Source organism: Scardinius erythrophthalmus (genome assembly GCF_964197995.2).
Source record: "Scardinius erythrophthalmus genome assembly, chromosome: 1".
Classification (NCBI taxonomy): Eukaryota; Metazoa; Chordata; class Actinopteri; order Cypriniformes; family Leuciscidae; genus Scardinius; species Scardinius erythrophthalmus.
Genome location: NC_138221.1, coordinates 44,556,452 through 44,700,630, shown reverse-complemented (window position 1 = coordinate 44,700,630; position 144,179 = coordinate 44,556,452). Strand labels below are relative to the sequence as shown.

Genomic DNA, 144,179 nt, shown 5'->3' with positions numbered 1-144,179 from the left:
TGAAATGGACTAAAACATACAGGGTTTGATCTTTGCATATTTTTTAGGTCATATATTGTGTTTATGAAAAATAATAGGTTTTATTATTCTTTCTTATATTGTGCCCTTATATATTCCTTCTTATAAATTTCTTGTAATTTTTACAATATACATTTGTTTAGGAAATGACATCATGAACGCAGTAAGCAGCTTCTGATGAAAGGAGAGAACACACACACACAGAGAGAGTGTAAAATTAGCATGTGACTTCACTCTCTGTGCATGACTAAGGAATCATTGGGCAATCCCAACTTGGGCAGCAGAACCAATGAAGCCTGTGGGGCAGTAAAAGTGACACCAACACATAAATCAAATTACAACTGTAAACTTATTATAGCCTTCCGAGCATCTTGAATGTTCTGTTTACTTGTAGCTTTGAATTCTTATTCATGACCTCAGTGGTGTAAAAAGACCAACGGTGGGAGGTTCTAGACGCCTGTTGGAGAACTATATAAACTGGAGGGACCTGAAGCAAGCAGATCATTCTACTGAGAGCACTCAAGACAACACCTTCCAGACAAACAGGCGAGAGAAATGTCTTCTGCCGAGAGCCTCTTCATGGATGACCCTTTCTTTGCAAACTCCTACTTTTTGTGGCCCAGGCGCAGCATGGCTCTTTCCAGCTTCAGAGAGGATTTCCTCCAGCGTAGAGCCCAAATAAAGCAGAACCTGAGGAATGAAATCAGAGACAGCTTGCTGAATGAACTCGGTGAAGAGCTCTTCCAGAGTCTAAAGGGTCAGAGGTCCTCTGCCTTCTCCAGGCTCTTCAGCACCAACACAGAGCAGAACAAACGGCGAGACGTGTCTCTCACTCTGGACACTCAAGGCTTCTCTCCAGAAGATGTCACCGTGACAGTATCTGGAAGGAGGCTGGAGGTGATGGCCAGCAAGCGGGCCGAGAAAGACGCTTCCTCATCATCTCTCAGCACCTCTCATGTCGCAGAACCCCAGCCACAAGAATTTGTTCAAGCTGTGCAGCTTCCTGATCACCTGGATCCAACCTCCTTGACCTGCTCAGTTGGAGAAGATGGACTTCTGCATATTGAGTCACCAGAATCCAAAGATGAGTCCTCGGAGGAGCGTGTCATTCCCATTCGCTTCAGAACATCCCTGAATTTCCCCATCAACAAGGACTGCACAAACAAAATGGAGGATGGGGCTGAGAAATCAAACTAGAGCACAGACTGATGGCATATTATGCTTTGTACAATTGTTTTCATGAATCCAGAGGGGTGCTTCCTGTAACTGTAAATTCTCTGTTCTAAAAATGTTTTTAATAAAGATATTAACTGGTATATGACTTCATGCACAAACTGCTTCATGTCTTCTTCAGATATGAATGATTAAGGCTTTGAAATGCCCTTTACGTGAATATTATTGTCAACCTGGAGTGCTAATTTACAAATTTTCAGTTTTATAATTATGTTTTCATTGATGTTCTTTACGATCACTTCAAAACCAGAAGTGCAGATTTTCTTTTAGAAATGTTTTGGCCATGCAGTGATGGTTTATGGTATTATTACGGTGGCCCAGTAGTGCACAACACAACGAAATGTAAAAAGGAAACATAAGTTCACAACACAACGAAATAAAGCCACAACACAACGGAAACAAGCCACAACACAACGGAAAATCCACAACACACCGAAATAAAGCCACAACACAACGGAAACAAGCCACAACACAACGAAAAATCCACAACACAACGAAATAAAGCCACAACACAACGGAAATAAGCCACAACACAACGGAAAATCTACAACACAACGAAATAAAGCCACAACACAACGGAAATGCTCCCGACCACTTGAGGGCTCTCGGAGCCCAGTAAAGTTAGTTTTCCAAGTCATTGTTCTATAGAGTCAGCAGTCTTAATATATAAATACCACGATAAGTTTTAACAGTGTATATCAACATTACTTCAAAATAACCTACATGAATTATAGCTGCGTATTTGATTTATACTCGAGAATGCTTGGACGCGCTACCACAGCGCATGATCGTCAGGGAACGTCTGGCAATTCCACCAAGTGGTTAAAACGTATAATTTATTATAATATAATTTGATAAATAAAAATAAAAACCATTTGGTGAAATTGGAAGGAATTGGCACAATTCCACATATAATAAGTCAGTCTGGTCACTAGGAACATGATAAAAGAAAAAAAAACTTTTACAGAAATTTTCTAAAAAAAAAAATGTTAATTACTGTAAATACATGAAGGGTATTGGAAAAAAGTCATTATTAAGTCATTATAAAAGTCTTATTAAGTCAGTCTACTATCAAATACAATCAAGCTTTGGATTTTGAACATGTCTGTTTTTGAATGTTAAAAGTAATTTTAATTAAAACAAATTATACGTTTTAACAACTTGGAGGAATTGGCAGACGCTCCCTCAGGGATAATGCGCCGTGGTAGCGCGTCAAAGCATTCTAGAGTATAAATATGCAGCTATAATGCACGTAGGTGATTTTGAATTAATAAATGTCGATAAACAATGGTTAGCTACATACTGTTAAAACTAATCGTGGTGTTGATATATTTTTATAGACTGCTGACTCTCTAATGAACAATGGCTTGGAAAACTAACTTTACTGGGCTCCGAGAGCCCTCTAGTGGTCGGGAGCATTTCCGTTGTGTTGTGGCTTTATTTCGTTGTGTTGTAGATTTTCCGTTGTGTTGTGGCTTTATTTCGTTGTGTTGTGGATTTTCCGTTGTGTTGTGGCTTGTTTCCGTTGTGTTGTGGCTTAATTTCGTTGTGTTGTGAACTTATGTTTGCTTTTTACATTTCGTTGTGTTGTGCACTACTGGGCCACCGTATATTATGTAGATTAGTAAATCTATACTAAACTTAGGATATGCATAAAGTGAGAAAATAAAGCAACTTCCATTAAGGTGTGTGATCAAGATCCATCACACAATTTCTAATTCAAATCAAATTTAGAAATAAATATGTTTGTGAAGCAGAATGTAATGCAAGCAGAAAATAAGTTTCAAAACAATAATGAAGTTTAAGTTTTACAATTGCTTCCAATACAAATGATAGCGCTATAGACACACGACTGAGATTTTTCCATCCCAAACATGGGCAAATTCCAAACGGAACCGAGCATCCCTATGCCCTACTCCCTTCGAAGGGCAGACCCCTTGAAGTGGGCACTTTGGAGTGAGCATGTAGCCGTTTGGAATACACTTGGCGAAGGGAGCAACGACGAAAGACAACAAATGTCCACATTATTTTCACCTGAGATGTTCCCATGACAACGCAGCACGGTGTCCATCAGCTGAATTGCTGTTCTTACGACAGAAATGTCTTATTATTGCTGTTAACATAACTGTTGCAAATAAATATACATTTTATAAAAATCAAAAGTTTTTAAAATATGCGCTATATAGCCTATCTGTGTGTGAGTGTATTTCGCTGCTCTCAATATATCACGAACAAAAAAAACAACTTGAATTGCTCTGTTTGTAAGTCAACTCGAACTCTCCCGCCATCTACCTTTAAAATGAATGTATTTACTGGGTCACATGACCATAAATGATTAAATTACTTCCTCGAAGTGACCACGCATGCACCCTTCGCTAACAGCCTTGTGGAAGGCCCCTTCGCAAAGGGATCCAGTGTTTTTTCTTTGTGATATGATATTTCTTGCCTAACTGAAGTAAGTGATAACCTGCTGAATATTTACTGGGTCAGTTCCTTTCATATATTGCGGTTTTAACAAGGACAAACCAAAACAAAACACGTTGAATATGTGATGAAAAAAAATAAAGGAAAGGAAAGCACAGTCTTTAAACAGAAGCAGCCAACAGTAGTCTAGAATTGAAAGCTACAGATTTGAAATGGAAAAAATATCAATAAATCGTCATGTCTATAAGCTCTTGAGTACATGTTGCAACAAATGATACACACCCACACGATTTATGTCCTGCCCCGACTTCTGTTTGGTTCACTTTTTTGATGATTGGCGCCTTTGAACAATATTTAAAGGGTAAGTTAACCCAAAAATGAAAATTCTGTCATTAATTACTCACCCTCATCATGTCGTTCCAAACACGTTAAGACTTTTGAAGATCTTTCTGATGTAATCAGAGGGCTTTCTCAAGCATTTCCGCTTAATGTGCAAGAACCACTGAGTTTCATTCTCGTGTTACGCAGCACGTTTGAGCTTCAGCAAGATTGTTTGTTCTTGTATGTCAAGCCTTTTTGGGTTGAGCTTCTGTTTATGCTCGCTGATTAATGTTTATATGTGAATAAAAGCTTAAATCTGTTCAAATCTGCTGGCGGTAGATCCTGTGGTAGAGTTTTCCCTAAACCTAACTACGTACCTGGGTATGGTCTACAATCTACGTCCCCTAACGTCTGCAGTCGACGTTTAGTCTATCTGGGCCTCGTCTACAATCGACGTCCCCATTCAATAATATTTATACTCTAGCGCGTCTACCGTCGACGTCGGCCGAGTCACCTAACTAACTTGCTTCCCTAAACTAGCTTACTTCCTGCGCAGGAATAATTGACAAACAGACTTAGCAAATGTCCTTTAAATGCTTTAATCACATCCGGAAGAGTTCCCGAGCAGTTCTCAGGGAATCTCTCCCAAGAAGAAGCACGGCTGGAGGATCTCGGACAAATTCCATTGAGAATCCCACCAGTAAACACGGATATAACAGTTTTTTATAGAATAAGGGGTATGACAAAATGACATGAAACTTCACATAATTTCCCACAATTTGATTGGTTCTTTTTAGACAAGCCCCTCTTTTGCTATGGAATGATTCCTTCATAATCACAGGGTTTCAAACCTAGTCATCTGTCTAGTTTAATTTCCCCTATTTGTTATTTATACACACACACTCAAAGTCACAAGTTTTCAAAGTGTTAGTATGTTAGATGTTAGAGTTGTGATTAGTTTGATGTATAGTTTACTATTTTATCTATTAAAAATCTATCACAATCCTTTTCCTATTTAGCACCAAAGCTTTGGAACAATCTTCCTAACATTGTCCGGGAAGCAGACACACTCTGTCAGTTCAAATCTAGACTAAAAACACATCTCTTTGGCCTAGCATTTACATAACACATTACAGACTTTTATAATTCAATGTTAGGCTGCATAGTTTAGGTCAGCTGGAACCGGGAACATTCCCCATAAATCCTGATGTACTTGTTACATCATAAGAAGGATGGCGTCTACGCTAATATTAGTCTCTCTGTTTATCCGAGGTTTACTGCAGTCAGCCGGATCCGGGCCATATCCAGATCAGATGGTGGACCTGCACCTGGACCCATCCATGACGCATCCTGAAGTGCCAGCCTCATCAGCCCTGTGAAGGCCTCATCGACACGACAGCCATCGGCACTGATCCTCAACAAACTCGTCTCCATACCGGCGTGATGACGCCGACTTCCAACCAGATGGAACTGGATAAATATTCTGAATGTTCTGATCCAATCTGACTTCTGACCTGTAATGCTGCCTGAATCGTAATCATACACCGTTCGCTCGTTGGCCAGAGGAAAACTGGCCCCCGACTGAGCCTGGTTTCTCCCAAGGTTTTTTTCTCCATTCTGTCACCTGATGGAGTTTTGGTTAAACTGTTGCCTTGGCTTTTGGCTTGCTTAGTTGGGGACATTTAATATTCAACAATATTATTGATCTGCCTTACTTAAGGTGGACGATGATTCAATTTTCTTCTAGAAACAAACTTTGTTGTATTATTTTCATGTTATCACTGTGAAGCTGCTTTGATACAATCTGTATTGTAAAAAGCGCTATATAAATAAAGGTGACTTGACTTGACGTGACATGTATGGTGATATATTAGAAGGTTATTATGGTGGCTGGTGGTTAACTTAATCATCATTTGACCACCATAATGACCACCAGCCATTATGGTGGTCAGAAGTAACCTAATCACAGCATAGCATGACATTACAATTATAGTTTGTAATTTATTCCTTCTCATTATACCTGACACAGGACTGTTTCTTTGAAATGAAGAATGGGGGGCATCCAAGATCTACTGACCATTCCTTGATCCTGTCGAGACGCCGGAGAACAGAAAGTTCAAGAGATGAAAAGCTTCCGGATGAAACAGTCAGCTGGCTATAAAAGGTATTCTTGAAATGGACAGCAGGGGAATTTGACACCAGAAAATCATGAGATGAAGAGGCCAAATGCTGCCATTACATTCAGTTCCCAGGAGGAGCTAAATAAGAGCCTGTAAAGGTTTCTCTGACATTTTCAGCCTGAGGGACACCATTTGTTGTGGCTTCAGTGCAAGTACAAAACACAGCAGTTAATATTTGATGTGTGCAACCTCAGGCAACAAGATGGAGGAAGCGCACAAGGGAAAGCACAAATGTCTCCTGACTAATTTAAATGTCAGCAACATAGAGATTTTTGATCTGGCTCCCATTAATGAGAAATAATGTCTCGACTGAGAGAGAAAGAGAGTTACAAAACAAAGGCAATTGCTCTAGTCCTTTCTCAACACCTGCCATTACCTGAAACTGATCACTGCTTTTACCAGTTTTTTGGCAAGAGGATAAAATAGCCCAAAATTGCCTTCGACCGGGCAAAGTGGAAATGGATTTTCACAAACAAGTTTAGTGTGTGGTGTGCAAAAAAAGTGAATGGAATCTAATTGAGTCATGGAAGTTTGTCACTTTATATGTTTGATATATAATCTTTTATATTTAAATATTTCGATTCATTTATATTGAAATATACAATATAAATGATTCTTTAGATTTATTAAGAATATATTTGTCTACATGGCCATAAACATTTGTTATCAAATAACTTATTTATGATGTTACATCTTTTTATTAAGTTAACAATATCACTGATATCATTGATAGGGGGTGCCAACATTCGCTGCACACTTAAATAAAACTTTTTAATGGGTGCTTTCAGCTGGCGCACATCTCTGTCCAGTCCTCTTCACAAACTTTAATGGTCTTGTTTTGCCTCCAGCACAATAGATGACTCAAACAGTGACAAGCAAACCTTGTGGGCAATCACTTAGATAAGGAGACAACCTGTGTAGACCCACACCAGCGGGTAAATATTGATCCCATTTCCACCTAGCACTAATGATTGTCCACTGTCTTGCTGGGCAATTCAGTGCCACTGGGAGAGAAGACCTGTTCCCTAGGCAGCTGCCGTCATTTGCACCACTGCACCGATAGAGCTGCTCCCCTGTGCCTTGTCATCAATCTTTTTCAAAACATGCTTTCTTTCCCTCTCTCAGTCATTTCTTCTTGATGGTGTGAAGATGTGACATTTTAGCCCAGACTGTTTAGCCTCTGTGAGCATTGGTACACCAGCTGTTGAATCCAGGTTCCTGTGATCCATGGCTAACGCTTTGAAGGGAAAAATTAGTTGCTCAGTTGCTCAGTGAAAAAAGAGTGAGGTGATTTGAGTTTTTTGTTCCTAGACCACCTGTGAGCAAACAGCCAGTTATATTGGAATATGTGACTACAAGATTCCCATTACACATTCTACAACCATATCCAAATTAGCATGTATGCAGCCTATTAAAATTAGTGATTTTTGATCATTTTGTTTTAGCACTATACAAAACATAAATCCTTTTTCAGCTTGAAATGAAAAGAATGCCCAAAAATAAAAATTTCAAAAGATGTGATTTTGGATCCTTTATAATGTATTGGAAGATACTTGAAATTATCTCTTTTTTTGGTCTGCAGATGAAAGAAAGTCGTACAGGTTTGGAATGACATGAGGGTAAGTAAATGATCTTTTTTGGTGAACTATCCTTTTAAATTGGAGCACTATTTGAGGGTGTTATTTGCTATCTGTCCTAAGTGGCAGTTAACAATTTTTGTAATGCACTCTCTGCTCAGTTAGGTTGTACTGCAGGCCAGACCGGAGGCTCTTCAGCTAGAGAATTTGTTCTGGCACATCAGAACAACCGAACCGCTTCAGGCAGGGTAATTTGCCCCCATCGTACTGTCATCTTTAGAAAGCATCTTTATTATTTTAGGATCACTGTCTTTTCTGATTTCCTCAGGTAGACTGAACCCTCCTTTATATTGAATGCAGCATGCTTTTACCAAGCAGAAGTAATGTAGGCAGAAGTAATGTAGAAAGCTTTCAGTGTGCTAATTCTCCCACTCAGACTATATACTGTTTAAAAAAACACATGACTCATGATGGAATCAATTTCCTGGATTTAATTGGTTTTATAATAAAATAAAAACAGGTTACTATAGTTCAAGATCAATGCTGAATAGTCCTTAATCAGGGTAGACACCACGTTTTTGAAAGTGAAAATGAGGCTGTGAGAGATGGATAATGGGTTGTATTGTAATGTCTAATGTACTATATGGAAGTCAAATAATGACAAATGTTTTTTAAACAAAAAAGCTTGTTGAATTGCATTACTTGAAAAAATATGCATTGCATTAACAATTTTTTTAATATTTTTAGGGCTTGCATTTTTATGGGCTGAAATTCAACATGGTTGTATATTTAAGCTGTGAATATTTCAATTCAAAACATTTCACACACGTTTTCATTAATAAAAATTCAATAATCCATATTCACCTTCCAGATTTCACTTCCAAACTATTCATTCTGTTTAAAAATAGAATATCCAGTGTCAAGCCAACTTTATGCCAGTATTTCACTGTGAATCGCTCAGTGTGAAACTTTGCGCGTTACGTTCATATTCTGAGTCTGCTCGCCTGTTCCTATATCTGGTATAGCCTACATCCCCAATAAGGTGCGAGTTTGGTCTTTTTTATTACTGTATTAGTCCATTAAACATTAAGTGTCCTGACCGCAGAGAAATATATGTCTACTACCTCAGATTTAGTTTTATCTATACATCAGCATCGATTATCTATATCATTATAATCTCGTTCACGGTAGAGAAAGCTGCTTACAAGTGCAAAAAAAAGTTCATAATCAGTCAGCATGAAATCAAAATGGACAATTCTTATGTTTTTATGTAATGTCGCAGCTTTTATTGTAAACGATTTATCTGTGCACATCAATACTTGTGCCTGCATAAACTTTAATTGAAAACATTAACTTCCCCTCCCTCTCGGAGCGTCATCTCTTCTCTGATGACGAGTGGACTGGACAATAATTCATCCCCTCCAGCAACCTCTCAATCACATGAAATCAAAGTAATTGGCAAATGACAACGATCCAATCAATTACTCTTGGACAATCAATTCCTGATGGACCCTACTTTTTCTAATTTGAGAAGCTGTTTCACTTGGATATACATCACAATAGAGAAGAAAATACTAACACAATTTTCGTAGTTTCGAGTAAAATAATGTGATATGTAATATAAAAAGACTACAAAATCATACTGAAATTAACATGTCTTCATGATTGAGACTAAATACATGGTAAAGCAGCACATTTTTAAGCTGGTTGGTTTAAGATTTGACCAGCTAAAAAGTGCCCAAGCAGGGTAATGTTCAGTACAATGTACAGGTGGCATATTGTATTCGGACAGCAAAGGCACAGGATCTTAAAATGGTTTAAGTTGTTGAAGAATCAAAGGTCATTTGCCCATTACAGTATTTATTGGTTACACTTTCTTTTGAGGTGTCTTTGTTACACCGTAATTACATATTTAATTACTGAGTAATATTAAGTAACTATGTTACATTAGAGTTAGGATTAGGGTTTAATTTAGGGTTAGTCGATTGTAATTATGAATAATTTACTGTTATTACTATAGTACCTACTTGTAATGTAATAATTACACTGTAAAATAAAGTGTTACCTATTTATGACTCTAAACATATTGGATGTTACAACAGCCACTAGCTTGGACAACTAAAAGGGTGAAGCTAAGAAAATTGTTTTTTTGATTTATCATTGACCTAAACGTCAAAAAATAATGGCGACATCAGTTGAAGGCTAGTAAATTGTTCTGATCCCCCCCTGGAGTGTTTCACATTTTGGAAGTGGAAAAACATAATTAGGGCAATCAGCTGTGGTGAAGAGTCATGTAGGTTTGAATTAGATCATTTTGCAGTTTAGTCTTTATGAGGGTCCGTGACAGTCTGAAGCAGTAGGTGTCACGGGGCGACAGTATAAAATGTGGTCCATCGCATCCAAACCCGAAAGGTCTCCACGGCGACAGATATGAACTAGTAATAAAGAGGTATTCTTCTGGCAGTGGGTGCGCTGATTTGATTTGTCTAGCGGATCAGTGAAGCGACTGCCCTGCAGGTCTTGACTCTACCTGCCCCTCACAGCACATCTGTGATGATTGTGATATCTTAACGCAATGCTCGTATTACCCTGCTTGAGTGTACTTCTGATGAATGGCAAACATTTGCTTCAGTCGGATGATATTGTGCTCTGGTATTACCTTATAGACCCTCTAAATACGCCACCTACTTGGATTTGTCAGATGTCAGACTGAAATGACAAACAGAATGATTCAATATCTTTTTTTGTTGTTGTTGATATTTGCTTCACATCTCCCACGTCTGCAGAAAGAGGTTTTTGGTTTGTTTTCTCAAATTATGACTAACTTCCATTATGACTCAAATTCCATGCATTACTAATTTAAAAGTATGATCTTTATGCGTTTTACTTTGAGAGTATTGTCTCCCATAAGGAGACAATATATACAGTATATTACAGTTTTTCTACTTGAAAATTTCAGATTTAATTAAATGTGTTACTTGCTGTTTCTTTGTAATTAGTAATTATGTGTGAAATTCTAGTAATATCGGAGTGCAAATTGTTCCATTAACCCTACACCAACTTTTTTCAGCAGTAAGATTTTTTTTATGTTATTGAAAGATGTCTCTTTATGTTCACCAAGGTTGCATTTATAGTCAAAACACAGTAAACATTAAAATTGTGAAATGTTATTACAACTGTTTTAAATTATTTTAAAATGTAATGTATTCCCTGTGATGCAAAGCTGAATTTCAGCTTCATTACTCCAGTCTTCAGTGGCACATTATCCTTCAGAAATCATTCTTATTATTATCAATATTGAAAACAATTGTGCTGCTCGATATTTTTGTGGTAACCAACAAATTTTATTTTTTACATTTGCAGTTTTTTTCTGGACTATTTGATGAATAGAAAGATCAAAAGATAATTTATTTGAAATGATTTTTTTTAAACAAAAACAAAAAAAGTCTTACTGACCCCAAACTTCTGAATGGTAGTGTATATATAATCTATCCTAAAAATAAGGAAACATTGTCATTTTTATTTTGATAAATGAATGTTCAAATCTGAACATGGCATTTGGAACCAACTAGAGATATCTAGCATTTGTATAATTGAACTTTTGACTCAAAACATAGTTATTGGCATAAAGCTCTTATGACAACTAGCCCTGGTCTTTTGTATATAACTACTGCAAGCTTTCATAATCAAACCTCTATGTTTTCATGAGCTTTTGATTGCACCTGCCTTTTCAACACTATCAATATAAAAAAAAGAGATAGTGAAGAAAATCCTCACAGCAGATCAACACATCAAAGCTTAATAAGTAAATGTTAACATGATTTCATCCACTATTTGTAGACAGATGTACAGTACTACTTATCGGTTAAAAAAAACACCCACAAAACCTCTCACAATACAACTTTAACATAGTAGGATGTCCTGTTACTTTATCCTCTACAGTAAAAGACCTGGGTGTTATATTAGATTGCAACCTGTCATTTGAAAATCATATTTCATATGTTACAAGAACAGCCTTTTTCCACCTTAGAAACATTGCTAAGCTACGTAATATGCTATCAGTTTCTGATGCAGAAAAGTTAGTTCATGCGTTCATGACCTCGAGACTAGATTACTGTAATGCTTTATTAGCTGGTTGTCCTGCATCCTCAATAAACAAGCTACAGTTAGTCCAAAATGCAGCCGCTAGAGTTCTTACTAGATCAAGAAAATATGATCATATAACACCGATTTTATCATCACTACATTGGTTACCTATAAAGTTCCCTATTAATTACAAGGTATTGCTACTGACTTATAAAGCCCTAAACGGCTTAGCTCCAGTCTATTTAACGGATCTTCTATCGCCCTATAATCCATCGCGCTCTTTAAGATCACTAAATTCGAGGCTTTTGGTCATACCTAGGATATCCAGATCCACCAAAGGAGGGAGAGCATTTTCACATTAAGCTCCTAAACTCTGGAATTGCCTTCCTGATACTGTTTGTTGCTCAGACTCGCTCTCCTAGTTTAAAACTAGATTAAAGACGCATCTCTTCAGCCAGGCATTCATATAATATTTTTAATCTTACAGTTCAAACCACAATCCGGCCTCTAGTTCATAAACGCCAGAGGAGAACTGGCCCCCGACTGAGCCTGGGTTCTCCCAAGGTTTTTTTTTTTCTCCATTAGGTCACCTGATGGAGTTTCAGCTCACCATTAGGTCACCTGATGGAGTTTTTTTCGGTTCCTTGCCAGTGTTGCCTTTGGCTTGCTCAGTTGGGGATATTTTGGGGATATTTTGGGAATATTTAATTTAATTTTATCAATTAATAAATTCCACTAGAAACAAACCTTGTTGTATTATTTTAATTTAATACTGTGAAGCTGCTTTGATACAATCTGTATTTTGAAAAGCGCTATACAAATATACTTGACTTGACTTGACTTGACTATTTATTTTATTTACAATAAACTTGATTGACGTTCTTCTGCAGTGTTGAGAGCAATCAAGGGCACTGGAAAAACACAGTGCACACCAAAGCCTTCAAATAGGCAAACAAACAACCCAATCTGAAAATATATAATAGGATGTTTGCCCCTTTAGAGGGGCAGAGGGAGAGAGACCATTACAATCCCAGTTCGTCAGGCCTAAAAAAGGGTAATCTTGTGCTTAAAGCTCCTTTTTTAAAATAAGATACTTGCCCTGGTAAGATACTTGCAAAACATCAAACTTTAATCTGGATGAGGGCTCAAGGGAACTTGAACAACAGCTCCAAACAGCAGTCCAGATTTATGATTGCATCACATTTGTTAGAATCTGAATGAAAATATTATGAGGATAATAGAATAACTCAACAATAATGGGAGATCACATGGAATTTGATGCAGCTGGTATGATTTGTAACTAACCATGGTTGACGTGCAGCAAGCTATTACGTATGTTCTTTTTTTGCGACTGAATAAAATATTTTCCTCTAAGAATGTCTATGTCTCTTATAAAGAATGGTGTAGTTGATCAATTTAATTTTCCTGGACTGAATAATGCTTTTTAGCCAGCTTACACAAAGTAATTTGTTTTTTTTTACTTAAGGCCCAGCCTTGTCATTTTGCCAAGATAAATAGCTGTAATTAAAATGTTGCCGTAGGCATGTTTATGCTGGAGGCAGGATAGTTTTGGCTCAATAGAAGTTAAATGTAAGTTGTTGTTGCAGGTGTCATCATTTACTCCCCCCTTCAGGGAATAGTGCACAATTGTATCAATATATCAAAAAAAGAGCAAAAAGTCCTATTTATATTAGACTAGAGCAGTACTACTTTACTATTAAGCACCCTCACTGCCTTGTGAGAATATATTGAAAAGAACTGTAGTTTAATAAACAATGTCATGTTCTGTGTAAATTATGAGTCAAAACCTTTGTCTTTACATCAGTATTTTAACACCGTTTAACAGCTTAATTAAACTATTTGCAATCAGTCTCTATCTGCAATTATGTTTTTATGTTCAATCATGGATTATTGAATGGATGAATTCGCGGGGGGTGGGGGTGGGGGGTTCAGTTGGCCAGAATTTCACTAAATTTGGCTTGTGAGGGATTGCCACCTTAAGGACTTTTTAGACAAATCAGAATTTCAGTTAATTTAGTATTTATGTGTACAATTGTTTGTATAATATTATGTATAGGCCTATAACAAAGAACCATATATGCCCAAAAACTGCTGTTTTCTATCATGCCAGCCATTTTAAAGAAATTTGAATTTGAGAATTTAAAACATTTTGTAATTTTTTTAAAACATTTGACTGTGTTAGTAAAGACTTGCTAACACAGGAAGTTAGCAAACAGCCACTTGTGTTAGCAAGCTTTATACAACTAATTCACAACATCACACATTAAACTCCACTTGAAGCTTGATAATGGTTATCCACTTGGTAATTATGAGATCAGATCTGTCATTTTAACATAAATGTAACATAGAACCTTCGTTTATCAAGATGTCAAGGCATCAAAATAGCCCTTAATTTAAGAATCACCCATTAACCTTATTTGCATTACCAATCCTTGAATAACATCTTACCTCCATCTGCAGCCGCTATTTTTAGTAGTCATAATCTGCTTGTCTAAAATGTTGGCCGCGGTCAATAGCTAGCGATTTATTGGCAGACCAGACAGGAATCCTTTCAAAATGGCCTCTATTACGGAAACCATCTAATTCCATCTCACCCGAACAACAAACAAGGCAATAAAAATTGACAGTCTAGTAGTATCAAGAGAGTTTAATGTTTGGTCTGACTGGCGAACTCCTCAATTCTTTATCTCTGTAATCCTGACGAAGCCCTGTAAACCCCTTACAAACATGTCTCGTGGGACTTACACGAGCTTCTTGGCCTTGGAAAAACACCAGTTGACTATCAAACCAAATGCTGCAGTTTGATCTAAATCTAAATTCAGTCACACTAGGAAGACATTTCAAAGACACAAAGGTCTTCATGTTGCTTATTATTATATTTTAAATAGCACTTGAGCTTGTATACATTTGTATACATGTTTGTGTAAAGATGAGTGTCTGAATGTTCGTTTTTTTTTTTAACTAGATTTTCTAAACCGCAACACTAGAATAGAAATGCTGCCTGTCTAGAACATGCAGCAACTAGCGGAGTGATACAGTGAACAGTCCCAGTACTGATAATGCTGATATTTCACTGTGACTTATTTAAAGACCAGTTATTTACCCTTGCATTGCAGACAAGCAGAGACGGTCCAAACTGCATGTGGCACTTCATTCACGATAGAGGTGGGAGGAGTTATGAGGTTTTACCAACAGTTTGAGGATCCACTGGAGTTACGAGGTTTAGTCACAAGCTCTTTTCATTGGTTAAATATTTGCCACAGACAGACGTAAAGGATGACCAATAGTAATGATTTATGAACAAAAATAGTGTGGCTCTGATGAAGATACAAGGTTTCTGCCCGACAGCAAATATGTGTGTGTGTGTGTGTGTGTGTGTGTGTGTGTGTGTGTGTACATGTTTATATTACATTTGGCACCAAATGTCACCACAAGGGGGACACATTTAAATGTTTAAATGTTTTAAAGCTAATCTTACACCATTTTTTTCTACCTGGACTGAGTTTGGATATTATTACAATTTTAAATAACAATTTTTATTTTAATATTATTATAAAATGTCATTGTGTCACGTACTGCTCTGAGACACAAAGGTTGAAGATCCAAATGCAGTTTATTTAATAGGGACAATCCAAACACGTAATCCAAAGTATAGGCAAGGTCAAACACAGGCAGTCCAACCAAACAATCAAACAGGCAGGGAACACAGGCAAAAGGGTAATCCAGAGACAGGCAAGAAATCCAAAACCATAAGACCAGGAAAATGCAGTGTAAACAACTAAAAAGACTTCGCAGGGAATGAATGTGAAAACCAGGCTGTTATATAGGCTGAGACTGACAAGGTAATGAGACACAGGTGGATGCAAGCAGGGATGATGAGTCCGGGCAGTGAGTTATGGGAAATGTAGTTTATAAGTTTCTCTGGTGGCTCTCAAGGGCACTCCAGCTGGTGACCGTTACACATTGTATGTGATGGCAATGCTGAATTTCCAGCAGCCATTACTTCAGACTTCATTGTCACATGATTCTTCAGAAATTATTTCACCTACATTTGTATACACGTTTGTGTAAAGATGAGGGTCTGAATTCTTACAAAAAAAAAATTCTGTTGGGTATAAGGCCAAGCTTTCATATTTTGGCAGTAGACTCAAGCCATATGTTTTCTTCCATCGACAGATACAGCAGCTGTGTAGTCGGCCTGGAAGCTCATCATCCATCAAATCTAGAGTTGGTTTGAGTCTTCTATTGTGTTTTGCCAAGTTATTGTGTCAAGAACCTGATTTCATTGCAGTCTCTAGATTAAGATTCAAAGATTGTTGATTTAAAATAGTAATATTACTTTTGTGGTTTCATCTATCACAATTATAACCAAATATTTTACAATATGACACAGACATTTTTTTTTTCAAATGCCCTTTAACCAATTAATGTGGTACAAAGATCTTTCTATTCCGACCAGGCATTCTTTAAAGTACAAAGTAAAGAGTTAAAAAATGTAATGTCTCATTCTGTCATTTCTTAATGTACTTTTGTGAATACTTGTGCTCAACAGATGTTTTTTAATTATGCGTGAAATTAAGGCTCCTGAATTTCATTTGTGTTCTCACTCAGCTTTATATTCAGTTGATCTTGATTTATGTTTTTTTTTTTCTCGCATTTGTATCTTCAGAACACATGGCTCGACAAACATTTCCATATGCTTATCTTCTCCTCCTCATCAGATATAGCAGATTGTAAAATTAAGACGTGACAGATATTTATTTAATCCCCATATGCAGGAAAGATCACTGTCAATCTTCTGTGTTAGCCTTTTCCCCTTGCATATATCAAATGCACTCTACAACAAGGAACAGTGAGTGAGATTTTCTCTGTCATGATTTGCTGTTGATGTAAGATTTGCTACTGCTGTGATGGCAAGCAGAGATGCAGAAAAGATGATTGCGTTATAAAAGCATTTGGCTTAAGGTTATTTAATCAAAACCAGCCATATAAAAAGGGTTCAGCATTTCTGCCCTTTATTCTCATCATCCTCTCATTATATTCCCAATAATTTCTGCTTCTACAGTGGCCTTAACCATAATCCCTCTTTAGCAACAACAAACTAACAAATCAGGTCTGCTTCACTGCTCAAGTTTTTGCTTTTAAGCGGTTGTTTCTTGTATACATTGTGCTTACTAGAGCGTCCACAGGGAGCTCCTTAAGCGTCACTAGTTTCACATGGCGTCAGAAAATGGCATATGGCCTCTCTTTACAGCTCCACATGCCCTCATTTGATCCGCTGCTGTGGTCAGAAAGACAGAGTTTAAATTAAACAGGGTTAAAGTGAGGAATTTGGAAAAGTTATTATTTTTTACAACAATTATAAACAAAGTTATTTTTTGAAAAAAGGAAAACCTGAATTATTGTATCCGTGTTTCATAGTTTGTGTTTTTGGACATTTAAGCCACACTTAATGTGTAAATGTGCAAGCATCTGCAAAACAGTGATGCTAGAGATCTGACAACTATCTTACTTTTCTGAGCCTGAAAAACATTTGGTTCTTGCATGTGTTTTCTTCTGCCTATGTGAACTAAATATCGATTTAATACTCTGACTACTGCCAGCAGTCATCACTCTGCAGCTCTCACCTGAACACCCACTAAGGATAAACAGGGTTGAACCTGGTCAGTACCTGGATGGAAAAACTCATGGGAAAACAAGGTTGCTGCTGGAAGAGGTGTCCAGCTGTGGGTTTCACAATGTGGTCTGTGTGGCCCCAGTATAATGATGGGGACACTATACTGTCAAAAAGCACCATCCTTTGGATGAGATGTTAAACCAAGGTCCTGGCTCTCTGTGGTTATAAAAAAAATCCCAGGATGTCCTTCATAAAGAGCAGGGGTGTAACCCCAGCATCCTGACCAAACTTGCCCATTGGCCTCTGTCCATCATCATGGCCTCCTAATCATCCCCATATATAATACTTTGGCTTCATCACTCTGTCTCCTCTCTGTCACAGACTGGTTGGATAGACTACACTACGACAAAGATGAAATTCAATGTCTTTAATTAGAAATCCACAATGAGTAAAGAAGTTAAAGACAGGCAAAGTAACAACCATCAAACATAGACAAGAGTGGACAACTAGGAACAGAAACACAGGAACTTAAACACAAGAGAAAAACAAGGTAATTAATCCCATGGCTGAACAGAATGATGAATCAAATGAGTAACCAAGGTGACACTAATGGTGGGAAATTGGCAAACAACATAGAATCACGACTCCGGTCTGCCTCGCTGTCTTTCTGCCATGTGGTTTGCGTCTGTAAGCTCCATATAGCTTTCCATTTTGAATCTCTATTTACTATCATTCCTTGTTGTTTATATCGCTAAATATATCGTACTCATCAACCAGATATCTGATATTATCTAATTTTGTCTGTCACATTGATCTGACTTCGCTAGCTTTAATATAAACCACTATCGCTCGCAAAACGCACTTTGCCATCTTTTTTTCTCTCGCTTGCTCGTGCCTTTTCGAGTCCATCAAACAACTCTGGTGAGTAGGATCAGAACTAGAGACGCATTCCAAACTTTAATCGAGGATAGTTAGAATGCAAGGGCTTTAGATACTGCTTTGGATGCGACTAGCTTAGTGAACTCTGTACATTGTTCGGTTCCGGCTGTAGAGCCCGTGCAGCAGGGCAACTGGGTGACCGTGAGACGCTGTAGTCGCGGGACAAAACACGGCTCTTCCGTTCCGATAACAACATTAAACAGGTTCTCTCCACTCAGTGAAGCACCCACTGAGAATTCTGTTGAAAGTGCCCTAGTTATTTGCGATTCTATTACAAGGAATGTGAAAATAGAAACACCAGCCACCATAGTCACATGTTTGTCGGGAGCCAGAGCACTTGACATCAAAGCAAATTTAAAAGTGCTGGCTACTGTTAATCGTAAATTCTCTAAGATAATTATTCACGTTGGCACTAATGATGTTCGACTTCGCCAGTCAGAGATCACTAAAATTAACGTTAAAGAGGTTTGTGAACTTGCAAGTACAATGTCAGGCACTGTAATTTGTACTGGCCCCCTTCCTGTTCGAAGGAGTGACGAGATACTTTGTAGACTGTCCTCACTCAATGGCTGGCTGTCTAAGTGGTGTCCGCAAAATAATATAGGGTTCATAGACAATTGGAAATGTTTTTGGGGCAGACCTGACCTGTTGAAAAGAGATGGTATTCATCCCTCCTGGGATGGTGCTGCTCTTCTCACTAGTAATATGGCACAGAGGGCCCTATCTTGTACCCAGCGCAATTGACTTTGTACACCGACGCATGTATCATTCCTATTTTGCACCCGACGTACAGCGGACTTTTCCACAGACACATGCCAGTAAATTAGGGAATGAACTTGCGCTCCCGGGGGTGGTTTAGCGAAAAGAGGAGGCGTGTTCCGGCACAAATGTTCCCTGGTGCTATTTTGCAGTTTCAGAAAACAATTCCGCCACAGACCAGGAAAAACCTAGTCTTAAGTCAGTGGCGCGCTATTCAGATGCTATTTTAAGGGCGCATGCTTGGCCATAATGTAGCGTGTGCACAAGGCGCATACACTTTGCTTCTCTCATCTACACAGACGCAGCAGTTCCCATTTTTGCAAACCATACATAATTACAAGGAAAAATATTACCACACGAGGGAAATCATTGTGGTGTACATGAAGATGTGAAAAAATAGGCATAAATCTAGCTTACACATTTACCCAAATTATTCAGGCTAATTGTAGTAATGACGGATCAAACCTTTTTGACCAATAGTGGCAATACATTCAACAATATAATTGATCTGCCTTACTTAAGGTGGACGATGACACAATGTTCTTCTAGAAACAAACTTTGTTGCATTATTTTCATGTTATCATTGTGAAGCTGCTTTGATACAATCTGTGTTGTAAAAAGCGCTATATAAATAAAGGTGACTTGACTTGACTCTCCACCAATAAGCTTGTGTGTGGTGGGGGTTCTGGCACAATATGGCCGCCGTGTATGGTGGTGGTTGAGGAGATTCCTCCCTTCCATATGTAAAGCGTTTTGAGAGCTGAAAAAAAAGGGCCAGTGCGACCAGAGTCTGATTCCCAAGCTCTTATTTTTAATTAATCAAAAACAGGCTGTGCAACCAAAGCAGTCCGATTCCTTAACGAATGGCTCTGAGCCGTTCTATTCGGTGAATTAAAAACATGCTGTGCACCTGGAGTCTGATTAGTTGAGTTATTTGAGTGAATTGGACAAATATAACTGTGAGACTTAAATCACTGTAGTTACTGTTGTTCATATGACAGCATGGTTCTACAGATACACATGATAAGTTTTGTTAGTAGGTCTAGGAATGTAACATATTTTATTTAAAAATATCCACCTTTTTTTAGTAGGCCTATTGTTGTTTAATAGTTATGGCTATTTAATTGATTTCATTTATACCTCTAAAAACAATATTTTTTTTATTGAAATTATCAGATAATTTAATAAATCCTTAAATTGGTAAGGAATAGGAATCATTATGAGGAATCAGAACTGGAACTCTTCCTGATTACTATCTTCACTCATTAGCTATTGACAGGTTCAACTAATGTTGGCTACAAAGTGTGACAGAATGTATTGTTTTATAATTGAAATCACTTATTTTAGTAAAATGTCCTTAAAGTGTGCCTTTTTTATTTAATTTTTTATAAATGGTTTGATATTTTGTTGCATAATACTTTTTTTTGTCCAAATGGGGGTCACAATACATTTTCAGTATGTCACAGCGTTTGCTTTATTTGTGCACTTGATATGTTTTTCAGGTTTGCAAAAAGTTTTTTTCTATATTTAGATATTCTGGAACTCATTGACATACATAAAATCTCATAGTGTAGTAGTGGCCAGTGAGTTGAGTGTTGAACTTGCGTTCATGGTTCAGTGCACCGTTTGCAGGGACGGATCTTCGAGGCTGGGGGATGGTTATGAACTCATGAGTGTGCTATTGAACAGGCCACAGGTGTTAAGGTTGCATGAGGCCTTCAGGGCTTCGGCTGGAGCTGTCAGCTTCGATCACATTCTCTAATCGAGATATAATGTCACAACCTCTGCACCAGAGGGCTGAAATTAAAACTAGAGTTACCTCAGTTGTGGTCACCTCAACAGAGAGTTCAGAAGCCACCGGTGTCCTTATACGGCATTCAGTTTACCGAGCTGCTTTTTCTTCATAAACCCAATATAGCATAGTTAAGACCTCAAAATACTTCAAACGAAATAGAAGAATGAACTGGTGTGACATTTCGAACAAAATCAGTCCAAAGCGAAGTTTGTTTTGATTTTGTTTCTGGAGTTTGTAACAGCTTGCCAGAGCAAACTCTCTTTAAAAGTTGGCTGGTAAACACCTTAGAAATACTGTACCATTTGTCCATGGCGATTTTTAATGGGTAGGTGTGGCTCTGGCTTTTCTGTTCAGTTCATCCCCAAGGTCAGACGTGAGTAAAAAGATGAACACACTGGAGAGCTGCTTTAGAGTAGAGATTGACGTTGTAATTCTAAATGAAAACGAAACTGGCAATGTTATTCATGTTTAATACTGTAAAGCCGCTTGCTTTAAATCAATATATTGTATAATGTGCCATATGAATAAACATGATGTGACTTAACTGGAGTGCCAAATTGCAGAGCTGGTGCAAACATTTCCATGTCATTATTATCAGATGTTTTCTTAACTGCTGTTTTCTCACATCTGTCATTTTTGTTGTTTATTTTGTTATTGAAAGAAAGAGTGCATCACTTTTTTACATATCCATGTAAACATCGATATCAGCAGTGTCATGAAGTTTGCTTATAGTATACCGCAGCAATATGTATTTCAAACCTGAGTGAAGAACAACAGCGTGAGTATATCGGGGCCTTTAATGCACTGTAAAAAAATAAAATAAAAATAAATAAATAACATGTTTCAACTTAAAAAAGTAAGTGTACATACTGCCTTAACATTTTAAGTTTTGTCACCTTGAAATGTTAAGTTGTACACATGTACAATTTTAAGGCAGCATGACCATTTACTTTTTTAAGTTTACACATCCTTTTTTTTTACATTGTGTTGATTTGTATGAATCATTGGTCAGTGTTGGTACTGTTTGTCAAGTGGTTGCAAGAGCAACAAATACCAGTAAAACAATACCTCCTGCTTCTTATTACCTTTGCGATACAATATACAACCTAACGTAATAAAGCAACCCCAAGGAAAACTGCCACGAATCAAAACACATGATATGGACATTGTATCTACTGAGCCAGTTCCATATTATCATATTGTTTGAGTCAATTGGGCTGCAGGTGAGCATGTGAATGATGATGAATCGCTGGTAATATGGGGTCAGTCAGTGTTATTGAGGTCTTACTTCCTCTTCATAACATGTTCTGCCATCGGCGCTTGGAGTGACTGTTCACTCATCCTGCCATTGCTCAGATTTCACCGGTGGTCTGCTGCCAGATAATTGTTCTCATAGAAACACACTTGGGCCAGTTGCTCTTGCAGTAAAGCGCAAAAATCCAACAACACAGATTCCTCGTAATTGCCACGTTTGGTCATACAAGTTGCATAATGACGCGACTTCTCTCTCCACTTCCTGCCACATGACAAATTTTATCAGAAGGTTTTTTTTTTTTTTTTTTGCAAAGAATGAAAATAAGTGACTTCACAGATTCAAACTGGCTTCTAATATGACTAATATGAGCTGAATGAGGACTAGAACAGCAAGTAATGCAGAAGACACAAACACTTCCATTTCCTGTAAAAGTATCACAGTTCACAGTTCTATTTTCAAGGCCTCAGTATTTGCATTCTTTTCTTAACCTCTTTTTTTTACCACCATTTCGACAGATTAGATTATAATTGATTATCCTTTTTTTTTACCAGATGTTTATGCCATTTTTGTTCACCTGAGATCTTTGCAAGAAATCCACGGTTGCCAAGACAGAAGGCTGCGTGACTGACAGTGTGCGTCTGCAGGGTGTGTTATGACGCAGAGTCTGCGAACCCCCTACACATGTTCTCTTACTCCCTCAACCGCAGGTGTGACGGCTGGATCCAGCACAGAAAATGATATTTTTCCAAGTTCTTCTCCTTTTCCCTTTCAAAGAAGCTCAGCTTCTGCATATAAATATTTTATATTTTTGTAACATAAAATGCTACATACATTTTCACTGTGTTCAGCTGCTTGATTTCTATATCATTTTAAAAAGGACCTTTTATGCTGTTTTACATTTTCAATTTTTTTGAGCATTAAAAAGGTCTGCAAAGGTACCAAGCACAAAGTCTCTCCTAACAGGATTATTGTCTATATCAGTAAGCAAGCACTGTTTCTGAACTCCCTTCAATGCCTCAATTGAGTTTTCTTTCAGTAACGTACGTCACAATATTGCTCATTAACAATTAACAATTCAAGCCGAAGGCATTCGCAAAGAAAAAAGGGACGAGGCCTGATTTAGTTGCTTTAAAAGTGTGTTGAAACTGTTAAAGGAAACATTTCCAAAACACACTCAAAGCAGTTGACCAAGCACGCCACACTGGTACAGCATTACAGCTGACCAATCAGAGCACTTTGGGCTTGCTAGGAGGAGGGGCTTCATAGAGACAGGAACTGAACAGAGCGTTACTGACGGACTGGGAAAAGTGGTGCAGCAAAAATGTAAAATATATGGGAAAAAAGTGTTTAAATTCTAGTAAACATTATTAGGCTACTCCTATTGAGAAATAAAAGGACAAATTTAACTTGTCATAACTTGTCTAAGAGGGTTCCTACCTGCTTTATAGGTGTTTGAATCCTATAAACTTCCCCAATAAATCTAAAGGACATTTGGGATTTGTGTAAATGGCAAGCAGACAGTTTTTCATAGTTTTTGTTGTGCTAATAAAAGGCTAGTGGATTATGTGACACAACCCTGAGAGGCGGACAGACAGTGAAATGAACAGGCACAGACTGAGTCACAGCTCTTTCTGTAACACTTTTGTCAGTTTAACATACTATGATATTTGTATGTGGTATTAACTTAAAGAACTAATTTGCTTTTGTATCATAAACTGATGAGTCTTATTAAGAGAGGCAAATCACACGTTTTAAAGTTGCAACGCCCAGGAAGTTGTATAAGCCACAGCTTTAAGCTAAAACCATGAAGATGATACAGTATAATAATCCAAGCATGGATTTTTTTTTCTATTTTGCAAATGAGTGTACTGGAAAACAAATGTATTTAACTATATATGATCATATGTATCATCTATGAGTCATGAGCTATTGTCATCACATGCAAATCTATAGTGCTGTGTGTATTACAAATGCTGTTATATTTCCTCCACCTTTAATGTTTTTATGATATTTCCAATGTCATACAATGGAAAATAGATCATACATCAAGTGTAGAGTGATTTTTCTTTTGGACGGGTGAGCCATGGGTTTATCTAAGTCTGTCTCTCAGCCTGTTAGCTTCGACCAAATATTACCATGTCAAAGGAATTTATGACATGGGGTTGTGTGTATTTTTCCAAATAGTCTTCCAAAATGCCATTCATTTCTTTTCAAAGCCACTCCCACTGTTAAAAGTAATGTAGTTTTGCTTGTGTAAACTATTGTACTTGTTTTGATTTAATGATGCTAACAATTTTAATAAAATCCATTAATTTAGATGTTACTACATGATGCACACTTTTTACATCAACATTTTGTTCAGTGCACTTGAAGAGACGCCAAAAGAATGGGAGTGTCATCAACCCCAATCCACCCTGGCTATGACGCTGTTAACTTACTCCAAAAGTTTACAGGATTTCATTGTCTTATTCTCATTCTATTATTTGTGCTGTTGCATTATGAATTAATTGCCATTAATTTATGCAGCTACTGATATTTCATTCTGGCATCTTTTAGCCACACTTTTAGTGGTGTTTTTTTAAAATCCTATTGTAAAAACACAAAAAAAGTGTTATTATGAAGTGAATAAATTGTATTTCCCTTTCAAACCATACTTAACTGTCAATCAAATTTTTGGATTAATTAATAAAATAGACTTTCATATCCCTTTTTATCACTGACTGATATACTGTGTATATCCACATATCAGGTCTTAAAATTAGGACTTCAGATGAACAACATATTACAACGACACAAAGGTACATATTACAATGCGTCATGGTTTATTTATCAAAAATAAAGCCAAAATGAAGAAGCCATGTGTGACAAACTAAGTACACCCTATGATTTAATTGCTTGTAGAAACACCTTTAGCAGCAATAATTTGAAGAAATAATTTTCTGTATGACAGTATCAGTCTCTCGCATCATTGTGGAGGAATTTTGGCCAGCTCTTCTTTACAGCGTTGCCTCAGTTCATTGAGGTTTGTGTGCTCTGTTTATGCACAGCTCTCTTAAGGTCCCACCGCAACATGTCAGTCTGGTTGAGGTCTAGACATTGACTGGGCCATTGCAATACTTTGAATCTTTTCTTTTTCAGCCATTCTGTTGTAGATTTGCTGGTGTTCTTGGGTTCATGACCCAATTTCGGCCAAGCTTTAGCTGTCGGACAGATGACTTCAGATTTGACTCTACTTTGGTATACAGAGGAATTCATTATTGACTCAATAACTGCGATGTGCCCAGGTCATGTGGCTGCAAAACAAGCCCAAATCATCACCACTTCACTATTGTGCTTCACAGTGTTTGTGCTGATATGCTTATTTGCTCTGTGCATTATGGCCAAACATCTCCACTTTGGTCTTGTCTGTCCAAAAGACATTGTTACAAAAGTCTTGAGGTTTGTTCAGATGCAACTTTTCAAACCCAAGCCGTGCTGCCATGTTCTTTTTAGAGAGAAGAGGCTTTCTCCTAATTGTACTGTTATGAACTTTAACATGCTAACTGGGGCCAGTAGAGTCTGAGGTGTAGTTGGCCTTGTAACCTCCTCTAGATTGATGGGCAGCAACAATTGTTTCTCTAAGATCATTGCTGATGTCTTTCCTCCTTGGCATTGTGTTAACACACACCTAAAGGCTCCAGACCAGCAAACTGACAAAACTTCTGCGTTTATTAAGGTGATCATACTTGCTGATGATCAGTTAATCAAAGTCATTTGATTAGCAGCGTCTGACTGCTGCCCACCCTCTTCATTCCTATGGAAGCAGTGAGGGTGTATGGCTTCTCAATTTTAGCCTAGTTTTTGTTAAATAAATAAAGACACAGTGTAATATGTCAAGTGTTGTTGTTCATCTGTGGTTGTATTTACCTAGTTTTAAGACCAGCTAAAGACCAAGTGACCAGCAAGTGTCCTTTCTTTTTCACATGAATACATATTGGATATAGAAAATATTTGACATAGAGTATGTACTGTATAACCAATTCAGAGCCAGATGGGATATGTGACATACTGCCATCACAACATGCAAATGCTTTTAAATACAATTTGTCAGACATCCCAACCTGCAAAAGTTCATTTCAGGGAGGTACCCCCCCCCCCCCCAAAAAAAAAAAAAATGGAAGGAGGACAAGGATATGACATTTCACCAAAGAGTTGTTGTCCCTAAAATATATAAAAGCATAATACATAATGTCTATAGGCTATAGGCCTATTTTGTACCTGTCTTTAGTCAGATTATTTGATATGTCATTGGCACTATCTTTTAACTACAGGTGTAAAATGTTGAAAGATGACATTTTTCTCCTCACAAGGCAAGAAATAGGTTAGCAATTCGATTGTCACTTGCACTTGCAAATGTAATAATGTCACTTACATTCATTAAAGTCCCGTGTGACATTTTAAAATGTTAGACACTGTTTAGCACTGATGCTGAATTTTTAAAGTTAATTCTTTGATGTCTGGCCACTCCTGTTTATTTTATCTCTGAAAACTTTTATTATTTGTTTTATAATGTTTTTCTTTTTAAAATAATTTTATTTTTCTTCATTTTATTTTGCCTTTTGTGACTTATTTTGTTACTTATCTTACTTATTACATAGGATAAGCATAGTGTACAAAGGAAATGATGGGGAAGAAGATTCGGAAATGTCAAGCACTTTCTTTTGAGTAATAATGTACATTTATTATGAAATATCATTACTGAGGGCCTCTCTGCAACAAATCCATCCATAATCTGTGTAAAAAAAAAAGAAAAAAGAAAACCTAAGACTATATAGATACAAACACACATTTGTCTAAAGAGGAACTTGAACTCTTTGTGAAACGCAGCCTTTGCTATTCAGCGTAGACTCTTGTGACTCCTCTGGAGTCAGTGTGAGTTTTTTTGTGTGTGTGTGAGGGGGGGTCTCAGAGTTGGCGCATCAGTCCGAGTGACTAGATAGCACCTCAAGGGGGTTGAACAAGCCTCCAAACTGCGATTGATGTGGAGCTTATGAGCAACAGCACCTATCTGAGGAGGAGCGTTAGCATGAGCAAGCCCCATTGACGTGTCCCGTGCTGTGATAGGACGATTATGATGATTAGGGGTGGGGGCCTCCCTGCGAGGGCTCATGTACAGCCCACGTCAGCCACCCCATGACTAAATCCAGTACCGTGACGTATAGTGCATGCATGAGCCAGCAACAACTTGAAAGGACTGCAAGAAGTCATCACTGCCTGTTGTCACAATGAGTCAGATATTAGTTGACCTTTTTGATGCAAGACAATGAAGTTAATGATGTAGAGTTGAACTATTTGGATTATGACTTTAGGTTTATTGTGTGGAACAGATGGATACATTCTCATGGAGAAAAGCTAAAATTTTACTTTGCAGACTGTATTTTCCAGCACATATTTTAGTTCTAAATCAAGAATGTTTGTAAAAACTTGTAGCATACAGTATGGAGCACTACCAAATATATTCACCATTGGCAACTATTAAACTTTACTAGTCTTATTCAAATGCTGTATATAAATTAATTGGAACTTAATACACTTAAAACTTTAGCTATTAGTTTTATAATTAGTTTATACAAGACAAAGAAAGTAAAGAAACACTTTATAATGAGTTAATCAGAAATAATCAGATGAAATTGCTTAAAATGTGTAATACCTAAGATTATTTTACTGATTACAATTTCATGAGTGCAATTTAATCAGTACCAGATTATACAGTAATCTACGCGACACCACATCCAAATGAAGTCGGTGATCAGTTGCTATTTTTCTGCATATCTTTAAGTCATTTAAAAGTCATTTGAGTCTCATTTTATTAATCATGCCTTTGGGTTTTTTTTTGTTTTTTTGTTTTTATCTTTCTTTTGCCACGTATTATAATAAACCACAAGTAAAGACATAATTGAATTAGCACAAAGATCTCAGTGGGAGCATTAATACCTGCAACATAATCAGTCTGTTGGGAACAGGTTTTATTATGTATGCTTTAAGGGATCCTGCAAATATACGCTCAGAAATCAGATGCAGTATTACAGACCCAGAGCCACAGAAACGCTTTCATTTATTTGTACCCATATCCTCTTACTGATTTAATTTAGACCTTATGCAAATGTGTCACTGCATCTTCTGTAAAAATCACAATTCTTCATTGTCCTGTTCCAAGCGATATCGACACAGATATACATTCATCTTTATTAGGCTACTACTCTTTATCTGCTTGGAATTTGAGACGCAGCTGCAAATATGACGCAAATTGCATAATCATGCTATATTCAGCAAAATCATATTTCTTTAAAAAAAAAAAAAAATCGGTTTTCATTTATCCAAGCTTCCAGCCGCTATAAACAATCTTGTTGAACTATGAATTAGCCAATAGTGCAAGTACACAATAAGCTTGCAACTTAAGGAAGTAAAACAGTTCCAGGTGTTTTAGTACAAAAAAAGTTTATTTTTATAGCCTACGTATCGTTTCAACAAGGGTTGCATGTTTATGTAATGGTAAAAAATATTGAAAAAGTAAAAAAAAAAAAATGTTTTTTTGGTAAATAGACGCGACCGAACAGAGGTCGATTTCGTCAAGGTGGTAACCATAGCAACAGTGGGTCGCTCGAGAGAGAGTTCCATTACGGTCCGTTAGGGATGATTGCCTATCATGACAAGTTTGTTTTATAGGCTATGTATTAAAAACTTTTTTTTAAAGTCTTATTAAGTCTTAATATTTGACGTTTAGCTAACGTATTCACGCGATTTGACAATCTGCGTTGCACGAGAAGAACCTTTTAGAGAGAGAGAGAGAGAGAGAGAGAGAGAGAGAGAGAGAGAGAGAGAGAGAGAGAGAGAGAGAGAGAGTCCAATCTAGAAGATAATCTGAGTTGTTTAATTGATGAGATGAGACGCATTGATTGCTCGATTAGTCGTGTTTGAGTTTTGATTGGTCGGTGCAATCAAAAGGTACGCCAATCTTTATAGAGTAGCGTAGCCTATCATCTGCTGTTTTTGTTGTAGGTATACAAAGGCCACTCCAAATTAATTCCTTTCATCAAAAACTTCGTACTGACGCAAAACAATCTGAACTTGATTATTGAATTACACTTGACAGACCCTTGTTGCTATATCTGCTCATAAATAATAAGGTAGCCTACATATTTAATAAGAAACTTTCATGAAAAAAAATCATGTACTTAAAGAATGTCATAGATGTCCATTTTAACTTACGTCTCATATTCAAAATAAAACTGATCTGCAACTGAACATCAGCAATGATCTTGATGAAAATGTCTCGTGAGTTGTATTACGAATGTGTTTATGATTGACGTATATGATGTGGAGTTGGGGGCAGCGCTACTGTCATTTCCACCGCCCGGCTCGTGTTTACGCAAGGCGCAGCACTGTATATAAAGCACTTGAGGTGCAGGACAGATCCGTGAGTGTAACTTCTTATTGCTGAGAGACCTCACAAAGATTCGGGAGACGCAAAAAGAAGATTGGAAAAAGAATCTTCAGAGTTCCAGTCCAGAGAAATAACTGCCCAAACTCTTAAACTGCTGAAAGTAAGTTTTTATTGTGATTATCATTCTGCATGTGGAGGCGCCAAATCAGAAGTTACGTGCTAAATCGACTTGAAGTGCTGTGGGAAATCTAGGCATTATTGTTTTAATTAATGTTAGATTCATTCTGAGTTTGCTATGCCGGATACAAAATATGTTTTCAGTATATGTCATTTTTGTCAGTACGAGCACATTCAGCACCATGGACAGCAGACACAAACAATTAGTCCAAGTTCGTCATAGCCTGCTAGGAAAGAGGCGCGATAGATTAGATTAACAGAACATTTTGTATTATTATTATTCGTAATTTTTCCATCGTTTCACAAAAGTTGGTATCGTATGCTACGCAAACTAAAGTGATTCATTGCTTTATGCAGTTCAAACCGTCTTGATCTCAGTTGTTTTTTAACTTTCGATTGATTCAAATGATAATTCCGAATTTCAAAGAGATATTTTGTAAGTTTTTCCAATCGTGTTGACTGCAGTGTAGCGTGCACATCATGCAAATCTGAATTTTACACAACTACTATATTTGCATTTCAAAAACCGATTTACGCTTTCCCACCTGTTGTCGCTCCCGCACTTAGATCCATTCAGACGTTTTATAAAACGCTGGTTTATGCAAGGAAATTAAAGGCGAGTTGTATTTTTCAGATGGCTGTCATGCTGAAGCCCTGGACCATCATCGCTACTCTCCTCTTCTGCGTGCTCCTGTGTCTCGGGACGCTTGTGGACGCCTATCCGCCTAAACCAGAGAATCCTGGAGACGACGCTGCTCCGGAGGAACTCGCCAAATATTACACCGCGCTGAGACACTACATCAACCTCATCACGAGACAACGGTGAGAAAGACACGCGGTGTATCACACAAACGCACCTGTTGCTATTACGTTTGCTTAAAATGTTCTTATTATCACCCGACCAGGTGACCATGATAAAAAAAAAAATCATTTCCCGTTAGTGTCAGTGCACCGTCTCCCATTAATACATCAGGACAAATGACTAAGTTCTGCAATATGATTCTGAAATTGCATTATGGTCCACTTTTCAGTAGCCAAAGGCTCTTCATATAACAAATCAGAGTGATAAAACCCAACAGATGCACCTCGGAGAAGCCTCAAAGATTGAATAGGGTTCTCATCTGTCATGGATTGATGTTTCTCTGCAGCCCTGTCCTATAGAGGACTACATTTATTTACATATTTATAGTCTAACAGGCCTTTGACATTTAAGACTATGAGCAACACATTCCAATAAAAAAACATTTACAGTAAATTATTTTCTCTCCCCACAATACACCTTTATTACAGGGCCTCATACTCTGTTAGTCCACCAAAGAGCCTAAAGTCTTGCCTGTATAAGAGGTCAAAAGGAAAATCTATGATGCCTATCTGAGATAAAACAAACAGACGTGATGGTTAAAGCAGCTAAACCATGAGTATGTCACAGTCTGACTACATTAAATGAATGTTGGCCACCTCACAAAGTATTGCCGATGTCCGTAATAGGGAGCAGGTGGGATTCTGTAGAGCTCATGTTTCAGAAATAGCTATAACATTAGTTTAGTCTCAGACTCATTGATGTTGCTTGTAGGCATCTATTGAGGAGTAATCTGAGCATGAAATTGCTTTTTTATTCGAGTGCCAAACCAATGCACTTTTAGCTTGTTTTCAGCATAGGCCTATTCATCTAGAAGATGCTGTTCTGAGAGTAAAAACACTCAATTGGCTCAGGTCCATATTCAAACTCTTCGCTCCATTTCCACTAAATGTTCTCTAAAACTGACATTCGTGTTTTTTCTAAAGATATAGAGGCTTCATTCATATAATCTGTGAGATAAATGTCAGAGTCTATAGGTGACATGTCTCAAGCACATTCAGCTTTCAAGAAGTCAAAAAAACATTTAACTGCTAAATTAGATTCATAACGTCTGGGGTGAAAAGACAGTTTGTATTTATATCGGTGATTGGTGTCTGACAGATAAAGTGGGCTGACTAGTTCTTTTCACTTTCTGACACTTTCACACACCACAGTGAGCTCACTGTGTGAGCAATTTGAGTTCATTATTTCAGTACTGAAATGTTCCCAGCTAAGATACACGGATGGAGTGAAGTAATGAGGGAATAAATTGTCATATTTCTTACATGCAGGTATGGGAAAAGGTCCACTTCGGAAGACGTGATGGCAGAGCTGCTGTTCGGGGACGATACAGAGCGCAAACAGAGATCAAGGTGGGAGTCTTTTTTACTTTAGCTGCAATTTTAATGTTAATTGCTAATGGGCTTGTTAGTATACTTACAACAATAAAACAGATAAACCAAAGTTTCCTGATTAAGATGGTATTCTAAAGGTATTTTGGGTGAATGCAGTTTTTTTTTTTTTAAATCCTCGAGGAACTCAGTAACAAAGGGTGATAGGTTGTGTGTTAATGGGAAGAAGGACAACTCAGGATTTTTTCACACCTGTAGAGGAATAAGGGGACAGATGGATCCCTGGCTTTCTTTCTCTCTGTCCGTCAGGAAGGGAGTGGGTTAGGGAACATGACGCACAGTGAATATTTGAGAGGCCTTGACATTTAACAGCCCTTATTAGGCCTCAAAATAAAAAGTCACACTGTGCTAGCTAATTGAAAACTGTAATAGACTGACAGAAATTGTAGCACAAATTAGAAGATGGAAAGATTTAAAGGTTAAATACTATCAGTGTAAGCAATCGGAATAGGGAATAAACTATATTGATGTCAGTAAAAAAAAAAGAAAAAAGTTGATTGTTTATTTATTTTTTACATTTGTCTCTTTCAGATATGATGACTCTTATATGTGGTGAAGTTCAGTGACTGTGTGTTGACTGTCCTGAGCTAAGCCCACCTGTGCCTCCCACAGAAAACCTCCAGACAATTAAATGAGAACATCAGACAACCTCATCCACCTCTTTATTATACATCATCTTTTTTCTTTGGTGCGCACAGAACAAATATCATTAACAACTGTACATAATATATTATAATAGGAACTATCAATGGAAGTGTATATGTGTATACATCATTGTCATTCAGAAATTATGCTTTTTCGTTTGTACCATGTAAATTATTCTATGTGATTAAAAGTTTATTGGATGAATTTGGCTATTTATTTTGCTCTGGTGCTTTTTGAAAAGGCTGTACCATATGCCGTAAAGACAAATGACAACTTAGGTTTATTTAAAGTTTTTATTATTTAATATAATATCGTAGTACATTTTCAAAATACCTAGTTATTCTCTTTATAAGGTTATTTCTAAATGACCAGCAGATGTCCCTCCTGTAACATAAAATAAAACTCTTTTAGATTCCACACGTCAATAACATTTAGGCAAAATACCTGAATTCTATACATTTCTTTTACCACAAGCCATTGCTAACATCTCATTCTACAAAAACAAATGCTCAAACAATTTTTGAACAGCAAAATGTAGCTATATGAATGACAGATAATAACAATTCGAGTCACTATGTTTGGTAGGCCTAATATTTATTTAATGACGTGATGGTCTCGACTTATTTGAAACACATTTAGCAGAAGAAATGTTCGCTGCTGAACCTGCAAATGCACATTACTCAACTGTTTGCCACTGTTATGTAAATGAATGGAGAACATTTAAAGCGGGCTGTCGAGAACATTCTATTGTAAACGCGGCCCTATAGCTAAACATCGGCTGGGTGGGTCCCACCTTCTGAGACATTTGAGCGTTGCCCCTTTATGTGTACGCAATGACTAGATTCTGATTTGATGCTTTGTAGCGGGTTAGACACCTCTCTTAGAATCAAAACAACGCAACGAAGCTATACGGAAAAGGTTAGTATCTCTTTTTATTATACAAATCATCTAAAAATTGCGTATTTTGTGTGTTGATGTAGCCCCCTAAACGTATATTCCATTGAGGGATGCAAACCATATAGTCGTTTCATCTACTGTATAGTGTATAGTGTTGTCGTCTTATTGTTGTTAACGTTTCACGGTTGGGGGGGGGGGGGGGGGGGTATTCTTTTATTCTTTATTCTTTTATTCTTATCCTTTATTCTTTTATTCATCAAATTTAAGTGAAATGTGAATGCTAATTAGTGTAATTGAGGACTGCATCAGATATTTGTTGGTATCGCTTCTGTCCATATTGTTGGCGGTGAGTGAAATTCTTGAACCTCTTTTTTTCCTTATCATCAGCACTTAGCCTATTTCACAGTTATTCACCAAATAACTGCAAGAGAACCTGTGATCAGGATGTAGAAATACACTTTCTGGTGCCTATGAATTGAGCTATACTTAATTAAGGATGTAACAAAGGTATAGGCTAAATAACTGAAACATTATTATGGAGAGCATCTTATTATGAGAGCTCTAAAAAGTAATGGAGACATTATTATAGGCTGCAGCAATTAGTTCTGGTCTTCTAATGTGATTGGTCGAATTCCGTGAAGTCGCATATTTATTATAACAGCTCTGGGACGTTTTACTAGCTGTGTCCGAAATCGCCCCTATATGTCCTTATATAGTACCCTTAATTTCTGGTCAGACATTTTGTAATTGTATTCGAAACCATAGTGGAGTGGGTTGCCTAGTTCACCTATTCAATATAATTTTCTTTTTTTATTAAAGCACAAAGGAATAAAAACATGATAGTTGGTGGTGCTTTTATTTTGTGTTTGGTGACTGAAAACTTATTTATGATACCATTACACTAGCAGATTTAAAGCGATAATGCCTATTATTATTGATGTGCTGTCAAAACCAGGTGATTAAAAGCAGAGAATAATCTGGCATAGTCTCAGCTTCTTGTTATGGTTCCTTAAAGGGGACGCATATGTATTTGTCTGTGCTTGAGACAGATGGGCCATGCCTTTTTCTGGCTCAAAGGGAGCAGATGGAGAGCGTGGCTGCTTGTGATGTGGGCTGGGCCAGACCAGGGTGTCATTAGCATGGGGGGCTCAGCGGGGTCTGCAGGAAGGATGGGAATGGAAGAGGTGGGGGCCTCAAGAGTTGCCAATACATGATAAATTCACCACCCCTCCCTTTTATAAAGGGCTAGAGGAAGACCCCCTCGTGCCTTCTCTCAGGGGATCTCACTCAGATGCTGAGTTTGCATTCACACCTGGCCAAAACACACTGGAGCAGTCTGACTGGTAATGAGATTGAAATGTGAGCTTGAGCATATCCCATGTTTGGCTGACAGCTCTCCATGGGAATTGACATCAAACATTAGTAGACCCTTCAGCTAAAGCCAGTCTGAGAGAGTTTCGGGCAATTGACAGAACGTTTTTTATTTTATTTATGGCTGTTTTTGGAGTTTAGGAGTAATTTTCAGATATTATTGCAAATCTAGTTAAATAATATTATATCGATGAATTATTTAAAAGATATGTTAAATACTAAATATATATATATATATATATATATATATATATATATATATATATATATATATATATATATATATATATATATATATATATATATATATATATATATATATATATAAGCTAATACACAAGGCAAGCGAAAACAGATCCATGATTTTTAGTTGATCCATGTAGTTTGCTTTGTTTTTGAGGTGTACTGTTTTTTAAATATATATATTACCTTTAATCAATACCTGTTCTAAATGATTTAAAACTTTAAGAACACATATTTGTTACTTAAAAAATAAAACGTTAACTGAAATACAATAAAATATTTTAATTTTTTTTTAGTTTAACTTGATGTACTAAAATAACTAAAACTGAAAACAAAATAAAAACGAATAAAATCTGTATAGAAATATTGAAAAAAAATCTAAACATTTTTAACAAACAATGGCAAAACAAAGTTACTAAAACTTAAGCTAAAACGAAAATGAAAAAAGAAAATGAATATAAAACAATTCCTAAATATTCGTAAAAACTATAATAGTGTCTCAGATACTAAAATAACACTGATTTGGACTCTTGGAAAGAACTAGCATCAATTATTTCCATATTATTCAGACATTTTAAGTGATTTATCAATCAAATATATATTGGGCCCGCTGTGTATTTTATATTTTATTATTTTTAGGTTTTGACATGATATTTTGCTTTGCTTTGTTTTTTCCCCAGCAACATTTATGCTAATATTTTGCTAACTGTGGTGTTTAATATTTAAAGTTTTAGAGGAGCAATTTATGTCCTGTTATTCTCAAGCTGTGAGCCTGTAGGTTAACAATAAAATCTGTTTGTTTTGTGTGGGTTAATAAAAGCGAGAAGATGGAGCCCTGAGGTGCTCTGTGATTAAAGATGGTAACTAGTGGACAATCAGAAATCAGAAGCGCTTGAGGCGTTCACAACACCTATATATTCAAAGAAAGCACAGCCAACACCCCTTAATAAAGACCGTTTTTTAACAAAGGAGTTGCTGGAAATGAGCTGAGTGAGACACTAGACTCCATTTAAATGAGTGTCTGTGTTTGCCTGAACTGAACTGAACTGACACTTTATCGCAGTATAGCAGCATCACTCTGAGCCTTGTCATGCTTGTGAATAAGCTAGAGTGTGAGAATGAAACGGAGGTGTGTGTGAAGTCTGACCTCTCCATCCCACCAGGACTGATCTCAGCCACATAAACAACAGATTCACACTAGCATCACACAGCTACATGATCAAAGATCCTATGTTTTGTGTTTTCTTCTTTACATTATTAAAATAATTAGACTATGTATATTGCAATTATTAGAACCAAAAAGTGAAATGTTTTTCATAATTTCCTTAGCTTAAAAATGATTTTATTTCATGGCCCAGCAAAATCAATGTATTTTTATAAAGTGGATAGAATAAGTCATCAGTCTGAGTTCTTCCGGGAATTTATATTTTCATATTTATATTTATGCATTTAGCAGACACACACACACACGCACGCACGCACGCACGCACGCACGCACGCACGCACGCACGCACGCACGCACGCACGCACACACACACACACACACACACACACACACACACACACACAGCTTGTCCATAAGCCATTTAAAATAAGCAATTTGTCCTAGCCAGCATTATTAATAGTGTACAATGTCAGGTTTATTAAAAAGTTAGACTAGGAAACAAGCTAGAGCAGAGGTGAAATGCAAAATTTGAATTTATTTATTGTTTTTTTTTTTATTCCTAAAAGCAGAGTGTCAAAAGCAGGCTTATTTGACCTTGTTTACCCTCTACCTCATACATATAGAGAACTGACTCTATATGAAGATATTTCAGGACCGTTCTGGTGTTATTTAAATGTGTCATGTTCAAAGTGTTTTCATCTCTTTCATCATTTACTCTCATGTCATTCCAAACCTTTACACAAAAGGAATTTTGAAGAATGTTGGTAACCAAACAGTTGTGGTACCAATTGACTTCCTTTGTATAGACAAGAAAGAAAAAAAAACACTGAGACATTTTTCAAAATATCTCTTTTAAAAAAACAGAGGAAGTCATACAGGTTTGGAATGAAGGTGATTAATGATGACCGAATTTTCATTTTTGGTGAACTATCTGCATAATTAGCATTCAGATAGTTCAGATTCTTAAGTAAGACATTCCGACTTCCTGGAATTCAGCTTCAATTCTGTGCAGTATGTTAGGCAGCTACTTTCCCCTTTAGGGAAGTAGGCTAGCCACTCAGCTCATAACCTACGTAACATGTGGGGGGAAAAAAGGAATCGCTATAGCAACCACCTCCGTCATACAGTGTATGTGAAAATGGTTGCATGGGATTTTTGAGGAATATTTTTTCGTTCTCATAATTTGTGTTGAAATCCTCATAGTAGAATGGTGCGTTGTTAATGTTCCAATGGGAAGATCTGTCTTTGACCTTAAGTAGTGAAGGCAGTGTAATCGTCTCTAGAGTAAACACGGCTAATTTATTGCCCTCTGAGTGCTGTATCAGTACATTCATTACAGTGCATCCTGTTTAGCAATATGATTGACAGTGCAGCTCCTGTTCGTGAGAAACACAACAGATGTCTAGACCAAGAAAATAATTGTTTGCCTTATAGTTTGATGAGGCGTGATGAGCTCTCTCTCTCTCTCTCTCTCTCTCTCTCTCTCTCTCTTTTTGAAAATGTAAAAAAGTTTTCTGTGAGAGTTGTGTTTACGGGTAGGGATAGGGTTAGGAGATACAATATACAGTTTGTACAGTATAAAAAATATTATTTCTATGAAAATTCCCCATAAAACATTGACTCCCAACATGTGCATGCATGTGTGTGTGTGTGTGTGAGAGAGAGAGAGAGAGAGCAAATGAGAGGGAGAAAGAAGATCTTGCTTACTGGGATACCATTTACAGAGTTTCAGAGCAGGAACATATGGGAATATATCTATCTCTCTATCTCTCTCTCTATCTATCTATCTATCTATCTATCTATCTATCTATCTATCTATCTATCTATCTATCTATCTATCTATCTATCTCTCTATCTATCTATCTATCTATCTATCTATCTATCTATCTATCTATCTATCTATCTATCTATCTATCTATCTGTCTGTCTGTCTGTCTGTCTGTCTGTCTGTCTGTCTGTCTGTCTGTCTGTCTGTCTGTCTGTCTGTCTGTCTGTCTGTCTGTTATATGGCATAATGCATCAGCTATTTGACTATAATGACCAGCAGGCAGAACATTATCCTTCTGATTAGCAAATAAATGGACATGAAATATTGATTTGGTTGTTAGAAATTATTTTATTATATGGGAAGAAATGGAGTGGAGTTAATCTATTGCCTGGAACAACAGTCAATTATCCAGTTTAGTTAATTCTACAGAAACAGTAGAATGCAGCGATTGACCAATCTGAAACAAGTATTCCAGAAAGCTGTATAATAAATACATATAAAACCTTTCAGTCTTACTCTCAGCACTTCTGTCGCTCCCCCCGTCCATCTCCCCTCTCTCCTCCTGCGACTGGTGCACCTGCTCCCTGTCATTGTTTCATTTTGAGGACACGGCTGAATCTAAGCACCCCCCTAAAAACAGTTCATTCTCTCCCTCCCACCTCTCAACAGGCACACAAAGACTGCATGTCTCATTTTATTGTATATATCGCCATAGCAACTTAGCAAAGCTTACTAGTAAATGCCCCACTCTTTTCCATTTATTTTTATTCCCCAAATCTTCTTTGTTTGTACTTTATCCTCTAGTCCTAATGATGTAAAATATTAATGTTAAATCTCTCTCTCTCTGATGCTTTAGTTGCAGATTTCAAACATCATGCCTGTGGCAGCCACCGGCACAGAGCATGGTAAGTATCATCATCTAAGAGTGTTCTTGGCCCTGTGGACTTTTATAAAATAACTCTTAAACTGTTCACACTGTCTCTAGTTTATTTGATGTGTCCAATAACAATGTTTAAAAGTGAACATACATGCATCACAGAAGATTTTTGTCACTTTTTCTAAACTGTTGTGAATATTTCCACCAGTGTCATTTCTATCACATTTCAAATTATGTATTTTGTTGCATAACTGCATTATGTGATGGAAATAATGGTGATGAAATGGCACGTTTTTTTTCAACTCCTTTGTCTTGCTTATTTTAATGTCATAACAAGGAATTTGTCCATCCTAAATTGACCAAATAAAATATTGTTTTGTTATTTTCCGCACAAAGGATAAATGCATGATGAAATGCTTCCAGTGTTGTTTTAATGTGTTGTTTTAACATTGTTTACAAATGTTGTTTTAATGTGATCTTCATATAGCAAAATGAAAAAAGTTTTGGTAATTTTTTTAATGAAAATCAACCCTTGGGAGATACCCCCCCCCAAAAAATATATATTTTTTTAAATGAATATCTAAAATGAATATCTAATATAAAAGTATTTATTTACAGCATATTTCTTTGCAATTCTTTGGACCCTAATGCAGATGGTTTAGTATCAATACAGCACACTTGTGTTGTATTGTGCCTTTGGCGTAAGCAGTAGCCACAACAGAACTGTGGCTCTGTTCATTCAAAGAATTTGAAGTCGAGCCAAAACGGTACAGATCAAAATATGAATTACAGAATAGATGAAATACAAAATCATTGAAGGTAGTTTAATTGTGGTGAAGATTTTCCTGGCGCTGTAAACATGGACACACTTGTGCCAAAGATGGCTGGCACAGCAGGGAAACCCAGCTTTAGTGAGATCATGCCCTGCATCTTAAGAAAAATGCTTCTAAACAGTACCAAATTAGGGTTCTTTGGCTTGTAACAATAGCAGAACCCTTTTTGGTGCTAAATAGAACCTTTTTATAAGGTTCCATGAAGAACGAGATGCTTTGAAAGTGTTATAAAGGTCCTAATTTTTAACAATAGTTTATTTTCATTAATATTAGTATTTTAGTATCTTCAAACTATAATTGTTAGTATTATTAATATTATTTTTTATATATTATTTATTATTATGTTTTTTTAGTCCTTTATCTGCCTGGTCTTATAATATATTGTTGCCTCTATTTAGATTTTACATAAAAAAAAATAAACCCCAGCATTTTGTGTCAGTTAGGTACATTTATTTTTTATTGACATGGCAAATTGTAGCAAAAATGACCTTGCTCTAACAACAGTTGATAGCTGAATACATTAATAAATAACATTGACATTGAACACAATATTGATGTAATGTGATATAAAGTCATGGGATATCAAAGGTGATATAATATTTTTTGTGACTGGGTGTTTTAGGCATAAAATAATCATTACAAAAACGTTTTTTAACAATATGGATCATAAATTCAGTATCTCTGTTTGTGGAGAGGAGCAGATGAGTAGCCTATATCCTTAACTGAACAGAGCTACTCACACTTACATGTTCTGTTAAACTTAAAAGAGAAAAAGACATGATTGGTAGGAAACCAGTTACAATATTTAAAAACAAAAGTGACAAAATGTATTGACATTTTAAGAAATAATTATTTTACCTGTTGAGACTGTGTTGACAGTCTTTGTAGTTGTATCTGAGCTCCAGAAAAGCAGTAATGAGGAGGCTTTGACAGTTACAGATTTGAAAAACAAAAAGGCGGGAAAGAACCCTGACCTCAAACACAAAGAACCATTTCAGGATATAAAGGGTTCTTCAGGACGATACAGTTCTAAATAGAACTATAAAAAACTTCTTTTTTTTTTTAGAGTGGAGGTCCACTTGACATTTTCTTGCCCTGTAGTGTCTGTTAATACATACTGTGTGATTCTGAGGAAACTCATAGATTAAGGGTCTGTGATCTACCCTAAAAGGTCAGTCTTGTAGTGTAAACCCTCTACATCATATCATATACACTCCCAGTCAAATTTCAATAGTTAAAGGCATAGTTCAAGAAATCTTTCTTACTGGCCTGACAAAAATGTAGTGTTCTGGAAAAACTGTGGCAAATGTCTGGCAAAAAAAAAAAAACGGATTCACTAAAAATTCATATTTCATGTATAGTTGAGCTGTACTTTAAAAAAAAGACCTAATATCATCCATATGTGAATATATAATTATATAACAGATTGTGTGAGTGTGTGTTTGATCAAACTGCACAGTATCTCATAAGCAGCTGCATAATCATGTCTCTATCCCCCCCAGCAGTGCCGCAGATGCTGGACACACTGAGTGACAGCACCAGCTCCGCCACTGCCAATGACTTGGACCTCATCTTCCTCAAGGGTATCATGGAGAGCCCTGTGGTCAGTTTTCTTTCTGCATACAGTAGGGCAATTCCAGACCCAAAAGAAAACTGTTCATTATCCCACTTATTAAATGGCTGTTTGGGTATTGTAACATTGTACATTTTCTTTTTTCTTGTCATTACTTTGTATAATGCTTTGGCAATATTGTATGTAAATAAGTACTTTAAATTGAAATTTGAAACACACACACACACACACACACACACAGTTGTCAAAAGCAACAGTAGCAAACTAATAATCGATGATTAATATGTTGTTTAAAACCTGAATGATCTCCCAGAGTGTAGAGAGTCTGGAGGAGACACGGCTGGAGGCCGTGAGGGACAATAATGTGGAGCTGGTGCAGGACATCCTGAGAGAGTTGAGCCCCTTTACACACCGCAGCAACACCGCCGCAGAGCTGTCACTCATCCTCAACCAGCCGCACTTCCAGGTACACAGCTGCAGCTCAACAAACCAGTGAAATGAAACGCAAGTAATGCACTGTCTGTATTTATGGCTGACACACTATGCTTGTGATGATCAGTCTCTGTTGGAGACCCACGACTCTGTGGCCTCTCAGACGTGTGAGACTCCGCCCCCGAGCCCCTGCGCTTTCATGGAGCCGCCCATCAACAGCGTACCCGTGCCAGCTGATGCCATCCGGATGGTGGGCATCCGCAAAGTGGCTGGAGAACACTTGGTGAGACCGCATTCAGTGTATAATTTGTAGTGATGTTATATTAAATGATAATATTATATTAAACAAAAGGATTAAATAAAAATGTATGGTCATGCTCTAAAATATGAGATTAATAAACATTATATACATTTTCTGTAGTGAATATACATTGTATAATTCAATTATGTAATTATTCATGATATTGTAATATTTACATATCATAGTCATGTTATATTAAATTATAATACAAATATTATATTTTAGAGCAGAGCATAATGAAAGGATTAAACTAAATATGCTTATGCTTTGTTCCTAAATATGAGATTAGTGCACATTATGTATTAGAAATAGATAATAAATAGAAAATTTCCATAGTAAGAATTACATTGTATATTAATGTATATATTAAATAAATATATTTGCATTTAATAGTAATATTTTATTAAATTATAATATTATATTATAATACTAATATTATATTTTTAATCAGAGCATAACAATAGGATTAAATGAAATTCATAGTTTTGCTTGCTCTAAAAATTAGAAAATATTAATATTTTATTGTTTAAAAATGTTTTACTCTAAAAATATTTATTGTATGAAATTCTACAGTGAATATACAGTTTTTGTTGGTATGCTAAATAGTAAATTAATATAAAAACGTCATGGTAAAGTCATGGAAATTCATTGCTCGAGTTCAAAATGTGCTTGCAGTGTTTTGACCACCAGTTTCTGACTTCATCTCATGTTGTTGTGTCAGGGTGTGACGTTCCGCATTGAGAACGGAGAGCTGGTGATTGCACGTATTCTCCACGGGGGGATGATCGACCAACAGGGTCTGCTCCACGTGGGTGACATCATCAAAGAGGTGAATGGGAGAGAGGTGGGCGACGACCCTCGTGTGCTGCAGGACATGCTGCAGGAGACCAGCGGCAGTGTGGTGCTCAAAATCCTTCCCAGCTACCAGGAGCCACATCCCCCGAGACAGGTACCATCCCCTCCCCCTAAATACAGAACGGGACACTGAGTGAGTCGCTCTCAGTTAAAGCCAGATGTGTTTACTATGAGATCAGACAGGATCGTGAGCTGGAAGGTAGAAGCTTGTTATAAGACGGTCACTTCCAGCAGTGTTCTACTATCCACCTCCTGATCTTATCATCTGTCCAGACTACATTTATATGGTTGTTTCATGGGGTGTATCATTTTAACTTTCAGATAGGCTGGGCATTTTAGGTTAAAGGCTTTAGAATAACTTCTTTGAAAACTGACCTCATTTCATTTATAAATTTTTGAATCATTTTAAATTTTCTAATAACATAGTAAATTTAATGTAAATTATATTTCAGTCTGGATCACTCTCATCCTTGTCTCTACAGGTTTTTGTAAAGTGCCATTTTGATTATGACCCTGCCAATGACAACCTCATCCCTTGCAAGGAGGCGGGACTGATGTTCTTAAGTGGAGACATTCTGCAGATTGTGAACCAGGAAGATGTGAACTGGTGGCAGGTTGGTCAACTTAGTTGGTTTACACCTGCTGTTAAGATGCGTTTTGGTCGATCACATCAAGTAGTCGAGGGACACACATTCCCGTTTACACCTGGTATTTTAATCCGTCTCTTTTGTCCACTTTTTTGTCCACTTCTGTCCTGATTTTTTTGAGGGGAGCCTCTATGGGTGGGTGTAGGGACTTTTTCAGATCTTTCGATCTAATAGATGAAAAAAGCTCATGCGATTTACATATAAACAGAAAAACTTACAGAGAGCAGCAGCTTTTGTTTCTGCTCTGATAGTCTCAAGTGCATGTTAGAAATCAGAAATGATGAGAGAACATTGTGCTTGGTATGTTTTTCATCTTCAAACCAAACTTGGGTTTAAATCCCGTCTGGCTAGCACGCTTCAAATAATGTTTATACATTAGGTCAGTAGGCAGAGAGTATGTGATCTTTTGTTTGACTTGACTGTTCGATTGCATTCGACCACATGAGCGTTTACACTACGAAAGCAATCCGGACAAATGAGTTTTCGACTACCTCTGGAAGTGGTCTAAGTGGACAAGCTCAAAACGTTTTAGACCCCGTTTACACCTGTATTTAGCATTGTCCACTTGTGATCGGGTCATCAAAACGCATCTTAATACCAGGTGTTAACAGGGCCTTAGAAGCGCTACAATATTTTTGTGCTAAAATGACATGCCAGATAGTTTATTAACTTTTAAAGGACCTAAAGTCACATCTGCTTTTTATTTAAAATGTAAGATATCTCTTTAAAATTTCAGTCAAGAGAATTTCTAACAAACACACATAAAAATATGCTTGTTTATGATATAGAACAATTATACAATATTACCCTCTGAAAGCTGTACATTAGAGTCATATTTCTCTTTGCAGGCACGTCATGTAGAGGGAGGCAGTGCTGGCCTGATTCCCAGTCAACTTCTGGAGGAGAAGAGGAAAGCTTTTGTGAAGAGAGATGTTGAGCTTTCACCAGCAGGTATAGAAATATATGGAATAATGAATCATTTCAGAAACATTTCTGAAGGATCATGAAACTGAAGACTGGCATAATGGCTGCTGAAAGTTCAGCTTTGACATCACAGGTATAAATTACATTTACAATATATTCGAATAGAAAACAGTTCTTTTAAATTGTAATAATATTTTACAGTTTTACTGTTTCTACTATATTTTCGACTAATAAAAAAAAAATCTTAATTACTCTGAACTTTTGACTGGTAGTCATAGTTTTCTCTCTTCTCTCTTACATTATATATTATTATTATTACAAAATTACAATTTATTCCTGTGATGGCAAAGCTGTAATTTCATTATCATTACTCCAGTCTTCAGTGTCACATGATCCTTCAGAAATCACTCTAATATGTTTATCTGCTGCTCAAGAAACATTATAAATGTCTTTTCTGTCAATTTTGATCAATTTAAAGGGATAGTTTGGCCAAAAATGATATTAAACCCATGATTTACTCACCCTCAAGCCGTTCGAGATGCATATGTCAATCATTTTTCAGACGAACACATTTATCAAAACTTTATAAATGTAAATAACTGGCTTCCGGCAACGGTCGACGCGCGTTCACGGGAGATGGATGCTGGCGTATGACGTAGTCCGTGAACGCGCGTCGACCGTTGCCGGAAGCCAGTTATTTTCATTTATAAAGTTTTAAATATGTATATTTTTATGACAAAACCGCACGGATTACCCTCAGAAGGCCTTCGTTTATCCCCCTGGAGCCAAGTGGATTACTTTTGTGAAGGATGCATGCACATTTTGGGGACTTGAAGGAGTGGACCCCATAACTTGACATTATAACCACTGAAAGATCTAAGACATTTTCTAAAATAACTGAAAATGTGTTCGTCTGAAAAATGATTGACATATGCATCTCGAACGGCTTGAGGGTGAGTAAATCATGGGTTTAATATCATTTTTGGCCGAACTATCCCTTTAATGTGTCCTTGCTGAATAAAAGTATGAATTTCAACTGTTTTTAAATCTACCCTACTGAATGGTTGATTTGTGTATACTGCCCCCTGGTGGATTTAATATGAACCATTACTATGTCTAATCTAATCCAGTGCTTCTCAAAGCGTGGGGCAGATCAGCAGAAAAAGAAAAAAACAGAAAACATCCAAGGCAACGGCGTTCTAGTGCATGAATAGCGGTTGGCTCTCTGCCTTTATAAACTCCAATTCCTCTGAACTTTTCTCCTTCAGACCAATGACTTCGCACCACTGCTCTAATCAAACATTCACACAGCAATGCAAACAGTAAAAGTGCAAACTTTAGTTAAGATTCGATAATGCTGTAAATGTTTTTATCTAAAAATAATATCTCCGTGTATTGCAGCCAATCTCTGCACTGGAATGGTTGGCAAGAAGAAGAAGAAAATGATGTATCTGACCACAAAAAATGCAGGTTAGGTTTTCTTTTTCTTCAAAAGCATATCTTGTGTCTTTTGACGCTCAACACTCAACAAACTTGGTATTGTTATGCGATTTATTATTTCTCTTTTATTCCCTGGAAGATTTTGACAGGCATGAGATACTGATCTATGAGGAGGTTGCGAAAGTCCCTCCTTTTCGCAGGAAGACTCTGATTCTGATGGGTGCGCCTGGAGTGGGCCGACGAAGCCTGAAGAATAAGCTGCTAGTGTCAGACCCTCAGCACTACGGCACCACCATCCCCTGTGAGTCTTCTCGGGGTATATCGGGTGCAATTCTCCGTTTTAGGAGCGTTCAGACCAGGGCCATATGCAGGGTTTTAAAGAGGTCCCAAAATGAAGCTTGCTAAGGGAGTTTGGAGGCATGCATTTTAAGAATTAAAAAAATATTATAATAACAGTTATGCCTAATAATGTTTCTTGTCTCGTCACATTGCCGGTCACGAATTACATTACATGAATCATGTAAATTATTAGGCCTATTTTCAATTCAAAATGGTGAAATTAGACACAAGTTTATTAGTTAGCATCCCTGTCAGTCGTTTAACATTTCTACCGTAAACCGGTTTCAAATATTAAATGTTTCGTTTAGCTACTCATCTTATCTCGCACTTTAAGCGTCGGTCTGTAATTAATCGCTGAAAGGCATAGGCGCTGGCGCCCTCTTCTGTGTACATAAAGCCCGTCTACTTTCATTTGTACATGCAATTATTCAAGACTCTAATCTATTCTAAGCTGCTGTTTGAACGGGACATCCCATGTGAATGTAGTATTCCCTTTAGTGTGAGAATTTGTTTGCACTAATCTGTTAATAAACAGATAATAATGATCTGATGTTCACTCGGTTGTTCTTGTATCAATGTCCGCAGACACCTCTAGGAAGCTCAAATCAGCAGACAGAGAGAATATGATGTATGCCTTCACATCCCGGAGTAAGATGGAAGCTGATATTAAAGCTGGTCACTATCTTGAACATGGTGAATATGATGGTAACCTCTACGGGACCAAGATCGACTCCATCCATGAAGTAGTGGAGGCTGGACGCATCTGCATCCTGGACGTCAACCCACAGGTAAGGGTCCTCTGACTTTCTAAACATTGATGAGATTCTATAAACTATTACAGATAAAAGTTGTTTATTGGCATTGATAGTTCCACGAAGAACCTCCATGGAATCTTTCCATTGCACAAAAGGTTCTTTACAGTGGTGAAAGGTTCATTTGATTATTCAAATATTCTTCTTTCTAAAAAGAAAACGGTTCTTTTAAACCCTAAATGGTTCTTCCATAACCTTTTTTTGGAACTTTTATGATGCTGTTTTGTAGTAGTTCATGAAAACCAGGTTTTGATTCAGATTATTTTTTTTTCCATAGTCCCTAAAAGTCCTCAGGACATCAGAGTTTTTGCCGTATGTGGTGTTCATCAAAGCCCCTGAGTTTGAGGTGCTTAAGACCATAAACAGATCTGGGATTGAGGCAGGAGTGGCGACCAAACTACGAACAGTAAGTCCCAGAGTAGCTGTTTACTAAACTTGGTTCTCATAAAAAAATCCTAAAAATGTCTCTTTTTAACAGGACGCAGAGCTGAAGAGGACAGTGGATGAGAGTGCCAAGATTGAAAGAGTGTACGGGCACTACTTCGACCTCACCATAGTGAACGACGATTTGGAACAGGCGTACAGGACCCTCAAATCCTCCTTAGAGCAGTTAAAGGGAGCTCAGCAGTGGGTTCCGGTTGGGTGGGTCTTTTAGAGCTCACTATAGCAGCTATTGTTTCATGTGACACTTTATATCAGTGCTACCTGGTTTATATCATCAACCTCGTTCCAAGGGTACACCACTGATCAGAGAGATCTGAGTGCAGGTGTGAGTGTGTCTGTGAAATCACCATCTACCCTCTCCGAAACACATCCTGATACAAACCTCAAAACCAGAATATCTTGTGTCAGAATTTAGCCAGTCTTTGTCGCAAAATCTTTTTGTTTACAGCATGAGTATTTACATTTCTGTTCAAACACGTTTTGAAAGTAAAGATTAATTTTTGAATTTTACATACAAAAAATATTAGTCTTAATCTGTTTTTTTTTTTTGTCCAGTAAAAATAATAAATTTACTTCAGACACAACATTGTGTAAGATAAAACTATATTTTGTAGAATATATCTTTAATTAATCAATAATATGATACCCCATTAGCAAATAGTTTTTTATTTTAAGCATAAACTCAAACTTTTGTTAGATTTATGTTTAAACCAATTTTTGTTAATATAAACAATATATTCAATATATGACCTTCTGTTCAAAAGTTTAGATTTTTTTAAAGAAATTAATTTTATTCTGCAAGAATGCGTTAAGTTGGTTAAAAGTAACAGTGAAAACATCTATAATGTTACATAAGATTTCTGTTTCAAATAAATGCTGTTCTCTTAAATTTTCTATTCATCAAAGAATATTTTTTTTAGCAATGTTTCCACAAAAATATTTAAACTGTAATAACATTTTCAATATTACTCTTTATACTGTATTTTTACCAAATTAATTCAGCCTTGATGAGCATAATAGGCTACTTTCAAAAATAAAATATTCAAAGGTTTGAACGATAGTATATTCACTGAAAACATGTCTTTTGCAGATTTGCAACTGAAGTAAATTTATCAAGTTATGTTTTTTTGCAATCCACTGGTTAGTGTACATTAATTCTGATGACATAGATGGTAGATGATTGGACAGTGTTTCATCTCTGAATTATATTTTTTATTATAAGGTTCTATTTTGCTTCAGCTCCTGTTGTTGTGTCAGGCACATGACTTTTGTACAGTTTGTTTCTTAAACATCCACATTACAGTACTTTTTTAAAATTTTGGGCAGGAATATATAGAAATGGGATCCTATTTAGACACTGAGAACACACTGATAGAGGCATGAGAAGTAGAATCAGCAGGCAGATCATATTTATAATAATATAATACTGTGCAGAAGGTGTCACTGAATGCAGTCGTGTATCGATTTCAGATGGTTGTTTTTGTAGATTTGTTCACCATATCAACCATATTCAGCTATATTTACATATACTACATGAAAATGTGGCAATAATAATTTGTTTGAAAAAGACCAAACATCAGGTTTACACCCTAATTAGAAATGAATCTGTGAATTGAAAGCAAGAACAGTGCTAGAGCATGACATCAAGACCTTTATGTTGATATCTATGAGGATGCTGTCGGTGTAAAATGTTGTCACTGCATGTATCTGTGTATCTGATCTTATTCACTGAAAACATTGTTGCATATTTATTATAATGCTGTATATGCTTATTGGATGACAATGTCTCTGTTTCTTACAGGCAAACCCTCTCTACTTTTTTATTATAAACAAACGTAATTCAAGTGCTAATTAATATTCACCAATTACCATTCATGCTAATGGTATTTGGCTTGAATTCTGGCAGCTATTATTTATTTATTGTTTTTTTATTGTTTATATCTAGGTGTAAGGTATTTGGATTTTAGTTTTGATATTGATATTACTTTTTCTACATATCAGATAATGGTATAAGCTAGAGGCAGATACTGTATAGTCATGTTTCACTTGCAAAATCAGTGTATGATTAGAATAACACTCTGTAAATTGCCTGATTTCTGAAATAAAATGTTTGGGGAAATAATGTGTGAAAAAAATTTAATGACTAATGCATGACTTTTCCATCAAAATCCTCCCAAAATTTTTTTAGACATTTTTTTATACACCTATTGGTTTAAATCTGTATTGCTAATGGATTAACTTAACTGTCTAAATTGACACTGACATACAGGCAAGAGCCAGATGTACAGAGGTAATCACTTATTTTCAACCAAATATGACCTTGTGAAGGATTTTAGATTCACTTTGATTAGTGCCATTGTGGTAGGGGAGACTGGGGGTGGTTGTAACATGGGGAGAGTTGTAACACCATCAGTTCCACCAATTAGGGATACAAAAATGAGTCGTGATCACTTCAGTATTTTCCTACTTCCTACCCGATCCATCATGGTGATTGTCAAGGCTGGAAACAGGCACATATGCAGAATATATATAGAAAAAACTATATGATTTTGAGGTCAAAAAATAAAATCTTTGACCAAGACTATATTTTGTTTAGTATCTGTACTATTGCAGATAAAACTGTATGACTTATATTAGATTAAACAGTAGTTTCTTAGGCAATATGTGATGCATTTCCCCCCTGCTAATTTCAATTCACTATGCTAATACAGCTAGCTAAACATTGGCTGACAGGGGTGTGTAACGCTTATTTAAAAAGTGTTACAATCACCCCCTTACTAAAAATATAACTAAGAATTTTCTTGATTTTAATGTTTTTAAAGTATAACTAAGGCATGGAAAAAAAAAAGAAAAAAAAAGAAAGACTGACAGAGGTGTCTATGCCAGTGTTTTATATAAAGTGGTTTGCATGGAGCAATTTAACAACTCAAAGCCAAAGAAGGTTTGGGTGAAATGCACCCTGCAGTTAATGGGTTACCAGCATCATTCATCGTCAGCACTGTGACTCTGATTAAGAATATACACACACTCACACACACATTGACATGTTCGTTTTTGTTAGACTTAAAGATGTACAAAGATGTTCTTTAATCTGGTACATTGTAGTAGTGTTTAAGTATACCGTTAAGTATGTTTGTTTAGTAGATTATTTTACACACAGACTTGTTTTTTGTTGTTGTTGTTTTTTACCTAAAGATGAACAAAGATGTTATTTAATTAGGTACATTGTTGTAGCCTAGTGTTATTATTAAGTGTACTGTTAAGTAAGTTTGTTCTAGACAAATGTTATTGAGAGAGAGAGAGAGAGAGAGACATTCTTCTTTTATTTCAATAAATCTGTTTTTGAACAATATTATATGGTATGGCATCCATTTTTACTTCTTTTGTCTAACTGTTACAATTTACCCCAGCATGTGTTACAACTTACCCCGGTAGTAGGTTGTAACAAAGGAACACCATGTATTTGACATCAACTCACAAGGTCTGTGATATTCTTGTAGAGGGCTGAATTGGTTCCATTTGTAGTGAACAAATGTGGGTATGTTGTATAAAAGTTTGAGAACTCAAGCTAAAAAATTCAGCGAGTTATAAGTTGTGAAGCAAAAAGTGTTACAACCATCCCCGTTCTCTATTTCTGCAAGTCCCTGTCGTTTTCTGTCACTCATTGCTAAATTTCACTAAAATAGCACATCCATATAAACCTGCAAGTTGTTAAGAGATATGAAGGGATTTTTCAGTAAGAAATTTCAGAATTATCCTGGCGTAAATTTGAGAATAACTCCTGTATTATTGTATGTGATAGAGTTAATGCATTGTGGTTTTTTTTGTCTGCAAGTGAACTGACTAATCTATCTTAAATTCAGGTCAGCTCATGTGTTCATGTGTTTTTTATTTATCACAATCACATTTTCCAGCCCTAAATTGTCTAATTTTCTGATGATTTTGTTTTCATCAGTTTCACCACCAGAGGACGTGATGGGAAGTTCGGATCAGACTCTCTTGTTCGATCTCGTTCATCAAAATGAACGAATCTTTTTTCGAGTCATTCATTTCGTTCATTTAAACAGGATAATTCCTCGAACAAATCCACCTACGCAATCTTGATCATATTCTGAATTAAGAAATCATTATAATGCAGTCAAAAATCATTTACAGGGAACATAAATAATTACTTTACCTTCCTAGTCTTTCGTTCATTTGTCACGCAATGAACGGATCGTTCATGAACGACTCGCGATACGATCATTGAAGAAATCAACTTGCTCGTCACGACTGTTTCCGAAATCGTAGGGTCGTAAATTTGTTGTTCAGCCACGTTGGTTAATGATGTCACGCAGGTGGTGGTGGAGTAATAACTTATTTTTTTAAATGAATCCGTCTGAGATCGAATTAATGCTAGATGGTTTGCCATAAATTACGGACATGGCATCTGAGGACTAATTCTCATTTTTCTTTGTTATTTCTTCTTCTAACTTCTTCTTCTGATTGTCTTTGTTATTTTGCTTTATTTCCAGACTAAATTAGGCTTTTTCAGACTTAGGCTACTAGAGCACGTAGTACGGTGGCCCAGTAGTGCACAACACAACGAAATTTAAAAAGCAAACATGTGTTGTACATTTTACATTGTGTTGTGGATTCATTTTTGTTGTGTTGTGAACTAATGTTTGCTTTTTAAATTTCGTTGTGTTGTGCACTACTGGGCCACCGTACGTACGCACCAGGTACACACATGATGCATATATCAAAATTATAAGTAGGCTACATAGCAAAAATGTAAAAATTACATACAACGAAATAATAAAGACAGCAAAGCATCACATATGGGTTCTAGCCTGTACATATACACAGAAAAAAGAAAAACAGAACAGAACAGAACAGAACAGAATAGAAAACTAATGAAATAAATTAAAAAGTTGAAACTATTGTCTTAATAGCTTTAAGATTCTCAGATGATGACATGCTTTGGATCGGTGCTTTAAATCTCTTGACAAACTAAAAGATGCAAACGCCATTTATTCTAAATAAAAGATATAGATACTGAATGTCAGCTTGCTTATTTGGCTCAAGATAAGGATTTATTAAGTCCACATGCCATGCAAACAAAAAACTATGCTTCTATCCACAGGTCGAGGGCTGCCGTTCCAACCACACAACTTTGCGATGCTGTTTGATAGTATGTGTTGGAAATAAGGTTTCGGGAAACATCGACTCGTTGAACTAATAACGACGGAACTTGACCATAGTTGGCTAACGATGCTTTCGGGAAACACACCCCAGAGAGGTGGAGCTGGTCATTTGACTCTGCAGTGAGCACCATTTGAGCAGTGCATGGGTAGACATTTTGTCCGACTTGAGACAGCGCCGACGCCCGTCACTGTAATGTATGGTCACATCAAAGTACCGCGAGAGAAATTCGAGAGCAGGCGGCTGACTAAGGCCCCGTCCACACTACTGCGTTTTAGTTTAAAAACGGAGACCTTTTGCTACGTTTGCACCTCCCGTCCACACTAAAACGGCAAAAACGGAGACCCAAAACGGAGAAGTTTAGAAACGCTGCCGACCCGTTTTTCGTTTTGGATCTCCGGAGGGCGTTTTAGTGTGGACGGGTCAAAACGGAGGACTTTAGAAACGATGACGCAGAGGCTCACGCTCGGCTCTATGATTGGGTGTCATCAGTCATGGAGTATACACAGGTAATTCAGTAAACTTCACCCGCTGGAACAGTTTCTTACAGTAATAAACTGCCGCGTCTCAGGCGCGGCTCGCGCGGTAAACGCGTGCATATGTTATACACTGATTCTTGAGAGTCGGGACAAAACATGTCCCACATAGAAAAGTCTAATTTATAGCTAAAAATGAAGAAATTCATCGTGATTGACATACTTACAAAGTTAAATCTAAAGGAATTGTATATACCTATCTGATTTTTAGAATGAACTTTTTTATCTTTTTGGGGAAAATTTGTTTAAATGTATGGTCTGTGGTTAGAAGGTCCATGTTATTGCACTTGTCCTCAGCAAGAGGTCACAATATTAACCATCCCAAAAAACTTTAAAAAGCTCTACAATTGTGAAAACATGTATATCAAATAAAAAATAAGGGGTATAAATATAAAAAACAATGCATTATGTGAACATCAAACAATATTTTCCATAAAAATCTGCCTATTAAAGTTGTGTCCTCAGTTTCTGTCAACTCCGTCAGATTTTTTCATAAAGCTCTTTAAATCAGGAAATAGCATGGTCAGCTATATCCCTGGGGACCCCTTTTCATCTCCCTGCCTGTGGTGAATGCAGCACTACCACACATGCTCTGGTACATTTGACATTTTTTTATATTTTAGACAAACAATGTCAATATTCCTATGGTCACAGCTGCACCATGTCAATACCATCTTTCTGTTAAGATACTTTTTTTTAAACCATAGTGGACTGAATTTAAACATTTTAGTGAGGTTTTTGGGACAGCTAGCAACTGAGGAAAAACTACCTAGCTGTAGTGTACAATACAGATTTTGGCAGGAAAATACATGCCCTTACGTCAACTCCGTCAGACGTCAACTCCATCAGGTTCTATGTCTGACGGAGTTGACCTGTAAGCTGACAGAGTTTACAAATCCACCAATAACCTCTTAATGTGCGAATATAATATTATTTGTGAATATAGTGAAGGGTTAAACTGTTATTTCAGGGTTTTATTTACACAAAAATGCTCATACATAGCATGCATTACATTATTTAACCATACGCATCTGACTTGTAGATAATGGGCAGGCAGTGGTCTGCTTATTATTGTGTAACGTGTAACTTTGCCAGCACTTTAATATATTTATTTGTATAGAGACAGAGATAGAGATATGAGAAGCCAGTGTAGGGCTGAGCGATATGGCCAAAAAAAATTATCATTATACATTTTTTTTATATCAGTCGATATCGATAATTATCACGATAAATGTCAAATCTTTATTTCAAGTTTAAAGGCAGATTTTTGCTCCTAGGTGAAAGTTGTAGAAAACAGAGCGTTAGTTGTGGTTTTAAACTACTCTTTATTGTCAGAACATATCATGACAAACAGGTGAACATTTCACAAATCTGAGGTAAAACATTCAAACATTTTTTGTCAACACCATCAGTTTTTCCGTCAACACCGTCAGATCTTCGTCAACAGCGTTGGATGTCTGAATGTTTTTGTTAATTTTTTGGGGGAAAAAAATATTCTTCCTTCAGTTTATATTGTTTTTGTAATAAAGGACCATATGATCTGAATCCTCTTATGTTTTATCTATTTAAGGAATTTGTTTTTACAATATTGAAATTAAAATCAAAGTTTGAAAATGCAAATATTTAGAAATCTGAGTTTTCAGAATAGTGTGAAATCACAACTTAAGTTTATATATTGGATTTTTTTTACATATCAGAGTAACTAAACACTATTACCATATACTTTAGAACTTTAGATTCTTGTTGGATTTGAAGAATTTAAATTGTATACTTTTTAGTGTGTCTGACGGAGTTGACACAAATCCAGTTCTGAAGGGAAACATGTTTATTTGTTAAAAATGTGTTTTTATTTAGAACCTGTTCCTTTACATGATTAAATAGCTAAGACCTTTCTCTGCAGAAACATATAACTCTAATTGATATAGTGTGTATTTTTTTAAAAAGTTTTTTAAAACGTGTTTTGTCCCGACTCTCAAGAAATGATGTTTTATAAACAAAGTTCGGGAGGAGCACGTTCAAACAAGCAATCCAATCTACTCGTCATCAAACAATTATGTCTACCCTAATCAGCATGACAAGAAGTATATATATATCCACACTGTCAACTCACCTAATATTCCTTGACAGTTTTTCAGCATCCCTCCACCACCCCGACTCCTCACTCTTGGCTTAATCTTTACAGCCAGGAATACGGGGGGAGTACTCTGGGTTCGGGCCGAATACCGAGCCCGGAGCCCTCTCCTCGGACAGCACGCCAAATACGCATTTATTCTATCTAACTTATTTGTAAGTGTGAACTAGTGAATCAGTGTATAAATAGAACCGACGCCTATTTTTCATGCGATACGTGTTGGAAGCGTTTCCAGGCAAAATAGAATAGGAAAATATGTAAGTTTGACACAAATACATATTAATAAATGACATTTTGATGTTTGAAAGCATTTTTTTACAGTCTATGTCTGAAAGTCTCTATGTTTACACCGGCACGCGCATGCCCAGTGTTGGTGAATAGTCACGTGATCCGCGTTTTCAGTCGTTTTAATGTGGACGGAGATCAATTCTAATACGCAGCTAAAACGCTGGTGTGGACGGAGATCGTATTCGTTTTAATTCTCCGTTTCTAAACGAAAACGCAGTAGTGTGGACGGGGCCTAAGCCGGTTCAACTTCTCAAGAGCGGCTGCACGAGCTCTGATGACGACACAGCTGTTTCGCGATTGGCTGGATTCACTATATCTGAAACCTTCAGTACCACTATCTGTATTTTTATAACAGTAAAAGCTCTTTTCATGTGACAAAAACAGTTTCAAAAACTGATTAAAAATGTAGACCCCACTGGCTGCGTTCACGCCATGTCATAATGACCGTAATTGTGAGATGACAACACGTGACGTTCTACGTATGGAGCTGCTCACGTCCTCAGACTCGGAATTATGCGGGTCTATTGCAACACTGTCAAACTAAACGAATCAGCAGAGGTCAGGTGTACAGAGGTCAGGGCTTTTCCGAGTTTACACGTTAACGCTTTTACAAGCGTTTTTACGTAATTTCGATAATTACAACATGCTGTGAATGGAAGGCTTTTTATGTGCTTTTCATGGAAAAACGTCTCTGAATGAAATCAGCACAGGGAAGAGATCAAACTAAATACGATAAAAAAATAAAAAAATAAATAAAAAAGAATTAGCTCTAAATCCTCTTCACAGCTCAGTCTCAATATGAATGTGAAATCTAAGTGTAAAAAACACTTCGCGCTTAAACTCTCTTATGTAAGTGATAGGCCCTATGTGTGTTTACACCTCATTACATGTTACCAGCAGTGATGTACACTTCCCTCACTAAAATGTTTTATCTTCCCGCACGTTTGGAGATGACAACACAGCTTATTCCGACAGAGGGGGGGAGGGGGGGTGACTTCGCAAATAACCTGTAGAATTGCAGATGCTATTTGCAGATGCCGTTGAAATGATTGAACTGTTTATTAAGAAAAGATAATTCAGTCTGAAAGCAAGTCCTTCTTTTCAGCAGGTCAAGTTTTCAGCCATTTAATTTTAATGTCCCGATGGGTCTGAGAAAACAGAGAGAGGCCATGAATAAAATCACCTCACTGAATCCATTCTTCCTTTTGTAAATGCAGTATACTTTCTCCATTCACTTAAATGTCACAGTTATTTTATCCGGTAAACTACAAGCAAATGGGAAAAAAGCTAGCTTTTTATGTGTTTCTGCAGGTCATTTCCTGGATGTCTTACATGATTCAGCATTTTATGGCAGAACCGTGTCATTTCTGAGAATATTTTAGTCATATAGTATTATGACATGGGCGTGTTTTATGTTTTTGTTTCCACTCACTTAAGACATGATGCACAAGGACTAGCTGTGTAGACCTTTGAACCAGTAAACATTCCATTGCAACCCTAAATCCACTGCATTTACAACCCAGACACTTCTTTTATAACATTATGACAATCATTAAATTACATAGCACAAAAATTACATGGCACAAAAAAATTATGTTTTCAAACAGTCCTTGAGCCTCTTGTATTTAAATAGGCCTATAAAATCAAACTAAACTTCTAAAATGATACAGTTTGATTATCATCATGTATTTTCTTAGGTCATAAGATATTCTTTCTTTCAGGGTATGAGGGCAGCTCAGTGGCTCAGTGTTTAAGAAGCTCAAGAAGGTCCCCGGTTCGAGCCCCGGAGCTAAGTGTAGTTTGCATGTTCTCCCCGTGTCAGCGTGGGTTTCCTCCGGTTTTCCCCCCACAGTCCAAAGACATGCAGGCTAGATGAATTGGTGAGTGAATTGGCCTAAAGAAACTGGGATAGGCTCATATGAGCCTAGCAGGTCGTATAAGGAAATAGATCACAATAGCGTATCACAGTAAATGGACAGACAAAGAGAGAAACTGGCAATGTGGTTTTATACAATTATATTTACTGAAATTAAAGTTACTGAAAAGGTAGATAAAAATGCTTCTGAGTTTCATTTGTCTATTTTATGTTTCACATATAACAAAACATGACAATTCAATATAGGCCTATGGTGCATAACTGTGCATGTACTTTAATACAAAGCTGTATATTCACCACATCTGATATTTCAACTATTTAATTTGTTTGTAGGTCATTTGGTTAATTTTGTTGTTCATTTTGTGAGTAATAAATGCACTGCATGGTGATTAGATGCATAGTCTATGGTTTCTGTGTGGGACCATGAGGACAATGACAGTGGGAATGCAGGAGGTGGAGCTTCCTGTGTCTAACAGCGCTGGACTTTGAGCTCAGGTGGAATGTGGACCATGAAGAGCGAGCTTCCAGACAGTAGGAAAGATGGCTTACATAAAACAGTTTTTATCTCTCGTTAACATTGAACGTTTTCAGGTACATATAGTGGATATTATTAAGAGTGTGTTCATACAACATTCTTATTTTATTTTATTTTACATTAGCTATACAATTTAGAGCAAGTCAACCATATATAGCATTTATTATAAATTAACACATTTTATTTCACAAAGTCAACAAAAAAGGTTTAGTTAGCATGTGCAAAATTTATAAATATTCACTAAACAAAACATATATACATTTTCTTTTACTTTTAAACAAGTTCCATGCTCATTGTGTGAAACAGTTCATGACCCTGTATGACATGTTCAAAATCCCAAAAGAGTCACAGATTATCACATTTGTGACATTTTCTTCCTCACTTTGCATATAGCATGAGTTGCTAATAGTCCTTGGAAAAAGTCAGGAGAATCCCACTTTGCTTCTTATTTTTCCCAAGTGCTTGAGATACTGTGTGTGGTGAGATCATGATTCATGAATGTGAGGGTGAGTTTGAGACAGATTCTGAATATGCAGGAGGGGGTTCAAGAGGGGAGGCTTCAGGCTTCAGACGTAACTGCAAAATAAATGTTGAATCCTCGTTATCTTTAAAAACATTTCAGGACAAGATTCACTCAGTGATATTCGACAATATCTCCACGGTTACCTCGTGATAGGCCGGAGGGGGCTCGTGCTCGTAGAACTGTACGGTGCTGTAGCGCGGCGGCCTGTGCAGGTCATCTTCGGACAGAGAGATCGGAATGACGTACACAGACGGATGATCCACGGCTCGAGCTTGACCCTGCAGGCGCTCTATGCGCTCCTTACGGGCCCGCTGGAACATTTTACAGAAGCCAGTACAGCAGATTGTCAAAAAAGCAAAGGTTATGATAGGTGCGAAGATCCTGAAACAACAACGACAGCATGAGTGAGAGTGAGCATGTGTGCTGATGTCTTATTTTTGATGATAAAGAACATATTAAAGAAAACTGAATGGACCATTTTCACATTTCCAGAATGGGGATGTAAACTATAGTAAATTTTTATAAGCTACAGGTTCATAATAAATATTATTATAGTTTTAAAATCTCCAAATTAGATTTAAAAAAATCTGCTAATGCGTTTTCACGAATTTCCAAAAAGTGAAAAAATCTAAGATTGAAGTCAGAAGATAGGCTACTACTACACACACACACACACACACACACACACACACACACACACACACACACACACACACACACAGAGAGAGAGAGAGAGAGAGATTGTGAGAGCATTGAGAGCAGGTATACATACTTTATTATTATAAACTGATCAGTCATATCCATGGCAATGAAGGAATTGCCAATTCAGAAGCAACTCTGCAAGGAAATAAATTACATTTGGTGATGACAGCTTTAATTAGTCTGTGATCAATAATATAGTCCATATACATGGGTGTGTAACTCAGGCATTATCCTATGGCAGACTGGACAGGTATGAAAAAGAAGCAAGAGCTTAATATTTATTCAAATCGTACAGTCTTTCATCCAACATTTAAGAGGCGGGTTTTTATTGGACAATTTTAAATGAATCTTTCAAAATGCCAACAAGCAAGTTAAAAACCATTTAGCACCATTCATTTTATTCATTTATCTTAGAAATAACTTTTTTCTTTTGTAATTCAGATCCTGGAATTCCACAAAATGTGTAATTTGTAATACGAAAGGATGCTATATCACTTAAATGTTAAGAAAATACAGAATTTTCCAGGTCCTATTAGATCTTTAATGTCTTAAAATAAACGTGTGAATATTTAACTGTCTTTAACCACCATAATAAACTTTTGTAACCAAATGAGTCAAGACAATGATGCAAGATGTCTTGCTAACCGGAAATGTGCTAGTTCAGTATTGAGGACAGATGTAAAAGATAATCCACAGCTCAAATCAAAATAAATCAACTGTGTGGAGGTCAGATACATCTGCTGAAGTACAATTTTTGTTTTGTTTTTTTTATTAAAGAACTAGCTTTAAACACAACATATTGTCAATTTCCCTTCATAATTTGCCATTTACTGTAAGCCAGGGCCACCAAGGTCATCTATCTATGGAATGGCCAACTCACTGGTCACAAAAAATTGGTCCCAGACCCTTTAACATTTAGTGAACTGTAGGCCCATAGCAACTCAGGAGGGTCCTGAGATGTTTGTGCTACACACACATCAAGAAACCCTTCTACTGACACTATAAAAGCATGTTGATTTCCCCCTTTTTCACTGACTGCCAGCAGTGTTTTAGACAACTCAGTCATTTCCAGCAATCAAAAGAATCAGAGAATCTCAAAATAAAAGAAACTCTTGACAATATAAAAAAGGTTTGAACTGTGGAAAACTTCTGCCCTCAACGTTAGGATACAGATCAATAAAGCCCAGTCACATGTCTGTGATATTCTACTAGCACAGGTGAACATCATACACACTTTATTTATGTAGTAAGTGAATTTATTTCTTAAATCAAGTGGGTTTTTAAGCACCTGACTGAAAAACAAATAAAAGTCTTACCTCAAAGAACGCAGGCGATTACGGCAAAACTGTTGACTCTGTGTGCACTGCTCTGAGTCTTATCTGAGGGAGGGTTTATAGTGCTGATAGTGAAGTTTGAACACTTTTATGGTGACTGTCTGGTGTTTAAAGACACAGCACCTATCACATGTGTTTCCTGTAGCAGGACATTGTCTTTTCATTTTAGAGCAAGTGTTCTTCATTATTTGTTTTTGTTTATTAGAAGATGCTTTTTCACTTTTTACCTCAATTTATCATTAAAGAACAGTCATTATATTGTCTCTCCCTGTTGAAAATGAAAGCTTATCAGCATGAATTTTCAGGTTGCAAGTACAGGCTGCACTGTAAAAACTTTATGCATAATTGAAAAAATTAAGTTATGTGAACTTGACAATTCCACATACTGTAACTTATTTTTTTTTTCAGTTACGCATGAAGTTTATTATCAGGTTAAGTCAACTGGTCATTTTTTACAGTGCGGTTTGTGTTGTTTGGCACAACTGGTGAAGCAGCATGTACTTTCTGGCAAAGATTGAACAAGGAAGTCTTACTATTTAATCCAGTAAAGATGCCTGGTTGGGACCAGCATCCAAAACATTATTAGCTGTCTACAAATGCCTCCACATTATGTGGAAATAAAGAGGAACACAATTAGATTGACAAACTTTGGACAGTTTAATATCTTTCATCAACATGAAATAAACATTGTGAAACAGTCTAAAAGAGAATAAAAAATGAAAATAATAAGGCTACTGGTGCTTATGAGCCACATCATCATGAATGAACAAGGCAAGTGGATAGTTATGATTGACATAAACAAATCAAACCTTATTCCCAGACATCAATGTGTTAACAGTATATTGATTCTATGGACTGTAAACGCTAACTTGGTATCATGAAATTGTGACTGAATTGTGTACATTAAAACATTTCAATCACTTACTAGGGGGAAATACTGCATTTGCTGGGGAATCAATAAAATGTTATCAATTTATCATGAGTAATAAAGGTTTACAATTAGAAGACTAAATTATATTACACAAATATATTATTTCATTATTTACTCTACACAATTTAAACAAACATGTTTACAGAATTAACAAATAACCATCCACTATCTACTTCTTTGTGAACTAGTGTACAAAAAATGTTTCTTAATATGTTGTACATTTAGATTATAACTTAAAGTCCTGAGAAATCAATTATCATTATCATCATTATGAAAGACCAAAGTACACTTTACAATAGGAGAGGCTTCTCATGTCCACACAAACTCCTCTCTGCTGGAAACATCAGTCAGCATGTTAGGGATTTTCTAAAACTTCAAACAAGCATAAAAGCATTTCAACAGCTCTCAACGGCCAATCGTTTCACTGTTTCACTTGATAAAATGCGAATACAAGATGACTCATACGTCTAATAATTGTTTTACTGACATTCTGTATTCTTATGGCCAGTTAAGCGGTGGACTCCACATAGTTGCCAGGAAAATAACCTTTTACTCCATTCAGAACCCCCTCACACCAGCCATCCTCGGTCCTGCTGGTGAGGTAGATGATGTCCCCCTCCTGAAAGACCAGGTCACCTGGGTTGCCTGAGTCGTAGCTATATAGTGCCACCACTTGGTAGGAAAAAGAGTTACGATGGAAAATCAGTCCCTGTAGGTATCTTACATTCCGAATGTCATGACCAGTGGTGGACGAAATACTCAAATCAGGTGTTGAGTAAAACTGTAATAAAATAATACTCTAGTAAAATTATTAAATGTAAAAAGTACTGATTAATGAATTAATGTTGATTTGTTTTACAATTTTATATACAGGTACTCAAAATACGTGTGTGTGTGTGTGTGGGGGGGGGGGGCCGTTTAGGGCTTTATAAGTCAGTAGCAATACCTTGTAATTAATACGATACACACAGACAGAGCTTAAATAGTTTACATCATTATGATTTATTATGAATTGTGAAGTGGCCAACACTAGTCAATAGGAAAGGTTATGCAGACACTCAATATGTATTGATCTGCACATCAGAAAACAGGCGTCACATGTTAACATTTTTAGAAAAAAGCTATGCTAACATGCCAGTTTTCTATCATTTGAAACTGCTGTGGAAGCAGGAAATGCATGGGCTTTCATTTGTGTTATTTTAACGTTCTGTTTAGTTTTCACCTAAAATCTTCCCTGTTCAGACACAGTGATACACAAATGTGGACATTCAAGCATTTCAAACAATGGGCTTAAACAGCTCGCCCTTTTACAGCTGTGATCTAAATCTGATTTTCATTTACAATAATAAATCCTAAAATTTAGAATTTAAAATGTACTTTTCAAGCCATCAGTCGCGTGTACACTCACGCCCAGAGGATCTCCCGTTCTCGGCACATTTTGAGTCTGATTTGTGAATTCATCCAATTGTTGACTCAAGAACTGATGCAATGTCACGGAATGGATGAATGCGAGACGAGGATTCAAATGCAGAGGAAATTTATTAACCGGCAGACAAGGTACAAATTTAAAAACTCAGATTGCAAAACGGGAAGGAAACACCAGGAACAAGCAACTAGGACAAACGAACCAGCACAGGACTACAAACACAGGGAGGCTAAATAGGGGAACAAACAAAGGAGGGTAACGAGAAGGACAGGTGGGACAAATTAACCAATAATCGGATAACAAGATGGGAGGGGCTAGACAATAGACAGGAGAGCACATGGCACAAGGAAATAACATGACAGCCATGTGCTCACAACAGACCAAACAACACAAACACATGACAAACCGGGAGTGTCACAGCTCTGTCACAAACCAAGAGAAAACCCAGAACAAGGGTGACATAACTGTGACATGCAATTGGATCGATCCAATAGCGTACCGCACGATATACGTCACCTTTTCTCATTAATATTCATTAAGCTAGCGACGGTTGCTAGGGGGGTCAAACTCGCGTGTGTCACTCATGCTAGACGCATGTAAACAGTTCACGGACGAGATGTCTACTGAGCTAAACCTGCTAACTCTGTCCGAGAATGATGTCCCCGGTGCCAAATTCACTGGTATAGAAGTAGAAGAACATACAAATATTCAATTGAAGAGATGGCTTGAGTGTAGAGGGCTGAAAAAGACGGGAAAAAGAGCCGACCTGATCCAGAGGTAGATTGTTATCGACAGAATTTCTCCCCCAAAAAACATCGCCTTACGCCACTGACAGTGACATTTTGCAGTTTCAACAAGCTATCTTTTACCACCCTATGTCCTGTCTGTCATATATACTATGTCCTCTGGTTGTCTTACGTCTGACAGTTGTTGGGGGTAATTTATATTATTATTATTAATGTATTTATTTTTTGTTTAGCGATCGCTAATGCTACTTGGTCACAACCAACAACACTTAATTTTTAATTAATATCAAATCTAAATTCTCTCAATTATTTTACCCTCCCCCCTAAGGCTGTTTCCTTACTACAGAAAAAGTAAATCTGTCAGATCTAGGGCCTACCTGTAGCATGACCAGGCTTGCTAGAAAAAGGCAGAGGCTGAACATGTCTTACATATTTAAATAAGAGTATTTTAAGAAAGTAGGCCTACATATGACTTTTATGATAAATGTCATTCAAGGCAGTAGTAGCACCTACAAGTAACTATATATATATATATATATATATATATATATATATATATATATACATACATACATACATACATACATATACATATATATATATATATAGAGAGAGAGAGAGAGAGAGAGAGAGAGAGAGAGAGAGAGAGAGAGAGAGAGTCATTCATTCAAAATAATGTCTAGGGCGTAGACCCATCGTTCACATTTATCCCTCTAGGTTTTTGGCTTTGGGAAACGAATAAAGAATACATCCTTCATATGTGGACGGTCATAGTGTCTGGAGTCGTTTCTGCAAGTTCCATAGCAGCAGTGTTTACTCGGCATGTTCTTATTTGAGGGATAACCGGCAGAAAACAAGCAGTACTAGCATGAATCATAAGCGAGCGCGCTTCTATGTTGACCCCCTTCCGGTTTACGTTGCTGACGTCACGCGGCCTTGCGGTCTAAAAATAGCACTCGTGCGGCACGCTATTCATTGTACAGTGTGATTTGCGAACAGATTTTATAGGCTAATTGAAAAGAATCAGTTCACGAATCGGACACCGGGGTGGGTGATGATTTCTTCAGTTCAAAATAACGAGGAATGACATGTTTCGATAAAACGTAGTGGAGTAAAAAAGTATGATATTATGCTTTGGAATGTAGTAAAGTAAAAGTAAATGTTTCTTAAAGTCCCCCTGTAATCAATAATTGTATCCCTTAAAACTCTTCTTTGATCACCAAAATGACACATTTAAAAGTTTTTTCCTTGAGAAAAAATTCTTCATGCCTTAAAACAGCTGGAATGTAACTCTACACCCTTGCCTCATTTATATGCGGTTCTATAAATATGCAAATTAGCCCCGCCCCCACTCACTCGCACCAGCTCAGAGATCCACTCGTTGATGTGATTGGTTACGAGGTAGTTTGTGAAACACCAACGATTTCAAACCGCGTTTTTGAGACTGTCTTTGGTTCACTGTAGTTTTAAAGAAAAAATACTCAGCAATGGTGTAGACTTATGAATTTGCACATAGTTTGTCTTAAAGTATTAAAAACACCACATAGACATATAAACAACATTAAATACTGGATTTTCACAACAGGGGGACTTTAAAATAAAAAATACTGAGATAAAGCACAGATTCTTGAAAACTTTTATTAAGCTACTGTCCACCACTGGTCAGTACAAAATTATCTCGGAAACCTAAAATGTCAATACAGTCATTGTAAACACCTAATTACGAAATACCAAAGTCTTGCTATTATGATACTGATAAACAATGCAAATTCTTTAGCTCTCTAAAAAAAATTAGTTTGACAACATTAAGCCTACCTTTCTCCAAATAGTCGGCTGGTGCAGATATGTCGTAATCAATAGGGGGAGGTAACGGGGGCATATCCTCATAGTTGTCAAAACCATCTACTGGTGGTGATGGGGGCGGTGCTGGAATCTCAAGGTCTAAATGTGCATCGACACACAATGTTAACACATATAGACGACACTAGAGCAAATGCACCTTTGTCGTCACAAGCGAAGTGTGTGACTTCTGTGCTACAAGCCACATCAAACAAAATTTTGAAAACAATATTTTTTTTCTGCTTCAAACACATGGAAGACCACACAGGCAATCAATCATGATAAAAATAATAAAAATGCATTAGTGGTGTCCATATGTTTGAAAAGAACAATTATGTTTGCAATTCCATTTGTTTACAGTACAAATTACACACTTCACATATAAAGGAATAGTTCACCATAGATAAAAACAAAAATCCATCATATGGCTTCAGATAACTTGGAATATAGTGCACCAGTGTTATTAATAGCTATTTTATTATTAATACTTTGAATTATCTTTTATTTTTACATTTCAGTTTTCATTTGAAGTTTCAGTAACTTTGTGAATTTCGTAATTTAAAAAAAAAAGTATTTATATTTGAATTTTTCAACTTAAAATAAATGCAAGTTTTTCATGTAATATTTATATTTTACTTTAACAACACTATAGTGCATAAATTGCATGGACTACTTCTATCATGCCTTTTTGTCCTTTTTGGAGCTAAAAATCATACAGGCTTGGATTAACATAGTGAGTAAATGATGACAGAATGTTAATTTTTTGGCTGAACTATCCCTTCAAAGTCACCGGACTCATTTGAGTTTTCAAAAGAGAGATCTAACTTCGTTGAGGATGTAGATCGAGTGTGGATCCAGTTGCATGCCAGAATGGCGTGATACGAGGTCAAATTATATGCTGGCTTGGCTCGCTGAAGAGCAGATTGAGGGAAGTGGCAAATATTAAGGAAGAAAAGAGCATCAGACAGCAATGCGCCACACTTACCCAGGTGCTCTAGGCGAGCAGGGATCCTGCACAACGGGCTGAACGAAGCAGGCGGAGCCAGAGGAGGCGGGTATGGAGGGGGTGGGGGTATCATGACTGACAGGTGTTCATAAAGAGAAGTGCGATGAAATGTTTAACTAATATGAACAGATTAGAGATGTTTTCAAGGGCCAGATAATAAGAGTGATTTTAACTAAAAGAGTCTTTGAAATGTCGAATGTTTTTGGTATGTCGTATCAACATTTTTGGCCTCAAAAAGAGGAACTACCAATGAACTGTAATGAATCAGGTTTTAGGAATGAGCGGGGCCTTACGTGATTGAGCAGAGGGCAGAAAAAGCGAGCGTGTGTACAGCGAGCGAGCGCTGGGGCCCATGCGGACCCTCAGAGAGAGAGAGCGAGAGCTAGGAGGATGGCGTCGCACTCGTGACCGGCGAGAACGCGGAGCTGAGTGAGAAGAGAGAGACAAGTGTGAAAATAAGAGCATAGAGAATAAAAGCTCACAGAAACAAATAACAGCAACACCAAGATTAAGAGCAAAGGCTGGCTGTAACAGAAAGCAAACATGTGATCATTCAAAGCATTTTGAAGCGAGACACAAAGCATCACACAAAACAAAATACCACGTTTGAACAAACATACGCTTTGATTTGGACATTTTTGTACCTTCAAAGTTCTCTTCATCAGGCAGAGGCGGTGGGGTTGGAAGGTCAAGGCCATCAGGGGCTGGTGGAGGAGGCATGTCACTCGGAGCTTCTGGTAGAGGAAATCCATTCTCCTCGGCCACTAGACAAAACATTTCTTTATTCAATTCTATTATACTATTTTTAAACTATTGTCATTTGATTATTTTCCTCTGGCTCCACTGCAGCAGCATCCATATATGCCTACTGACCGGATTGTATTTTTACTACACACATGCTTACTTCTAGAACATACTTTCTTTTTATTTATTTTTGTGTGTATAATGTATCATTTTTTATTTGTTTTATTTAATAATATGTAGGTTAGTCTAGTAAATCACAGGTTCTTAAGTGCAAGTTCTTACACTCGCAGCTCAAGTCCTAACCAGTCTGTCTACACTGAACATGAAACAGCTGAGGAACATGACACAAACTCAACCATCAGATCATATTTAATGTTTAATGCACAGTTACACTACCCTTCAAAAGTTTGGATCAGTAAGATTTTTTTGAAAGAAACTAATAATTTTTTTCAGCAAGGACACATTCAATTAGAGTTATTTATGTTACAAAATATTTCTATTTCAAATAAATGCTGTTTTTTTGAACTTTTGAAGTATTCTGAAAAAAATAATTTTTGTTTCCAGAAAAATATCAAGCAGCACAACTGTTTTCAACACTGATTTGAATAATAAATGTTTCTTGAGCATCAAATCATCATATTAGAATGATTTCTGAAGGATCATGTGACACTGAAGACTGGAGAAATTATGCTGAAAATTCAGCTTTGCAATTACAGGAATAAATCACGTTTGTAAATATATTCAAATAGAAAAGTCAAGTCAAGTCAACTTTATTTATATAGCGCTTTTCACAATACAGATTGTATCAAAGCAGCTTCACAGTATTAAATAAAATAGTACATCAGTGTTTGTTTCTGGTGTAAAACATCCACGTTTGGTAATGCAGATCAATAGCACTGTTGAATCGATTAATCAAATTAAGTATCCCCAACTGAGCAAGCCAAAGGCAACAGTGGCAAGGAACCGAAAAACTCCATCAGGTGACCTAATGGAGAAAAAAAAAACCTTGGGAGAACCCAGGCTCAGTCGGGGGCCAGTTCTCCTCTGGCGTTTATGAAGTAGAGACTGGATTTAACTGTAAGATTAAAATATTATATGAATGCCTGGCTGAAGAGATGCGTCTTTAATCTAGTTTTAAACTGGGAGAGCGAATCTGAGCAACGAACAGTATCAGGAAGGCTATTCCAGAGTTTTGGTGCTAAATGTGAAAATGCTCTCCCTCCTTTGGTGGATCTGGATATCCTAGGTATGACCAGAAGCCTCGAATTTAGTGATCTTAAAGAGCGCGATGGATTATAGGGCGATAGAAGATCCGTTAAATAAACTGGAGCTAAGCCGTTTAGGGCTTTATAAGTCAGTAGCAATACCTTGTAATTAATACGGAACTTTATAGGTAACCAATGTAGTGATGATAAAATTGGTGTTATATGGTCAAACTTTCTTGATCTAGTAAGAACTCTAGCGGCGGCATTTTGGACTAACTGTAGCTTGTTTATTGAGGATGCAGGACAACCAGCTAATAAAGCATTACAGTAATCTAGTCTCGAGGTCATGAATGCATGAACTAGCTTTTCTGCATCAGAGACAGATAGCATGTTACGTAATTTAGCAATATTTCTAAGGTGAAAAAATGCTGTTTTTGTAACATATGAAATATGATTTTCAAAAGACAAGTTACAATCTAATATAACACCCAGGTCTTTTACTGTAGAGGATAAAGTAACAGGACACCCTACTATGTTAAAGTTGTATTGTGAGAGGTTTTGTGGGCGGTTTTTTGAACCGATAAGTATTACCTCTGTCTTATCTGGATTTAATAAAAGAAAATTGTGCGTCATCCAATCTTTTATATCTTTAACACACTCTGTCAATTTGGATAATTTAGCGTTTTCATCCGGCCGTGATGAAATATATAGTTGAATGTCATCAGCATAACAATGGAAACTAATTCCATGTTTCCTTATAATATTTCCAAGTGGCAGCATATATATTGAGAATAATAGAGGGCCTAACACAGATCCTTGCGGCACTCCATAGTTTACTGGAGTTATGATCGATTTTTCTCCGTTTAAATAGACAAAATGGTAGCGGTCAGATAGGTATGATCTGAACCAGCTTAATGCTTGTCCTTGAACACCGGTATAGTTTTGTAGCCGATCTAAGAGTATTGTGTGATCTATAGTATCGAACGCAGCACTAAGATCAAGTAAAACTAGTATTGAGATACAGCCTTGGTCAGAAGCTAAGAGTAAATCATTTGTGATTTTAACGAGCGCAGTTTCAGTGCTATGATGCGGCCTGAACCCAGACTGAAACTTTTCATAGGTGTCATTTTCTTGCAAGAAAGAGCCCAGTTGGGCAGACACAACTTTTTCTAATATTTTGGACATAAAAGGAAGATTTGAAATGGGTCTATAATTTGCTAGGTTATTTGGGTCTAATTGTGGTTTCTTAATGAGTGGTTTTATAACTGCCAATTTAAATGTTCTTGGAACATGACCTAAAGATAAAGACGAGTTAATAATATTGAGGAGAGGCTCTTCCACTACAGGTAACACTTCTTTCAATAGTTTAGTTGGTATGGGATCTAATAAACATGTTGTTGTTTTAGAGGAAATGATAAATTTATTTAACTCTTTTTGTTCTATAGTTGTAAAGCACTGTAATTGTTCTTGCGGGGTGATAATCGAGGCTGAATTATAAGGCGCGATTGAAGATTGAACGTTTACAATTCTGGATCTGATGTTTTCTATTTTCTCAGTGAAAAAATTCATGAAATCATTACTACTAAACTGTAACGGAATATTTTGTTCAGGTGACGCTTGTTTATTTGTTAGTCTAGCCACGGTGTTAAATAAGAACCTAGGATTGTTTTGGTTATTTTCTATTAGTTTGCGGAGATGCTCAGCCCTGGCCGCTTTTAGGGCCTTTTTATAGCGTGACGTACTGTCTTTCCAAGCGATTCTAAAAACCTCTAAATTAGTTTGTTTCCATTTACGCTCTAAATTACGGGTTTCTCTCTTTAGAACACGAGTAGTATTGTTGTACCATGGTGCTTTAATTTTCTCTCTGACCTTTTTTAGTCTCATAGGTGCAACAATATCCCATTTTCCAGAGAGAACGGTGCTCATAGTGCTGGTTAGTTCGTCTAGTTCATCTGTTTGTTTAGGTTCAGGCAGCAGCTGAGACAGATCCGATAAGCAATTTGAAAAATTATCTATGGTGGATGGAAGGATTGTTCTGCCTAATCGATAACGCGGCGCAGCATGATATATTACCGGGGTACGTAATATGCAAGTTACCATGTAATGGTCAGTTACATCATCACTTTGCGGAATGATATCTATATCGGTTGGATCGGTTCCATGTGATATAATTAAATCGAGTGTATGATTAAAACGATGAGTTGGTCCGGTAACGTTTTGCTTAACCCCAAAGGAGTTTAATAAGTCTATAAACGCAGCCCCTAACGTATCATTTTGATTATCTACGTGTATGTTAAAATCTCCAACAATTAATATTTTATCGACATTGACCAATAGATCTGAGAGAAAATTTGCAAATTCTTTTAGGAAATCAGCGTAAGGCCCTGGTGGTCTATATACGGTAGCCAAGGCTAAAGATAATAGGGATGTTTTTCTATCATCTAAGAGCGTAACATTTAGTACAAGTACTTCAAATGAAATAAACTTATAACCCGTTTTCTGAGTAACATTGAGAATATCTCTATAGATAGTTGCAATACCGCCGCCACGACCAATCAGACGGGGCTCGTGCTTATAGGAGTATCCTGATGGAGTAGACTCATTTAGACCGAAATAATCATTTGGTTTAAGCCAGGTTTCAGTAAGGCAAAGTACATCTATGCTATTATCTGTGACTATTTCATTTACAATAACTGCCTTAGGTGTGAGTGATCTAATGTTTAAAAGACCTAGCTTTAGAAATTGTTTTTGTTTACTAATAGCAACATTTTCTGGTTTAATAACAATTAGATTTTTCCTAGATCCTGCAGTAGATTTATTATTTGATCGCACTAAACGAGGAATAGACACAGTTTCTATGCAATGTTCTACACTACTATTTATATCAGTTAATTTGGTGCAGCAGAGACTATGATTTGGACTTTTGGTTAATAGTCAAAAGGTATTTAACATTTTGGAGATGTTATCTGACAGAAGATCCGATCCGAATCTGTTTGGGTGTAAGCCATCAGCACGGTATAGCCTAGGACGCTCCCAAAACAGATTCCAATTATTTACAAAGAGCAGTTTCTGCTCATTGCACCATGACGTTAACCATTCATTTAGCGCGAATAATCTACTAAACTTGTCATGTCCTAGACGGTACGTGGGAAGCGGTCCTGACACAATGATCGTTATATCAGGCGATGTGCTGCGTACCGTATCGATCAGATTCCTGAAGTCTTTCTTCAGAACTTCCGTCTGGCGCAGCCTGATGTCGTTCACTCCCGCGTGCAATACCAAAGTTCCGACGCGCTCGTTATCGTTCAGAATCTCGGGAACGCGAGCAGCGATTTCAGAAACACGAGCACCAGGAAAGCAGTGACTGTGCACCTTATTTTTACCTGATGTAGCATGGACGTGCCGAACAATGGAATCACCGATGATCACAGCATCGCGTTCTGTTTCGCGAAGAGCGGAGAAGCGGTTCTCTGATTTGTGAGCATCAGCGCGTGATGTTTCAAGAGCCAAACGCCGGTCTCTCAGCTCGGCCTGTCTCACTAAAAGGTCGTGGATCTGTTTCTCAACAGCTTCCAGCTCAGACTGTACCGCGTGCAGCTCAAATGTGTCCTCACCTGCACCAAAAGGTAGACTACTTGCATCTGATATATTCGCCATTTTAACAGATGGACAGTAAGTTAGCAACGACACTACCAGTGATGCTATCAATTAATACTAATTTCTGACAAGCGTCTTAGATATAATCCGTCTTTTAAGTGGTACGGGTGTAGAGTAGACGCACGATAGGTGAAAAATGTTTGTAAGTGAGTGTTGAGAAGACGCGTTCAGCCGTGATCCCCGGGAGTAACCTATAAGAGTATCCAGCGTAGAATCACTAACAGGCTTGAGACACGTCTGCTCAACAGTCCGCGTTGTAACTATGAGGTTTGAGCAGTAGTGCTTCTCAGTGAGGAAAAGTAGAAAATGTTTGTTGTAAGTAAGTTTAAAGAGTAAAATCAAGAATTATAAATCAAATCGATAGAGCTCCAAAGACAACAACGCGTTCAGACGCGACGCATGCGCATTCGACAACCAACAACAACCAGTTATTTGAAATTGTAATAACATTTAACAATATTACTGTTTAAACTGAATTTTGTTCAAATAAATGGAGCCTTGGTGAGAATAAGAATCTTCCCATTAGTTCCCATTAGCATGAACTGACATTGACTAACAATGAGTAACTATTACAGTATAAAATAACGGTTCGTTGTTAGTTCATCTTAACTCATGTCTGTAAAACAATATTAACAGATACAACTTTTGATTTTAGTAATGTATCAGTAAATGTTGAAATTACCATTAACTAAGATTAATAAATGCTTTAGAAGTATTTTTCATTGTTAGTACATTTTAACTAATGTAGTTAACTAGTACCGTCAACAAATGGAACCTTATTGTAAACCAAAAAATCCTACCGATCTGAAACTTTTGCCTGGTATTGTATGTGGAGCGGCTGGTAAGGACAACAAATGTATTGCTCCTTGCTTTATCTTGTCACATCTAGATGGCGTATGGCGTAACCTCCTGAAACCTTTGAATGTCCTGCCATGTTGATTGATCTGTCAGTCAGCACAAACTAACCTGTTTCAAGAGGTGGAGCTGGTGGAGGAGGTGGTGGTATGGTTATCAGGCTGCTGGGATCAGATGTATTAACTGAAGCAGGCATGGGTGGAGGTGGGGGGATGTCGGTACAGTCAAAGGGAGGAGGTGGAGGTGGATCAGTCATCTGTCCGTGATCCTTTTCACCCTCTGCCTCCATCAGTGGGGGTGGAGGGGGTGGTCCTTCATCCAGCAGCGAGCGGATGATGTCACCATCAGGGCTGGTGGGCCAGCTGGGCACTACAGGGGGCGGCACGGCTTTCCCAAAGCTCGAACTGTGGTGATGGGAGAAATCCAGTTATGAAAACTGATACAGATGTGACGTTAGGATTATAATCAGGATTGATAAAACATTTTATGGGCTCTCACGCAATAGACTTGTCATTAAGTGAGGTGAGGGACGCTCCATGAGACAGAGTGGGAGCCACAGGACACTGGACAGGCTCTGGAGGACGGCTGCCTCGACTTGATGATCATGCACACACAGAAACACATACTGAGCTGTCAAATAGTTAATATTAGACATGTACTTCTGTATTTTATGCAGAAAGCCTCTAAAAAGACACGTGCATGTCTCATGTACTCGTGCTGAGAAACTAATGCTACCACAATGCAAGCCTTGTTGCTTTCAGGCAGTGCAAAGAGGGGAAGTGGGTAGAACAAAACTAAAATCACTTCCTGGAGAAAGGCCCTCTAACTGAGAAAGAAGAGGAACAGAGGCCTGTGAAAGAGAGGTTAGTATGAGTATATCTCATTTCATCCGAATTTTCTTTTTTATGAACAACAGAGACCTTTTCGTGGAGAATCTAAACCAGAATAAAAGGAGATGTGATGAGCAGCATGATAGTTTGTATAAGGGTGGCTGTGGTCATGTGGGCATGCCAGGAGATCAAGCAGAGAATGAATAAATGTAAACGGCATTCTCACACAGGATGCATACTGGTGATCAAAAACTGATAGACACTGCATGACAGAATGAAAATTCCTCGAGAAATGTTTTTAAAATTAAACAGCATCAGAGCACTCATGGCACAAGATGCTAAAAAAAATAGCCTGACACTTTGTAATGGTCACAGAATCCCTTAAAGCACATTCTGTACATTAAAGTTAAATAGAAATATATATTTTTTTAAATCCAAAAAAATACAAATCCACATAACACACTTGCACTTAAACTGCAATTAAAATGAAAACTGAAAATATTCAAATAAAAGCAAATTCAAAATCTAAATAAATTCTATAAAAGTATTTAAATAATTCTAAAATCAGACTCGCCCTATGTGAACAGGCCCTAACATGTCAAACAGATGTACCTCAGCGTGCTGCCGCTCCGTGTCATCGTAGCTGTTTTTAACTGTGGCTGGCCAGAATCCTGAAAACAACAAATCTGATGATTAGCAATTTGTAGATTGAACTTAATTATAATATCAAAACAAAAACAATCTACCTGACCACCATGACTCCTTTCTATTAGGATTATCTGTTTCCCTTAATATTCCAACAGGGGACATAGGGAAACCAGTGTGAAAACATTTCATATCTCTGTAACTCTTTTTGATGATGCTAGTAGCACAGAACTCACACGCTTCAGCTTTACATGAGGTAAATAAATATAATTATATTTGAAGAGTTCAGATGCAAAAGCATTCAAGTGCCATCTGAAATTTTCTTCTAGAATGATCATTTTTATCAAGCTTGTATATTAAAGTTAGTAATTTCACTTAAATGGCAATAAAAATTACCTATTAATTGACATTTAAGTGAAATTATTGAACTTAAATATACGAGCTTGATATAAATGATCATTCTAGAAGAAGATTTCAGATAGCACTTAGAGGCTTTTGCATCTGAACTCATTTATTTATACTAATGTTCAAAAATTAGGGTCAGGAATATTTTATTTTTTATAAGTCTCTTCTGGTCACCAAGGCTTAATTTATTTGATCGGTAATATTGTGAATTATTATTACAATTTCAAATCACTGTTTTCTAATTTATTCTATTTTGAAACGTATTTTATTCCAGTGATGTCAAAGCTGAATTTTCAGTATTATTACTCCACAGTCTTCATAGTCACATGATCCTTCAGAAATCATAGTAATATGATGATTTGATGCTCGAGAAACATTTCTTTTATTATCAAAGTTGAAAGTAGTTGTGCTGCTTAATATTTTTTGTGGAAACCATGATACACCATAATTTAATGCACCCTTGCTGAAAAAAACAACAACGTACTGATCCCAAACTTAATGCTTATAATAAATGTATGATTAAAACAATAACATCTCAAATGAAAAACTACCTTCTGCAAGTATAAAAATATGTGTTTGTGCTTATGAGTATATGCACAGTGTAAGACTTGGTGTGTGTGTGCTTACTTGATACACTTTCTAAATATGGATGTGCTTCACCAGTCTTCTGTGGCAAGTGGATTCCTGTAAAAGTCTGCTAAATGCTATACAGACCTAGCAGGGTATCAATGAGCTAGCTTAGCATGAGCAGCACCAAGTAAAGACTGTAGCTGCTTTTCCCACGCTGCTTAGTGGCTGGTAGCCAAATGTGTGTTTGTTTTTTAGGGAAAGAGGAGTGTAAAGGAGGTAGGAAAAGAGAGTAATCTGAATGTGCCTTTGCTCTGAGTTTGTGTGCACTGTTAATTGGTCAGACTAAATGCTTTATAACAGGATGTGGTCAAGTGCGTGACACGAAGAGATACTCTATTTTTTTACCATTTTTATTTTTATTTCAAACTGTTATGAAGGGAAGAAATGTAAAGTTCCATGCTGAAACAGCTAAATGTTTTATCTTAAAGATTCTTGACACCATTAATCATTGTAACACTATGTGTCACACTATTTATACTTTACCCTAGGTTAGAAAATAATACTGAACAGACAAGTGTTTCACACTGAACAATTGTAAACCCTGGGTTAACATTGTTATTTGCACAGCACGCAACATGTATTTTTCGTTCCACTTAATATATTTCCTTTTACATTACAACATTGTTTCCCCTCAAACACTGAAAACTGTTCAAGGCACATGGATATTTAAGCACTAAGGCAGATTCTGGTTGGTTGTCTTGATAATTAATTAACTTACTGTAACACACTGTATACCTCTGACACCACAATATGGGGGGTTAACCATGCTCTGTACTCACTTCATGAGATTGTGTGTGTGTGCTCACCTTCACGCCATGGCCAACAGAGTCCAGGCTGGAGAAAGAGATGGGTGTGCGGGAGTACTTGAGCTTGGCTTCTTTATTTTTTGCAGGGGGGACAATCTTATGACTGCGCGAAACCCTCTTGGCAACTGTGAAAGCGCCAATCTCTCTGCGGGCCACCTTCTCCCTGTGCATGTCCACTGTCTGTATACAAGCAGAGAGATTGGGAAAAGTGACACCTGGAATTCTCCTCTAAAACAACGTTTTGGTAGAAATCTTCACAATCGACATGCTACAATATCACTCATTAAACCGCAGCCTGGAAGAAATCTTGATTCTGATTAGTTTCCGCTGCTTTCTGCAGTCAGATTTTGTTGTTGCTGTTGCTTATACACTTAATGATTAATATTAAACATGAAAAACATTTTTTAAAACACTATGTAACCCATTTATTTTTTATTAATTTATTAACTAATATTAAATGTTATATTTTGGTAACACTTTATTTTACAGTGTCCTTTTTACATAATGTTCCATGTAGTTGCTATAATAATACCAGCAAGTATTACAAACCCTAATCCTACCTTTACCCTTTGGTAAGAACATGTTGTTGATTAATATTACTCAGTACCTAAATATATAAATACACTGTAACAATGACACTTTAAAAAAAGTGTGACCAATTTTCTTTACTAATTTTATTAATCATGAATTAGTTCACAAAGCAATTAGCTGTTAATGTTACATCTGCCCATTCTACGGGCATTATTATCTAAACCACTAAAACCCTTAAAAATATTTTTTTTTTCATTGAAATAAAGCTGAAATAAAAATTCAATATAGATATTACATGAAAAATCTAAAGAAAAAATAGTAATGTTGCTTTGGTAGCTAACTGAAATAACACAAATTGAACTGAAGTTCTGAAATTACTAAAACAGAAATAAAATAAAAAACGAATAAAAATGACAAAAGATCATAACATAATTACTGGAAATTATAAAAGCTTGTTCAAAATAGTAATAAATATTAAAATAGTACACAAACAATTCTAAAAATAACACTGTCAACAGGACTATATTAAAAATATAACCGTAAGCATAATCTAATGGTATTTACATCCACCACAGCCTAAATCTGATTGCTGATCTTATGCTGCACTCAGTCCCCTCAGTATAGGTTTAGTCTGTGATGTAGGAGGAACTGGAAGTCTCGCTAAGACATTAGATTCTTCCTGAAATATGCCAATCTGGCTTTCCTCTGTGGGCACTCAGATAGGGTGAGAAGGATCAGTATTACTCCAGGCCTGCTTGTTACAGCTCTTCTTGGGCACAGGGCAGACAATAGAGAACATCAATCAGCGTTCAAACTTTGCTTCTGAGCGAGAGAACAGTGGCCCTTTCATTCCAAGTCTGGGATCTGGCTCACCCCCTCTCAGCCCTGCCTCAGGTGACCTGGTTAGGCAGGCTGGGCACGGAGCGCACTGGAATGCTGCTGTGCCGCAGTGAGAGGAGCCAAGGGAACCGAGGGGCAAGGGGGGCCCTGGTGGCATGGAGTATTATCACCCGGGTGACAGGGGGCCCCAAACAGTGACTACCTACACTGAGATTTGGGACATTTCTACAACAGCACTCAGCACTTTACAGTAGGAAATCCTCCTTTACCAAGAGACCAAGAGCGGTTTTGCAATCAAGCATGTTATTACCATGTTTGCCAAGCAGTAATAACAGAGAAACCCTTTTTGAAACCTTTCCCAGATTCATGTTCAGTTCAAATGTATGACAAAACTCAAGGCTATAACAATCATAATCGTTTAAAAGTCTTATCAGAAGGATTGTGTATCACTGAATTTTATTGAGAGTGCTTTTTGAATTCAATTCAATTACTGAATTTAAATTGAGATTGAAAACATGATGAAAAATTGCAATTTGAAACTGAATATAAGTAATGTAAATGTAAAGAAATTAATAAAAATGCTGTATATATAGTTTTTAATAAAACATAGAATTTTCTATATAAATTACCCAGAAATGTTATCATAACTACAACATATAGGGCTTTTCCAGGAACAAACAAAAACATTTATTTAACTTTTCTATTTTTATTTTTCATTTTATGGACTATGATGGAATAGATTAAAATGACAATATTTATGAATGACAATAAGTATTCTGTGGATGCGATAAACATTTTGTGGTGATGTATGAGTTGATGTACAGAGGTAATTGTTTTGACATATTGATGTTTAGAGAAATATTGGGAAACAAATAGGTATTGATGTTTTGCAAAACTTGTATTCAACTGATCATTATCATAGTTTAGAGACCAAACCTTGTACCCATATATAATTACTAAGGGAAGTAAGGAACCAGCACATGCACAACTTCCTTTTTTTTTTTTTTACGAAATGAAAATCGACATTGTGGAGCCGACAAAGTTCATTGAGTCAGCATGATAGGACTTAACTGCTTTACACTGATAATAATGACTGTATCGTGATCATATGATCAAAATAACACACATGTTCTGAAGTATCTCAAAATATTTGACTGTATATTGATTCCAGTCTCCCAAATATACCGATACCTGTCCGATCTGGTTGACGGAGGACTCTATCTTGCGGAGCTGCAGGGTCTGTGCATCCAGAAGCTTGAGCACATTGGTGGCCAGAGAGCTGATCTGATAGGCCACACTAGCCAAAGACTGAGCAGTGAAGGCCTTGGTCTCCTCCAGAGCTTTGCTGGTGTCATTTCCAGACTGCAGAGGTAGAAACATCCGTTAAACAGACGTGACGCCATTCAAACAGGTTCATTTTACTTCATCTTAATGTACTTTATTACTAGCTGTCATTGTGTTGCATGCAATACATGATCTCATTTTACATCCTGTCTAAAAAAAACAAACAAAAAACGGAACAAATTGTTTTGTATACAAGTGCATTTGTAGCCAAATGCAGTTAGGCTACTTTCATTTTCTGTTCTTCTTTCCACTGACTTCTATTGTGTTTATAATGGGTCAGTTATATTAATTATACTTTAAGGATTAACCTACAGGAGTAGGATTAACCTACAACTCACACAAACCTTTTTGCATTTTTAGATGTTTAGACATTAGTTTACTAAGCAATTTCCGTCTCTGAGACCGCTGACAGGTGATCACAAGTTTTACTCTTTGTGTGGAGTCAGATTTGGTCTCTACTGCAAGGAAGAAGACAGACTTGCTTCATCTTCTCACTTGTATGTGTTCCTTCCTGCCTGAATTACAAGAGCATGCACATTTATATTGAGCAACCTTTTAAATACGAGTATACGCAGGTAAAAATAAAAGTTCCACTGTTTTAATCTGCTTCAATCTGTTATCAGTTGTAGGCTACAAAGTGGGAAAGTCAGTATAGCCTACTGAGGGGCTCCAAACACTCCTCAGTAAAATAAATACTATACAATTTGATCAGGTAGAGGAATTATGAAAGGGCGCAAGATATTGTCACGCGTTTTTAAAGTTGAATTTCTATTAACTTGAACGCCACGTTTTAGAGACGCGAGCCCAACGCTCTCTGTAAGCGCGTTTTACACAGAAAAACAATGGAAAACCCTTACATTTATAATGACTTCACTTAAGTATGTTATTACAATGTTTAATTACATTAATTCAATTAAGTTAAGTTGTTGTTTTGTAAATGACACGTCTCGTCATTTTTAAGAGTCTCAGTTAAGCTGCTCGAGCGCGTGTCAGCATCTTACCTGCAGGTAGTTGCTCTCGCAATACTTCGCTACTTCGTGTAAATTGTTGTAGTTGTCTAAAAGTGCTTTGCGAGCTGAGGGGGCATCCTCAAGTATTTTTGTAACTTCTTCGCCGTAGTTTTGATCCTTCATTGCGCGATGGAATGATAGACTGTTGAAGAACAACTCCGGAAACCTCCGTGCGACAGCAGACTACTGATGTCTGTCAGTCAGACCCCATCCGCCACTGCCTTCCTCTGTCATCAGTTCTCCTTTGATGCTGCAAGCACATATCTGCTCATGGGGTGTGCAAGCATGTGGAAACCAGGCGCTTTGGATGCCATTTTATATTTAGACCCCATTTACATTTAAAACAGCAAGCAATAATTTAGCAGCTAAATTGACTAGTTCAAGAAACATAATAGCATACTACACATACTAATACTGCGGTTTTATTACTGCTACTTTCACGGTGAACACACGCCCTCTAGCGATTGTATTGACCATGTGTCTATAAAAGTGAACTATGAGGAGAGGCTTAAAAGGGACCTTCATGAAACCCAAAATCAGTTTGGTCATTTGGCCACGGTTTATTTAAACCAGAAAATAAAATAAACCTTTACATAATAATAATAATAATAAAAACTTATATTGTAAAATGAATTACTTGCATTTCTAGGGCACAAATCATTAGAATTACTAATAATAAATATTCTTTTTCCTATGCTGATCTTTAAAATATTTATTTTGTAGAAATTGTGAGCAAATATAATATATATATATATATATATATATATATATATATATATATATATATATATATATATATATATAAATTCTTACCCATTAAATCACAAATGACTGGAAAAGTCATGTGAATTCATTTGTTTAATAAATGTTTTTTTCTACATTTCTGTATCATGTCTGAGTATAAAATAATAGGTCATTTCAACATTTACACAATAAAAGTACATATTGATTTAGTTATCCTCCATCTCAGTAAGTTAAAGAACAAAAGCATTTGAAAATAATCATTCAGAAAATTCATTAAGCAGCATATTTATTCAATTTCACATTGCACTTCACAGTAAACATACATCAGTATAATTGCTGCAAATTCAAGTTCTGTTAATATCTGCAAAAATATCTTCCTTGCTTATCTGCCAAATAAATCTGACTAAGACAGTGAAGAGAAACATAGCTGTAATGCCAGTGTAGCAAGCAAGTATAAGTTGTAGTGCATAGACAGACTCCGGGTCAGAGATTTGACGCAAACGTCCCAAGCGGAGATACACCCCCAGTTTGATCTGTGCAGCCAGCTCTCCTTGGAGCCAGCAGAAATAGGAGCCTCTATCTTTCAGCCGCACGGGCCTGAAGTGTAGGTGGTGACCGGTGTCAATGAAGATGCGAGAAGTCTTATTCAAACCCTCCATATACTGAGAGCGGTAAAGAGGTGCTGAGCCTTTATCCCAGGCCACAGCGTCCTGGGGTTTGGCGCCAGGACAGGTCAAGACCAGATCAGAGCCTGCGGGGTGGTTGTGGTAGTGGATGGTGACACCCGAAGAAGCTTGATCATCATCCTGGAGGAACTTCAGCAGAGCTCGTCTCTCTGGAGATGTTGTCGGTTTCGGAGGACAGGTGGTGTGACAGTTCCTCACCTCAAGCTCGGCTCCGTAGCTACTGCCTGAAAGTCCAAACTGTTGGGGAACGGCTGAGGAACCACAGGAAGCCGCTGCGTCCGTTTCGTGCTGATAACGTACATGGAGGTAAATGCTTTTGACATAACACAATCCCACACGCGTCTGCTCCCCCCGGATGTCACAGCGGTCACATTTAGACCATGACCAGTAGCTGGTGAACACTTGAAACATTTCCGTTTTCATTCTGACGGGCTTTGCTTCTTGTACTTGAGTTCTCTGTTTGACATTCAAGGGAAATAAAACTTGATGGACCTCCTGGACATCAACATCGTAGCCGTAGAAGAATTCACCAGAGGCCGTGCCACAGATATAGTGCCCTGAGTCAGCTTTCTGGACCCTGAAGACCAGAAGGCTAAACAAACGGATGGAAAAGCGACTGTGCAGTTCTGACCCTCTGCCAACTTTGGATGATTCCACCAACTTAGTGCCTTCAAAGTCTGTGAGGACCTTGGTGTTCATGGAGCCTATTTGTTTTTGATAGTACCATACCACTGAATGAGTCTCCTCTGGTTTGCAGTGACAAGGAAGTTCAATGGTCATATCGGCTATGAAGGCCGCAGTGTCAAAGACAAGAAATGCAGGACAGGCCCTGCTGGCAAAAATGTCCTTCTTATCCTCAGGAGCCTCATAGGCTGAAAGAAACAATGGGCAGATGGCCCAAAAACAAATGGCCAACACTTCTTTTAACATATTTCTGCTAGTGTAAAGTACCAATAAAAAACAAACAAACAAAAAAAAACAATGGAGTTTTCAATCTAAACTATTTTTGGATACCATATTTCCCCATTAACCCTTTAAGTTTTATTGTAATGTCAGTGTCATCGTCCTCCACATGTGTCAGACTGGCCTCACAAACCATTGAAGTGTCAGAAGAATCATCTTTAGAAGTATGATATTCTCCTCCTGACACTTGTAGCTTGTGGAAAAGCTCTTCACAGGCTTTTTGTTCTGCCTTACTAAGAAGAGTCTGGTTGAGGCCAAAACGACCAGTTCTGGAAAGGCCGTCCAGCACTCCAATCACTTTTTCCTCATCTCCTGACTTAAGACACTGTGAAAGAATCAGAACGAACTCGCCCAGAAGACCGAAGCCAACCTCAGTGCTGAAGATTTCCTGCAGAGCCTTGCCTCCCAGACTCACAAGCAGACTGTACTTTTCAAATGAGCTCCCTGCAAACTTGCGCCAGCCACGGATGAATTCTGATGCATTTCTTGGATGGATCTCAGATAACTGCGGCTAAAGACGTAATAAAGTTAGTCATAGTCAGTCAAGAGGGATGATCTTTGGTGATAGGCCTATCTAGCATCCAGATGATCAATTTATTCATATGCAGCCAAGAGAACAGCCTACTAGGTCAAAGGCTCACCTGGACCTCTTCAGTTGAAGCACTTTCATCCTTTGTCCCAAAAGCAATTGGATTCCACGGCTGTTTTCGGGGTGCACCAGAGATGTCCTTTCTATCAAGAGGCTTTAAGTGAGATGCAAGAACTATGTCCCTGAAATCAAAACATAAAATCTTAAAATATAAAAACGGTTACAACGAGACAGACACATGCAGTAGCTACACGGTAAAGATTTTTTGGGAACAAATGTGAATTACACAGTGAGCAACGCACCTGAATTCTTCATAGCTGGCGACATTTTGGTTCATAGCGCGAAATTTGGCATCATTTTCCCTCTGATATTTCCTGTCCGCTTCCAGCGCCGCTTGTAGCTCTTTTTCAAGAGAGCTGAAATTTATCACATCAGATTTCTCCATACCTACTCTTACTGCTTACCGACAAATATGGCCGTAATAAGTCACTCAATTTACTTTAAGAAGGAACTGACAATTTTATTTACCTCTAAAGTCAGAAATCCAGCAACTTCGGTTGGCCGAAAATGAGTACAGCTAACTTGCTAGCTCACGCCTCCACAACAAACTGGTCTCCATGACAACAACGCAACGCACTCACAGTCGCACTGGAACTTCGGAACTGGCAGGAAAGTTTGATTGTCGGATTAGCGAGTTTTATTGAAAACAAATTAGATAGATTGACAGAATGTGTAAATTACCGCAACATATAAATTACAAACAATGTAATAAAAAAAAACATTTCTGACGTTTGTAATAAATGTATTCCTAATGTTTTCAACCAGCGAGTCTGTTGAGAATACAGTATCTCACAAAAGCGAGTACACCCCTCACATTTCAGCAAACATTTTAATATATCTTCTCAAGGGACAATACTATAGAAATTAAACTTTAGAGTAGTCATCAATGTGCTGCTTGTATAGCAGTATATATTTACTGTCCTCTGAAAATAACTCAACACAGCCATTATTGTCAAAATAGCTTGCAACAAAAGTGAATACACCTAAGTAAACATGTCAAAAGTGTGTCCAAAGTGTCAATATTCTGTGTGAGCAGTGAGCACCATTGTTATCTAGCACTGCCTTAATCCTCCTAGGCATGGAGTTCACCAGAGATGCACAGGTTGTTGCTGGGATCCTCTTCCACTCCTCCATAATGACATCATGGAGCTGCTGGATGTTTGACACATGGTGCTTCTCCATCTTCCGCTTGAGGACGCCCCACATAGGGGTCGGGTCTGGAGACGTATACTTGGCCACTCCATCACCTTCCTCAGCAAGGCAGTGTCATCTTGGCTGTGTGTTTGGGGTCATTATCATGCCGTTCGGCCCAGTTACTGAAGGGAGGGCTTCATGTTCTGCTTCAGAATGTCGGAGTACAGTAAGTATGAGATAATTGTACTCAAAGCACACATTTTAACTACTCTAATACAAGATACACAAATTTGTATGGTCCTGTCAAGCAGACAAAAACATGATGAATAGGACGTCGCTTTGCATGGTTAAATGACATACAGCTATTATGATAATAATGGCTATGTTGAATTATTTTCAGAGGACAGTAAATATCTACTGCTATACAAGCAGCACATTGACTACTCTAAAATATATCCAAGCTTCATTTCTATAGTATTGTAACTTAAGATATATTAAAATGTTTGCTGAAATGTAAGGGGTGTACTCACTTTTTGAGATACTGTATATAAAACAATTGACTATTAACTTCTGCTAATTATCTATTAAAAACATATCCTTAAGGTTCATTATCAAAGTTAATGCATTACTTAGATTCTAGCTTTAGGCCTGGTTTCACTGACAGATTAAGCCAGGACTAGGCCTTTGTTCAATAAGGATATTTAAGTAGCTTTTCTTTTTAAACATGTCTTAGAAAAAACATGACTGGTGTGCATCTCATGGCAAAACAATGGAGGAGACATTAAGATGCGTCAGGGCAAGTTGCTTTCAGTTAAAACGTGCTTTTAGCTAAGGACTGGATTTAAGCCTCGTCTGTGAAACAAGCTATTAATGTCAATCCTCAAGATTCAATACTTCCCATGCAACTGCATTTACCACATGTAGTGAAGTCAAAACTTAATATGCCCAACAAAGTCTATAAAACCTTAAATTTTGCATTAAAAGGCTTATAAAATGCCATCAACAAATTCAATCAAAACATTGCAGTTTTAATTGATAGTCTCAAGGCAATCCTGCAATCAACAGAGTGACACGAGTGTAAACTTTTGAGTATTTATTGAAAACGACAAGCCACATTTGAGCTCAGGCAATGCTACCAGCATTGGAAGCAATTCTGGGCCACAGGTCTGCACATTCCTTGGCAACGGGTCCTGTGATAGCGGAGCCTAAAGAAAGAGAAACAAGTTAGCACTGCACCTGAGCTAAATCCGGAAATTGAAAACTAAAATGACATGCATCAAGAAGAGAAGTGAAATGTTCCATCACGGATTGAGATTTAACAGCACATGGCGACTGCCATCTCACCCATTAGCAATGGGATTTACTATTTCCTTCTACGACGACTCACCCAGCCACTTATCAGACAAAGCAAGTGCTTTAAGAAGGATACTGAAAAGATCTGAAATTCATCACTTACCTTTCATTTCTCCTTTGTTATTCACTATGACCCCTGCATTGTCTTCAAAGTATAGAAACACGCCATCTTTTCGCCGATACGACTTCCGCTGTCGTATCACCACCGCAGGATGCACTAGATTAAAAAGGGGACATCTGTATAAGCATATATGCTTCTCTAAGCCAAAGCCAGCAGAGTGCAGTAGCAACAGGCTCTGAAAACACTCACCCTTTTTCCTGAGCTCTGGCTTGCCTTTCTTCACTGTGGCCATAACCATGTCTCCCACACCAGCAGCAGGGAGCCTGTTCAGACGACCCTTGATGCCTTTGACGGATATGATGTACAGGTTCTTGGCACCTAAACAAGAGAAAAGCCACAGATCAGTGGAGTTAAAAAAAAAAAACTTTAACTTATAGTTAAAGTTATATTTTCATGCTGCAAGTTAGTTTAACAGACATAAGTCTGCAAACCCTCAGCCAAGAAAAAGCCTGCAACAAACCACAAACATTTGTTCCATCACGGATTGAGATTGAACAGCACATAGCGACTGCCATCTCACCCAACAGCAATGGGATTTAATATTTCCTTCTACGACAACTCACCCAGCCACTGATCAGTCAAAGCAAGTGCTTTAAGAAGGACAACAAGTACATCTGCCCAATGCTGGAAGATCTCATACCTGTGTTGTCAGCGCAGTTGATGACCGCTCCCACCGGGAGACCCAGTGAAATACGGAACTTGGCTCCCGATGACCCACCACGTCCTGAAGAGAAAGACAAAAACATTATGATTTTACAACTACCAAAATACACTAAAATCACATTTGCTTTCCGTTTAGCAAGCCGTTATGACACTTCATTCGTTTATAAGTGACCGACCATCTAGTGACTTAAAATTATGCAGACAGCGGTTTACATACAAAACAACTTTTTTGGGGGCCAAGAACATGTCATTTACATTAAAACTACTCCGACCTCATTATAAGGGAATGAAAGATCTGGGGCCAGTTGCACAAACATAGCCATTATGTTAAGATGGTGTCTTAAGTATTAGTATGACCATCTAGCAGTTAATCAAGGGGCAATTAGTCTTACTTTTCAGTCTCTGTTTTTAAGTAATTGACTTCAATTATGGACAGGCTTATAGAAAAAAAAAAAAAAAAAAAAGTGTGTTGACTAACCTTTAAGACTAGTCTAAGCAGTTTATGCAACCGGCCCATGGTGCAATTTTTTTTGTAGTGATAAAAGCTTCAGTCACCATTCACTTTAGGTGCATAAAAAACCTAATGAAAATGAATGGTGACAGGATGTTCATTCCACCTAAAATCCAGTGTTTTCGACAAAAGAAATTAAGTTAAACAGGTTTGTAACAACGTGCGTAAAAAATTAAAGACGTCTGTTTAAAGGTGAACTATTTAAGTCTGCAAAATGTCGAGTTGTTACCGACACTGCTGATATTTTCTACCCGATACCAGTCGGACTTCATTCAGATACATTTACCAAGACAATATTTCAGAGATAGGCAAATTGATCAATTCGGTTGCCCTGTACGATAAATCTCCAAAATATGCATTAACAAGTTACTCAAACACGCTAACGTGCGATTCAACTCGCCACCATTCAGTCGAGTGTATCCCCGCTTCGCTGCATGTTTAAAGTCTCGCAACTCTAGTGCTTTTACAGTCATTGTTAATTTTCCATGGTAGTTATCATGAAACAGTGTTCCAGAACTTGCTTTCACACAACAAAGTTTGCGTAAGAAGCGTTTAAATCACCACTACTGGCTCCACGAGCTTGGGTCTACGTACTTAGCAAACATGGCTCCTGCCGTTAGCCGAAAAGGCACATATCCGTTTTTATCAAAGATATAATTGAGCATTTACATAAATATATCGACAATATAATTCACATATGACCAGTTAAACCCATGTATTGAGTTAGGGAGCTTTAGCGTACCTCATTTCAAGGATGATTTTAGATTTCCATGTGTGTTTCTTACCTCTCTTAGACATTGTCGCCGAAAGGGAAAGAGGAAGAGAGAGAAAGGAATGATGGGATATATGCGTGCGCGCACCACAGATCTCACAGCATCCGGCGCAAAACTCAACGTCACTCTCTGTGCATCGCCACCTAGCGTGGCGTATATATATATATAATGCATTTCAGTAACTCAGCCATTAAATTATATGCGAGACCCAAATTGACCAAATACTTAACGTGAAAATATAGTGACGTGAAAGACATGTTGAACATGAAACTTCAGTGCGGCTCACATCAGGCTAACACATTATGAAATGCTCATGTTATATGCATAATATAATATGTGAATACAAATAAATATATATTACAATGAGAAAATAATGAAGTGAAATAGGCTAACTTTTGGACCATTACTGTAGATTAGCTAAAAAAAAAAAAAAACTTTTACTTTTTAAAATGACAAATTTCCCTCAGATATTGCTAGTAAATTTCACAAATATTGCAAAGAAATGGCAAGAAACACATTGAATTAAACGTGAAATTTGAAAGCTGAAAAACTGAAATTGTATTTTCTTGTAAAATGTACTCCAATAATCTTTGTTTTATTTACAACTTTGAAAAATAGTTTTTACAGTGTATATGAATTATTCGGGATGGAAATTACGGCCTATAAGAAACCTAACTCACAGTTGGAATTACACTGTCACAATTTAAAAAGAAAGAAATGTATTATATTTATTATAATTGCCATTATATTTACATGCATTTTGTAAATTAGCTGCGTTAAAGAAAATGTCAAATGGAATGGGTAAAATCAACGAAACATCAAAGATGCAATGAGATGTTCAAACAAGGAGAAAATACTCAAACCTGAGGTGTTTTAATACATAAAAATATGTTTCCATTTGACCAGCCCTTTGAAATTGGGTGTTGCATGCTCCACTTCCCATCTAAACAAAAACATTTATCGTCTTTATGGAGAACAACATTTTACTGGCTAATCTAATACAGTATTACATTTTTTAAAATCTGTTGGAATAAACATAGAAATTATTAATTAAATGCATCATATTGGCCATAGAATAAAACATTTAAAATTCAACAACATGCTAAAGGAATGAGATGGAAAAATGGGAGATAATGTTTTTAAAAATACAATGCTCCATATTTAAATGTGCTTTATAACTGCATCTTAATAAGTAGACAAAATTATATACACACATTTAAACTACCGTTCAAAAGATTGAGGTCGATTGGCCTTCTTAATGTTTTTGAACGTCTCTTTTGTTCACCAATACTGCATTTATTTGATCACAAATACAGTAAAATAAATAATAATATTGTGAAATTGCAATTTATAATAACCTTTTTCTATTTAAATACGTTTTAAAATGTAATGTATTCCTATGATGGCTCCAGTCTTCAGTGATCCTTCAGAAATCATTCTAACATCTTGATTTGGTGCTCATGAAACATTTCTTATTGTCATCAAAGTTGAAAACTGCCTAATATATATGTGTGGAAATCCAGACTTTGGAATGTTACAATTGTGCATGTATACAGTGAAGAAACATTGCGATACTGCTATTGCATGTTGCTTCTCAGAGGGTTGCGGATCTGGGTCAGGGTGGGCGGGGGTGGTGAGGTTGGCTAAAGAGGTCAGCATTGGCAGCTATCCCAGCGCAGGTTGTGTTCACCCTGGGCACAGACACTGCATGTGCTCTGCATCCCCTCCTGGTGCCAGGCACACTTCCCTTCATGGGATGGCATCCAGCCTGGGTGAGAACACTCTCTCTTTCTCCTTCTCCTGCTCCTCCATCTGTTTGGATGTGTTGTCGGAGTCGGTGGCTTCATTGTCTGCTCGCTGGCGCTCCTCACAGGTAGCGTGAGGGTGCGCCTGCCACGTTCCATCCTGGTATGTGCAGAAACACACCGTCTGCTCATCGATCTCCACACGCTCTCCAGCTGAGATCACACGATTTCCAGCAAAGCAGTTTGGCCCTTTGAAGAGGAGACAGGAGCACACTGCAAAAAAGGCTTTTCTTACTTAGTATTTTGTCTTGTTTCCAGTCCAAATATCAAATAAAATTCTTAAATCAAGATGCATTTACTAAAGTAGTAAAATGCCATAAGATATTATGACTTGTTTTCTGGGGAAATAAATAAAAATTAAGTGAGTTTTTGCTTAAAACAAGAAAAATGCTCTGTCCATGCATGGGCAATTTTGCTTGTTTTAAGCAAAAACTCACTTCATTTTGATTAATTCCCCCGGAAAACAAGACATCATATCTTATCTAATTTTACTTATCTAGTAAATGCATCTTGATTTAAGAATGTTTAGATATTTGGACTGGAAACCAGACGAAAATACTAAGTAAGAAAAGCATTTTTTGCAGTGCATCAAGCTCAATATTTGGGGGGAATTCTAGCTAGTTCACCTAACAATTAAAATTCAGTCGGCATTTACTCATGTCGTTCCAAGCCTGCATGACTTACTTTCTTCTGGAACACAAAAGGAACTGTTTCTGTCCGTTTAACCACTTTTGACTGAAAATTTTTCCGGTTTGAAATTGTAAAAGTTGGAATGGTACGAAACTTGGTGACTTTTGTGGCACTTGTAAAGTGAACATATATATTTTTTTTTTCAAAATTGATGTTTTTATGTTCCACAGAAGAAAGAAAGTCATGCAGGTTTGGAACGACATGATGGTGAGGAAATTATGACAGAATTTTCATTATTGGGTGAACTAACCCACTATTGCGCTCAAACAGAAATTACCAGGTAGACGACCACAAATGCATTATGTTTATACACAATGTCTATTATACGTTTTAAAATTGATACACATTACATACCCATTTCTACATAAACATTGCACACACACAATCTGTCCACCTCTTGCCTTCTGTTGTCAGGGATGGCCTAATGCCCCATAGTGCCTGTGCCATCCCAGCATGCAGTGAATTAGTTCCTATTTATAGAGGGCATGTTGGTAGTAAGCAATCTATCGAACAATTCCATTGCATCATTCTTTTTCCATGACATCACTGCAAACTGTGCAGTAACAAATCAATCAAAACAAGAGGTGTTGGCTCCACATCACCAATGAAACTTCCTCATTGATCCTTGTGGGTTGCACAACACAACATACATGCCTCTCAAAACACTAGATGCATGTGATGGTGTTTGTAAAAGCATTATTGGATGCACGTGTAATGTTGCATGTGTAAGGACCCTCACCGCTTTTGCACACAGGACAGCAATGGTTGGGTTCGTATACAGGATTTACACAATGTAAGACAGGACAGCCGGATATGGTGCAGTAAACTTCTCTGTTGACTTCACACCGGCAACGCTCACACGGTGACAACTATTTTACACAGGAACAAATGCTAAATGCATTAATGTAGCCTAAATATAAGTAAATTATGAGTAATTAAAAGAGTAAACAAGCCATTAAAAGAGATTTGAAACAGTCTTATATAATCATTTACTCTTATTTTTCTTTATCCCACACAAAAATAATAGATCATTGACTAGTGTCAAACAAACCGCAGATATTATACAATTATCATGCAATTAATATTATGTCCCAAGTTGAAACTCTTAGTTAATAGGCTAGCACATATCCTGAAGTGTAGTGTTGTAATGGGGAAAAAAAGATGATAAAGGTCGTTATTCTACGCTATATTATACTTTTTACATGGTTGTGATGAACCTAAGAACATCAGTAAAGAAAAAGACAAAAAGGTCATTTATTATAATAACAGGTCATTATTATAATATCCGGTTAGACCAATATTAGAAATGTATTTTCCAGCCTAAGAACTTATACGCTGACTCACCCTAAATTCCTCCAGCATTCTGTAAGTTTTGCCTCCGTGCACGCAAACTTTACTGACAGCTTCACACACGGGACAGCACGACTTGTATTTGATGCGCGTGCATCTCGGGTGTATACGCGGGCACTTGGGTCTGACACACACGGGTCCATCCTCTGTGCAGGTGCAGGGACACGCTGTGGAGCTCGGATAATAAACCTCTCCGATGCCATACACAAAACCTTGATCGTCGATACAGAACTTGCCACGATAGTCACCAAATTCGTATTCCAGCTCGGATTTGGAAGAGTACTCTGATGCGCTTTGGAGAACGAAGCACTGGAGTGCAAACGAGAAGCACAGGACGGGAGATCGCATCGTTACTGGCAGGAAGTTGTAGACTGGTTTGTCTTCATGCGCGCGGGTCAGTGCATGAACATTTGCCCAATGACATACACAAGAGAAATGACCCACCTCCTGTAACTGTACAGGCTTGCAGGCAACTGTATTTTTTAATGTTCGATGACTATCAGTAAAAAACAAACTTTTACGTTACATTTACTTTTTACAATAATAATAGCACGACTGTGTTGTTATTTTGGAATCATTAGCCTATAATCTTTTAAAATATTTTAAAGACTTTTCCCTTAAAATAATATTGAACCGATGGATGGACGGACAACTGGTTTAGGATACAAATATCTCACGTGAAGAGCTTCACAGAAACGGTGGTTACGTACCGATCCAAGTGGTGCTCACTCACTGCAGAGCTAAAAATGACATCCAGCTCTCCCTCTCTGGACGTCCTGCTCCACCTCTGGATCTGATGGGAGAGATAGAGTTATGGGTAGGTTTAGGCAGAGCCATTGGGTTAGGATATGGTTGGACCGTCTAGCTCCACCCATTACGGCCAAATAAGAGGTGCCCTTACGAAAGATTAGAGCTGGTAAGTCCCGCCCATCCGTAAAACCCCGCTGGACCTCTAGGTTGAAAAATCGTCAATGCAATGGGAGAAAATAATTATTTTCTGGTCCCGTTTGAATTGTGCCATGAATGTGAACATATGTTGTCTGTGAATTTTTTATATAACTTTTCATGTTACGAGTTTGACAGTATATGGTATGATTCTTCGGCTAGCAGTTGTGGAAAAGACATAACAAGAAAGACTACATGTCGCCTATGTGACGTCACCCCATAAAGTTGACTTACCCGTGGTTTTCGCCAACCTCAACGATTTTGTCCTCTCCCTGAAAGAAGGAGGTGAAGTGCACCAAAGACCTAGCCATGTTTAGCGGGATCCGTGAGCTAGTGTCCGTGTGCGAGTGGTGTTGACGTTTCAAACGCGTCGAGTGTTGTAGTCCACAAAGTGCTCTCACACAAAGTCTAACCGTATCAAACTTCTACCCGCTAAATTGTAGCATTCTTTACACGAAAAGTTATATAAAAAATTCACAGACAACATATGTTCACATTCATGGCAAAATTCAAACGGGACCAGAAAATAATTATTTTCTCCCATTCACTTGCATTGACGATTTTTCAACCTAGAGGTCCAGGGGGATTAGCGGAAGGGGCGGGACTTACCAGCTCTATTACCGCCCCTTCCGCTAACCCCGTGGACCTCTAGGACTAGGTTGAAAAATCGTCAAAAAACGGATCCGTGCCGGTATTGGCCCGTTGTGCCAAAAGACACCGGCCCGGGTCCGTTGCGCGGATCTGGCCCAGAACTTACGAAGTGTCTGGGCCAGATCTGGGCCAGATGATTTTTGCTATCTGGGATCTTACAAATATTTCTTGCTTGGTTGATCACAGTCATTTTTAGAACCATCTCACACATTTCACATGCCGTCTCCTTTTGCACTTGACTTAACAGGGAAAAGTTCAGGACAGGGCTCCATCAAAAAGTCGCACTCTAACAACATGCTTACGGAGCACTTTTTTACTATCTGTGTCAGACATATTGTTCTGTCCATTGGTCCAGGAGGTTGGTTGTTTTTTTTTTTTTTTTTTTTTTTAATTAAATAAGCCCATTAACTCTGATGGGAGGAATAGGAACAGCCAGTGTCTGTTTGCTTCTGGTTGATATTGAGAGCTGGATAGGCCTACCTATTAAAGACATAACTGGACTACTTGCATCTACTGCAGGGGGTTTGGGATTTGATGAAAAGCTAATAATTTATTGAATTATAAAAAGGTACAAGAAAAATAAATTAATAATTTATTAAAATAAAACTATTAAAATATTTTTTTGATTACACTTTATTTTAAGGTATCCTTACTACAGTGTAATAATACATTTAAGTACTTCGTAATATCCATTAACTATAGGGTTAGGATTAAGTTTGGTTTAGGGTTAGTTGCATCGTTATGCAGCAGCATAATTCATAGTTATTACTAACAAGTCTAACAGGGACACTGTAAAATAAAGTGGTACCATTTTATTTGTTTACCAGCATGCCATGCGACCATTAATGAACGCTAAAGAAGCGTGAACATGTGAATGTGTTGTTAAATTATTGAAATGTTAACAGTAAAAACTCAGGGTAAAAAGGTTTTGGCTGACAAAAAAGTTTTGAAACCCTCAATTACAAGCGCTACAACTTAGACTATATTCTTGTTTTTGTTCCACTGACGTTGTGTAGCCTAAAAATCTTAATTTCTGGCCTAGGCTACAGTGTAGCCATTATGCAGCTATTTAACAGTCATTGCCTATTTTAGTATTTGGTAGTAGGCCTATTTTTTTTTTTTTTTTTTTTTTTTTTTGCATTGCATTGCATTGCATTAACCTTGCCTTTATATATCCAGAAACCTTATTCCTTTTTGGAAATACTGTCAGCTTTGCTTATCTATTAAGTGATTTGAATAATTCTGACAGTAACTTATATTTATACAATCAGAGGAACAAATAGAATTAGTCAGATTCAGAGTTAAGTAAATTAGTTAAATACGATTAAACATAACAAGATAATCTGGTGACACTTTATTTTTGATATTCTCACGGTTTGTTGTAGCACGTGGTTTGATTAGTCTCTTCTTTTTTTGTAATAGATTGTTTTTTTCTGTCAACCTAATCTTGTACCGAAACAAACCTTGCGACTTTATAAATAAATGTTGCATCATTTGCAATATAATTACGGTGTATTAGTAAAGATATGCACCGCCCGCGAATTTTCATTGGATAATAACACACGTGATTTGGGTTCTAAAGAAAACGATTGGCCTCAACTTTGTTGAATAATTCATGAGGAGAAGAAAAACACACATGACTAATTTTCTTAACATTTTAAACGAACACTTAAACGTGCACAGTGACCGATTTGTAAGATTTGAGTGTGCTCTATTATCAGTTTAGCATGTGATTGTGATACCAGTAATATGTAGCGATATTTGTTTATCTCGACGCAGCAGGTTTTTAGAGTAGTGCAAGAGTAGTGGTGAGCGGCGTTACAGGCTGAATGTGTTTGTGCTGCATCAGCTTACAATTGTTCCCCCAAAAGCCGTATCGTTTTAAAGTTTTTTAGCTAGATTTTAAAAACTGCTCCCCGAGAGATGGCATCGTTAACGACGACGGATCCGGTTTTTAATCCAGGGGCCATAGGGCTGTCAGAGTCTGTAGTCCCCGCTAGCATGTTTGCTCCTGGCCGGGGATGCGGCGACGAAGACGGGGCCGAGTGCTTCGAGGACGAGGAGATGTTCAACGGCGAGGCCCTGGATCTCGGCATAGACTTCTCCAGCAAGGTAGGCCTCAGAGTTAGCTTAGTCGGAGTGAATTAGTGTGTTTACAAAAAAACCGTATTATTAGTAACATGACTACATGTTGAAAATTTGAAATGACTTTTAATCATGCGATTTGTTTTGCATCACTTTTTTTTAAATATATTTTCACGGTTTTACCAGCTGACCGCTGAGTGCTTGTAACTGTAAACCTAAGCTAACCCGGCTATGTTCAACGATGTTTTTTTTAAAAACATATTTCTTGCCTGTAATATCGTAGTGCAGCATTAGAATATAGCTTTCTGATTTATCCATCTTTGTGGGGGTTTCGCTGTAAAGCAAGCTGATTATGGGCTGTAAATCTGTATTAAACCCAATCAATGAAAAACATCATTGAGGGAAGAGATGACAACCTGACAACACAGAACCTGATGAAATATCAACGCAACACTTAGCAGGAGGGAGTCACTGAGGAGATAAACAGATCAAAGAATGAGGAAGTCAGTGCATTATTACACCTATTGATAACTTTTATTTAGGTCCTGAAGTTACACCATGTAGAAACAGAGCTATGATCAGGGTTATTGTAGTCAACTTATACCATTAAAAAATCTTCTTACTTGAAATAAAATACATCAGCAGAAATACAATTTAATCTTATTCAATTTTAGCTAGTTGCCAAGGTATAATTTCTTAGTTTCACTTGGTTTTACTTGATGTACTTAAATGTTTAAAACTAAAACTGAAATAAAATTGATGAAAGCAATATTGGTACATTAAAATGAACCTAATACAAATAACAAAACATACAAAAAAACAACAAAAGAAAAACATGTTTAACTACAATGGAAAACATAATCATAAAAACCCCTTCATAAAATAACCAACCTCTGAATATGAACATTCTGTAAGTAATAATAAGCCGCCAGTGCCTACTGTAATGTTTCCAGTTAGTAAGTAATCCAACAGTGACTAGCCATCATTTGTTCATTCGATACAAATTGTTACTATTTTGTTACAGGTAATAAATACATTTTGCCATTAAGTTCTATATCTTAAGCACAGAACCTATCAACAATTTATTCCAAATAGTATTTGATTGTTTTTAACCTCATTCCAGTTTTACTAGTAACTATTCAATAGTTTTAGTAGTTGTTTCTTCGTTACTAGCAGCTAAAATTGTTTAAAGAGGTCTAAAATTTCCCTTGTTTTAGACACTAGTGTACATTCCAGTTGATACTAGTAACAATCTTTATAGCAATATTTTTAATTGAACTATGAAGTACCGGTTCTGACTAATGATGTCACATGGCAAATGACTAGTGAGATGAGAAATGGTACTAGTATGAATTGGAATAGATATATTAATGTCTCGTAAATGGGTAAAAGTAGAAACGCACACACGCCAAGAAATAAGAACTAGTACCTAATGAGAAGTACAAATATTTCATGTACTCTCTCAATTACTTTGATGTATTAAAGTAATAATACTTTATTGTCTGCGAGGACCGAAAATAAAATCTTATGTTATGTTATTATGAAAAGCATGTCACAACACGGCACAGCTCGACACATCAGTTTCTAATTTAGGTTTACATAGCCACCAGTGCCTAACCTTGATGGACGTGGGAACCAGTGCAGATGAGAGTTTGTGTTTTCCGCTGTGACAGCGGCCTCCTTATCATTCATCAGACCGTTTCAGTCTGAGGGAGGATCTGTTTTCATACAGCTGGAGCTGAGCTCTGTTTCTGCTAAACGGTGTTTTGCATGGAGCTTCGTCACTCCACCTTCTGCAACATTACTCCTCATGACATCTGATATAACAAGCAGTAAAGTCAGACAACTGTTCTCAAAGTCCAGTGATGAATTTTTTACGCTCACGTTGAGTCAGATGGCGATAACAAAACAAACTGGAGAAATATATTTTCCACAACCATTCTGTGTTTAATAAGACTCTTTTCCTTTATGCATCATAGCTAGCCCTGGTCAGTCCCAATGGAGAACAGTATGACTTGTTACTACGGCAGCTGCGTGAGAGGATGGACGAGGGCTGCGGGGAGACCATCTATGTCTTGGGTGTGGGTTCAGGTAAGACACTGAAATGAACACAGCGAGACTTAACTTAGATTTTTTTATGAATACTCACATGCTTGTGTCTCTCTCTTTAAGATGGTGGAGACTATGGTCTGAATGAGAGTGATATGGAGGCGTCTGTGGCCACAGTAAGGTCCATGTGTGAGCAGATCGAGGCAGACCTCATCCTGTTGAGGGAGCGTACTGAGGCTGGTGGCCAGGTCAGAGATTACCTTATTCGCCGCCAGGTGGGAGAAGCCGACTTCTTGGAGGTTAGGTGAGTGATGACAATGGAGAAAGTGGCCTTTTCTTGCAATTTAAGGGACAGTTCAGCTCAAGCAAAAATAAATACTTGGACTCATCTACTCGTTGTTCGAACATCTATTTTTTTTTTTTTTTTTTTCTGTGGAACACAAAATGAGATGTTTATTAGAATGGAGAGGCTGCTATTTTCCATTCAACAAACGTTGACCTTGGCTTGAACAAATGCAAAGAGTTAATCCAAAAGATCAAGAATGTACACTACCATTCAAAAGTTTTTCAGCTTGGTATGACTTTTTTTGTTGTTGAAAGAAATGAATACTTTTATTCACATTAAATTAATCAAAAGTGACCGTAAAGACATTTATAATGTTATAAAATATTTATATTTCAAATATATGCTGTCCTTTTAAACTTTCTATTCATCAAATAATCCTAAAAACACTGCATCAGAGTACACACAAATATGTTAAGCAGCAGTAAGTGATTTTTTTTTTTTTGGATTAACAATAATACAGTAATTACAAACAGCAGCAGGTATATAGGCTGCTGTCACTTTCAGATCTCATGCACTGATCTAATAAACTGACACACATCTGATTTTCTCCCAACTTTTACTTAAGACATAGCCTAACTGACTGTGTATGGACACCTTGTGTGTATTTGACAGAACTTAGTTCAGTACACACCCAAAAGCATATGTCAGAACAGCGTGCAAATAAAATGTTTAACCGGCAAGGCATGCAAAAATAAACTTTCATGATTGCAAAGAACTGCAATGTCACATGAGCACAACCCTACGGCTGTGTTGCTAAACATATGATGTGAATGTACGTCACGTAGTACAGTATATTGGGACGGGGCGCCGCGCCAGAACTACAACTAATAGAATGTGCATTACTATATTTCTTTGAAAGCAGATCGTGGAGACATTTTAATCGTTCACAATCTAAAATCTTGATATCGCAAACCCCTACTTGAGCATCAAATCATCATATTAGACTGATTTCTGAAGGATCATGTGACACTGAAGACTGGAATAATGATGCTGAAAATTCTGCTTTGCCATCAGAGGAATGCATTACATTTTAAAATGTATTAAAATAGAAAAGTCACTTTAAATTGTAATATTTCACAATATTACAATTTGTAGTGTACTTTTATCAAATAAATGCATTCTTGTTGACTTCTTTCAAAAACATGAACAAAAATCTTACTGACCCCAAACTTTTTAATGGTAATGTACCATATCAATGACCCATATGACTTGTGCTCTGTTAAAAGGGCATATTTAATGTGTCTTCCAAGATATATAAGACACTTTTGCTTTGAGTGTAGCCATTTCGGTTTACTAACTCAAAGTCATGATGGTGTTTATCTCAGGGTGGCTGTAGTGGGGAATGTGGATGCCGGTAAAAGCACTCTGCTAGGGGTGCTGACTCATGGAGAGTTGGATAATGGTCGTGGCTTTGCGCGACAGAAGCTCTTCAGGCACAAGCACGAAATGGAGAGTGGGCGCACCAGCAGCGTGGGCAACGACATCCTGGGATTTGATCAAGAGGGCCAGGTAGTCAACAAACCCGACAGTCACGGAGGCAGCCTGGATTGGACCAAGATTTGTGAGAAGTCTTCTAAAGTTATTACCTTTATTGACCTTGCTGGCCATGAGAAGTACCTGAAGACGACTGTGTTTGGAATGACAGGTCATCTGCCTGATTTCTGCATGCTTATGGTAAGGAGGGAAGACAAAGCTCTGTTTCAAAACCTATTGAGCCTTGATGTTTTGATAAGCAGCTACAGTTTCTACAATGGCAGCATCCTATTTGAAATGTTCTTCATGGGCAGCAACACTGTCAACAGTCACTCACGTGCATTACATAAATAATATGAGTGAGCCACACAAGAACTGCCTCAACTGTTGTATGTTTGTTGTAGTCTGATATTAGCATGTTTCTAATCTAAGGACTTGATACTACATCAAGCACAGCGAATACATGGTGAAAACAAATATTGGTAACACTTTTTTATATATATATATATATATATATATATAATAAAACAGGGAACGGCAACTGGCGGCCCGCGGGCCAAAACTGGCCCGTCAGCAATATTTTCTGGCCCGCCGGATTATTTTGGCAGTCCTAAATGCTGTACAAAACTCTTCCACTACTTGAGAAAAGCCGTAGTCGCGCGGCGATTTCACCGCCGCATACTGTGTGAAACGCCCATAGGGAATCATGCGGTGCAGGATTACATTTTAAAGTATAACTGTGCGTTCACAACGGACGCGAATAGCGCGTCAAATTCGCGCCTGCCGCGTCTAGTTATACGCTTGACCACTTTGTGTCCATTCGCGCGTCAAAAGACGGTAGCGGTCAGAACTCTGGTGTACTTTGGACGGAGCGTGCGGTCTGACTGACAATAGCCAACTCCCGACATCTTTTGACAGCGTATCCGCACTTAATTCTGACCGCCTGTACACCTATCTCTGAGGAGCTGTTTGGTACTGAAACCATTGTCAGTCAACAACATTCTTTTTTTGCAAGGATGTTTGAAATAGTTCGACAGAAAATAGCCTACTTCATTTCGTCAGTAGGGCAATATGTTTTTCGTTTATGTTGCTTAGAAACTTGAGTGATAGGCTTTGTCCTATTTAATTCATGTTATTTATATTTCATATTTTTTTTCTGTGACATTTTTTTTCTCTGCTGACAGTACAATGTTAAAATAGCCTAATATTTATACTGACACGAACACAATTTTTGTATAGCATTTATAATTATTATAGGCTACTCCAATCTCCTTCTTTCCATTAGAGACATTTGAATGTGAGATTATGGAAACGAGATCTAAATTTTGTGGACCCGTCAGGTCGGGAAATAAAGCGGGTGAACACCGAGTGTATTTTAAGCGGTTGCTGAATAGAACCTTGTGGGAGCGGGACGAAAAAAAAAACAGTCCCACGCAGACCTCCTTAAACCTTAGGTGTGTATGTGTGTGTCCCCGAATAAATAATAATAATAAAAAAGGAATAAAGTTCAAAAGTCGGACTGTACGGAATGAGGCATGATTGCTATTCACACCTTTATTAAAATGGCTGTAATATGTTACCACAATAGTAGCCTACTTGATCTGTTTAAAATGGTTTCCTTGATATATGCATAAGGTGTTAAATTAAAACTTAAAAATCAAAATTTAAATTTGTCTAATCCAGTAATTCATTTTTTCTATTTTTGATCTGAGCACAATCAGAAAATCAGAAAACCCGTCCTTATTTTTTTTTTTTTCATTTCAGTTTAGGAAATAAATAATGGAAAAACAAGTCGTTTTTCATCTTTTTATTTTTGGTTTTAATTTGAAAAAAAAAAAAAAAAACGATTGAATGAATGATCCACGGACGGTGACGGACCCATCATATTCCGCAATTATAGGCCTATATAAGAGTATTTAATTTGTATCCATAGGCCTACTCTGTGTAGCTGGCCCGCCATCTACTGGCTAAAAAAAATATTGGCCCGCGGCCAAAGTTACTTGCCGACCCCTGTAATAAAACATTTTAGTGCTGATTGAAATATATTTATATAAGACATTTTTTAACTGTGTAGGCCATCTTGAATTTTGGCTAAAATGTAATCTAAAGGTGTGGTCACATTAACAACATTTAAGCAAAATTTGCTGGCAAAAAGGTCCATTGTTTATTTTCAATGGTGTAGCAATGTGTTAAGCACAGATCACACAGAAGTCATTCTCAAACCGAGCAGCTGTTTGTTGGTCAAAGCGGCAAATTGTGTGACCAATTGGAACCTGTTGCAAAATCTGTGGATGGAAATCTTTCGCTCTCATGCGACACTCCTTGGCGTGTAGATTCCTATTGCAATGACTGGATTTCGCCTGCTAAAATTAGCCGAATAATGGTAAATGTGACTGCATCTTAAGGCAACGTGATTAGTAAGGAACTATTTGGATCAAACTTCATGTTGGGAGTACACTTGCTTGGCCTAAAAGTGCTGCCAAAGTGGGCAGCTCATATTGTTTGGAACAAAGTGAACTGATGATTGTTGACATCTTTAAATGTACTCATTTTCACTCTCTTTCACAGATTGGAAGTAATGCAGGAATTGTTGGCATGACCAAAGAGCACCTGGGTTTAGCATTAGCTCTCAATGTTCCCGTTTTTGTGGTGGTTACTAAGATTGACATGTGTCCAGCTAATATTCTTCAAGGTGAACCATTAGTCCACAAATAATGCCATCGTTTCATTGACTGTAAATTTGGAAAGCTGTAGGTAGTGCCATACTAGTGAATTTAACACTGTCTGTCTTTTCAGAGACCTTGAAGCTCCTGCAGAAGATATTAAAGTCTCCAGGCTGCAGAAAGATCCCTGTCTTAGTCCAGAATAAAGATGATGTCATCGTCACAGCATCCAACTTCAGTTCTGAGAGGTAGTGCCCCGCAATACACATTGCTTACCTGCCAACTTTTAACCCAGTTATTCTCCAGACTTATTTATATTTGTGTGTTTTGTAGAATATGTCCCATCTTCCAGATCTCTAACGTCACAGGAGAAAACATGGACCTACTGAAGATGTTCCTGAACCTGCTCTCCTCCAGAAGCTCGTTCAAAGACCACGAGCCTGCCGAGTTCCAGATAGATGACACCTATTCAGTACCAGTAAGCATGCTTTCTGTCTCTGTTTATATATTTATGTTTCCCCTCTCTCAACGGTCTGATTTATTTGGGGGGAAGGGTGTAGGAACGGTAGTGTCCGGGACCACGTTACGAGGGCTGATTCGACTCAATGACACTTTGCTTCTTGGACCAGACCCTTTGGGCGCTTTCCTCTCCATCACCGTCAAATCCATTCACCGAAAGAGGATGCCTGTGAAAGAGGTCCGTGGTGGTCAGACGGCCTCTTTTGCTCTGAAAAAGGTATGTGGCGTGGGTTCCAGACTAAATAAACTGCTAAAATGAGACATTTTGTCCAAATTATTTTAGTTGGCAATTTACAGAATCACTCAAAGATGATTGATCAGATGCGGTTTAGTTCCTAATTGACGCTGTCTCTCTAGTAACCCTGATAGACCCATTTCACAGACTGCAATGAAGCGCTTCTACAGTTATTCACATCACAATTCTAGTATTTTTTTTTTTTTTTTTCTTAATTTATATCAATTTTTTTTTTAAAGGCACACTATGCAAGATTTGTACCTTAATATAACAGCTTTGAAATCATTTCGATGGTAAACGAACTCCTAGTAGTGGGGCGAATCATCTTGATAGCAGGGGGGGGGGACGCCGCTGGCAAAACCAGCAATGCGGGTTTGAGAGGTGGCGCCCCGACAAATCTCGCGAGAATCACGACTTGCTTTACGGCACGTCGTCACATACATCAACAACATATGAAGCAGCCTCTATGGAAGACAATAGCACACATTTCAGATGTGAATCATGGCAGAGTTGACGAAGAAAACAAAGAAAGCAAGGTCGGAAGAGTGCAGAGACGGCTCTGTGTGAGTGGTATTTACAACAGTAACGTTAAATACAAGTACTCCGCAGCGACTCTAGGGGTCGCTGTTTGAGAAAAAACGGAAACTACATAGTGTGCCTTTAAAATACATTTACAACCCTAGATTTTGTGTTTTATTACCTTGGTAGTAAATAACAAAACATGAATTAATGCTGCTGTGAGGGTGTTTCTAATACATGTTATTCTAATACAAGTTATGGAAATGCCATTGTTTTTTTTCTTTTTCTGGTGGAGCAAATAGGAATACAAAAATGATATTTGCCGATATCTCCCATTCACCGCTATAGAAGTTTACCCAACTATGTCGACTTCCGTTTCTGAGAACCCCGTAAATGTGAAAAGGGTTCATTGTATTTGTGACATATGGCAGTTTTGTGACTATTTCAGCCTTTTTCAAAAAAAGAAGAAAAAAAAATTAAAATACTGTTGTGATTTATGGCTCCATCATGTCACCCACCTTACAGTTTTAGATACAGCATTACAATTGGACCTCACTGCTAAAAGTTGACCAATAATTTCTGAATATGTTTTAGTATACTATTCATTACACGAAAATTAAGTTGAGAATATACATTATTAATTACAAATAATGATTCCCGGTTAATTTTGAATTGGACTCAAATCAGTTCAGTAAGAGAATCAGTTGCAAATGTTTTACTCTGAATCAGACTCGCTCACAATCCTTCAAACCGCAAATTCACAATTGAGTTTGAGACTGTTTTGTGAATCTTTTTGGCTGATGTATTAAAAAGAACTTGTTCATAAGAGTAATTTGTTCATGAACCTTATCATTTCTCTCTCCTTCAGATCAAGCGCTCCTCAATAAGGAAGGGGATGGTCATGGTGTCACCAAGATTAAACCCACAGGCATACTGGGAGTTTGAGGCCGAGATACTAGTTTTACATCACCCGACGACCATCTCGCCTAGATATCAAGCCATGGGTGAGATGCATGCTCTTTTACACTCTTGAATGCAAGTATGTGAGATTTTCCTCTTACCATTTTTCTCATACTTCCCTTCCCACAGTGCACTGCGGTAGCATCAGGCAGACTGCTACTATCCTGTCTATGACCAGTGACTGCTTGCGCACAGGAGACAAAGCTACCGTCCACTTCCGCTTCATTAAAACCCCAGAGTACCTGCACATAGACCAGAGGCTTGTCTTCAGAGAGGGAAGAACCAAAGCTGTGGGCACCATCACCAAGGTCAGCTTCATGGGGCATAAGATTGAGTGTGTAGTGTGTAACATCATTATTATCGTTCAGAATTATATTATAAACTCCATGTTTATGAGTGTTCATTTTTCAAATTATAATTGGATCACTTTTGTTCTCTTGACTTGTAGTTGCTCCTGTCAACAAATAACCAGCCGTCAAACTCCAAACCTCCGCAAATCAAGATGCAGTCAACGAAGAAAGTCCCGGCTAGAAGAGAGGATGGAGCGGCTCCACCCTGTGAGGAGACTGTTTGCACAGGATCGCCAGCCGCTCAGCAAAACATACCACAACAGGTAACAACAGAAAGGGTGTGTTGTGCTCAGATTCATAAGTATTGTCAGTTTCTCTTCCTGCTCTGGTTTGTCTGATCTGTCCAGCTTTCTAATAGCTTTCTATCACTTTTTCCCTTCACTCCATTTCACTTTTTTCATTTCCCTTTTGATACCCGTATGAATTATTTAACTTTCTTTATCATGCTGTTGCTTTTCTTCACCTGTTCTTCCATTTCATCCCTCCTTATTTCCCATAAACTGCTGTTTCCTTTACCTTATTGTTTCACACTTATTACTGCTTCAGACAGAAATGGAGGAAGACCCTCAAAACAAAGAGAACAAGGTAAAACAAGGGAACCAAGTGACTCACTCATTCCCAAGACTGCTAATTATCCCCTCACAGGAACTGTGCTGTTTATAGGTTCTCGACATTGCATGATGCATCTTTTAAGCCGGGCTCAGACTACAGGAGTTTCATGCCGATTTACCCCTCCCGACATTCGAGGAACAATCGCGTCCAGGGCGTCGGACGGTTCTGATGTTCTGCCCAGATTATCTGATGATGTGGTGTTTACAGATCAAATCTTAAACCTCCCGATCTGCTCACGGACACATCAGGGCCGCCCAGACAATATCAAACATGCTTGATGTTTAGTATTTTAAATCGGGATGATTACATCAGTACTTCCACTATAGCCAGTGAGAGACAAGTCTACAAGGAGACAGAAGTGATGGAACTTTTGAAATGGCGACCGTGAAACAGCAAGCAGCTGTACGAGTCAGGTGAACACAGAGGTGGAGGAATGGCTGGTCGAAATGTGGCAACAACACGACTGCTTTTTATAATGTCTCACCTTATATACTGTCTACAGCAAGTTGCTGTGACACGGTATCCATTTTGTTTACATCCGCTTCCCCGTGAGACCATGTGAGGTGCTAAATCTGGCATGATAATCTTAATATTTTTCAGATCTTGTTGTTTGTGCAATTTTGAGTTTTGAAAGAGTCAAAACTCATTGTTATTTTTGTGATGTAATGCAACCAGATTTCACAATCGGTTATGATTTAAAAACTCCTGTAGTCCGAGCCCGGCTTTACCCAAATTATACTGTGGCATGGAAATGAGCGAGGCTTGTGACCACCTGATTTCATTTCGAGAAGGTGTTGTTTAATACTTGCTGGTTTGTGAGTCCATAGTGTTCCTGTTACTGTATATTTAGGAACGACTTGTTAGTATTTTGGGTGATGGTTATAATTTTTTTTTTGGGTGATTGTTAGTATGATCTGTTTGGCTGACAATGACAGATGGACAAATATTTAGAATTTTGTTGAAATTTGAATCAGACATTTCCCAATTATTATTATTATTATTATTTTTTTTTTTTTGGCAAGTTTTATAGTTTTGAATCCAAATTCTGCATGCGACAGTTTTTTGTTTTCTGTTTTTTTTTTTTTTTTGAGATACGAAATGTAATATTCCGATCATAAAATTACAGCTTCAAGTTTTTTTTTTTATCTGAATGATTTTGAATGCATTTCTAAATTCCATCTTTAAATGACACGTCTAGAATTCAAATTGACAAAATTCTAATGTTTTTGTCTTTTTTTTTTTTCTCCATAGAAAATGGAAACGTTTTCAGTTGCGTTTGCAAATCAAATACTGATTAATACCAATGAACCACATGAATCATTTTGTGGAGTTGTGTATTATTATTATTACTATTAAATGCTTTATACTTTTAGATATTATACCAAGTGTGTATAAAACAAGTGATATAAAGTGTTACCAAAATGTTAGTTACCATATCAGGAGGATCAAGTGTAAAGTTTAGAAGTCAACAATCATCTTAAAACCTCCTCCCTCTTTTTTTTTTTTTTTCTTCTTGAAGCCAAAGTCTGGAGGCAGAAGACGAGGAGGTCAGCGGCATAAAGGCAAACCTCAAAACACCTCCACAGTGACCCTTGCTGGTGCAGTCGGGGGCTGTTAAACTCGCCCCTTTTCAAGAGTCCAGTACACCCTCCATGTTTTACTCATGCCTTTTACCCGCCCACACGGACCATACAACTTCAATGACAAAGCTTAAGGAGTTCACAGAACCAACATGCACATTGTTTTGTGAATTTTAACTTATTATAAGATGTGCGTGTGTTCGTAGACTGTATATACCGTAGATATTGAGACTATAGGACAGGCATACTGCATGGTGGTTCTGTTTTGGCTGTAAATGTCAACTTGAGGAGGATAAACTTTTAGTCTGTTTCTTCTTGCTGAACATGACATCATTTACTTGCTCAATTACTTATTTCTATCCCATTTTTAAAATAATCCCATTGGAAACTAACTCTTCATTATGTAGCAAACTGTTTTAATGGGACTATTAACAAGCCTCGTCACAAAACCACATTTAATTTGAATTAGCATTATTGTGGACCATAACGATAAGAGATGCTTTTGATAAGTGTTTTGAGCTGAATTCACTGGCGGCTTTAAGACACTGTGACTTGCAAAGTTTTTTGGCAGCTAGTTGAGTGTGAAATGCAAATTGGCATTTAAACATACTTCAAAATCTAATACAATTGCTAATTATTACCTCAGTCTATTCACAGTTTCCCAAATCCTTGGTCACCCTAGTGTTATCAGGCCTCACAGACTGTGCTCAGGTTTTGGGAGCATATTAAAATTGTCAAATCAGATATTTTTTAGGTTACCCAGTGAAATGTATGCAGAGTAATAAGGGTTGAAGAACAGAATGTAGATCTTCAGTTTCAAAGATTTGTGTAATAGTTCCTCATGGGGAAACTTTACAAAACAGTGCCAGTTGTTCTTGGATAAGAAAAAAACAAAAAAATGTTTTATTAATTAACCTGTTTTTTTTCCAGCTGTGATTGACAGACCTCCTGAACACTTGCTGTATATTCTTTCAGATTGCTATACTGTTTACTGAGCTTTAGTATTCACACCCTTGAGGCAATATGACACCTGGACCATTCTCTACGTTTACATGTTGTGAAACTTTCCACAACCAATATAAAAATAAACTGATGTTGACAATTTAAGCAGGGTGTAATTCTTTGCTACTCTTGAGTTTATCTAGTCCAGGGACCCCTCTTATGTATCATTTATTGATGTGTAGCGTTTTAACTTAAAACATTTGAATTTAACTCAATTCATTTTGAGACAATGAAACATTTAGCTGAACTTTAAATAACTTTTTTTATTAGAGCAGTAATAGAGTGTAAATGGAGCATTACTCTATTTTCTAAATGCATTACTTTTATTTTTAAAGCTTAACCTAGTAACTTTTAATCATAACTCGATCTTCTGGTGATGTGTGCAGAACTTCTCCAATCATTTAATCCGCTTAAACCTCGTCCCTTTTTACAATCACCTGCAAGCTCATGTTCAGATCTGCCTCCATCCAATCAAACATTCAATGGGTTGAACCAAGTCCCTGCCCTGCATCTTTTCTTTTCAAGACAAAGTAAAGGATTTAAAACCATTAAAGCAAGTAGATGCTGCACAAATAAAAGACAAGAATTCTTACAGATATAGATTTTTATTTACGTACACATTATCAGTTATCGTGGATATGATCTACAGCCCTGCAAACTGGTCATGCTCAACCAATACAGAGACTAGTTTTTGGTTCAAAACAAACTTGTTTTTTTTTTTACTTTACCAATTACAGGAACTACAAAATGGACCCTTTTCCTTTAACTTACTGTATCATGTAATTGTGCTGCTGTAGGCTCTTCTGTCATTCTGACTCGATCTAGACTAATGCAGCACTTGACTTCACCAATTCTATATCTCAAAAAAGCTAAATACCACTTTCTCTTCATACTTTACATGGTTTGATTCATTGCCACACATGGCCTGATAGAGGCCGATTCAATCAAGTGTCTTAATGAGAGAGAGAGATCTGACTACAATAAACCAGTCTCAATCACCTACCATCATTAGTTTGCTGTAGATGTAATTTGATTTTACAGATGTGTGGTGGTAACCAAAGTTATTTTGGAAACCATCTTTCTTGATTTGACAATCCTCTGAAGATCATTTGACATTGCGAAGCGTAATTATGAAAATGTGTTTGGCTAAATGTGGTTTAATTTCAGATTTTACATTATCAATATACACAAATGTGAAACGTGATCATTCAGACACTGATTTAGCTCTTCAAAACAATCCTTCAGGAGCCAAGATTCATTTATGAGTCATAACCACCATAATTGTGCCCCAAATGGTGCAATATTTATTTTGCTTCGGAGGAGAGGAAGTGCACAGACCACACTGGCCCTTTCTGTAGTTTGATTCTGTGTGAACTCTTGGCAAAGGACTCCTCCTTTGTACAGACAGACTCTTAAATGAGTCACAAAAAGTGAAACTATTGTGCCAAGACTCACAAACACTCACCATTTCAGCCATGTGACATAAAGCTGTACATGAAATGAACATGAATTTCACATGTGACCCCTGTTTTCCTGCAGATGGAGAGTGATTTGGCCTATGTTTGCAGCTTGCAGCTCGCGGGATGTGTGTGATTTTTTTTTTTTTTTTTAGCCATCGATGTCCCAGCTGAAGAGGTGATGTTTCACCAACATGTCCTGAACTCCCTCCTTCAAAGGGCTCTGCTCCTTCTCCTGGAAAAAGAGTGGGGTAAAGTGAGCCGTTTGGTAATGTGTCTTCACAATTGCACTGCACTGATTAAACAGCTCTCTGTTGTCTTAAATGGCTGAATTAATTAAAAACAAATGGCTGTGCTCAGCATTCCCGCTGATTTTCACGAGTATCTTGCTTTAATTAAACATGGCACTCTATCAGTGCTTGAGTGCTTAAGTCAAGAAGGTCACTGGTGACATGAGAACCAGAGTGCACTAACAACAACTCAGCTAAAGGACAGAGCGGAAATTCCTCTACGAGCTAACAAGCTTTTAAGTGAATTCTGAACTCCAGGTAATGCCTGTCACTGCTACTTACAGACAACAGCGTAGACAGACAACCATTAGCATCAATCCTACATCTAGACTGAAGAGAGGATTTTCACGAGCATGTATACTTAGTCACAATATCATCTTGTGCAACACCTGTCAATTCCAACACTGAATTCGGTCAGAACACCCAGACAATCCCCCCTAAAGCCTGTTCACACAAAGTTGAATGTCTGCATGAAGTTTTGATTACATGCATACAGTCATATTTTTAAATGCTTTTTTCAATTGTTCAGATGCAAAAATAAATAAATATCCAATGAGTTTGCATTTATCATGTTATAATATGATATATTATACACTAGTACCGTTAAAATTTTTGGGATCAGTACAATTAAATAATTTTTTTCAGCAAGGATATTAAATTGATCAAACGTGACAGTAAAGACATTTATAATGTAAGAAAATATTTATATTTCAAATAAATGTTCTTTTGAACTTTTTATTCATCAAAGAACCATGAAAAAAAAAGATCACTGTTTGTCTCAAATTTTTAATCACATTTTCAACTGATTATAATCAGAAAAGTTTCTCGAGCATCAAATCATCATATTAGACTGATTTCTGAAGGATCATGTGACACTGAAGACTGGAATAATGATGCTGAACATTCAGCTTTGTCATCACAGGAATAAATGACATTTTAAAATAGACTAAAATAGAAAACAGTTATTTTAATTGTAATAGTTTCATAATTTGACTATTTTTGATCGAATAAAAGCAGCCTTGGTGAGAGACTAAAGAAAAATTCTTTAATTTCTCTTTCATTTAGATGGAGCACTGGCAAAAACGGATGAAACGATGAAATGAACCAGCATTAGATTCATTGTGAATAGTTCTGGTGCTAAATGTTGGCTGTTTAGCTGCATGTGACTTGGTGTGAGCAGGCTTTATCTTTACAAGCACACTGGGATACAGGGGTCTGTCTGAAATGAAATGTAGTGGAGAGTAATATTTGCTTTAGAGCTTAATTAGCATTCAACACAAAAGTGGCTAAACTGTTTTTTTTTAGAGGTTTAGTTCACATTATCTGGAGCCACTATGTAAACAGCAGTGCAGGACACACCAAGCGCTACAGCTACTAAGCTACTACTACCACCACCACTACTTTTTGCTCTGGCAGCTAGTTATCAAGCAGCAGGCTAGTAACTAGTTGCCAGCATTACCTAGAGGTCCCAACTAAAGAGGTGATGTTGGACCAAGACATCCACCACTTCTGATTTGAGAACGGGAGTCTTCTGGAATGGCAGACAAACACGCAAACACGTTACCCGTGGTGTCTTTAAGGGGTGTTGAAATGAATCGTTACTAAGATGCATCGCGATGTGGACGTGGACGATTCTGCATCGATGCAGTAATAGACCATAATCGATTATAACCTACTGACATTTCTCTGATGTCACTGGTTGCATATGCACTTGCAGCGCTAGTGTAAAATGGCGGAGGGAGGTGAAAAACAAACGCGAGTAATAAAAAAAATCAAAAAAAAAAAAAAAAATCAAACAAAAATCAACACAAAAACGCTGTGTGAGCGTGTGCATGCGTACAAGTAGCCTATGTGTGCAGCCTGTGTGTGTGCGTGTGTTAACCAAAGTACACAACTTGACAGTTTCATGTGCTTTTAATATTTACTAGTGTTTATTAGTTATAAATGCTGCTGTTGTCTGCTGTGTTCAAACTTTAAGGGATAGTTCACCCAAAAATGAAAATTTTGTCATCATTTACTCACCCAACTCAAGTTGTTTCAAATCTGTATGAATTTTGAAGGGTTAAAATTTAAGAATATGTTTTCAGATATGCTTCCTTACATAACATCACAGTGAAGAATATTGATTTTAGCTTTTAAGGTTAGGTTATAATGGTATCAACAGCTCCTACCAGCCCTGTTTTCTCTATTGTGTTTTAAATGAGTCTTTAATGGCTCTAGCCAGTAGCTCCAAGACGCACCCTTTGTCTTAAAGGTCCCATGACATGAAATTTTCACTTTCTGAGGTTTTTTAACATTAATATGAGTTCCCCTAGCCTGTATATGGTCCCCAAGTTTCTAGAAATTTCAATCGGTGTAAATCGAGCTTTTGCTATCTTTCTCTGCCTTTGAGAAAATGGAAGCTCAATCGCGCTGATCTTGAATCTCCTCCTTGTGACGTCATAAGGAGGAATGTTACCTCCCCTGTCTCTGCTTTGCCCGCCCAGAGAATATTTCTCGCCCATGAGAAAATGAGCTAGGAAGGAAGTAGGAACACGCGCGCGCGATTTTAGTTTGTCCACGAGAGATATCATGGCTTTTGAGCGAGCGAAGCATAACAATTGCTCAATAATTGGATGTACAAATGAACACGAAAGGGTCAATACAGAGCTGGGCTTGCTGAACGTCTGAAACTAAAGTCTGGATCACTCTCTTTGGCTCAGCTACACACCTCGGAACAGTAAGTCAACTAATGATATATAAGTGTGTTGCTTTACTGTTTATGGTTGCCTAGACTGTTACAAGTAGAATGTGGCTGTCACATTAGCTATGCAGCTATGCAGTTTATGTGTGTGAATACACACACTGTAACGCGAGTGTTGTACACTTCTTTGTTATTTGGATAACCGTTTTCCTGTTGGTTATACGGCGCGCGCGATATCCGCATTTCAAGATCGCAGAGCTTGATGATGTAATTGTAATAAGATAAATTACAGATGTTACAGATCTCTCATGAAAAGGCAACAGTAGGTTCGCGTTAGCTACATGATAATAACTGTAAACCATCCGAATAAAGTACCGTATCCAGACATAATATTTTAAACTAACCATTCGGAAATGTCCTGCTGGAGCCGCTGAGTTGCAACTTCTTCATCCGTTGCTTCTCCATCCGGATCAGATTCTGGGTCAAACTGAAATGCTTGAACGACTGCGTGTCTCCGTGCCATTGCAATATATCCAATGTAAACATGCATGGTCTACCGTTGCGCAAGATGGTCAAGGCCACACCCACCCTCCACCTTGCGCCGCCTTTCTCCTCCTTTCTCCTCCTTATTAGTATTTAAAGCTACAGACACCGAAACGGCCTGTCTGAAGGAAGCTCATTCTGGGACTGGCTTATAGTGGCTATAATTCTGCACTGAGGCTGAATTTTTGAAAAGAGATTTCAGATACAGTACTAGGGACCACTAAGGCCTATATTAAAGCCTACAAAAAATAGCATGTCATGGGACCTTTAAATGGCTCTGGGATGGCCCGTGGAACCAGAGTTTCCTGGCCAGTATCAGCATTTGAATAGGTATGCTGATTAAATTGATACTGGTAAACACGCTGGGGTCTGGGGCAGGTTACCTTAACCTGTATACTCATTTACATGCTTTGTTTGAATTTGTCTCCACCCCCAAAAGTCCCTCCTCCTAAAATGCCTATAAGATAACATGTAAAGTTATGTTAGATCAGATCATGTTGGAAGTTTCTACAGCCGCGTACAGTGGAGTTCTCAATAAAGAATAACTTCAGTTGAACGCGATCCCGACTGTCTCACTGGTCTCTGCTTTGAAGAAAGAAAAACTTTACAACAATTTCTTTATGTGGAACATAAAAGACAATATTCTGATGAATGTTTGTAACCAAACAGTTGTGGGACACAATTGACTTCCATAGTATTATTTTTTTTCCATACTATAGAAGTCAATGCCTCCCCACAACTGTTTGGTTACAGACATTCTTCAAAATATCTTCCTTTGTGTTCAACAGAAGAAAGAAACTCGTACAGGTTTGGCGCGACATGAAGGTGAGTAAATTATGACAGAATTTTCATTTTTGGGTGAACTATCCCTTTAAGTTTGGAGTTCATATATCTTACTGATTGTATTCATTGACGAAAATGTAGCTATGTGCAGTAATATTGCAACGCATCATGATATTGAATCAAATTGAACCGTTGACATGATAATCGTAATCAGATTGAATCGTGAGACCAGTGACGATTCACACCCCTAGTGTCTTTGTGCGTGTGGGAGAACATGTGAGACGATGAGTGAATGTGAGTGAAGAAGTGTTGATCTCGCACCTCTTTTTTGGTAGGCAGCTCACAGTCTTGGGAGAGACTGAAGGCAAACTTTGAGAGAACTCTGAAAGCAGCACATACAAACTCATGTCAGTAATACACTCAAAATAACAGTTATGGCAGTCACTTCTAATACACAGAAAAGCTTTAAACACTTCTTGACCAATTCATTTTAATGACCCTTCCATTTATGATTACAGATCATTCGGCAATGAATCATTCAGACCAATTTGTGAAAGATTTGAAAAAATTAAACAAATTAATTACTATGGCTTATGAGAAAATGTAATGTTTAATTAAAATAATCATTTAGAGCCTAAATAAAAATGTAGAGTAACAAGAGAAATAAAATGTTATTTCTATAACTAGTCTTGAGAATTAAATAAAAACTACATTAACACATTTTTAAATTTCTAATTTAAATTTTAAATTTTCCTCTTTGTTTGAATGGTTTGTAACAAAATTTAAGCCCATCAACAGAGGCTCAGTCTTACCTGAGTTCACACTTTATCTGAACCCAGCCAGGACTGCGCAGGAAAGACCAGGGATGGTACCATTTCTCCACGGCACTCATACTGGAACACAACACCTCCAGCCACAGGTGCAGCACCTGCTCACTGACACACACACACACACACACACACACACACACACACACACAGATGAGTATAGAGAGTCTATGCTGCACGCTTGCATTATGGGAAAAGAAAAGAAAATTAAAGAGATACTAAAACAGCAGGGGGACTTACTTTAAGCCCACACAGATGAGCGAGCGGAACTTGACGTCCATCTGAACATGTGCAGTGTCGTGGCTCATGTTGACAGACTGCACTGCCTAAGATGACAGGCAGAGAGCGCTCAATGCACATACAAATAAACCGTACTCAACTGCTGATCACTGACAAGATTTCTATTGTAAAACTCACCCTGTACAGTAGCTCTTCAGGTGTGAGCACCTTCCCATCTTCATCTAACCTAAAAAGACAAGGATCCAACCGGCTATCACATCAACAAAGTACTTTTATGAGGATTAAAGAAGGTTAGATCTTATGTTATCACATGTCTCACCTGTAGGTCTTGCATAGCACCAGTCTGGAGTAGACAGAGTTGAAATCTCTCTCCACTTCTCTGCTGGCTGCCTGTGATCAACACACACACTCTTTCACTCACTACTGGCATATACGCATCTATATAGTGCATATTTATATAGGTAGCACAACCTGTTACAAAAGCACTATAAAAAAAGGAGAGAGTAACAGGGCGGTCACACTATACTTTTCGTTGCATTGACTTCCATTCATATGCATGCGAATGCGTCAGACCACGACGTGAGATATTTTTGCAGTTAAGTCAATGAGATTGTATATTTTTTACATCTTGAGTGTATTACTATTTGTTTTATGTTGAATTATTGTTTATAAAAAAGACTGCAGAGCGTGACGTTAAATCAAGACCGTTGCAGTGTCCAAGGAAATTTTGCATGCTCAAAGACTAGTGTGACCGCGGCTTAAGACAACATTTCATGTACCTCCTCAATGAAGAGCCATGGGTGACAGGGTCCCCCAAGTATGGAGGGCTTCTTCAGGCCGTGCTGAAAGATAGCCTTGAGAGCAGGACACAACGAGCCTCTGACCAAGTCATTGACAGCCTCAGTTACGGTGTCATCTCCTGCCAGAGAGTACTGAACAACAACACAGATGTGCATGAGAAAATAAACCTCTTAACAACCAATTATCTAAAGCAAAGACATTATTTATAATCACCTCTTTACTTCGTTCATCCAAGACTTCCACAAATTTTGCAGGAAACCAGCCTAAAAAGACAAAATGGTTGTGGGAAATACTAATTGGCTGCGTCCGAAATCGCACACTCTCTTGAATAGGTACTTATTTTGATTTTGAGTGATTACTTCAGGGCTGCTAAACAAGTTCTATATAGTATCATATGCACACCAGAATCTCGCTGGAAGTAGAAGGTCATCCAGGTACTTCTTTGCCTACTCTTTTATCAGTACTGTGAATTTGGACATACTGCTTTTGTCACATACTGTTTTTCTTCTACTATATAGTGGGGGAAGTATGCGATTTCGGACGCAGCTATTGACTTCTAAGTGTAGTTGGGATCATATCAGAAAATCAGATTTAAATCAGATGCAAAATTCACTTTTACATGGTGTTTGAACAGATGTGTGTGTCGGCAGTGTGTGTGCACAACTACCCTATAATGGTAAAAATCCACCCACACTTTTTTTAATCCCCATAAATCATAAGCAGTGTCTCAGAACAAGTCGTTTGCAGTTTCTGTTCAATGTGATGTCACATATGCTTAGGCCCCGCCCACGACTGCTGATGGACTCTACCCTATTAGCATAGACCCCACACAATGAGTGAACTGCACACAGTCCGCCATGTTTATCTCCTCGCCAGAGCATTTAACAGCAGCGTTCAAGTAAGATATGTATTCTAAAATTTCCTTTTGTTTTTCTATTCATATCAACAGCATATATAGCAGTAGGTACTGTATTTTATGCTGCTTTCAATTTAATACACAGATCTAATATACACATGCGATTTCTTTACTTGCTGTTCACGTTAACAGACATAAACAACAGTGTTTATGTGAACTTTGTCAAATTACATGCAAGGTTATGTCAAAAACACAGTTTAAGCACAGTATCACATGAAGGAGAACTTAGTTCAATAGTCATGGGACGCTCCATCTGACAGCCAGCTTTCTATGAGTAGTGTACTTTCTACAAGCTCAGAAAACCATATATCAGAAGTTTAGACTGATATGGCTTTAAAACGCATGCAGATAATAAGCTTTCATGATGATGAAGAACTGCAATGTCACGTAAGCGTGACCGCGATAGAGATGATAATCAAAACCAAACAGAGGTTTGCGTTTCTCTTCTGGAAAGCACGGAGGGGAGCAACAGCTCATTTTCATTTAAAGATACAGGCATGAAAACAGCTTGTTATTCCTTCCACTAACAAATAGGCATTTACAACATGGTATTCTAAATTATCTGTGGGGTACTTTGAGCTGAAACTTCACAGACACATACTGGGGACATCTAAGACTTGTATAACATTGGTAAAAAGGGACATAAGCTTATTGTAAGGTCATCTCAGCTCACCTCTTAGGCCGTTCAGCTCTCCCACCCAGCAGTGCTCGTCTTTCTGTGAGATGATCTAAGAATAAACACAGAATACACAGTTAAGGATGAAAGGTGAAGCATCAGTTAAAATGTTTAGATGACAGAAACAGCAGTTTCTCACTGTAATGATGTCATTCTTCCGAAAACCCAGTTCATCATCGTCGTGCCGTTCAAAGTCCAGTAAGGCTTTGGCTCGTCTCCGACGATTCCGAGACACGACCAGGAAGTTCTCGTGATCCCTTTGATGACTTTCCATAGAATAGTCTGGAGTTAAATCCTAGAGAGAAAGAGACACACACACAAGGAATGTACAAAACAAACGTTAACAAAACCAAAAATTTTATGGGCTCAAATAAAAAAATATATTGCTAATAATAATAAATATAATAATTTTAATTATTACAATACTGTAAATATCATTATTACAATTGTTATCATTAGTATAATTATTAATAAACAATGATATAATCATATGAATAAATTATTAATGGCTACAAGAAAGATGGACAGAAAGAGGAATTCCGTATTATCAAATGAAATATCTGGCTTGTTATCTGACTAAATTATTATAATTGATTAATAACTCGAGACTCTCCATGACTCACAGTGGTCTGTTTACAGGGAATGCAAGTGTGCTGCTAATTTCTTGTTGCATAGGTCTAATTTATGCAATTCAACAAAACAACTCAGTGAGTCATCCGGTCGGCTCAGTGCAATGATCCATGAGTCACAGTGTGGCTGTTTCAGTGAAAATGTTCTGTTTCTAATTGACTTCTTCCTGGCAGATTTATAAATGTGATGATTCATTTGATTGAGTGGCTCTTACAGTGCTGCAGTTGCGGGGGTCCAGGCAGTGAAAGTGTTCTGCTGTGCGACTGATGGCTTCTCTCAGCGCTGCCACTAGCTCTGTCTGTTTAATGTTTTTGGCCTTTAGCGCCTCCACCTCGTCCTCGCCCCAGAGCAGCGAGCTCAGGGTGGATTTCCTGTGCAGGCTTTGTCTACGGACCACCTGCACAATGATGACAATTATGAGCGAGCCTTTGATCACATTTTGTACATTGTTATTGGGGTGTGTTAAAATGTGTGCATCACAGATGATGGTTAAAGGGTTGTGATCTCACCTTGTTGAGGTTGGTGTGGAGAGAATGGGAGTTGTTGGAGTTGAGCTGGGCCTGCTCTGCCAGGATGTAGGCCAAATGCTTGTGTCTGAGTGTATCTAGGTTATCCTGAGACAGAGATCCTGCCAGACGCACAGCCTCTCCCAGCACTGCGGCCCCGTCCTCTAGTTGACTGGGCAGATCTGACAGAGTGTTGAAGATAGATGCCGAGTTCTCAGACGATACCAGCTCTTCCTCCTTTAAAACACAGGAAGAAACGATTATTATTGACTGTGTGTCATAAACACTCATGATTGCCCTGTTTAACATATGAAGGCTTAGTAAATAGAATGTGTCTTAGTTTTTTTTTCATACAATAAAGCAAAACACCCAAAGACATGTGCTACCTTGATCTTCAGCATGCCCAGTGTAACCTGGAAAAGCACCACTGAGCTCTCGTAGAAGAGCAGGTCCCAGATTCGCAGCAGGATGCGTATGTCCACCACACTGGCAAATGCAGTGAGGAACCAGTGTAGCGTGATTAAAGACAGTTCTGAGAGGGAAAACAAACGGTAGAAGTTTTTTATTTTATTTTATTTTTTATTCAGCATATGTTTAGGAGGAATCCATCTTTGGAACTCTGCAAAATTGATTAAAAAAGTAAATCAGGGTATCTGCAGTTTTTTTAAATCAAATTTTAGGCTTTTTAAGACAAATACAATTAATACCATATGTCCCTACAGAACAAATCCATAAAATGTTATCATGCATCTCAGATTATTTTACTTAATTAAACAGTTGTACATTCAATTTCAAAACAGGGTAACTGCAAGTTTAAAATACTTAAGACTAGTTTTATTTAATATACAGTATTAAAAAATCAATACCTAAAAATTATAGTATGACTGATACTGGATTTTGCTGATATGATAATGTGCGTAAAGAAAGGTAATAAATAGATTATAGTGCCGATGCTCATAAAAATGTATAAACTGAATGTGTTAAATAATGTTCTTAGACTTTCATTCCTGTGATGGCCACAAGAGTTTATGTTGAATTAAATGCTCAATACAGCTTATCTGTAATTGGACTACAACTAATATCCATAAGAAAAAAAAAGATTTTATGCATAATGTGGTACTTTTAATTATAGACAAGCCCAAAATACACTGGGACTCTTATTTTAAAATGTCTATGCTGCTCATTCCAAAAGTGATAAGGAGGCTGATAAATATGCACTTCTACAAACATCTACAAGATAAAAACAAAGTAAACATAGCCATTATTCATCAACAGTAAATCATAGGCAGTCACTTGATGTCTTCTCTGGGTGTGTGCTGAATTTTTTTTTATTTGTACATAGTCCAGGCTGTGTAAATAGTTGAAAAGTGGATCGGACCGATCCATTGAACACATCAACGGACTTGTAGCCGATCAGCAGCAACACAGCAAAAAAAAGAGAGAGAAGGGAGATTTGTAGAAAGACTGTAGAAAGAAAGATGGCTGAGATATTACCAAAGAGAAAATGGTCAGAGGAATAACTGGAAAGAATGGTTACGATCAGGCAAGAACTAGGTCCCGCATTAATATTGGAAAAGCTTTCTTGCACTGGAGAGACGTTACGGAGCGGGAAGGCCTGAAAACAGATGCAGAGGTTGCTTTGTTTCTGCTGTTTCACAAAACCAAGATATGCTGTTGTTGTTGTTATTGAATCACAGCTGTCTGATGCTGTTGCTGTTTGTGGTTGCCTGTGTTGCATTGTGTGAAAGGACGGGTGTGTTTGTTTGGGTGTCGATTTCAAATGTCAACTGCATTTCTCAGACAACACTCACTACACCTTTAAAATAATAATTAACACTTTTGTTATACCAATTTAGATATATAATAATTGTTGGCCTGGTTTCACAGATAGGTCTTAGATTAAGCCAGGACTAGGCCTTAGTTCAATTAGAATATTTAAATAGTTTTTATAAACATGCCTTAGAAAAAAACATAACTGGTGTGCATCTTGAGACAAAACTTGGCACTGATATATTTCAGTGCATGTTGCTTTCAGTTAAAAACAGCTCAAACATGCATTTTAGCCTGGGACTTGGCTGAAGCCTTGTCTGTGAAACCAGGGGGTTATAACCTTAAATTTGATCAAACTGAATTAAAGACGTTTAAAGGACCCTGTAAATGTGAGGCTGTGTGTGTCTCACCAATGTCATGCTCCTGTAGCAGCTGATCCAGGCGAGGCAGATACTGCACTATGAGCTGTCTGAGCACACGCTGGTCAGTTTGAACACCCAACAGAGTGGAAGAGAAGTATGAGGGAGGCAGTATGTCCTCTATCAGAGCACACATCATCCACAGAGCATCTTCCTCCTCCAGAAACAACAGAAGGCAGGACACCACCTGCATCAAAGACAAACACAAATGCCACAGAGTCTGACACCCGATGACCCAAACGTTAGACAGCAGAGAGACAAAGACTCTGTGTTAAGGTTGCTCCTCACCATGCCTGTGCCCTGACAGTAGCCGATGTCGGGATACAGCCACGCAAGCCCTCTCAGGACCCGCCTGAGCTTGGGCACCCCCACACTCGACAAAGTGTTGAAGCATGCATTAGTGGGCATGGTCCGCAAAAGATCCTTTTCTATCTGCAGCAGAGACAGACAGAGAGAGAACCTTAATACAGGAAATATTGGAAGATGGCAATAAATTAATTAATTAATCAAACTAATCATGAATAAAATGCATATTGATGTTAGCTGAAACAAACCACTTGTGGCAGACAGGTCAAATTAAAAGTAGTTATGTTTTTTAAGCACATATTTCAAGACTTTTATTTTGAGATATTCAGATATTATCTTTTACGTATATTTTTTGCCATGGTGAATTTAAATAATAGAACAATGTAAGCTTGCTAACATCTTTTTGAATAGGCATGTTTCATTACTCATCAAGCTGGAAGAAAACACAGAACATGTTTTTCCAATAAGATTTCTACATAATTTCTAAGTGCTAATATTACAAGCTCCTGTTTTTGTCGTTTGTATGCATCAGCAAAATAAATACATAAATAAATGTTTATTGAATCATGAATGATTCATTTTCCTGTTTTCACTGTAAAGCTGCTTTGAAACAATCTGTATTGTGTAAAGCGCTATAAAAATAAAGGTGACTTGACATGAAATGTAAATGACATACACTACCATTCAATAGTTTGGGGTGTGTATGATTTTTTTGTTTCTAAAGTCTCTCATTCTCATCAATGCTGCTTTTATTTGATCAAAAATCAGTAAAAAGAGTAATATAATAATAATAATAAAAAAAATACTATATATATATATATATATATATATATATATATATATATATATATATATATATTCATATTCTTTTACTTTTTTTTTATTGCCTCCCTCATACAAAATAAATTATATATATTTATTTATTTATTTTATTTTTACTTTATTCCTGTGATGACAAAGCTGAATTTTCAGTGTCACGTGATCCTTCAGAAATAACTCTAATGCTGATTTGGTGCTCAAGAAACATTTCTTATTATGATCATCTTAGAAAACAGCTGTGCCGCTTAATATTTTTGTTGAAACTGTGATACATTTTTGGGGGGATTCTTTGATAAATATAAAGTTCAAAAGGACAACATTTATTTGAAATAGACATCTCCACTTCAAATAAATCTCAGATCTATGGCAGAGATGACATGTACCTGCTTGGCTGCTGTAGTGTCATCATTAGAGCTGTTTTTGACGATTTCCCTGTAGGAAATTTCTGATGTTCGCTTTTTCTGCAGGGCCCCTGATAAACGCATCCACAACTAAAGAAATGCATAAAAGAGACAATGGAGTACGAGACCGATAAACACACAAAGATCCAGCAGAGATGCGGCTGGAAGATCACAGATTTGAGACGCAAGGTTCTCATGGGAATCTCTAAAAATAGCAATACAGCATAAACAAGATATTACCAAGACATCATGTCCTGTTTCAGTGAGATTAAGAATCCCTCAAGCATGAACATGGTTGCCATGGGAACATTACATCAGCAGATTAGCCGCCTGATGTTGTGTAACAATACAAAGACAGCTTTAAATATGTTGTGAGGTTCAAACACACACAGAAGCACATTCAGAGGTCGATGAACAAAGGCTCTCAGTGCTGACCTGTGGTCTCATGCTGTGCGGTATGCCCCCCAGCACGAGGGACCGAAGGCGGTCTGAGCGGGCCAGTGTGGGGGAGATCTTGTCCCATGTCAGGTCTCCTACGGTGTTATTGTGGGTGAACTCCAGATGGGCTTGCCAGCGAAGTCTTTGCTGAGGGTCTTCTCTCTGAGGAGCTCCCTCACCACGCAGCCATTTTCGTGTCTCAACACCGTCTGAAACACACAACAAACCCACTTTCAAACTCGTCAAAGATGACAGTACCAGATGAGACATGATCTTTAAGAGGGCTTGACATGAAGCTTTTCCTTTTTACTCATCTTTTTAAATCTGATCACTTACTTTTCCAAGTCACCCATCCCAAAAACACTTCTAAAACAAAGCTTTAACATTGTATAATTATTGCCAATAATTTAATGTGTTATTTAATACATATTATACACTTGACCATTCAAAAGTTTGGGGCTGGTAAGATTTTTAAATGTTTTTAAGTCTCTTATGCTCACCAAAGCATTTATAAAATAAAAATACAGTAAAAAACTAATATTGTGAAATATTACTACAATTTAGAAGAACTGTTTTCTATTTGAATATTTTAAAATGTAATGTATCCCTGTGATGACAAAGCTGAATTTCCAACATCATTATTCCAGTCTTCACGGTCACATAATCCTTCAGAAATCAGTCTAATATGACGATTTGATGCTCAAAAAACATTTCTTATTATGATCAAGGTTGAAAACAGTTGTGCTGCTTAATATTTTCGAGAAGATTATGATAAATATTTCATGGGAATCTTTGATGAAAAGAAAGTTCAAAAGAATAGAGTTTATTTGAAATATAAATCTTTTGTAACATTATAAATGTCACTTTTGATCAACATCATGCATCATTGCTGAGTAAAAGTAATCATTTCTTAAATAAAATAATTAAAGAAAAAACACTTACTGACCCCAAACTTTTGATTGGTGATATAATGTATATATACAGTAGTATTAAAAACCTCTGAGGCGGTGCAGAATAATGGATTATGCAAACTTAGTGAATAAACAATACAAGTACAGATTTAGCTGTTTTTCTGTGGTTGTCCTAGGCAAGTGTTAAGGTTGAGCCCTATTTCATTTTTTTATTAGTGCTGATATTCCCACACCAACCTTCACTATCAATCCGGAACCCAAACTCATCATAATGCAGTTCTGCTTCCATACTGGGGTCTTTCTGCAATAATCAGAACAATGTCTGTGAGAAATGAACCATCTCTCATGACAATGAAGACGTTACAATAAAAAAACACCATTTATCTGGCACTTAAGTATCAATGCAATATTATAAAACATGCCCTCTGAGAATAAAAAGAAAGAAATGCAACTACCTGACAGTACTTTGCCAGGATGTCCTGGGGCCACATGCTGGGTGTGAGGGCCGCAAAAGGCCCCCCTGGGGCTGGAGTGTAACTACCTGCTAAACAGAAAACTTTATGAGGAGATTTACTGTGTTTGACAAAACACAAATACAACCATGCTCACAGTTAAAAATGTGTGCATTCATGCAGTAGCTTACTTGACATGGTGTTTTCTTAGTGTCTAAAGAGAAGAGTCCAATGAGAGAAGGTCAGGTTGAGGTTCACAGGCCCTAGATAAGGAAGACCAACACATACCAAATGTGAAAAACCTTTCCCACAAGACAAAGTAAAGCCATTAACACACACAGAGAGCGTCATTCCTCAAGTGATCAATGCAATTCACAGCCTGTGGAAATAATCACCTCAAAATATGCGCTTAAAGGAGCCAACAAAGCAGAATATCATATAACATCACTTTAGTGCAATTCAATAAGGAAAAAAAGAAGTACGCTATGAGGAAGTGAAGTGTCTGAAAGCATTTTTAAAGCTAAACTTGAGCTGCAGGTAGACTATACTGTGTCCTCCTTTATGCTCCACTTCTCCAAATCAGCGCAGACACTCGGGACAGCGAGCTAAATCTTCAGCAGCACAGCATGTTCAGATAAATTAATCATGCCAGTGAGAAGCCCATAGACAACACAATACCTTACAAGACTTCTCTCTCGCCGTAACACTGACATCAACCGGGTGTACAACCTAGTGTGATGGAAATGGTTTATGTAATGGCCTCAGAAGTGGTCAATGTGCAGACTAAGGATGCTCAGGTCAAAGACCCTGTAGACTTACCCAAAAAGTGTTTAACAAAGTAGAACTAACAGTCAGATATTTAACTTAGATAATTACAAACCAATCACAGTGAAGAAGACTTGAGTAACATTGATTTTTTTTCTCAACTGTAAGATATAGATGTACATGTATCTTTCTGTTCAGGGACTCTCTCTAGGTTGTTGTAACCAGTGAGCTCCAACTTTTATTCCTGCAAAGAGCAACTTGGGAGTCGTGTCTGGTAAAAGTGTGTGATACTAAACAGAGTTCTCTTCCGCGTCTTTTTCCACTTGAACGGACAAATAGACACAAAAATGTCAAAATATCAGTGTAAACACAGTCGGTTATGTCTTAAGTGAACGAAAACAGTAGACAAGGCACAACACAACAGTATAGGCCTATTGGATCTGTGCAGCTCCTAAAGTGACCCCAGCCTAAGATTCCTGCTCCCATCTCTAACAAATCCCACAACAAACGGCTGTCGCTGTTGTTGACTGAATAACTTTTGTACATGTTAAAATTTACATTTTATTTATAAAGTGCAGTGTTATTTTAAATTTGATTACAGTTTCTGAACCTAAAATTCTTTTTTAAATCGCATCTTTGTTCAGTTGTGTTTATTTATGCAATTACTAATTTGTGCAAGGAGTTCTGTGTTGGCGTTGTTGCTGAGCCAGAGAGAGCAGTTGTCATGTAAAGTTATGAAGCAGCTTCACAAAAAAAATATTTTTAAAACAGTCAACCACACAGCAGACATCCCATGATCCCACCCTGCATAGACTTATTTCCGGGAGATGATCTTAATATCAGGCTCTCTCGATTTCCAGGATATTGTATATAATTTGCGGGCATCAGGGAGCCGCTATCAAATTCGGGAGAGGAGGGATGTCTGGGTATTTCTGTGTTACGAACTGTGATAAAAGTTTATAGTTCGGATATAAACACTGATGTCTCTACGTAAGTGATCAAAATAGAGTAAATCACCTTTTGAAAGTAAATTTGCGCTTCAGATAATGATTTTTATAACTACATCGTTACGCCACCTGGTGGCGACAAGTGACTGTTAAAAAAATTATTTGTCACTGAATCATTCATTCAAGAGTTGTAAATCAACACTGATTTATCCTGTAATTAAACAAGGTACGTAGCCTATTTAAGAGCGAGTCATTGAATCAATCACTTCTTTCAATCATTCACAGCGTCACCATCCTTCAGGAGGGGAATTACCTTGAAGTAATGTATGTATTCAGGATGAGAATTACCCAAGGTACAGAGGTATTGTATTATATTGACAACTGGAGGCTGCTCAAATTGTCCGTGTTGAAGAAGTCAGATTATTAAGATAATTTCCACGGCATTGTTTCTTCTCTAAACTCATAACAAACCCGTTAAAGATACTGTACCTGATAATTTTTTCTTCTATTTGGGAAAAATGGTTTAAACCCCAAATATTACATTTTAAAAGCAATCATCTGTGAATAAAACAGGCTTTATGATAACATCTACCGTTTATTATAGATGATTGTAACATGAGAAGTTTGTTCCAGGGACGGAAAGGCTTGGCCAATTACATGCTCAGGAAAAAGGGGGTTGCGCATATTGAACTCAGGGACAAAAATTAAAAAATAAGCGAGTATATCATGAATCCATTTTCCAAACCATGTTTTTGTCTTATCCTGAATCACTACGGTCCACCCATAATAAGTGTTTATATTCGGACTATTTTAGACTGGTTCGGGTCGTACTGTGGAGTAGCCCAGTACCTGCGTGACTCGTCATAGACATTAACATAGAGAAGTAGCTCCGGCTACAATGTTCTTCCGCAAGATGCATGCAGTTTGTTTATTAACCGAAAAGTTAAGGACTGCAGCTTTAAGGAAATGCGTGAGAGAGAGGGGATATGAGATTATCGGCTCACCCACATAAAAAGAAACGATAGCAAAACTGAATGCCAGGATTCTCACCTATAATTCTCAGACCTTTTGGTCTCCGAGTCAGTGTTTTAAGAAATGTGATGGTTTATGGCTGCTGTACCAGCCAGAGGCTTTTTAGCTGGTATGCAGATGCACCATTCAATTTCCTCATTTGTTTAAAATAAATCACTTCCTTGTTGAATAAAAACCAGAGAGGGAAGGACTGCTCTATAAATGCACCAGAGCTTATCTTCCTGCTCAGCCTACGTGTGTGTGTGTTTGTAAGAAAGAGAGCAATGGAAAACCTAGATGTTATCTGGATATGCATAATGCATCCATTTCACTAAAGGATAAGAGAGAGAGAGAGAGAGAGAGAGAGAGAGAGAGAGAGAGAGAGAGAGAGAGAGAGAGAGAGAGAGAGAGAGAGAGAGAGAGAGAGAGAAGAGAGAGAGAGAGAGAGAGAGAGAGAGAGAGAGAGAGAGAGAGAGAGAGAGAGAGAGAGAGAGAGAGAGAGAGAGAGAGAGAGAGAGAGAGAGAGAGAGAGAGAGAGAGAGAGAGAGAGAGAGAGAGAGAGAGAGAGAGAGAGAGAGAGAGAGAGAGAGAGAGAGAGAGAGAGAGAGACTCAACTAGGATGGTTTTCTGCTGAAATTTTATTTATTTTTTTACCCTATTTTAGTGCTTTAGATAAGTTTGCTGAAGTCCCCTGGTTGAAAACCAATGTTCTACACCGTCACAAAGATAACATTATCTAAATGGCTAACATAAATAAGGTTTTGTAAATCCTGGAACCCTGTTTTGTGAAGCAAACTGCAAAAAACAAAAAAAGCCTTGTGAAAGTTTTGAAATTATCAATAAGTATGTCTTCAAATCATTTCTTATTTCTTAAAAATCAAGTTTTGCAGTGTACTCCAATGTAATGGAGTTACATTAGCCTATATCTGTATAATGTGCAGCTTGTTATGAATTTTCTGTTTGTAAATAAATAAAATTAGTGAAGAATTTTGTAACAAAAACATTGAAGGAAAAACATTTATAATTGTAGTTCTCAAAGTTAAAATATTGCTTTTTATCCATTTACAAACCCAAATGAGATCAGATTCATGTACAATAGACCAGTGTGCCTGAGCCTCAGAGGACAGTCAAGACATCACGGCTGGCTCTCTGTAGGAGTCTCCATCATAAACAAACACTTACAAACAATGACACTCCACATCACGCTGTGAACCACATCGACAGTATCATCCCTATGGCAACAGACCCCACAGCAACCAAAAAAACAAAGGAAAGCAGCCGAAGTGATCAGTGTGTGAGAGGAGTCAGTGCTCCTAGATAGGGTTAGGAATCGAACACTTGAGGTCAGGAATCGGATTTAAATTTCGATTCCTTTGTGAGTGTTTCACTATGACTTTGAGCCCGAGACGACTCGCACGCTGTTTTCAGTGCTGCAGGCATGTGTAACTATATTGGGCAACTCTTAAAGTGACAGCAGCTGCCGTCACTAAATCAACACTAATCAAACAACAAAAGACAAAGAGAAAATGAATGAATAATATTTGTAACTAGGCCTATATTTGTAATGTATATTTTATTAATAAAGTGCGATGTTATTTTTACATTTGAATACAGTTTCTGTACCTGAGAATCTTAAAACACTGTTTATTTCAATCGTATCTTTGTACAGTTGTATCTATTTGTTGCGATTGCTCATTTTTTATTACCGAGTGTTTACTTGTCTTTAATAATGCTTGAAATTTATATTAGTTAGGCTAGTTTTTCTATGGTATTTTTAAACCACAGGCAAAAGTTCCTTGCGTAAGTGTTCTTTAGCCTGTTGTTTTTTGTTCATGATATGCAGCTACAATTAAATGTTTTGCAATAAGAATAAATGTGAATGATATCTTAGGCTTTTTTTTTTTACCTTATTGGAATCGAAATTAGGAATCGATAAGAATTGGAATCAATAAGCAGAATTGAAATCATTAAAATTGAAGCGATACCCAACCCTACTCTCAGAAGATTACAATTTCCTGTAACAGTAGCCTATAGGTTACAAATTCCAGGACTCTCAAGAAAATAGAGTGTGGGCTGCAAGCTGCTAATGCAAGTAGATTGGATCATGTCAAGTTAGGTAGATAGATCATTGTACCGTTGTCATTACACCGACACCAGGGTAACTGTGATTTTGGTGAATTTAAAATGACCAAACTGCTGGTGTGGCTGAGGAATAACGAGTATATTAGCTAGGCTAGTTGATGAGGCAACATCTTTGTAAAGGTAACTTGATGTACTAACTAGGGCTGTCAAACGATTAATCGCGATTAATCACATCCAAAATAAAAGTTTGTGTTTACATAATACGTGGGTATGTAGTATGTACGGTGTATAATTATTTTCTAGATATAAATACATACACATGCATATATATATTTAAGAAAATGTGTTATTTATATATAAAATATTTATATATAATATAAATTATATATAATATAAATATATACACAGTATATACATGCAAATATTTCTTAAATATATGCATGCATGTGTATTTATATATATAAAATAATTATACACCGTACATACACACGTATTATGTAAAAACAAACTTTTATTTTGGATGCGATTAATCACGATTAATCGTTTGACAGCCCTAGTACTAACATAATAAAAACTTAAAAAAATATAAAAACAGCAAATTTACTAAAACATTCAATAAAAATGAAAATTGAAAAATGTAAAATAAAAATTCAGAATATTAATAAAAACTACTCCCAATGAGACAAAAATAACACTGGTGTGTGCGAGGCCATGATTGTGGGAGACGCCTGCCAACCAAAGGCCATTCATGCCATGAGGCACGTGGCAGCTCTCTGACGTCAGCAAGAAGGGGAGAACAGAGGGAGGGACGGGGGCAGTCAGTGTGTTACATGACTCACGGCGTGTTGTGACTAGAAGAAGCTGGAGGAAGGAAAGATGGAGGTGGGGCTGTTGAGAGACAGGGGATCTTTCCCATTGAGGCTATTATTGGGGTACTTTTTTCCAACACAGCTGGGCACACTCAGAGGCCATCAGACATCTCAGCTCCTGGGTGTCACAAGCTGGTGATCTCTGGCAGGATATCCTAACCTACCCTGTGCTTAAGGAGGGCGTGAACCACAGTAGACAAACAGAGCCAAACCTTACAGCCACACTATACGTATGTCAAGGGAGTGTCGGTTTTAAAGAAGGTTCCAAAACTTCAAGCTGACAAAATCTTTGTTAGCACTGACCAAACAATGGGTCTCATTCACCAAGCATGCTTACGCGCAAATTTGTGCGTGAAATCTGCGTACGAACATTTTTACAAACAAATCATGATTCATCAATAACTTTAGTTCTAAAATATAGGAACAACTGAAACCACTTGTACGCAGAAATGACATACTCTTGGTGGCCTAATAAACACGTTAAGATTACATTTTAAGAGGCTATTATTGGGGTGTTTGTTTTTTTGGGATGGAAGGAGTAGAGTTAGAGGGGTCATGAACTGAGAATTCAAATTTTGCTTGATCTTTTGACAGTTAAGAGGACGTTTTACTATAAAAAAATATCCTGTACGTTTCAAAACTCAAAACTATCCAAAAGCTTTTATTGAGATCAAGGACAGAAAACGACAGGATCTGAAAAGTGTGGAATTATGACGTAATAGTGCAGTGAAAGACCGCCTTTGCAGAAGATGATCAACACCTATGTCTAAGGCCTCGTTTACACTGTCAGTGAAATGTGACCCAATTCAGATTTTTTGCTTATATGTGACACAGATCGGATGTGTTCTATGACGGCGTAAACAGGAACAAAAACGCATGCATTTGGATATTTCGAGATCGGTTTCAGGCCTCATTCATATGGAAATAAATCCGTTATGTGCCAATGCCTTTGTCATGTAAACAGGCAGATCGGATTTTCTGAGGGATTAGGCAACGTCTCCGCGGTTTAATGATGAGAGAAACCCCGATGCGCTTCTGCAAAGGGACGGATGGCCTGACGAAACGGTGTGTCGTCGTAGGAGAGGAATGTGGACAAACGTTGACACAACATATCAAAGGTTGGCTTGCTCAACCTAAAATTTCGGACCCACTGCTTCTCTTAAAGCCCGCCACAAAATGCTCCCACCAGTCCTGAGATCTCTCGCACACAATAACTGAAGCATATGCGCACGCTGCAAGCAATGATGGCACTTTTCATCCTCCTCAGCCTCAAAATCATGGTGATGTTTGGCAAACTTCGCATATATCGCAGAGCTAGCATCAAGCATATTTTGCGTTCGTCCATCTGTGCAAGATAATTGAACCCTTTTAAGCATGTGTGATGTTTCAGATAGTATGGCAAGTTTAAACACATGAATCGAATATGGGTCACAATTGAAAGAACATGTAAACAGACGGTCAAAAAAATCGGATATAGGCAACAAATCAGAATTGGGCATCAAGACCTGCAGTGTAAACAAGGCCTAAGTCACAGAGTCTTTGTAAGTAATCTTACTAGTCTTTGTAAACATGTAAGTAGGCTAATCATGTTTATTCTAATGCCTGATCTGTGATCAGTGATTTCTGATTAAATCGATTTCTGATGTGTGATTATTCAAGTTCCGACAGATTTTCTTTGTCTTAAAATCGTTCAATAGGCTACTGTTTATGCATCAGTAAATCAAACCAGTGACGAAATGATCAACTTCATATTGTTTCTCTTAGTACCATGAAAATAATCTTATTTAAATTGTGATTAAATTGAATGCGATCAAAGAATGACTTTACAGTCTTTATCTTTATGTTTATTTTTTATCTTTATGTTTATCTTTATCTTTACAGTCACCTAAGATGTCAATCACACAGTTTATCTGGACACAATGACACTGTTACACTGCACAATGAAGCTCTTACTGTTTTCACATCGTGTTTGCATTGTTATTTATGGTGAAAGCATTCGTGAGGATGCAGAAATCGTGTTGCAATGATGAGATCCATTATGAATGTTAGCCAATCACAGTAGTGGGCGTTAACACTGAAGTCTCACAGCAGACACGTCCCTTCAAACAGAGCGTTCAAATCAGAGGACTAAAATCAGAGTAATAGCCATTTATTTCTAAAGCGTGACAATTTTTTATGTAAAAATCATTATTATAAGTGCACCTCAGGAAACACTTTATACTTATATATATATATATACGCATATATCTAAATTTATAAATTATATATATATATATATATATATATATATATATATATATATATATATATATATATATATATATATATAGATAGATACATATATATATATATACATACATACATATATATATATATATATATATATATATATAAAAATCCAGCTCATGACCCCTTTAAAATACAATTAGACATTAAACCTGAATTATCATAGTTGCTTTCACTTATTGATGGCATCATACCCTCGAGCGGCAGGCACAGCAGATTTCCCCATTGTCATTGCCTGTGTTGCACAAGCTAGTGAACATGGGGGTGGAGGCATCAAGCTAGGGCTGAGATGTTTTTGGGTAGGGGCTTGTTTGTATTGGCGATTTTAAATATTAACAGCATTTACCAGAAATTGCTTACTGCACCTTTAACAGCTTCAGTGAGGTAAAGAACTACAATCATAAGAAGCACTGTGGAAGATAATCAAATTATTTTATTAATAGTTTAACTATTTAAAAAAAATATTAAACTAATTATTATTCTAATATAATGAAAGAAAAGTGTATTTTAAAAATAATTTAATGCAGGGATAGTTTATCAAAAGTAAATTAGTCATCACCTGTATGACTTTCTTTTGTGGAAGACAAAAAGAGATGCAAGGCAGAATAAGAGTCTCGGTCACCTTTCACTTTATGGAAAAATGTGCAATGAAAGTGAATGGTGACTATTAGCTGTCAGTACAAACTATTCTGAGCGTCTAGGCTCATATTTTGTGTCCCAGAGAAGAAATGATGTGACCAGCATGACCGCATTCTTCATTTACATTCTATGGAGACCTTTAAAAAAGTAATAATCAATGGCAGGACGAGTCATTTTACCATATGGCAGCTGAAACGAGTTCACGAACTAGCGCACGGGTGCCGTTCACAATGAATCATTCAGAATAACGGACCTGCTGTACTAATAAGGGTTCGGGGAAACCGAGCCCAATAAAACACAGGAAATTCACCCCCTCGGCGACATTACAAGACAATCATATGCAATCGTACAAGAGTGCGTTTAAACTAAGTTGCGTACTGTCAAAACACTGCTGCTGTCAGACAAGCAAACTTCACGAGTTGAACACCTTAGAACAAGAAGAAACGTTGATGTTCGTTCCTTAATATAATCTTGTTTTGTATTCAGTATTATCACATATACAGGGCAAATTTATAGCAACCAAGTCCTCCAAATATGAACATACTGCTCCTCAATAATGTACGATACTCTCAATAGCAAACTACTTCTGAGAGGACATTCAAATCTGTGTGCCGCTTTCATAGTCGATAGTCAAATAACAGTTACATCTAAATAACACGTAAACAGTACACTAAAATGTATGATAGCCCGCTTTAGCTCCGAGACACTAACTGGTCGCTGGCTGGCAGAAGCCATCCAAGCATCAGTAACGTTAACGTTAATCAATGCACTTGCCGCTACGATTAGCCACCGAGCTAGCGAACCAACAAATGTTATCTGTCTTCTTACCTTACGTCATGCTGAATCGCCTTTCTGAAGAGATGTACTTCGTTGTACTATTAATAAGTATATATTTTGCGGATACGGTGCAAGTATGGGATGTGTAATTGTAACTCGGGTTTGGTGATGGTGGACAGACCGACTGTTTTGCGTCATACACCTGTTCGTGTCTCGCACTGAAGGATTATATCCTTCCGCCAAAAGAGATTTCCTAAAGAAATAGTTCCCATCATACTGGCAGATTTTGTCTGCTTGAAAGCAAAATAAAAAACTTTCTATAGCAGAAACGGTAACTGTGATTTAAAATGGAGGAAATAAAACGTATTTTTTTTCTCTATATATATATTACCAATCTTTTCAACATTTACTTTACATCATATCTGGAAACTTCACTTTGCGATTCATATGAGCTTTCAAGCGAAATATCGAGTCAGCATAGAGAGTTGAATAAGAGTCGTTTGGCAACGAACTGCTCACGTTAGCCGCGATGTGTAGACCATTATCATCTCAATGCTCAGAAGTCATGGAGCAGAGCAGGAACTATAGCAAACTGCCAACACAACACAATATCCATCCGCCGTCTTGATTAAACGTCATGACGTATGCTTACAACGTTGATTAATCAGTTTATTCATTCGTGCGGTCTCTCTTTACCACCTATGTTTAAACGGTTTAAACTTTTTCGGTATTTTAGCATTTCTATCTGATCACAGGGCAGATTGGTACTGATTTGCTTAATTATTTCTTCGCGTAATTTTCGCAGTAGATTTATTGCTTTAAAAAGTGACATAGAGAAATGTTGGGTTAAAATACATTTGAACTCCTGGGATACAAAAAGAAAGAGTCTTAATGCAGCCGTCAATGACAATAAACATAGGCTACATGAAATATAGCCTACATACATATACGACAAAGACTTTATGCTATGTGGATTTATATTTATATGGATTTATTATATGTATATTCACACACACACACACACACACACACACACACACACACACACACACACACACACACACACACACACACACACACACACACACACACACATGAACTGTTCTCTATTTCACTGAATAACATGAACTTTAAAACAACAACAAAAAAACATGAATTTAAGTTGAAAAGTGCCAATACCAACTTCACCACAAGGTGTCAGGATATTGCAAACTATTTTAATTAGAGCAGTGAAGTAGCCCACACGATATTACTGGAAGATGATTTTATTTATGGCACACTTCAACAAAACACAGAGTGGAAAGGGGACACATAACAGCAGAAGAGGAAAGTTAAGTTTACATGCTGAGAAATTGTTCATGTAAGACAATATGTAGCCTACAGGTTTTGGGCACATGAAGTTGGTTAACTGCATTTCCCAGAGAACATGATCTGTCTCTCTCAGGGTGTGAAGTTTTTAACAGTGAGAAAAATCTACAGTTAGATATACACACAATGGACTGCTTCTGAAAAAGTTCTCATGCGAAGTATATATACAAGCACATGTTAAATTGCAATAAATATATAACAGACATTGTAATAGGTAGGCTATGTTAATGGAGAAAATACATTTATAAACGTTTGCCAATCCTTGGAACTTGAAGTGAAGACCAACCAAACTAGACAACTGTATGGGCAGAGAAGTAACCAAGAGAAAGCTACAACGTTTCGCAGCAGAGCACATTGACTGAAATATGAGAAACTGTTAGACATAACCAATCTCTTTAGCACTTATTCAGCCTCTTTGGGTGAAGGAAGCTTGAAGGAAACCACTTTATGAGCCAACATAAGTCATGCCTGGAGTTAGAAGCCATGTGATGACCTGAAAAAAATGAGTAAAACTGCAGACCGAGAAGATGAAAGTTGAGCTTTTTTTCTTCTTCTTGAAACTCTGTCGTGTACCTAAAATATTTATTCCCATAGTCCCATAAATATAGATCCCATAGTTAACCTTAATGCATTAACAATAAGCAATACATAGGCTATGTTTGTCAGCAAGGGGTTGCAAAAAGGCAGACATAAAAATGCTGGATCTATTTGCAAGCAGTCTTCTTAAACGAAAACTTCTTCAGGCTATCTGGAATCAAAAACACATACATTGAAAAAAGATTGAAAAAAACAGGGCTCTTTAGGAAAAACTATAGGGCTGAATCCGAAATTGCATACTTTAGGCAAAAAACAGTATGTGACAAAAATAAGTATTTTGTCACAGTACTGAGTGTACTTATGAGTAATTATGCATTATAGAAGATCTAAGATTCAAAATGAATCTTCAGCTGTCAGGCGGAGGCCTCAGAAAGTTGAAATTTTACGAGTTTCTCAAATTATGAGTGCTGCAACTTGTTTATTTTTTTACAAGTCAGATTATTTTTTAATGGTTATTCTGACATGGCGTGAACACACCTGTACATATAGGCCTATTTATCACGGCTTACTATAAATAGTGCATTTCTACAATGACATTAGTAGGCTAATTGACAGATTTCGCATATGATGCGACATTAGGTGTCATTGTCATCAGAGACTATGTAACATGTCTCCGTAAGTAGATTTTTGTGTAATGTGCTCATGTGTGTATTGTTCCTATTTGTATTCCCAAGATAAAACCATGTAGCTATCAGATGTAGCTATTCATCAAGAGGGCAGCTGTATTACTCATACCTCTAAGTCAGCAGCAGTAGCATTTCTGTATGATATAGACACACAAACAGTGCAGACAAATGGTAAGTTGATCAGGATTCTATAAGAGCATGAATGAAGTACTGTAGTGTTTTGAACAAATCAATTGCCTCAGTGATTCACTCATCAGAACAGTTATTTGCTAGTTCCTGAATGAATTGGTGTTTTGAATGAATCGGGTGGAGCGAATGATTTAGTGATTTACTCATTAAGACAGTGGCTGCATCCGAAATTGCATAATTTCTGAGTAGGTATTTCTTTTAAAAAGTATGTTCTATATATCCAGCTCAATTTTATATAAGATCAAGCATGGCCATTTGTAACTTGTAAATAGTGCAAACTGGTATTTGTTATAATATTGTTAATTTATTATTATCTACATCCGTCATGTTGTCACTGTCATGTGACCCACCATTATCACTTCCCTGCTATTCATGACTCATCTCCCGTGGCCTCATGGGATAGTAAAGTGTCCATAAGATGAGCACTTCAGAATCTCAGCAGGGGCCAGTTGCACAATAGCCATGTTAAGACTGTGTGACCAACTACCTGTTAGTTTGGGGTAATCATTATTTTTTGGAATTAAATTAGACTTTTTATGACTTAAAAAAGTTATGAACAGTCTTAAAGATAAGACTGATAAGTGATAAGACATGTCTTAGCAGGCCCTAGTATCACCCACTGTTTTATGAAGACTGAATTCAGACATACTCTTTTCACGCACTGTTTTATAGGGATGTGATTTTGGATGCAGCCAATGTAACCTGCAGAAGAATAACTAAAACAGTGAAAGGGTGCAGTTGACTGGAACTTGTTTTATAGGCTTATACACAATTAACTGATTATTTAGTCATGCGTTTTATTCTGCATTTAGTATTTTTTGTCTTGCTGTGTTTCATGGTCAAAGCCCAATCCATCTCTCTCTCTTTTCTTCATCTGTGTGCCCTTTGTGCCCCTTGCATTCTTATCCTTCTCACGTTCCTCCATTTGCCCTGTTGCTTCAACAGTTATGTTGTTACCTTATCTGCACCCCCCATCCCCCCCCCCCCTTCCGCTCAATCTTTCTGTCCTTCCCTTTTCATTCTTTCCGTCAGTCTTAAATTTGTCTTTTCTCCGCATGATCCTAACTGCTCCTGGCTCAACAGTGTGTTGAATATGCATTAGTGACGTTAGTGGAAGAGTTAGAGAGAGAGAGAGAGAGAGAGAGAGAGAGAGAGAGAGAGAGAGAGAGAGAGAGAGAGAGAGAGAGAGAGAGAGAGAGATGGCAGGTGTTTTAAAGAGAGACTCCACACATTTTTCTTTCTTTCGTGTGCCTGTTGAATCGATGATATCAGACCATGTGGACGTGAGATGGCTACAGGATCAGTATGCGATACTGACCCAGCCGGCAGTGTTAATATTTATGGAGTGTGATTCAGCAGGTCTCGTACAGGAAGACGGAGGAGAGGAAGAAAGGGCTGGTGGGTAAAAGAGGGTTTTTTGATCCTCAATAAATCCTGGTCCTCATTTGCACACTCAGTGCACTGCAGTACTGTAGCTCTTCCTGCAGCTCGACAGATGGCGCTGTTGCATTCCACAATGAGTCTGCATCTGACACGCACGTCTACACTCTTGACACTATGCTAATTTAATCTATAGTGTGTGTACTCACCAACTCGCTCGTTTCATTATTCATACAGTTGTATATTCCTGGCAATCACATAGGCTGATTTGCATTACTTGTTACATTGTAAGACCTCTAAATCATTAAAGGGCAGGCTATGTTTTGAGGATAAACACTTTTGTGTGGAAGTTTAACTGTTAGCAAATGTTTATCTCAGACAAAGTGCTGTCAAATAGCTTTTCTTTTTTTTGCTGAAGATGTATGCTCTTGGGGCTCTTAAACATCATAAACTAGTCAACCTGAGTCTGTCAGGAGCTAAGTTATCACCTGTGATATGTGACTGCTACTCTATTGCATCATCTGGCTTGTGAGTTTGCAGTCTCTTGGGCTGAATGTGAGTCTTTCAGCAGATTCACAGATGCACTGCTTAGGCTCTCACATGGGTTTCTGTCACGTTGGTTGGCTCACATGTGAGATTCTCTCTTGTCTATGGTTATTTTCAGAGTGCCATACCATACTACTCATATGATGTCTGTAGTTTGCAGTGAGTAGGCCTATACTAAATACCTTCAGTACCAGGGCCAGATGATGGTCCTCTGAGGCCACTGCACACAGCTCGAGCAGTATTGAAAGCATATCTGCCCTAGTTCTGTTTTTTGTTTCTTGATTTCCTTCTTGCAAAAAAACTAGACTAATTCTAATATTTTAATATGTACAAAATTAATTAGCTATTTTTTTATGGAGTAAACAATAAATACTAAGTAACCAAACCAACTCAGTAAGATTTTATTCAGCAAGGACATCTTAAATTGATCAAAAGTGACAGTAAAGACATTTATAATGTTGCATAATATTTCTATTTCAAATATATGCTGGTCTTTTGAACTTTCAATTCGTCAAAGAATCCAGGTTTTTTTTTTTTTTACTGTTTTCAACACTGATAATAAAAATGAATGTTTCTTGAGCACCAAATCAGCATATTAGAATGATTTCTGAAGGATCATGTGACACTGAAGACTGGAGTAATGATGCTGAAAATTCAGCTTTGACATCACAAGGATAGCCTACATTTTAAAATAGATTAAAATACAATTTTTAGTTAAAGTTTATGGTTTTTAAATTGTTCTCTAACTTTTACATTTTAATAATATTTCACAACATCTGTTTTTACTCTAGTTTTGATCAAATAAATGCAGCCTTGGTGAGCATATGAGACTTTTGAACGGTAGTTTAACTCATATCAAATGACTAAAATGTACATTGATCTGATAGGATTTATTATATAATTTCATAATTGTTTATTTATTATATTATTTTATTTTGCTCTATCAGGTGTATATTAAAGTGAACCTATTTACTAATCTGAACTATTCTTTGATGCACATTTTCTGAAGAAAAAAGCTTTGGATCTTGATAAAATAATATCCTGGTTTTTTTATGAATGCTGTAGATTGTCATTACTGTCAACAATTAGCCAAACAGTGGCACAGTGTGCACAAGTGAATGTGCTGTAAACAGTGCCATAATCTGCAAAAGTAGACTTTAGATGGCTTGCTTCAAAGTGTTTTATTTTTTTTTAATAAAAGAACCACCTCTGGCTAATTTGTACATTGATCATTTTGCATGATCATATTTTAAAATCCATTGTTCCAGAAACATTGTATAGAATGAGTGGATTACTCGGCTGAGATGAGGGGACGTGTAACATCATCATAACTTGCCAACTAAAGGGACTCAGCTGCACATGTGACGGGGCCAGTGACCCTGGTGTTAAGCTTGCGCTGTGTGTGGATGGGCCTCAAGGCCCTCGTGTTCAGCTCATGGTGTGTATGCTGGCGGGCCTAGTGGCCTTAGTGGCCAGCTTGAAATGTGTGTGCTGACGGCCCCAGAGACACTAACGGACAGCTCATTCTGCATGATCTGAGAAGTCCGGCAGCCCTAGCGATCACCTCATGGTGTATGTGCCAAGGAGCCCGGAGGCTTTGGAGGACCCTGGCAGTCCGAGGCCCGAGGCACTGGCCTGGTCCCCTTAATTCAGCTCTGCGGATGACCTAAATGTGCAGCCTGAGCCTACTGCATGGAATATTGTACCTCACAATGCAAAGCAAGCAGTGTTAACCATTCAAGCATTGTGTGATGGATAATAATAATAATAATAATAATAATAATAATTCTAATTATCTACAAGAAATATGAAATGCGGAATGTGGAGGGCCCAGAGCAACAACCTGCACCAGGGCTCAGAACTCCATATGGTCCTCACCAATGCTGTAGTCATCTGTTAAAAAATATGGTAAAACAGGAATGCTGTAACATTTACAATTTAAAATATCAGCTTTCTATTTTAATATATTCTAAATTGTATTTTATTCATGTGATTATAAAACTGAATTTTCCTGATACTCCAGAAATCATTCTAATATGCTAATTATATATATATATATATATATAAAAAAACATAAATATTATTAATATTATATATATTCTGAACATGTCTCTTGCACACTGTCAGATCACATGGATGCTAGTAAAAGAGCTACGCTGATGTGCTCAGTGATCTGTGTATGTCTCTGCACATATGCTAATCATCACTATTCACTCTGACAGTCAGGCTCAGGCATTTAAAAGGCTTAATATATAAATGCCAATGAATTTACAGCACCCACAGTTCATGCTGTGAACTCCTTTATTATGTTGTACCTGAAAAAAACCATATTGTGTCTGCGTATTGTGTACGTGCTTGAGTGAGCATTTAATACTTCTGTTGAAACATGCTGATTGCATTACATTACAAATTTAACAATTGTCCCCCTGCTGTCTTTGTGTGCGTGTTTATTTGTGTGTTTAAGGATATGAGAACTATACGGCGCTGGTCATACTCTCTAGGTATACAGTGTGTGTGATTACATTAGAATATAACAAATCCCAGAGGCTGCGAGTGTTCTTTGTACTTGACCATCACATGAAGAAATATGACAGGCTTTTACAAGCCTTAATCCATCATCCTTCAACAGATTACGCTTGTCCCAACTCCATCTGTTCGATTGCAACATGCAAAGAATTCAAATAACATTTATTCGCTTGGGGTTCTGCAGGCAAAGCTGGATTTCTAGTCCTTAAGGAGCAGGTCAAGAGTTCAGCGTCTGTGCCACCTTCGTACTATCCAAATAACACAGAGGCTGATGTCACCATTTCATACTCTATGATTCAGCCTGGGAATGACAATACTGGTTATTCTTCGCTGGGTCAAATATGACAGCAAAGATCTGACAATGAGAAAGAAGCACGCCGTTTGTAGATGTACCCTTGAGTTTTTTTTTTTTATTATTCCAGCAAGCAAGCATGAATAATGTTAACTGAAGCTTTGTTTCTGCATGGAAAGAAAAGACAGTGATTTCAAAGTCATCATTTCGTTGAAGAAATATTTCACCAAAAAAAAAGAGAGAAATGTTTTTATCATTTACTCGCCCTTAAATCAGTATGACGTTCTTTCTTCTGTGGAACAGAAAAGAAGAAGATATTTGAAGAATCTTTTAAGCTGTTTTTGTCCATAAAATGAAAGTCTTTGTAGTTTCAAAATCCAAAAAGGACAGAAAGGTTACATAGAAGTAATCCAAACAATTCCAGTTTTTTAATCAAGTTTTCTAAAGTGATATTCACTCTCAAGTCAAATCATATCACTAATTAGCTCATGTTTACAAAAAGCCCTAATCAATTATTGCAATAACGTAACATGCAAGAACCTTCAGAAGACTTGGATTAAACCTGGGTTGTATGAATCACGTGCACGCAACCCCAAACAATTCTAATACAGGACCTGTTTGAGACAAGTTAGCGATAGCAGAGACAATTGAGCAGGAAGGGTCAGCGCAGCAAATCAATAGCTAGTGACAAATGAAGTATGATGGTGAATGATTTGGCATTTGAACATGTCTCCAGGTAGAGATTATGAATGTGTATGTGAATGTGAATGAAAGATATTGAAACATTAAGTTGTAAATAGCTTTATAATAAGGAAAGAGACAGACATTTTCTACTCTGATGCAAGGTAATGTTGGGCTCATGCCAACAGTAGAGTGATTGACTGATGTAGATATAAAGTAATTGAATGAATGGATCGCTGGGTAGCTATAGTTATCTGGAAAAAGACAGACCTTGAGTGAACAGATAAATCCACTTATACTGTACAGTAGTAGTCTAATAGAATGAAAAGGAAAGCGAACAATCTGCCTGTAAGCGCTTGCAAGAGACTGTGTTTTTCAGTGTTGAACATGTGACATAGTTACAGCACCACTCCAACGGCACAGTCCATTAAGACTTTGTCACGTCCAATGAGGATTTATATGCACAATGCTTCACCTACACACAGAGAGACAGGGTAGAAAAGAAACATATTCTTTAATTCAATGGCTTAATTAACTTGATGAAACAGGACAGTGGATGTCACTGATAAGGGCCTGTAATGAAAATGCCACGCAATACATAAAAAAAAAACAAGAAATAACAAGCAATAAAAATAAGATTCCAACAATTTAAAAAGTGAAATGATCAAATGCCAAATTAAGTAAAAAACATTTTCAAGATTCACTGATATGTAAGTCGAAAAACCGGATACAATGAATAACTCTTTGGCCCAACACCACCTTGCATATGTAGCAACATTCAATTTGAAATGTTATATGCAAAATGACAATGCAATATGTAAAATGGCAATACATTTCTGTATTTAAATTGAAATTTTCCATTATATTTGTGCAACTTTGGTGCAAAATGAAAAATCAATTATTGTCAGAATTGGGATTGAGGAGATGAAGCGAGGATTCAATTGCAGGGAAATGAAGGGTTTTATTAATAATATAAATAAAATAAAATACAAACAAAAACTACCCCGAGGGAGATGACTTGACTTGACTTGACTTGACTTGACTTGACTTGACCAGCCATGTGCTCACACAAAACAAGACATGAGCAGCTAATGAAAACATCATAAGCCACGTGTTCACACAAAACATGCAGAGCATGAATGTCCGAATCCCGACACAGAACCGAAACCAAACTAGACAGATGTGCCTGGATCCAAACATCACGCCCCGCACATGTAACAACGCATACAGACAAGAGAGCGCATGGCTCGAGAACGCTCAAAGACATGACAAAACAGGAGTGTCAGAGCCCTGTCACAAAACCAAGAAATAAACTGACAGAACCCTGACAATTATATAATTTACATTTGCCATTTCATACACTTGTATTAATAATACATATTTTAACAAAATGAAAATGAAAATGGATTACAGAAATGATTAAATATGTTTAACATGTTCAAGCAAAAACTGATGATTTAAATGTTATTTACTCACAGTTAAGACACTTGCGATTGCATTTTCATTAAATGTCCTGCAATGAATGTAGCAAAATTCAATGTATAGACATTTATAATTATTCACACATTTACTATTAGGATTGATAGAATATCTTATTCTTCACACACACACACACACACACACACACACACACACACACACACACACACACACACACACACACACACACACACACACACACACACACACACACACACACACACACACACACACACACACACACACACACACACAGGTTATTGTAACATTCACAGGGAATGTTCAGTAAAGCAGACTGAAGTTGCTCAGACCAGATGTCACAGGAAGTCATAGAAACTCTTTGAAGTAACACATCTGAGCACCAAAAACATCAACTCTTTCTGTCCCTCCTCACCTGAAGCTGAGAGGATCTGAACATTCAGTGTGCAGACAACCGAGAAAAAAAACTAGCTACATTTATATTCACTGTATTTTGCATTTTGATAAATCTTTCATTGACCACAGGACTCCACTATGCTGCTTTGTCAGTCTCTGTCTTGTCTAAAAGCAAGCATTAATTAAGCAGGCTTGTCTTGATATTTTCTTCCATTTTTATGTAAATGCCGCTGTCAAAACGGAAACAAACATGTAGGGCACACACACCCGCATACGCATGGTTACAACTCTTTTTGCTTGTAGATTTTGTCACCTCTTGCAGACACATGCGTCTTGATGAATTGTCTATTTAAGACCAGTGGCTTGGCGGGTGATATTCTGCAGGGAGTTTTTCAGGCTGTGAAACTGAAAGATAGCTTCGCTGAGTCTGGGACGTCATTAAAGTTTCCTCTCTGTCTTCCAGACACCGACACCATTCAAAAGATAATCTGGGAATTATAAATTATTCACGCCCTTCAATTATGTAATATCAGAAAAAAGAAAGGAAGCGGAAAGAAAGTCTGCAGTATGCGTGATGTTTGACGTGGTTGACGGGTAGGATTCACTTCAGCCTGCGAATATTAAAATTCAGCTCTAAGGTCCCCAGGAGGTATGGTTTAACATCAGCTCTATTTTTATGTAAAACCACATTTTTATCAAGTCAGGTTCAGTTGTATTAGATACATGATTAGATTATAGAAGATATAGGCCTTCCATGGGAAATATAATCGATATACAATGCATTCTCTTTAGCTTTTGGTATAGTTAAACCTGATGAAATATGAGTTCGGATTAACCACATTCTGGTCCAAGTGGGATGATATATATATATATTTTACTCTTTTTCTGCTTCTAGCATGGTCTGGCTAGAGCCTTTGCAAAATACATGAGCAATATTTTATCTAGGCCTTGACTCTCAGATGTGATTCTGTATTCAATTCTATAATCATAATTCTCCAAAAGGCCTGAAATATGGAAAGTTTTCGAGGGTTTCCCAGAAACCTTTATTCAAAGCATTGTTAGAACTATTCAGGTTGCTTTCAGGAAGTTTTCGCAGAAGGGATGTGCACAACATTTATCATAATTCTTAGTGCTTCCCTAAAAATCTCTTAACAAATCTTATAAAATCAATGCTCACTCGCTTCTTGAACCTGGTAGATCCATGCATTTGTTTGCAGAGATTTACATTTTAAATGGTCCATCTTA

At 37.4% G+C, this 144,179-nt stretch overlaps 11 protein-coding genes across 17 annotated transcripts; 4 read left to right on the top strand and 7 right to left on the bottom strand.

Moving 5' to 3' along the window:
• The first annotated feature begins 532 nt into the window (after nucleotides 1–532).
• Nucleotides 533–1,344, top strand: hspb9 (heat shock protein, alpha-crystallin-related, 9). Its single transcript, XM_081360348.1, has one exon. It carries the CDS (start codon nucleotides 574–576, stop codon nucleotides 1,213–1,215), a length of 642 nt encoding a protein of 213 aa, XP_081216474.1. The 5' UTR covers nucleotides 533–573; the 3' UTR covers nucleotides 1,216–1,344.
• Nucleotides 1,345–30,459: 29,115 nt separating this feature from the next.
• pyya (peptide YYa) lies at nucleotides 30,460–32,631 on the top strand (the record flags this gene model as incomplete). The annotated part of the gene is made up of 3 exons (XM_081368682.1): nucleotides 30,460–30,647; nucleotides 31,956–32,036; nucleotides 32,607–32,631. 3 exons carry the CDS (start codon nucleotides 30,460–30,462, stop codon nucleotides 32,629–32,631), a joined length of 294 nt encoding a protein of 97 aa, XP_081224808.1.
• A 6,407-nt stretch (nucleotides 32,632–39,038) lies between these two features.
• mpp2a (MAGUK p55 scaffold protein 2a) lies at nucleotides 39,039–47,852 on the top strand (the record flags this gene model as incomplete). The annotated part of the gene is made up of 12 exons (XM_081376255.1): nucleotides 39,039–39,069; nucleotides 41,377–41,477; nucleotides 41,761–41,913; nucleotides 42,007–42,162; nucleotides 42,902–43,129; nucleotides 43,518–43,649; nucleotides 44,531–44,633; nucleotides 46,008–46,076; nucleotides 46,186–46,347; nucleotides 46,971–47,173; nucleotides 47,475–47,603; nucleotides 47,676–47,852. The coding sequence occupies 12 exons, from the start codon at nucleotides 39,039–39,041 to the stop codon at nucleotides 47,850–47,852; spliced, it is 1,644 nt and encodes a 547-aa protein (XP_081232381.1).
• A 10,422-nt stretch (nucleotides 47,853–58,274) lies between these two features.
• LOC308698214 (uncharacterized protein) lies at nucleotides 58,275–60,955 on the bottom strand. The gene is made up of 3 exons (XM_081378131.1): nucleotides 59,487–60,955; nucleotides 58,858–59,095; nucleotides 58,275–58,767 (listed from the first exon to the last, which is right to left on the bottom strand). The coding sequence occupies exons 1-3, from the start codon at nucleotides 59,516–59,518 to the stop codon at nucleotides 58,684–58,686; spliced, it is 354 nt and encodes a 117-aa protein (XP_081234257.1). The 5' UTR covers nucleotides 59,519–60,955; the 3' UTR covers nucleotides 58,275–58,683.
• Nucleotides 60,956–61,394: 439 nt separating this feature from the next.
• Nucleotides 61,395–80,581, bottom strand: abi3a (ABI family, member 3a). The gene is made up of 9 exons (XM_081372172.1): nucleotides 80,192–80,581; nucleotides 79,038–79,208; nucleotides 76,476–76,655; nucleotides 74,602–74,660; nucleotides 73,658–73,753; nucleotides 73,271–73,563; nucleotides 67,343–67,462; nucleotides 65,669–65,794; nucleotides 61,395–62,353 (listed from the first exon to the last, which is right to left on the bottom strand). The coding sequence occupies exons 1-9, from the start codon at nucleotides 80,321–80,323 to the stop codon at nucleotides 62,190–62,192; spliced, it is 1,341 nt and encodes a 446-aa protein (XP_081228298.1). The 5' UTR covers nucleotides 80,324–80,581; the 3' UTR covers nucleotides 61,395–62,189.
• Nucleotides 80,582–81,215: 634 nt separating this feature from the next.
• Nucleotides 81,216–83,821, bottom strand: dnaaf19 (dynein axonemal assembly factor 19; the record flags this gene model as incomplete). 2 transcript variants are annotated; one of them, XM_081361704.1, is made up of 4 exons in its annotated part: nucleotides 81,216–83,104; nucleotides 83,235–83,364; nucleotides 83,485–83,598; nucleotides 83,711–83,821. In XM_081361704.1, 3 exons carry the CDS (start codon nucleotides 83,517–83,519, stop codon nucleotides 82,631–82,633), a joined length of 639 nt encoding a protein of 212 aa, XP_081217830.1. In that variant the 3' UTR covers nucleotides 81,216–82,630. The 2 variants fall into 2 exon arrangements, with proteins under 2 accessions (XP_081217830.1, XP_081217829.1); XM_081361703.1 differs by lacking the exon at nucleotides 83,711–83,821 and having other exon boundaries at nucleotides 83,485–83,627.
• On the bottom strand, nucleotides 81,222–82,560 carry LOC308688558 (Ig-like V-type domain-containing protein FAM187A; the record flags this gene model as incomplete). Its single annotated transcript, XM_081361694.1, has 1 exon — nucleotides 81,222–82,560. The coding sequence occupies one exon, from the start codon at nucleotides 82,558–82,560 to the stop codon at nucleotides 81,289–81,291; it is 1,272 nt and encodes a 423-aa protein (XP_081217820.1). The 3' UTR covers nucleotides 81,222–81,288.
• Nucleotides 83,822–85,454: 1,633 nt separating the features above from the next.
• On the bottom strand, nucleotides 85,455–87,926 carry rpl23 (ribosomal protein L23). Its single transcript, XM_081360912.1, has 5 exons — nucleotides 87,810–87,926; nucleotides 86,491–86,574; nucleotides 86,040–86,168; nucleotides 85,833–85,946; nucleotides 85,455–85,581 (listed from the first exon to the last, which is right to left on the bottom strand). Exons 1-5 carry the CDS (start codon nucleotides 87,820–87,822, stop codon nucleotides 85,499–85,501), a joined length of 423 nt encoding a protein of 140 aa, XP_081217038.1. The 5' UTR covers nucleotides 87,823–87,926; the 3' UTR covers nucleotides 85,455–85,498.
• A 714-nt stretch (nucleotides 87,927–88,640) lies between these two features.
• Nucleotides 88,641–92,087, bottom strand: LOC308689346 (von Willebrand factor C domain-containing protein 2-like). Its single transcript, XM_081362996.1, has 3 exons — nucleotides 91,637–92,087; nucleotides 91,032–91,161; nucleotides 88,641–89,791 (listed from the first exon to the last, which is right to left on the bottom strand). Exons 1-3 carry the CDS (start codon nucleotides 91,988–91,990, stop codon nucleotides 89,547–89,549), a joined length of 729 nt encoding a protein of 242 aa, XP_081219122.1. The 5' UTR covers nucleotides 91,991–92,087; the 3' UTR covers nucleotides 88,641–89,546.
• Nucleotides 92,088–94,844: 2,757 nt separating this feature from the next.
• Nucleotides 94,845–109,459, top strand: gtpbp1 (GTP binding protein 1). Of its 3 annotated transcripts, XM_081370622.1 has the most exons (13): nucleotides 94,845–95,350; nucleotides 97,303–97,414; nucleotides 97,496–97,676; nucleotides 99,044–99,392; nucleotides 101,760–101,883; nucleotides 101,988–102,102; nucleotides 102,188–102,332; nucleotides 102,408–102,590; nucleotides 103,996–104,131; nucleotides 104,217–104,395; nucleotides 104,536–104,700; nucleotides 104,984–105,022; nucleotides 106,569–107,736. In XM_081370622.1, the coding sequence occupies exons 1-13, from the start codon at nucleotides 95,162–95,164 to the stop codon at nucleotides 106,665–106,667; spliced, it is 2,016 nt and encodes a 671-aa protein (XP_081226748.1). In that variant the 5' UTR covers nucleotides 94,845–95,161; the 3' UTR covers nucleotides 106,668–107,736. The 3 variants fall into 3 exon arrangements, with proteins under 3 accessions (XP_081226748.1, XP_081226750.1, XP_081226749.1); XM_081370624.1 differs by lacking the exons at nucleotides 104,984–105,022; nucleotides 106,569–107,736 and adding an exon at nucleotides 109,244–109,459; XM_081370623.1 differs by lacking the exon at nucleotides 104,984–105,022.
• On the bottom strand, nucleotides 108,223–133,434 carry sgsm3 (small G protein signaling modulator 3). 4 transcript variants are annotated; one of them, XM_081370587.1, is made up of 21 exons: nucleotides 132,927–133,434; nucleotides 123,691–123,762; nucleotides 123,503–123,591; nucleotides 123,285–123,348; nucleotides 122,134–122,345; nucleotides 121,681–121,788; nucleotides 120,461–120,604; nucleotides 120,164–120,359; nucleotides 118,370–118,515; nucleotides 117,987–118,220; nucleotides 117,692–117,874; nucleotides 116,987–117,142; nucleotides 116,845–116,899; nucleotides 115,469–115,518; nucleotides 115,234–115,386; nucleotides 114,774–114,844; nucleotides 114,632–114,680; nucleotides 114,455–114,540; nucleotides 114,200–114,322; nucleotides 113,709–113,769; nucleotides 108,223–109,323 (listed from the first exon to the last, which is right to left on the bottom strand). In XM_081370587.1, the coding sequence occupies exons 2-21, from the start codon at nucleotides 123,695–123,697 to the stop codon at nucleotides 109,240–109,242; spliced, it is 2,271 nt and encodes a 756-aa protein (XP_081226713.1). In that variant the 5' UTR covers nucleotides 123,698–123,762; nucleotides 132,927–133,434; the 3' UTR covers nucleotides 108,223–109,239. The 4 variants fall into 4 exon arrangements, with proteins under 4 accessions (XP_081226713.1, XP_081226714.1, XP_081226712.1 ...); XM_081370588.1 differs by having other exon boundaries at nucleotides 123,503–123,588; XM_081370586.1 differs by lacking the exon at nucleotides 108,223–109,323 and having other exon boundaries at nucleotides 113,486–113,769; nucleotides 123,503–123,588; nucleotides 132,927–133,103.
• Nucleotides 133,435–144,179: the final 10,745 nt, after the last annotated feature.

Excerpts from the sequence above, each read along its gene's own strand:
- hspb9 (XM_081360348.1), top strand. The coding sequence starts at position 574 with ATGTCTTCTGCCGAGAGCCTCTTCATGGATGACCCTTTCTTTGCAAAC.
- LOC308698214 (XM_081378131.1), bottom strand. The coding sequence starts at position 59,518 with ATGGATATGACTGATCAGTTTATAATAATAAA. Across the intron at positions 59,096-59,486 it reads GATCAGTTTATAATAATAAA|GATCTTCGCACCTATCATAA; the intron begins GTATGTATACCT and ends TTGTTGTTTCAG. Across the intron at positions 58,768-58,857 it reads CCCCTCCGGCCTATCACGAG|TTACGTCTGAAGCCTGAAGC; the intron begins GTAACCGTGGAG and ends TTTATTTTGCAG.
- abi3a (XM_081372172.1), bottom strand. The coding sequence starts at position 80,323 with ATGAAGGATCAAAACTACGGCGAAGAAGTTACAAAAATACTTGAGGAT. Across the intron at positions 76,656-79,037 it reads CCGTCAACCAGATCGGACAG|ACAGTGGACATGCACAGGGA; the intron begins GTATCGGTATAT and ends GCTTGTATACAG. Across the intron at positions 65,795-67,342 it reads TGATGAAGAGAACTTTGAAG|ACCTTGAGATTCCAGCACCG; the intron begins GTACAAAAATGT and ends ATGCACATTTAG.
- rpl23 (XM_081360912.1), bottom strand. Across the intron at positions 86,169-86,490 it reads CAACTGCGCTGACAACACAG|GTGCCAAGAACCTGTACATC; the intron begins GTATGAGATCTT and ends TCTCTTGTTTAG. Across the intron at positions 85,947-86,039 it reads GCCAGAGCTCAGGAAAAAGG|TGCATCCTGCGGTGGTGATA; the intron begins GTGAGTGTTTTC and ends TTTTTAATCTAG.
- LOC308689346 (XM_081362996.1), bottom strand. The coding sequence starts at position 91,990 with ATGCGATCTCCCGTCCTGTGCTTCTCGTTTGCACTCCAGTGCTTCGTT. Across the intron at positions 91,162-91,636 it reads GAATGCTGGAGGAATTTAGG|TTGTCACCGTGTGAGCGTTG; the intron begins GTGAGTCAGCGT and ends TGTGTAAAATAG. Across the intron at positions 89,792-91,031 it reads CTGTCCTGTGTGCAAAAGCG|GGCCAAACTGCTTTGCTGGA; the intron begins GTGAGGGTCCTT and ends TCCTCTTCAAAG.
- gtpbp1 (XM_081370622.1), top strand. The coding sequence starts at position 95,162 with ATGGCATCGTTAACGACGACGGATCCGGTTTTTAATCCAGGGGCCATA. Across the intron at positions 95,351-97,302 it reads GCATAGACTTCTCCAGCAAG|CTAGCCCTGGTCAGTCCCAA; the intron begins GTAGGCCTCAGA and ends TATGCATCATAG. Across the intron at positions 97,415-97,495 it reads TGTCTTGGGTGTGGGTTCAG|ATGGTGGAGACTATGGTCTG; the intron begins GTAAGACACTGA and ends TCTCTCTTTAAG.
- sgsm3 (XM_081370585.1), bottom strand. Across the intron at positions 122,346-123,284 it reads GTTCCGGATTGATAGTGAAG|ACGGTGTTGAGACACGAAAA; the intron begins GTTGGTGTGGGA and ends TGTGTGTTTCAG. Across the intron at positions 115,387-115,468 it reads TGGATGAACGAAGTAAAGAG|TACTCTCTGGCAGGAGATGA; the intron begins GTGATTATAAAT and ends GTTGTTGTTCAG.